Source organism: Schistocerca serialis, chromosome 8 (assembly GCF_023864345.2).
Source record: "Schistocerca serialis cubense isolate TAMUIC-IGC-003099 chromosome 8, iqSchSeri2.2, whole genome shotgun sequence".
NCBI classification, from domain to species: domain Eukaryota; kingdom Metazoa; phylum Arthropoda; class Insecta; order Orthoptera; family Acrididae; genus Schistocerca; species Schistocerca serialis.
Genome location: NC_064645.1, coordinates 77,757,483 through 77,901,661, shown reverse-complemented (window position 1 = coordinate 77,901,661; position 144,179 = coordinate 77,757,483). Strand labels below are relative to the sequence as shown.

General features: G+C 42.7%; 1 protein-coding gene across 1 annotated transcript; it reads left to right on the top strand.

The window, feature by feature from the left end:
- The first annotated feature begins 52,360 nt into the window (after positions 1 to 52,360).
- Positions 52,361 to 140,541, top strand: LOC126416579 (caseinolytic peptidase B protein homolog). Its single transcript, XM_050084329.1, has 10 exons — positions 52,361 to 52,863; positions 58,863 to 58,914; positions 59,001 to 59,191; positions 95,870 to 96,096; positions 101,292 to 101,406; positions 110,498 to 110,676; positions 131,976 to 132,137; positions 132,735 to 132,891; positions 133,053 to 133,246; positions 140,054 to 140,541. Exons 1-10 carry the CDS (start codon positions 52,533 to 52,535, stop codon positions 140,360 to 140,362), a joined length of 1,917 nt encoding a protein of 638 aa, XP_049940286.1. The 5' UTR covers positions 52,361 to 52,532; the 3' UTR covers positions 140,363 to 140,541.
- The last annotated feature ends 3,638 nt before the right edge of the window (positions 140,542 to 144,179 follow it).

The following is a 144,179-nucleotide window of genomic DNA, read 5'->3' as shown; positions in this document are numbered from 1 at the left end:
TTAGCGGCAAATTATGAGACTAGAAGCTATAAGGGTGACAGAGGAAACTAATTTCATGACAGCGGGACTAGAACAAAATGCAATAACTATACTGGGGACAACAGCAGAATACTAAATTACAGAGTAGCATTGTTGCTATGACAAATTGTAGTCTTTAGGAAATGAAAAGGTGAATATATGAAAACTATCGAAAACCGTTATGTTATTTCCTGTTCAAATCTGCTGGAAATAGGGGTCTCATTGAAGTTACAGCAGCTCAACACTTATCTTCACTACGTATTCTCGAATACTAACATAGCCCTAACTGTTGACGACATAGCCCTAACTGTTGACGATAGCCTCAGTTTTCCACAGGCGCCTTATTCACCAAGCCGAGATGTAATCCCAAATGCCAACAGAAAAGAATCCGCTTCTCTCCCATTACACAAAATACTTTGGACTGAAGCACTGTCCCCATGGCCAGTACACATAGTAATATTAAAGCCGTTTTGTGCAATTTGTGTTCAGACATCATTCCGTAAGTCGTCACCAGATGGACTGAAAGTCAAATTAACATCGCGTTCACAATCACATTCAACCCAAAATTGAGTATTACTTTTGGTAATCGAATGTCGAAGCAATTTAACTTCGATAATACCAATACGAATATTTTGATAGCCGAAAGGGCCCATTACTACGCATCTATTAAGAATTAATTAAGATTTAACTGTAAGAGCTTGAGAAAATAAATAGAGGCCTTGGCCTTCGCTCCGTTTTCTTAACATTTTGTTGTTATTTTGGACCTCGGTGTTAGGAGTATTCCAAGTAGATATTCTCATTCATACGACACTTTTCGCCTTTCTTGTCAAAGCATCAGTACCAATTAAATTGTAATCGTTGTGAGCAGATGATAGTAACAAGTGTATGTTCAGAATGGTATGGGTGCTCAGTGAATGTGGTGGTGTTAGGCTGTCCACGTGGTCTGAATGACATCAGTGATGATGCATTAACTCTATCGCTAATTACCTTAGTAATGATAAGGTGGGGGCGACTGAGCTTCTTGTGGGAAACAACTCTGATTAAGCTCTCCATATATCATCTTGCTCTGCAAGCAAGCTTACATTATACACTGCCTTGCGATTAGGAACTTCTGCCCTGCTTCACCACCTCACCTTTTCCTCAAGCACAAGCAGAGTATGGGACAACAAACTGCTAACTTTTTAAAGAAAACCTCCGTCACTCTGCTCATTCTAATACACGAAGCAAATTCGCAGCATATTGGTGGTAGAACAGTGACTATGCAATACTGGAAAAAAAAATCTACAATCGGAATTTAAATAATTTGCGACTTTAGACACAGACATACACTTTTTCAGTAATACACGAAGCACCTGTCTCATGAGCACCAAGCAGACACAGCGTTCATTCTTGTGGTAATTACAATAAGTCTGCTGACACTTACTTATCAGATACGAGGGTTGGAACTTTAATAGTGGCAACTATTTATATACAGCTCGTAGAAAATAGATACGTGTTTCAAGTTTTACTGACCTTCAAAGAAGTCAACAGCACTGTGTATAGCCCGTTGCCAGCGATGTGGAAGTCGTAGGATACTCTTAGCAATGCCAGTTGTGTTGACAGTTCGAGTGGCGCGGTCTATTGCCCAACGAATTTGTAGCAGTTCTGATGCGAATGCCATGAAGTGTTTCCTTCAGTTTAGAAATCGAGTTGAACTTACGAGGGCTTTAGTCGTAGGTTGTGTTACAAAAATGAACATCATAGAAACAGAAGTGATGACACTTTCTGCAGGACCTGCAGGACAATGCTTAAGCACGGACAGTGCAAGCTGTTACTGATTTGTTTGACTGATTGGGCTGCTAAGTGCTATACCACCTACTGCACTCCCCTGACTTAAGCCCTCGTTAGTTCAACTTGATTTCTAAACTGAAGGAAACGCTTTATGGCATTCGCTTCAGAACTGCTACAAATTCGTCAGGCGACAGACCGAGCCACTCGAACTGTGAACACAACTGGCACTGCTAAGAGTATACTACGACTTCCACATCGCTGGCAACAGGTTATACATAATGCTGGTGACTACTCCGAAGGTCAGTAAAACTTTGAAACACGTATCTATTTGTACAAGCTATAAATAAATAGTTGCCACTGTTAAAGTTCCAATCCTCGTTTTACCATCTGCTATGCAACTGAAATGACAGTCACTACAATTGTTTTATATGTTACAGTGAGTTAAGAAATAAGTTCGTTGCAATCCTGTTTCCCCTGTTATAAAAGATACTGAGTATTAATTATTTGACTATATAGGCGCCACACTGTACTTCACATGTATCTGACATGAATTAAGGGCATCACATACCGATGACTAAGGAAATGATGCTGTTGAAGCGTTATTGCACAGATAGCAAGACAAAAGTTCGCAAATCACCAGTATTGTATCAAAAAGCAATTATGTGTAAAATTTCAGTTTGTCTACTGGCAAGGGGACCTTCCAAGATCTGAGATTCAATTCGGGATGAGACTTTGTGGGTTACTAGTCTACCTCAAGGATGTCCACTCATAAAAGTGTTACAGCGCACAACGCAGAAAACTCCGAAAGAAAGGGCTCTAAAGTTTTAAACGTAGCTCATTCACACCTCATATATGGATCATAAGCAGCAAAGCAGCACAAAAATGAAGTAGTTCGATCAGTAGTGTAGTAGACACTCATGCGGCTGATCTAGGTTCGATCTTATTTACTGGTGGGTAGGTAGGATTCTGTTAAAAATTATAAAAACTGTTAAATAAAGTAACCTGAATATTATCAATTAAATTGTAAAAAATTTTATTTTGTTTATAAAATGGCTGGCACAGCTATTTAAAATGTGAATTATACTCATCAATATTTTCTTTCTAAAAAGTTGAATAATTTCAAATGCATTTTTGATGGAAGTAAATTAACCAACATGTCACAAAATTCTGAGTCAAGTTTCAGTTACAAGGTGTACAACTTTGCTTCTGCTGTTTGGCGATAGGTGGCGACAACAGTAAGTAGTGGTCGAAACAAACAGATCGCAGATGTCAGGCAGTTAGCTTGGACTTCAGTCAACAAAACCTCATTCAAAATAAATGATTATGTTGAGCAATTCAAATGGAGTTAATTTAGGAACATCATTAGCAACAGTCTTTTCATTAATAAGAATAGTATGCAACTACGTCCAAGCACACAACCGATACTATCTATTATATCCATGTAAATGTAATGTTGGTTTCACTACTAAATTTGTTTAAAATTTCATCTGCCTCAATGGGAAAATTTGTTTTTTTTGGATGAATAAATTTTTCTAAGTTTTTCAAATTATATTGACCAATATGAATTACTACTGTCTCTCTATCACAATACATTTTTATATAATATTATTAATGGAAAATATTGTATAAAAACCACCTAGTGCAACATTACCACAGCTAGCTCATACAGATACATACAATCTTTTTTCTGAGAACGAATGACTTACCACTCAACTGAGACAGATAACTCATTTACTACCCATAAAAATATTATTAATGAAATGAAAACAGATTGGTAATCAAAAATGAAATACCAAATAAGAAATCGAAAAATAATCTTACCTAATTCTGTTCAATCTGCTTTAATAATTTCAAGGTGATGTGAAGAAGCAGCATTAATGATTGATACTTATATTCTCGCTTTGTGGTGGCTGAAATAGAATAAAATCAGTCATTTTTAGGTTTACGCCAACCAAATGTTTAGATGAGCCAAAATATCAAGAATTTATAAAAATGTGTAAAATGAAAGATAGAAATAGTGACAACATTACTACTTCTATTGAGAATAATGAAGAAATTATACTATTAGATGAATGACAAGATTATATGCTCATAGTATTTGATGATTTCATTCTCAAAAATCAGGATGTTTTTAGAGAATATTTTACTAAAGCCTGACATTTAGGAATAAACTGTTTTTATTTAGCTCAGATAAACTAAAAAATACCAGAACAATTAGTGAGAGATAACCTAAATTTTTTAAATATATTTCGTAGAGATGATACAAATTTAAATCATATTTACCACGAGTTTGATGCTGGTGATTTTAAGTTTGATGATTTTAAAGAATATTGTAGTAAATGCTGGACTAATGGTCAGTTCGAATTTTTATGATAGAAATGACTAGAAAACCTAACAAAGGAAACTGCAGATATCAAATTGAAGATATTTTTACATCACCCATGATTTAGTAATGTTCTTTATTTACAGTAAATGTTTGCAAAATATGACTCATATGTTAGTAAAAATGCCAGATGAAACAGAAAGAAAAAGAAGGAATTAAAAGAAGAATTTACAAAATGGAAAAGACAACCAAGAAGAGAATAGGAAAACTATAAAAAAGAATATCAGCCTTGCAACACAAGGAAGTGAAGAAGGATTAGATGACAACGTTCTGAAAGCTATTCAAGAAAATTTAGAAGTTGAAAAACAAATGTTTCTTTATGACAATTATTTAGACGAATTTAATGACATACCACCAATAAAAATATGCTTATAAATTGAGTGAATCTGAAATACAAGATGCATTGAATAAATACTGAAGAAGAGAAAAAGAACAAAAAAAGATAAAGAACAAAACTTTACAGAAATAAATCAAAGTGGAAGGTTTTTCAAATGTATCAGTCACTCTGAAGATAAAATTTTTTGACTGAGACCTATTGGTTATCTTAAATATGTTGGTTCATAAATTAACTATTAGTGAAAATACATCCAATGCTACAGATGTACTGTCGAATCTTTTAACTAAAAAAACACAATATAGCTAAACCAATTAAATGTATCTGATGTGTGAATTAATCGACAGATAAGCAGTAAATCATGAAGATGAATTAGCTGGAAATAAAAATCATCATAACAAAAACATAGGAATAACGCTAATGTTAACAAAAGAATTTTGTGACTTCATTACCAATAATAAAAATGAAAATCATATATGACTTGAGTTTTAATAGCTTGTCACACTCTGTTTGGAAACCTGAGAAACAGGGAAAAGGTTGAGTAAATTGGATTTTAAATAATTTCCAATGCCAGAGATGCATCTGGCAGGATTTTTGTACCGCAAACTGTTCACTAAACTAGATGGATGACTAGAACGTGGTGATATGGTCATAAAATTCTTAGAAGTAGCATACAACAAACGTGACATTGCTTACAGAGATAATAAAGATTTAGAAACTAAATATCAAGCTGATGAATTACTTTAGCTAGCTACAGAAAAGAGAATGTGTGCTAAAGATGCATCACTTGGAGAAAAATTATTAGCAACAACAGATAGAGGCATAATGAATGGAAAGAGAAAATTCGGAATGGGTTTGGATGTTGGTGAAAGTGGGTGACAACTAAAAAAATAGACTCATAACAATTTTTAATTACATAAATGAATAATTTCAGTATTCATTACGAATTGCTACCTAGTGGCAAAATTAAACCAAAAGTAATATAATTTAAACATAATTATAAAGAGTTCCATACTACAGCTAATTTTTAACTCATGCTCAAAAAAGGAAGAGAGATAAAAAACTGGTGGAAATTCGCTCATAACATTAGGTATACCTGTTGTGAAAAAGATTGCTGAATACCTAACAAAAAGGAAAGAAGACTCTGGCCCAACAAAACATAACGGTGGATTTCTTCTTCTATTGCCCGCAGCTTTGCCATTACCATGACCCAGTCGGAAGTTCTGGAGCTGTGGGCAAATGTCAGCAGCACATCAGAAACTCCGCGCATTTCGTCCAGCAGCTCCAGAACTTCCGACTGGGGCAAGAAGATCTCATGGTCAGCTTTCATGTGGTATCCCTGTTTACTAGGGTACGTCTAAGAGACTCTCTGAGCCGCATAGGAGAAAAATTCGGACCAACAGTAACGAAAGTTTTCGAATTCCTACTTACGTCAACATACCTCCTGTTCGATGGGAACTACAACGAACAAACTGATGGAGTAGCGATGGGCTGTCCGCTATCACCAGTAGTGGCCAATATGTTTATGGAGGCTTTTGAAGAAAAAGCTCTCGACTCGGCAGCCTACAAGCCCTCTTGCTTTTTTCGATATGTAGACGATACATTCGTAATCTGGATGCACGGACAACAACGCCTCCAAGTCTTTCTGCAGCATCTGAACTCGCTGCACCAGAACATTAAGTTCATGATGGAGGTAGAAGAAAACAACCAGCTTCCATTTCTGGAAGTGCTCGTCAAAACAAGACTAGAGGCACACTAGGACACAACGTCTACCGTAACCCGACACATACAGATTTGTACCTGCATGCCTCCAGCTGTCATGCTCCTTCACAGCGAGAGGGTGTTCTGAGCACACTGGTGCACAGCGCACGCGATATCTCGGATTGTGACAGCCTAGCGGCTGAATTGCAGCTCTTGCAGGCCGTGTTCCGCACGAACGGTTACAACAACCGGCAGATAAAACGGGCCTCAAGACCGAAGAAGCCGAGACCGCAGCCTTCCGAGGACGAAGACAAACCGGTTGCGATGGCGATTATACCATTTGTCGGGAACACACCGGCAAAGATCGAGAGAATACTCAGAAAACATAACGTCAAGTGCGTGTTTCGCCTCTATCCAAAACGAGAACACTATTAGGATCAGTCAAGGACGACTCAGGACTCCGGAAACCGGGAGTTTACAGCATCCCTTGCCAGTGTGGGGAAATGTATATAGGCCAGATCATCTGGACAGTACAGGAGAGATGTAGTGAACATAAACGGCACGCAGACAACGCACAGCCGACCAAGTCCGCCGTGGCAGAGCACTGTATCTCACATGGACATGGCATGAACTATGATGGCACCAAGGTGTTTCAACACTTTCTGGGATTGTATCCTCAAAGATGCAGTGGAGATCCGGCTGCATGACGAACTAATAAATAAAGACAGCGTCTTCCAGCTAAGTAAAGCCTGGGATCCCGCTTTAAGCATGATTAGAACACAATGACAGTCTACATGGAAATCCGCTTCTGTCAGGAAACTTGTAGAAGAAGAAGCATTGTCACCAAGACGGCCGAGTTCCATAAGCGGTCGTGGCCGCGGATGGACTGCGGTCCATGATCTGCCGCGGGGCGCCGCACTTCCCCCACCACCGGCCACGGACCGCTCAGAAGCGTCCAGCCGGTGGCTGCGGGGGAGGGGTGGTGATTATATAAAGTCATCATCCATTAGAGATCAATCAAACACCAAGAATGCCTGAAGATGGCAAGAAGTTGTCTTGCCGAAATATCGCGCCTTTTGGAAGACGCTACCTGGTTGTGAACCCGACAAATTTTCAAGATTTCCACAGGTCCTAAAGATTATGAATTGGAATGTATTCTGAAGTATTGTGTTGAAAATACAATAAAAACAATACAGTTTACACAGGAACTAAACTGCTGTTATTAAGATAAAGCATTTAGAAATACAAATTATAATTAGAACCAATTTTGTACAAGAGCCATTTAGTAGCTTTCCAAAATTAATTGGTTTAAAAGAACTGAAGAAATGTTACTTCCCACATTAATTCGATACCCAAGAAAATGAAAATAAAAAAGGATTTATTGGAGATGTCAACTATTATTGTGTTGAATCTATGAAACCAGAGAAAGAGAAATATGTGTCAAATGGGATAGCCAAAAAGTTAAAGGAAATTATGTATGCAATAGAGGAAATAAATGAATAAATACTGCAATTCTTATGTAGATATATTGAGAAGAGATTGTTTAGAAATAGGAAAGCAATTCATTGAATTAACTAATATACATCCATTATGTTATTTAACAATTGCTAGAGTTTTCATGACTGTATACTGATGTAAATATTTCCCTAATAGAAAAATTGCTCCATTGAATAAAGAGCAGAAGCAAAACTATAGCAAATAGTCTATTGCTTGGCTAAACTGTTTAAACAATAATAGTATTCTACATGCTCTTAATGGTAGTGAAGTAAGTATATCTGGAGCAAAAGTATATGTCTTTGATAAAGAAAACAGTAGTTTTCATCAATATCATAGCTGTTTCCAGCATGGTTGCTAAAAATGTTTTAAAACTGAAATGGTTAACAATATAAATAAAGAATCGATGAATGACCTGTATCAAAAGACATTAATAAGAAGCACAAATATACAAAATGCTGGAGAATTTAGTGGAGATTTGGAAATGTGAGTGTATTAACACAGTAGATTCTTTAAATATTAATAAATTAAAAAAGTTGCCTAAAAATAATGAACCCTTGAATCCAAAAGGTGCATTTTATGGTTGTCAAACTAATACCATAAAATTAAGAGATAAAGCAAATGGCATTATCATGACAATAAAGTATGAGGGCCATTCAATAAGTAATTCCCCACATTTTTTAAAAAGCAGTTAATATACCTAGACAATCGTCTTTGTTGGTGCTTCACACTTCATGTTGGTTCTGTGCACCAGTGAAGTTTCGAAATGTTCTGCCAGGTTGGCAGAGCTGTAGTACAGAGTCAAAATGGCGTCTTCATACAACTCACATTACAACCAACATGATGTTGTTGAATTATTCTGTGGAGAAAAAGAAACCATGATGAACATTCATAAACGTTTTTATGCAGTGTACGGCAATGCTGTAGTTGATAGAAGTACAATTGGGTGATGGGTAAAGAAAGTTATAGCCTCAGGATATGCAGAAGCAGAGCTCCATGATCAGCCACGCTCAGGACGTCCTGTGACAGTCATTGCTCCAGACATGCTGAATTCTGCAGATGCAATTATTCGTGCAATTCACAAGTCGACAGTTGCCTCTAAAGTTGTTGGTCAGCATTGGAAGTGCATCTGCAATGATCAAGACTCTCGGATGTTGAAAGAGGTGCTCATGACAGGTTCAACGAATGGTCGCAGTGGACCACAGGATTCAAAGAAAGGCCATTTCATCTGAATTGTTGGAGAGTTTTGAGACCAATGGAGAGGCCTTTATATCACAGATCGTTAAGGGGGACGAAAAGTGGGTGCACTACTTTGAGCCCAAAATAAAAAGGCAGTCCATGGAGTGATATCACCCTCAATCACCAAAAAAGAAGAAATTCAAGACAACACCATCCGCCAGAAAAGTCATGGTGAAGTCTCCAGGAATTCTGATGGCATCATTATTCTAGATCTGATGCCAAGAGTGTCAATCATCAATTCAGAGGCACGAAAACTCTGAATAAACTCAAGAAGCGTTTCCAGTGTGTTCAATCGGACACGAATCCAGCAGAAATCTTGCTCCAACAGGATAATGCACTCCCACATACAAGTCTGAGAATCCAGGAACACATCGCCAAATTGGGTTGGACATCTTTGCCTCATCCACCCCACAATCCCGACCTGGCATCATCGGACTTCCATAGCCCTTGGGCCACTTAAAGATTCTCTACAGGGAACACACTTCGAAGATGACAAGACAGTCAGTCACGCAGTGAAAACATGACTGAGGCTACAGGACAAGAGCTTTTACCAGCAGCGAATATATGTTCTACAACAACGTTGGCATATGGCCATAGAAGGTGATGGAGACTATGTAGAAAATTAGGACATGAACAACACATTTTCTTGTATATTTTCAACAAATTCTGGCTATTAACAACAAATATGTTCTGAGAAAAAAAACGTGGGGAATTACTTATTGAGCGACCCTTGTATATTGATGTCTGTAGTCTTTTATCAACTGTATAATATCGTGAATATTATCCTGAGAGCCATCCAACAAAAATTTGTAGACAACGATAATATACTAAAAAGGTACGAATTTATTAAATGGAAAGTGTTGGCACCTAGAGGAGTGTAGAATCAAGTTTTGCCAAAAGAGATAAAGATCAATAAACATGGAAAACTGCTCTTTTACTTATGTATCAAATGTGCAGAAGAAAAAATAAATGAATGTAATCACATTGATGATGTAAGACGTTTTATTGGAACTTCGCCATCTGATGAAGTAAAGAAAGTTGTGGAAAGAATGGTATAAAATGTTAAGTATCAATAAAGCGTGTGATTTTAGAAATAAAAGCAACATGTTGTTTAAAAATTATGTAAAACACTTTATGAAAATATAATTAGCAACCACTCCCCATGAGTTTGAACCTAAGGAGTTATACCTCAAAACACAGAAGACAGTTGGATATTACATTAGATCCTGATAAGATAAAAGAAAATCCAGGATAAAATACTGTTGCTAAGATATGTCTAAATTCACTGTGGGGAAAATTTAGACAATGTCAAAATATGAGTAATACTGAGTATATTACAGATTAGCAACAGTTTTATGAGATATAACTGGACGATTGATTAGACAATATTAACATAAAATTTATTAATGATAATATGGCTCAGATGAAAAGCAATTTCAAAGGTTATTATATAGAAAATAACACTGATGTAAATATTTTTATGACAGCATTCACTATATCAAATAGAAGGCTCAGGTTGATGAAATTTTCTCAATTTGACAGCCGAGTCAATGCGTTGTTCTCCAGCAACATTTCACCAAGTTTCTTACTTTCCATCTCCAGGTGACAATGGCAAGTAAGGAACGTGCTGAAACATTGCTGGAGAACAATGCATTGACTCAGCTGTCAACCCAAGAAGATTTTATCATCGAGATTCGCTGAGAAAGCCTGCATTCTCATATAAGGCTTAGGTTATTTAATATTTTAGATAAACTTGGAGATCAGTTATGTATTTTGATACTGACAGTAAAATATGGAGTATATAGATGATGGAAAAGATACTGTGGAAACAGGTTGTATGCCAGGTGAATGGTCTGATAGGTTAGGAGACAAGTGGATTAAAATTTCAACATCGACTGGATCTAAAAGTTACTATTTTGAGAAAAATGATAAAAATTCTGTGATGAAGGGGTTTACATTAAAATATAAGGATATTCAAAAGTTGAATGGCAAATATATGATTGAAGAACTTGAGAATGAAGTGAAAGATAAGATACAATTAGAGAACAAGCAGATAACCAGCGATTTTACGCCAAAAACTTAATCAACAAGTAAGTTAAGAAAGAACACTCATTTTAGTATAGTACAGTACAAGAGTATTTCTAGATAATTATGAAACACTGCCATAAGTATATTTCAATTAAAATAAGTTTTCTACATTTTCTAATGTAAAAATAAAATTTGTATTTGGAATTTCTTTAAAACAATTTATAAATAAAGTAACTTTTTTCTTGTATTCTCTATTTTGTAAAACTACTTTCTTTCTATTTCTCTTTTTTAATTCATACTTTTGAGAATCATGAATCAGAATTAGAAAGTCAGAAATTTGAAAAATATCTTTAATACACCAGCCTTCATAAAATATAAGTAATTCTTCCTTTCTTCTGTAGCTAAATTTTTTTTGTACAAAGTTATAATTATTATATTAATATTCATATTTTGTATGTAGACTTTCGTTTTTTAAAATTCTGTTAAGCTTTTTCTGTTCTTCATGTGAATAATTTTTTTATTTCTATTTTTCTCACCAGAGTTTTGAAGCATAATTCTTTTTTTAAACTTTTGATGGTTGCCAATATATTGTCTTTTTCATTTAAATAATTTTGTTCCTTTTTTCAAATACATATATATCTTTAACAACTCCACCACTGGAATAATACTGTTTTTGCTATCAATGTTGTCTACTTATAACATGTAACACTTTATTGCAATAAAAATTTTGTCTATTTAAATGGAGCCCCTTCTGAAGAAGCTCAATAATGCAAGCAATTCTAATTTGTTTAAAAATAGAGATATAAAAGTAATTGGTTGAATAGCACTACTGGATACAAATATTTCAGTACCAGATGTGCAGATAAAATTAGACTGTGCTTAATAATGAATTTAAGATTCCTTTACTGAACGGATATTTGAAATCAATAGCAATTTAGGTTCCTAATTTTTTGAAGATGGATATGTTAAATCGAGATACAATGGATTAAAGGAAAGGAAAGCTAATTCTAATGAATTTCATAATTTGGAATTTTTAGTTTAACTGAAATTTTACGTTCAGTTTTTTTTTTATTATTGTGCCCACATTATTTTTTTCCTGAGAAACCTGCTCTGTTCTCTCTGCATTGTCAGCTACGTCACAACTAATATCTGGTTTGCTACAGCTGAGAGCTGTAGAGTTTTACAAGAGGCGTAGGTTTGAAACATCCTGGAATACCAATACCCATATCGTTTAGTGCCTTGTGAACTTTGCGTGGATAGACTGGACATGCATACTCTGCAGCACTTTGAAATGTTGCTAGTGTCGTCGTTCTGAGGGTTTGTGATTGGGAGCCCTCCCTACTACCAGTGATCCTCGAAAGGATAGTGTTTCTGACTTCCAACTTCATTCTCATATCCATACAGTGTTGCCTGTATGACAGACGAAGTGATTCGTCTCTTTCTTGTTATTCAAATGTTTCTGACAAGTTATTAGCAAAACGACGCTTAGACAATGTAATGATAGCTCAGCATAAAGAAGTTATATAAATTTGATTTTAAACACGGCCTGAATGTTAATTTAGCACAGTGAGTAAACGAAAGTGAGAGTTCTGGCGCCCAGACCAGAGGGTAATTCTTCCATCTTCTGTTAAAACAGACGATGAGAACACAGGTCAGTTCAGTAGGTGGCAAAAATCACACGTTCGTCGGAACTGCGTGGTATCATCTGTCGTTTCTTCCTAACACTACTTCATGAAGTCATCCTTCAGCTACTTTTTCTTGTTCACATGAAATGTGATACTGCATGGAAGGCTGGGGCTCTCACAGCCAGAAATCCCACGCTAGACAACAACTTGGACCGACCAATTCAACACATATCTGTTAGTCCATTGTGAAGGCTGAAAGCAATATGTGTCACTAACGTCAAGAGTGCTCTTCGCATACAGATAAGCGTTTCTACGTATAAGGAGCAAATTTACCTGTGTAATATGTTTACAAAAAAAAAACACTTTGTAGTGAAAAATGTTGTAACATTCGCCTATCTGTCTAATATTCAGTTTGCGATGTTCATAGCTATTCAACGTGAACCTTAAGAGTTTCTGTCAGGGTGTCTCTAGTTTCAGTGCACAGGGAGGATGATCTTTCCGTGGGACACTTTTCGGACAGCATCAGTTTGTTCTGGGAGTGAGAGACTCTGCTGTATCCAAGGTGAGGGTAACGATGGTACCTAATATACTTCATGTATGCACAGATGTGGCGGAGAGTCCTCCGGTGGTTGTGCTGCTGCGGCAGCACAGAGGAGGTGGAAGAGGACAACGTTGAGCTGGAGGAGGAGGAGAAGAACGTTCAGCAGGGGGCGGAGGGCGCCCCTCCAGACCCAGAGGCGGTCATGCAACAGGTGAGGCTCGTCGCTGTACGTCTCTCCTGAATGCTAGCAGTGTTTGGGGTCAGTCCCACTGTAGAGGGGATGCACAAAAATATGGGAACACATTGCCACACCTAACAGAGAAAGCCCATTGTCATTGAAAAATAGCCTCCAGTCGTCTGGGAAAGAATGACCATGCATTCTGTACACTTCTCAAGGGGTCTTAATAAAATTCTTTCTGCAAAGTAGTGGCAATTTCAGGTAACAACGATGCACGTGGATAGCAATCTCGCACCTCTCTCTCCAAACTAGATCACAAAGGCTCGATAATAGAGGCCTGGTGACCGTGATGGCCAGGAGAGATGCGACAGTTCATCCAGGTGGAAAAGAAAACCAGTCCTGGACGATGGGAACCGTTTGAACAGGGGCCCTGATGTCTTCTAACACAGCATCACCATTGGAGAACAGACGTTGCACCAGGGGATCCGCCAAAATGCTCATATACCCATGGACATTAATGCGACATTGTATAGTGATCGCAGGGGCCCATGAAATACCACGATACTGCTGCCCCAATCATCTCCAGACCCCTGTCGTTTTTGCTCTTGGGACGTAAACTCGGCCATAAGTTGGAAACATTGAACAACATCTCTGATTCGACTAGGTGACTTTCTTCTATTGCTCCACAGTCCAGGTATTATGTCTTTGGCACCACGTTTTCCTCTTACAGGGATTTTTGTCCTTGTTGAGTGGTTTTGGAATTCCAGTTAGCCCTGAAATTCTCTCTCATGGAGCTTCCTTAGTGCTGTTAAGTGCAGATAGGCTTCGCGAATGTTCGTTCTGCAGTGACTTTTGCTGCTGACTCTTCCTATTGCTCGTCACAATCCACTCCATGACCGTATGTCACGATCACTCAACACACGCTTTCGTCTGTATTCTGACTTAGCGGATGGTGTTTTTTTTCGTTTCCCTGTACACGCTACAAATCTTCGACATGGTGCCTCTTGAACCACCAAACACTTCGGCTACCTTGGTTACGGAAGCAGCCACCATACGAGCACCAACAGTTTGCCCACGTTCGGATTCACTTAACTACGATATAACATTGTCGTTACGACGACTGACGTCTGCAATGTACTGAGGATATATTACTGGTGCCGTTCGTGGTCAGAGACGACAGAGCAACCTGCAGGCCTGTCTAGAATAGCACAAACTTATCTCAGTGTCCCCATAGTCTCGTCCAGCAGCGTTATACAGAACAACTCAGGCATTATATCATACCTCAAGTTACTGCTTCTGCACCTGGCCAAGCTTCCCTAGTGACATACACAGCTAACTCTAAAACCCCAACACGATCAAACGACAATTGCTATGAAGTGTGCTACATGCATCGATATTAAAAAGATTGGCGTTTCAGTATAAGCGTGCAAAGCAAATAGTAGTCAAGCTATCTATTTTCTGTGTACAACATCAGATTACGGTGCGGGTTTCTCCTCATTCAGATATCGCATTTGGCTGCAGGCTGATGTAAAAAAGATATTTTTATACGTCTTACAAGAAAGGGAATTGTCTACCGATACATGTTAGAACTTGACAGCATGAGGATTTTAGTGTATCAGGACTGCTGTTCATCGCAGCGCAATGTTCCTGATAACATTGGTCGGGATCCCACAACTACCTTGCAGATTTCGAATCAATGGGTTTATGATGCTCATACTCAATGGCCCTATACGGGTAGCACTCGAGAGTACAGGCATTTTGTTCATCCGGCAGTGCAGGACCATACAGTACCGCCATCCACCTACAGATTTAATCACTCACGAATTGTAGCTCTCCTATCTAATATAACTACTCTCCTGGAAATGGAAAAAAGAACACATTGACACCGGTGTGTCAGACCCACCATACTTGCTCTGGACACTGCGAGAGGGCTGTACAAGCAATGATCACACGCACGGCACAGCGGACACACCAGGAACCGCGGTGTTGGCCGTCGAATGGCGCTAGCTGCGCAGCATTTGTGCACCGCCGCCGTCAGTGTCAGCCAGTTTGCCGTGGCATACGGAGCTCCATCGCAGTCTTTAACACTGGTAGCATGCCGCGACAGCGTGGACGTGAACTGTATGTGCAGTTGACGGACTTTGAGCAAGGGCGTATAGTGGGCATGCGGGAGGCCGGGTGGACGTACCGCCGAATTGCTCCACACGTGGGGCGTGAGGTCTCCACAGTACATCGATGTTGTCGCCAGTGGTCGGCGGAAGGTGCACGTGCCCGTCGACCTGGGACCAGACCGCAGCGACGCACGGATGCACGCCAAGACCGTAGGATCCTACGCAGTGCCGTAGGGGACCGCACCGCCACTTCCCAGCAAATTAGGGACACTGTTGCTCCTGGGGTACCGGCGAGGACCATTCGCAACCGTCTCCATGAAGCTGGGCTACGGTCCCGCACACCGTTAGGCCGTCTTCCGCTCACGCCCCAACATCGTGCAGCCCGCCTCCAGTGGTGTCGCGACAGGCGTGAATGGAGGGACGAATGGAGACGTGTCGTCTTCAGCGATGAGAGTCGCTTCTGCCTTGGTGCCAATGATGGTCGTATGCGTGTTTGGCGCCGTGCAGGTGAGCGCCACAATCAGGACTGCATACGACCGAGGCACAAAGGGCCAACACCCGGCATCATGGTGTGGGGAGCGATCTCCTACACTGGCCGTACACCACTGGTGATCGTCGAGGGGACACTGAATAGTGCACGGTACATCCAAACCGTCATCGAACCCATAGTTCTACCATTCCTAGACCGGCAAGGGAACTTGCTGTTCCAACAGGACAATGCACGTCCGCATGTATCCCGTGCCACCCAACGTGCTCTAGAAGGTGTAAGTCAACTACCCTGGCCAGCAAGATCTCCGGATCTGTCCCCCATCGAGCATGTTTGGGACTGGATGAAGCGTCGTCTCACGCGGTCTGCACGTCCAGCACGAACGCTGGTCCAACTGAGGCGCCAGGTGGAAATGGCATGGCAAGCCGTTCCACAGGACTACATCCAGCATCTCTACGATCGTCTCCATGGGAGAATAGCAGCCTGCATTGCTGCGAAAGGTGGATATACACTGTACTAGTGCCGACATTGTGCATGCCCTGTTGCCTGTGTCTATGTGCCTGTGGTTCTGTCAGTGTGATCATGTGATGTATCTGACCCCAGGAATGTGTCAATAAAGTTTCCCCTTCCTGGGACAATGAATTCACGGTGTTCTTATTTCAATTTCCAGGAGTGTATTTCGTTTGTGACGTTAGCAATGAAATGCCACTTGGTTTCCGAAACATACTCTGGAAATGAAATTTAGTTCTTAGAAAAGCAGCCATGTGTTCTAACAAAGCACTGTGCTAACGGTCTGAAGTAACTGGAAAACCGACTGGAGAAATAATCTTTCTCCTATCACGTAGAGGTCTTCAGTGACTGCACCCACGTAAGAATGAATATACACTCATAGGGATGCACCAAATTTTGATAACCCAAAATTTTAGCAACCGAAATTCACTTATCGCTGAAGTACATTAGGGCCGGGTTTATTCCCGCCTGGTTACATCTCTAAGTGCTTTTATTTATCGTGGTATAAAATCAAATACCTCCTTCTTTAATGCAACTAACGTATTAGTAACGGCGTATAACAGCCCATGGAAACAGAAGTACAGTTACACAGCAGTAAATGTTAAAGTTTATAGTGGAACATTGTGCAAACATATTTTGGAAGTTTGATCGAAGTTTACCAAGGGATGGCACTTTACGCCCACAAAGAATAAGTCAGTCTCTTACCAGTTTTCAAACAAACAGCTAGAAGAGAGATAGGTCCTTTACGTGAACCTCACTGTCCTCTCCCTGCCGATAGGAATGTAGAGACGACAGCTCTTTGAGGTTTTTAAGAACAGCTGAGGTTAGCAAGGCATCACTTTGTAACGACCATTACTAAATAGAGTGTAATTTCGTTATACAGTTTCTAAAGTATGTTCAAAATCGAATCAAAAGTAACTGGACACGCATTAGTGCACATTAACATGTGGCGTATCGGCATTTCTCCTTTATGATGTCTTGAGCTCTGCTAAGGGACACTTTTAATGAGATACATGAACGTCTGTAGAGAAACAGCAGACAATTCTTCCTCAGGACCTGGAACAATAGATGGTAGTGATACTGGACGCTCGGGTCTGGAGCAAAGTTCACTTTCCAACTCATCACAAAGGTGCTCCACTTGGTTCCGATTAAGACAGTCAGTCACGCGCTTTCGGTAATATTATTGTCCACATACATCTGGCTCACATATGGTTCTTTACAACAGGGTGCACTGTTATGTTCATGCAAACACCGTCTCTTCCAAACTGTTTCTCTACTGTAAGCATTGCACAATACTGTAACATTTGTTCATGTCCTTCCGCATTTAACGTTTCCTTAAGCGCAATAAGGCGATCAAACCCTAACCACGAAAACACCGCTACAGCGTATCGACTATTCCTCCATACTTCATTGCTGGCGCTACAGACGATTGCAGGTAGCGTTCTCCAGGCATTCGCCAAATCCAAACCCTTCCATTAGATCCCCGCTGGGTACAGCGTGAGCCATCAGTCCAAACCACTTGTTTCCAGTCGTCCACTGCCCTGTGGCTTAGATCTGTACGCCACCTCAAGCGTCGCCCAGCACCGACTGCAGGACACGCGTGGCTTACGAGCAGCTGTCCGACCATTGTACCCCATTCCTTTTACACTCTCTACGCACAGCCATTCTGCTAACAGCGCCACTGACAGCAGTCTGGAAGACACGAATGGTTCCTTCCGCCAACATCAGGAGATATTTTACAATCACCTTCCGAAATGGTCGGCGGTCCGTGTCCGTCAGTACCCTACGTCTGTATGGTCCTAGTTTAGCTGTGACTGTTCCTTCACGTCCTCACTTGATGGTTACATCTCCAGCAGTCCACCTGGGAAGCTTCAGAATGGATGAAAAGTCCCAACTGAGGTGATATGCAGTGACTAATCAAGGTTCAAAGAGACTGAGGTCTCCTGCTGTTACCACTTGTCTACTGACTACTTGACACTCTCCACCTCCTTCTGTACTGGTGGGTCCCCTTCACGTGACCTCTACTGGTCAGTTCCTTATTACGTGCGGATAGCCGGATAATCTGATCAGACAGTACACTAGTGTCCAAAATTAAAGCCACAAACCGAAATTTTGCGAGGTTGCGATTATTTTGCCACAAAACAGTACAATCAAGTCATAGAACAGTAGAAACGACATAAAGACCACAGATCGTAAACAACTGCAACATGCATAATGGCAGACAAAAGCGGATTTGCACACACATTCCGATGACTGGTTAATGTGCTCAGTGTGGGACGTGACCATCTCTGGAGCCAACACAGACCAGACAAACGACTGGGCATGCTGTAAATGATGCTCTCAGTCTCATATTGAGGCAAGAACGCCCATTCTTCCAGCAGCTGCTTGCAGGTCTTGGTGAGTGGTTGGGGAATGCTGAGATAATGCAACCCGTATCCACAGTGCACCCCAGACATATTCTATGGGATTCAAATTGGGAGAGCGAGCAGGCCACGCCATAGTGCAATATCTTCCGTTTCCAGGGAAACATCAACCACCTGTGCTCTATGAAGTCGATCGTTATCGGCCAGCAATAAAAACTCTGGGCCCATAGCACCTCGCAACAACTCCACGTGAGGTCCCAAGATCTCCTCACGATACTTGACAGCAGTTAAACCTTGCCGATTTAGCCGTACAATTTCATGAAGAAGAGGTGTTCGAGTGGTCAACGTAATCCCCACCCACACCATTAGGGATCATCCTCGATATCAGTGTCTTCCAGAATGGTTGAGTCACGAAATCGTGTTCCACTTTCCCTGCAGATGCAGATCGGTCGAGAATCACTCTCCACACCAAATCGGGACTCATCTGCGAAAAGAATATTGGACCACTGTTCGACCGTCCAGGTGGCGTGTTCACGGCTCTGCTCTAGACGTTGCCTTCTGTGAAGACGTGTCAGAGGTTCACATACAGCAGGTCTCCGACAATAAAGGCCACTCTTCTGAAACCTACATCGTTTGCCTCGAAACAACACGTGCAGTGGATTCTGCGAGGTCAGATGCCAGTTACCGTGCAGCCAAACAACGGTTCTCTCTTTCTCAAGTTGCACGTGGTCGGCTCTGCCCTGGTCTTCGGGATACAGTTTCGATCTCTATAAACTGTCACCCACCTAATTCAAATTAAGCCATCGGGTCACATCAGTTTGCGACTGTCCTGCTACCATTCTTCCCAAGGCCCTCCACTGCAGAGACACTGGTAGGCGTCATCTCAGAAACTTGCCTGTGATATATATATATATATATATATATATATATATATATATATATATATATATTATTCATTTTGAGGTCGAAGCCAATTCTTGTGTCTCTGTAAGCAATCCAAAAATATGTGAACTATACTCTTCAATACATAAGCACCTAAGAAAATTATTACATGTCGATCGACAGTGGGCGCAAGTGAAACGGAACATTGCTGCTTCATGCTATTGGCAAGCATCACGAACCATTGACATGGTACCGATTTGAAAAGTCTCAAGGAAAATTGAGATTAAGATGCAAACACATGTTCTTAATATCGACATAGTCCAGTTTTAAGAAAATTTTCCCATGTTAAATCTACATTCAGAGTCAGGTGTCAGCTACTATGCAGCTAATAAACCTTTTTCTTTACAGGAGTGGCAGAAATTTCTGCAGGAGTTCTACGCAGCCTACAGCGGACTGGCGGATGAGCTGTCTATAGAGTCATCAGACGTGAGTATCACTACCTCTCTGGACTTGTGTCGTTACTGATGGTCGCAGATTCTACTGAGCTTGTGCTAGTTACAGTTCGTTCACAGGTGTTAATGATGCCATAAAACCTGATAACATTAAATCTAGAAGCACAATTAGATGCTGGTTAGTATGTAGCTGATACAGTCCTTCGTCTACAGGAACGTGAGCTGTTTCTGCAAGAGTGTTTCAAGATGTACTGCAGAATTATGGAGGAGGAGCTAATGCAGTCAGTAGGGGTGAGTCTTACTAACTATGCATAGTTTAGTCTTAAGTGTTAGCCATATATTCTAGGTAGCTTTTGTCCACAGCAGATTACAGTGGTAAGGCCATATATTTCTTCGGTCGCTCCAACCCCCCACGTAACCAAAAACATTACCTACATCCACTAACTACATTTCTCTGCATCTATTCATGTCTATTGAGCACTCAGACGGACTTGGGAAAATCCAGCAGGACAATGCGTCACCCCATACGTCCATAATTGCTACTGAGTGACTCCAGGAACACTCTTCTGAGTTTAACACTTCCGCTGCCCACAAAAGATCACTATGCCACGGAGACTGTCTGAGACCGCGATGTTTAACAACATTTCCCTGTTGTCATACAATTTCCCTGTTATTTGAAACATGTCAAAAAGGTAGTCTACATTTTCCTCACATTTAAACGGATTTATTCAGAGTTATCGTTACTGAAGCATTGCGTGAAACCTGCTACGAAATCCCGTCGGTGAATATGAGAATGAGACATACTCGGTTTTCTTTTTCTTTTTGAACTGTTTCGTCATGTTGGTAGTCTATGTCCAGTATTAAGAAGCTAGCGTCACTGACCTCTTAAAGAGCCTAATACACTCCTGGAAATTGAAATAAGAACACCGTGAATTCATTGTCCCAGGATAGGGAAACTTTATTGACACATTCCTGGGGTCAGATACATCACATGATCACACTGACAGAACCACAAGCACATAGACACAGGCAACAGAGCATGCACAATGTCGGCACTAGTACAGTGTATATCCACCTTTTGCAGCAATGCAGGCTGCTATTCTCCCATGGAGACGATCGTAGAGATGCTGGATGTAGTCCTGTGGAACGGCTTGCCATGCCATTTCCACCTGGCGCCTCAGTTGGACCAGCATTCGCGCTGGACGTGCAGACCGCGTGAGACGACGCTTCATCCAGTCCCAAACATGCTCAATGGGGAACAGATCCGGAGATCTTGCTGGCCAGGGTAGTTGACTTACACCTTCTAGAGCACGTTGGGTGGCACGGGATACATGCGGACGTGCATTGTCCTGTTCGAACAGCAAGTTCCCTTGCCGGTCTAGGAATGGTAGAACGATGGGTTCGATGACGGTTTGGATGTACCGTGCACTATTCAGTGTCCCCTCGACGATCACCAGTGGTGTACGACCAGTGTAGGAGATCGCTCCCCACACCATGATGCCGGGTGTTGGCCCTGTGTGCCTCGGTCGTATGCAGTCCTGATTGTGGCGCTCACCTGCACGGCGCCAAACACGCATACGACCATCATTGGCACCAAGGCAGAAGCGACTCTCATCGCTGAAGACGACACGTCTCCATTCGTCCCTCCATTCACGCCTGTCGTCACACCACTGGAGGCGGGCTGCACGATGTTGTGGCGTGAGCGGAAGACGGCCTAACGGTGTGCGGGACCGTAGCCCACCTTTCATGGAGACGGTTGCGAATGGTCCTCGCCGATACCCCAGGAGCAACAGTCTCCCTAATTTGCTGGGAAGTGGCGGTGCAGTCCCCTACGGCACTGCGTAGGATCCTACGGTCTTGGCGTGCATCCGTGCGTCGCTGCGGTCCGGTCCCAGGTCGACGGGCACGTGCACCTTCCGCCGACCACTGGCGACAACATCGATGTGCTGTGGAGACCTCACGCCCCACGTGTTGAGCAATTTGGCGGTACGTCCACCTGGCCTCCCGCATGCCCACTATACGCCCTCGCTCAAAGTCCGTCAACTGCACATACGGTTCACGTCCACGCTGTCGCGGCATGCTACCAGTGTTAAAGACTGCGATGGAGCTCTGTATGCCACGGCAAACTGGCTGACACTGACGGCGGCGGTGCACAAATGCTGCGCAGCTAGCGCCATTCGACGGCCAACACCGCGGTTCCTGGTGTGTCCGCTGTGCCGTGCGTGTGATCATTGCTTGTACAGCCCTCTCGCAGTGTCCGGAGCAAGTATGGTGGGTCTGACACACTGGTGTCAATATGTTCTTTTTTCCATTTCCAGGAGTGTAATTGCGTATTAAAACAGCAAATTCGAAAAAAAAACCTGCACTAATACCACTTCACCATCAGTGAAGCAGTTTAACAACAACATTCCCACCTAGATTAGAAATTTACCATGCTTTTTCATTTGCCTCAATGCCTCATCAGCTGTCGTGACGTCACAAAACGTTGTCCTCGTCTTGCAGGAGACGGCGGCCCCTCCGCTCGCCCCCGCACCCCCAGCCCGCAGCGCTTCAGAGGCGCCGCACCGGAAGGGGAAGCGACGTCAGCGTCGTCGTGGCCGGCCCGCCGCCGCCCCCCGCAGCTCATCCTGCAGCAGCGGCGAGGCTCCGCGCACCAGGTGGAGGCCGCGGCGGCGCTACCGCAGGCGGAAGCTACGCGCGGGTCTCCGACGCCGGTTCGCCGCCCCCGCCGCCGCCGCCGCCCCCAGCAGCTCCTCGTCCGCCTCCGGCAGCAGTTGGGAGCTGCGGCGCTAGAGGCGGAGGCCCAGCCGCCGGTGTCGCGCCTGCGTGGGCGCGCGAAGGCCGGAAGTCAACAGGCAGATTCTGCGCGACGACTACAGATTGTGTTCGCGCACACAACTATAAATAAATGGGACTCTCGGGTCCTTCTGGGCACTCTGTTGTTGTTCTTGTAGTTTCAGTCAGTGGCATACGTCACAACGATGATCGACATTACGAATTTGTTAATCGAATCGTTTCGTGGGAATCCACTGTGTCAGCGTCAGATCTCGCTAGAGTATTCTGCGCGGAAATGTTTGCAGCAGCAGGTAACAGGTGTTTCACAGAGTCTCCCTGGGCAGCAGGGCACATCGTGTTTTATAGTGCAGTTCATGCACGTCAAACAGTTCCACGTGATTATTGACGATCATTTCCCAAAGGAGAATTCCGTGCAGAAAACTTAATGGGAGCAGCAAGGTTGCCATGGAGACATTCAGTGGCAGTTTGCATCAGGCGTCGCGTCGCTGTCTGGCGGCGTCAAACTTTTCCGCTGCTGCCTGCCGCTCTGAATATTCGAGCAACCACTAACAAGCACAGAGTGTGACACGAGATGTCCTCCAGCAGCACATATACATCTACATACGAATTGTCTGTAAAGTGCTAGTACGGACGTGCTGGTCACTCTGAAATACTTCATCTGATTTTGAGTAATCTATTTCGTACAGATATCGATTTTTTCACATCTCATAAACTGACATCTTCACTCGACGATAAATTGGAATTATTTTCGCTGTTCATCGTAGTTATTATTATGCATCAAAATTAACAAACAATACACGAAATCTTAAGAGTCTACAATGGTAAAAACGCAATCTGTAGACATAGGTCCATTTCACGCCATACATTGCTACATATCAAATTTAGATAACATATCGAAATAGTGTTAATAATAAAGACAAAATAATTATTTCTATTCTAGACATATTGGTTTGTATCTCTATGGGATGTCACATGGTACACTTCTACACGCGACGTGGATGATCTGGTCATAACATATGTCGTATTTCTTGACCTTTTCAAGATACTGAAATGACATTTTTTACAAATGTTGGTGTGGAGGAGACACACACTGTGTCATGCAATTAATAGCCTAAACATTTTATCTATCAAGGAATGGAAACAACTACAGTTTTTTCGATGCAACCAAATACTTTTTTGGAACAGCAGTTAATATCTTGTCAAGAATACAGTGACAGATCCCAAGTTTATATTTACTAACACCTATGTGGGCTACTGAGCTCTAATCAAAACCTGCTATGTGTTATGTCACAAGATGTAATCCCTAACTACATCTTGTGACCCTTTCAGTTTGCATCAAGGCCTTTTCTTTACTTACAACCTTTTAATGCCTTACAGGTGCGTGTAACGACATCGGCTTCCAAATTAATTTTCTAGCATCGTTATTGAAACGGTCTTCATAGGCAGGCGTCTGATAATATACTTCAGTTTCTTTTACTAAAAGATGATACATCCATGGTCCCATCAGCCTGTGATGCAAAGTACCAGGTAAAATTTCCTGTCCTCATCTTCAAATTACAAAAGCCCTAGAGAACATACAGAACACAAGATGAGCGTTTCCACTGACTTATTAGTGCTTGTGTATGGCCAAAGCTGCCACAGTAATTAGCTCTGACGTTCTCACTTTAACTCTTGATTCGCCACTCAATTAGCAAAATATCGAGTGCACTTAAGATTAACCTACATCCCCAACACCGATAATAATTAAAATAGTGTTATATGAAATTAGTTCGCTCTGTGATCGGCCTGCGAATGGTTGCATAATATTTAGTGTCAGGAGATTTGTTTAACATTTATGTTTAAGTGTTGAACGAAACTGGAAGAAAAATTCTAGGGTTAAGTTTTGCAAAGATCGACAAAGATCTATTGATAGGGCTTAAAAATAAATTAAAGGAAGAAGTCTGAATTGTAGCAGCGAACTGATAATGCAACACTGAAGAGTGCAGAAGAATGCAGCAATTCTGCCAGCTTTCAGCTAAAATTTCACGCAACAGCCGAACACGGATAAGTAGAAGCAGCAGGGAAAAATCTTCACTGGTCTTAAGCAGTCGAGCAGTGTTAACGGAGTCATATTAAATTACACTGAGGTGACAAAACTCAAGGGACTGTGATATGCACATACACAGATGGCGGTAGTACGGCTTACACAAGGTATAAAATTGAAGGGCACTGGCGGACTTGTCATTTGTACTCAGGTGATTCGTGTGAAAAGGTTTCCTATGTGATTAACGAGGTACGACGTGAATTAACAGATTCTGAACAGGGACTGGTAGTTGGAGTTAGACGCATTGGCCGTGCTATTTCGGAAATCGCTACAGAATTCAACATTGCGAGATCCACAGTGTGAAGAGCGTGCCGAGAGTAATAAATTTCAGGCATTACCTCTCACCACGGACAACACACGGCCTCCAAAAAATGACTGAGGGCAGCGGCGTTTGCAATGCTGTCGGTGCTAACAGACAAACAACACTGAAATAACTGCCGAAATCAATGTGGGACATATCCGTTGGCACAGGGCAGCGAAACTGATTGGCTATGACAGCAGACAGCCGACACGAGTGCCTTCGCTAACAGAGTCACGTCCCCTGCCGCGCCTCTCCAAAGCTCGTGGCCATTTTGGTTGCACCCTAGACGACTGGAAAACCGGGGCCTGATCATGTGAGTTCCGATTGCAGTTGGTAAGAGCTGATGACAGCATTCGAGTGTGGTGCAGAACCCACGAAACCATGGATCCAGGTAGTCAACAAGGCGCTGTGCACACTGGTGGTGGCTCCATAACCACGACGACGGCTGTGTTTACACGGAATGGACTGGTTTCGCTGGTCCAGCTGAACCGATAATTGACTGAAAATTGTTGTGATGTGGTACTAGAAGACCATTTTCAGCCGTTCAACGATGGAATTTTTATCGATAACATTGCACCATGTCAATGGCCACAGTTGTTTGCAATTGGCTCGAGGAACATTCTGGGTATCTCAAGAGAAAGATTTTGCCACCCAGATCACCCGTCATGAGTCCCATCGAACATTTATGAGACATAATCAAGAGTTCAGGTCGAGCACAAAATTCTACACCGACAAGACTGTCAAGCTATGGACGGCTGTGGAGGTGGAATGGCTCAGTATTTCTGCTGGGGACTTTCACTCACTGCATTATGCTGGGCAAAAGGAGGTCTGACATATCCCACGACTTTTTTCTTCTCAGTATAGCATACATAGAGCGACTTTATCCAGAGATGAGCGATCACACTCTAAGAAAAAAGACATTTTTCCCACACAGTAAATCTGCTACCCCAGGAGCAATCAAAATTATGCCTATGATACTTCATGTTGGCTCTACCGACTATAAAGTAACACGGTACGTGGTATGGTTATAACATCAGCCCTCTTCGGTGGAGACACAAGATTTTCTCCGAGTGTCTGGACGCATCGCCTTCGTCAAGTGCGTTACGTGACAAGGCAGCAACGAATGCAGCAGTTGTGACACTTGTGAGCTAAGTCCCTTCTTCACAGATCCTGTTGAGAGCTAACTGGCAACCCAGGCAGTGTATCCACTACATATTGTGGGACATCGCAGCACTGTATCTTACCACTTAGGGAGTGACCAATATGATTGTGTTTATATTATGAGAACCAGACACAAACTCACCAGGTCTCGAGACTGGACGCTTGACTTTCTGAACAGGACTCCCTGCAAAACGAGTTCACTGTATCTATTCAAATAAGACGCTCTCAATATGCAGCACTGACCCCACTCGAGATCTGTTAACAAGGACACGTTCTAGGCGCCTGAATCAACTAGGCCGCACCAAAACGCCAAATCAGTGAAGAAACCCCGCTGATCATTTTGTCCTGTGTCGACACCGCTTCACATAAGAGGTGATATAGATAGTTCTGTTGCAAATTGGAGACACTTGTATAAGGTCCATATTTATGTCACAAAACAGCTGCTTCTTTATGGGCAAGTTCAAGTAAACGCGATTAAAAGCAACCAATGATAAGAGATCCTAATACAAAATGCTCAAAAAGAAAAACTTTTTACCCTACTCTCATTGTTTGTATAGTTTGTGTTTTGCTGATCACCAACCTCTTTCTTGATACTCTTTTGCCCACAGAAAAATGCTACATACAGCCACCAATGTTCTGTAGGACAAAGTTAATATTTATTCCCAGTGCAGTTGACTTTAGTGCACTGTGTGTCAAATCAAGAAGCTGAGTCCGGGCACACAATGTCACTTTACAGGCAACATGAGTTATCAGTGTGGGAAGCTGATCATCGAAATGGCGTACACATAGCGACATTATTCGAACATTAGACAACTAACATGAGATGCAAAACACTGAACATCTGTCTCATAATGATCCCTGCACTCATAAAGGTCCTAGCTGCTGCCTCCTAGCTATAAACTGTGGCTTCTAGGTACACCGAGGAAAATGCAGAAGTGCTTAGTGCTGGCTTTCTGGAGGCATCCATGAGGGCTCTGTCAACACAAGACAGTATGCAGTCGTCTCCAGGTGATCGGCTTGGCCTCTAGCTGCCAATTACTAACCAGATCATGAAATATCATCGCCCTCCCCTGGCCTGTGGTGAGGGAAGAATGTGGTTGAAGGAACACCAAGAATGGAAACTGTATCAGTTTGTGTTCTCCAGCCCTGATGACCATGGTAGTTGGGAGTGGATGCCGCCAGGTTCCAGCACACATATGAGGCATGCAGTCCCATAAGATAATTGGGGGGGGGGGGGGGGTCAGTCATGTGTTGGACTAGTACTGTCTACAAAGGTTGGATGCTGCTCCTCACCAATTGGAGGACTGTTCACTACTGCGATAGTATCCTCCAGCCTATTGTCCAGATTTTCCAAGGAGATAATGCACGAGTACACTGCACCCGCCTCGTGAACATCTTCCTCCGGATGGTGGGAATTCAGTGAATGGAATGAACTGCAGTATCTGCTCACAAGAATCTCACTCAGTATGCTAAGAGCAAGCCATAGCTTTCACTGTGTAATCGCAGAAACCCTTCTCATACAACGAATGTTGTATGTGTGCATATACTTTGGTTATTCAGAAGACTTATTTTTTCATTCGTACTCACCTTGTATTTCAGCACACACATGCTCATAGACACGCAAGCTATACCATTTTTGAGCAGTTTATAAAGAGAAGGGTAGCAAGAAAGTTTACTTCTGTTGTGTTCACCAAAGTACACTTGACTTCCAACAACAAGGTTACAGGAAGACAATCCACCGCCCCAAATGTAGTCACTCTTATTGAGTTTTCTTACTAAGCACACAGCACTTGTCACAAGGCAAATTAGTTATGATCAGAAATTTAAGGCGACCAGATTAAGATACACCTAACAATAATTTATTAATAATACTAGCCTGTTTTTGTAGCTTTGCTGGTGTATGCATTTGACACCCACAGAGAGGTCAAGAAAAATGTGACGCTCTTTGATAGACGATATCAACGGAACAAAATGACAACAGTGATGACTCTAGGAACATACTACAACGCTTGCATATCGCTCCCATAGGTACCCTGAAGACAAGATTAGATTAATTGAAGCACACGCAGATGCATTTACAAACTCATTCTCCCGCGCTCCGTATGTAAATGGAACGGTAAAAAGCCTTAATAAGTGGTACAACGGGATGTATCATCTGCCATGCAACTCACAATGGTACGCAGAGTATAGATGTAGATGTAGACACCTTCACATTGACTTGCTAGGAAGCCGTTTCACAATGCCGGCAAACATAATGTGCTAAAACAGAGAGCCAACGATATGATGAAGGGCAGTACAGAACCAATTACAGAGGAAAAAAAACTCACGAATTAACTAAGCAAGTACTCATTAAGAGTAAACTGATATTAAAACGTAGAAGGGCACTTACTTCACAATCTAAAGCGAAATACCTTTATGCATACTAAGTATTTAAAACGATGCGTTGCCTGCCAGCATTTACGTCGCCACTCAGTATCTCTGTCATAGGGGTACTTATGTAAGTGGAACTACGTGTTTCTCTCAACAACACATTAAATATTGTATCGTCAAGAAAAGTATATGCAGTTTTCTTAGAACAAAAATTCATGTTGTAAGGTTAGGAGATAATGGATTTTTTGAATAGTATTGCAAATACTTGCCAATTTTGTACACAAAGTACATTCTACAGATAAAAAATGTTTCTCGAAAACTAAATTGCCTGCTACCATTTGCTGGAACTAAATCACAAGTGAGACTGTTAAATCTCTAGCATGTGTTAAGGGATGAATTATTCAGAGTTGTGGGGTATCGTCGAATGAAGATTTTGAATCTTGTGCTGCTTTTGTAATTCCTTGGTCCATACACTTTTACAGTGGGACAATGTCTACAACTAAAAATAAGTGAATAATCCTTGATCTCACACAGACCGAACGAAAGTTTTTACCTAAATATAACGTGTTGGATGGTGCAAATTGTAGACGTGCAACACTATTATGGTTAGGGGCCAGAGTTCTCGACACACAGAGTATATAGATCACTGATACAGAAGAACAGTTAACCTCATCTACCTGTTGAAAAAACGGAACTAGGGTAGTTCTGTAGAGGTTATCTTACCGCATCCATTTCAGTGTTGCTCTTTCCGACATTTCAACATACCTGTATCTCACCTCGTCCCAGATATTCTTGACTTAATATACGCTGTACCAAACGTTTCGGACCAAAGCTATGCAGAAGGTAGAGGATACTATACCGAGTATTCTGGGATAATTGACCGAATACCCTCTGTTAGAAATGAATGTTTTAGCCAGTACGGGGCTGTAATGAGCAAAGAGTGTGAGGTGAAGCACGTACCTGCACATACGGCGTGATAGAGGATGGGGAACGGTGGTAGTGAGGATCCCATCTGAGGTGGTGTGTCCCGCTACTAGTCGTGATACCATCTTCCACTGGTTATGTGCTCTCTTCGTAAATACCGTACAGTCTCAATAATCGAAAGCCTCTCTGCCTTAAATTAGTTACAGAGACATGCTGGTATATTCAGGATATGATAAGCATTGTACTCTTCTTTCAGAGATGCCGACATTTAATTACAATTTCTCGAAGATTCTTTCTGATAATTTAAATTACCGTGTTTAGCGACTGGACTGCTTTATCTGCTTAGATGAGCTTTCTAATAAACTGTTTTCGTTGGGTAACAATAGCCTTTCACTGCGAGTAAAAACAGTATCACATCAACTTGATAAAATTCGATCGGCCACAGATATTCTTTAGCAGTTCGGCTACGTAATGTTAAAAGTTCGCTTGAAGACATCGATTACATGAATGACCATCAAGATCCAATTTGAAGTCAAGCAATTCAACGAAACTATTACACTCATTGTTCAGAGTGTGTCACTTTAAAGAAAGTTTATGCTTTCAACAGTGTAACACTACCCAAACTCTGATTGAGGCACTTTTCACAAACTTAAAACCCTCTTGCTATTTTTCCATCGTGCGTTAATTTACAAAATTATCTTGTTCATTAATTGGTTTCCATAATCACCACCAGATTAAAGTAGATGTATCCTTCCGACACAGTATCAGTTAGATTCTCTTCAAAATTATCTTGTAAGAAGACCAACTTCAATAAGGTCATTATGGTTGGCGGCGAAATTAGTACGCTAATCAGTGGACATGCATGACACACTTGTAGTTAACATTCAGTTAATTTTACAATACAAATGTCATACAAGTTGAAGACCTTACGTAGAACTGATACATGTTTATATAGGATGTTCAGAAATGTCTGTTACAATTTCTAGGACTTGTAGAGGGGAGTGAAGAGGAACCCACGTCTGAAAACGTACCATAACCGTTCTACGACGATTTCGGTTCAAATGTTTAACTCATCAATTCTGTTTGAGATATTGAATTAGGAGTGCCGCAGTACATTTATTAGGTAACAATTCGAAAGAAAACAAAACGAAACATCAATTTATCATTTGTTTATATTTGTTTACATTAACCTTTAAACATTTCGTTTTTACTTTATTACTGTACCGGAGATGCACAGGCACCGACGTTATGTGACATCAGGTGACACTCTGACGTACTGCACATCATCTTGTCTACCCTGTCGCATATCAAGACTATGAACTCAGGTTTTTCTCTTTACCTCAGCATTACAAATGTGAACTGAAACTGCCGTAGGACGGAAACGGGACGTTTGCGGATATAGTTTCCTATTCAAAATATTATCTACTCACTCCCTTCTACAAGTCCGAAAAGCTTGTAACAGGAATTTCCTAACACCCAGTATATTCACTTAAAACATTAATTTTTAAGAAAGTGCAGATATGATTTTCCGTTGAGAAACTGCATCTCTTGTCTGTTAATAGCATCTTGCATGCCGAGAATGACCGTTCCACGTCAACAGATGTCACCAGAACATATTTAAATGACGGTATTAGGCACAATGGGATTGCACACTCATGTTCTGTTGATTTACGTGATAAGATGTCAGCCACTAAGCAGAGGGTGGTTAGTCCTGCTTTTTCTCCCACTGTCTTTAGTTTTTCACTAACTTTCATGCCAATAGAAACTATGACCAAGTTGGTTTTTTCTGTTACCTCTTCCATCAATCGCAGTTGCCTGTAGAATGAACACTCTAGAGTCTAGAGCTTTAATAACAGAGACCAAAAATACATAATGAAATTTTATGTACGCAATGTCGTTGGAAATTGTTGGGTCCTTTAGAAGATGTTTAGCTGAAGTAATGCTCACTGTCTCCACCCGCAATTTAAGAAACGTTCTTAATGTCTTCCAAATGCTCGCGGTAATATTCCATGGCCTCTAGCCACATTCCTCATCAAGTAAGTATGGGTTATGGTGGAAGTGGTACGTTGGGAAGTTCCTCTCGAAATAACTGGATTCTTGTAGGTGCTTTAATAAAAACTTTTTTGATCGTTGAAACTAGCTTATTTACGTGTGGAAATTCGAGACGTATCGTCTCAGCTAAACGATTCATGGCATGGGTGAGACATGTGATCTGGAGCAGGGCTGGGTAAAATACCTTCAACAATTTAATAGCAGCAATCATGTATGCGGCTGTATCATTGTAGGTTACAAGTACTTTATTTTCGTCTACACTGTTGGGGAAAAGTAATTTGAGCGCTTGATTAACAGAGTGAACAATTGTTTCCTGGTTAGACTATTTTAGCTCTTTGTTGCAGATCAGATGAGGAACAGAGCGAGTGTCAGGATCTAACTTTCCAATAATCAAATTAGCCACATATCGATCTTGTCTGTCAGTTGTCTCATCGACAGAGATCCACATGTATGATTCACCTATATCCTCTGATGTGTTGGCAGAAGATCCAACACCGTGTTGCTAGAGGAGGCCGAAATGCACGCGTTTAAGCTCACGCAAACTGGCGTGAGGTCTGGAACAGGACAATGTAATTAATATAGCCAATAAGGTACGTTGCTACTGGAATACTTAACTTTAATCCATAATTGGTGTACATCGCTCTTGAGGGTACATGTTTTACAATCTCAATATTAACTGGTAATGGCGCCTTGCTAGGTCGTAGCAAATGACGTAGCTGAAGGCTATGCTAACTATCGTCTCGGCAAATGAGAGCGTATTTGTCAGTATAGCATCGCTAGAAAAGTCGGCTGTACAACTGGGGCGAGTGCTAGGACGTCTCTCTAGACCTGCCGTGTGGCGGCGCTCGGTCTGCAATCACTGACAGTGGCGACACGTGGGTCCGACGTATACTAATGGACCGCGGCCGATTTAAAGGCTACCACCTAGCAAGTTGGTGTCTGGCGGTGACACCACATCCTCCCTTATCCTGCCCAATGTATTTTCATATAAAGTAACTAAATAGTTCTTTTTCAGTGTGGACTCTGATGGAATGCTGCGCTGACAGTATTTCTCTAGAAAACTTTTCAGCTGGCTATTTTCAACTGCATTGAATGGTATGTTTGCTGCAACAATGACTCCATACAGATCAAGATGAAATTTGTTTTTTTTTTGTTGTTGCCTTTGGTTTAGTTGCAAACGTTTGTTTCAAGTTTGATTTATTTTTTAAGTTTTCCTGGTGTTTAATCCCTGTAACATGTTGACTTAAATGCACCTCTGTTCAGAACGTACCTATAAACAAAAATAAATGAGAAATACTTTGTGGAAAATCTATTTAGCAAAATTAACCTATGTTAAGGGTTTAGAAACAATTCTTTTGCATTCACTTGTGTCTGGTCCAAGTTAACTCGGGAAAAAAAGTGGCATCACTGTTGTCTGAGTGGACATAGCAGATAAAAGATTAACATTTTACTTATGCCTTTGTTGCACACATTGCAATGAATAACTCTTCTGTGCGTAGAGAAATCAAGGAATTCTTGTAACCTCTGATGAATCAGAGATGATTTGGAGCTGGCTACTTTCGGCATGCTTGACTTTCCACAAATAAACTGTCGCTGTGAAATATTTCACCACATCCAAGCAGCACGCTGACGACTGAATGGAGACAGTGCAAGTGTCCTGCTAGCCGTGCGGTCTGGGGCGCCTTGTCACGGTCTGTGCGGCTCTCCACGTCGGAGGTTCGAGTCCTCCCTCGGGCATGGGTGTGTGTGTTGTCCATAGCGTAAGTTAGTTTAAGGTAGATTAAGTAGTGTGTAGGCTTAGGGACCGATGACCTCAGCAGTTTGGTCCCATAAGACCTTACCAGAGGAGGAGGAGGAGGAGGAGGAGATTACTGTTTAACGTCCCGTCGACAATGAGGTCGTTAGAGATGGAGCGTAAGCTCGGGTGAGGGAAGGATGGGGAAGGAAATTGGCCGTGCCCTTTCAAAGGAACCATCCCGGCATTTGCCTGAAGCGATTCAGGGAAATTACGGAAAACCTAAATCAGGATGGCCGGAGACGGGATTGAACCGTCGTCCTCCCGAATGCGAGTCCAGTGTGCTAACCACTGCGCCACCTCGCTCGGTCAAGACCTTACCAGAAATTTCTAAAAATTTCCAGTGCAGGTGTTTTAAACATGCTGTTGCAACAGGGCAGAAGGAAGGCGCCAGAGGCAGATCACAAGGCTCCTCCGTGCCCTGCCGGCCCATTTGATTGTTCACAGCGAGCGACAACACTCTGCTAAGAAGGGGAGCCTGGAACAGCCTCGTTTATGCTGTCGTCGTGTGACACGATTGGGTGTGTTCACGCATGGAAAAAAACCAGATGTCATTCAATTACTGTTTTGTAAGTATCCGCGAATACCAGAAGAGTTGTTTTGGACATACAAATTTTATTTGACTGGATTTTTAAAAATGACATACAATCAGGTTCTAACATGAAATTAGGTATTTTAGGTACTATAAAATTACAATTCTTGATAAAATATTTGAGTAATTTTTAGCTGGGAAGACCACGAGACAATGTTAGTCATAAAAAATTTTATTTAATTGGATTTTTAAAATTTAGTTACAATCAAGAACTAATCTGAAATTAGGTATTTTCAGATGCTATAAAACTAGCGTTTTCGACTGTAAATTGGCGTAATTCGTGTATGTACAACTTTTATTGCCTTTATTTAATGAGGAACAAAATAGGTTTTTACCTAAAATCTGAGGTCTATTCATTAGTCACTAATTCATAATTTCACAAAACATAAGGTAGTTCAGAATTACCAGCCAGTGAAGACTCAATAAAAAAAAAAGCACTCCGTCTTCAGGCCACAAGGGGCCTACCGGGACCATTCGATTGCCATGTCATCCTCATTGAGGATGCGGATAGGAGGGGCATGTGGTCAGCACACCGCTCTCCTGGTCGTTACGATGGTATTCTTGACCGAGCCGCTACTAATTGGTAGAGTAGGACCTCAATTGGCATCATGAGGCTGAGTGCACCCCGAAAAATGGCAACAGTGCACGGTGACCTGGATGGTCACCCGACAGCACTTAACTTCGATGATCTTACGGGAACCGGTGTATCCACTGCAGCAAGGCCGTTGCCCAGTGAAGATTCAATAAGATTACATTATTTCACATCAGACTGTACATTCAATAAAACATCGCCCATTCGATTTTCGATTTTTTGTACATGAACCTTTTTGCTACAACTGCTCTTTTAGAATGTCACTCCTATGTTTTCTTTTTTTGGAACCCGACGAACCATTCTACACTCTAGCATAAAACATATCACAGGCTCCAATAGCACAAGACCAAGATCACAGACTGACTTCGTACTTCATACCTGACTGAGTTGCTGAACCAAGATACCGCAAACATTAGCGCTCCCTACTCGAACGCACCCGCCCGTAGATTAGCAATGGAAATCCCAAAGCGCTTCTCTTCTACACAGCGCACTTTGTCTAGCAGGCAAGGCGTAGCGCACCTGTCGGCGTCGTCAAACGTTTCTGGCATTTCCGGAAAGGCCGACGACTGACTGGGACAAAAATGGAAATCCCTATTTTCGTTGGTTCACTGGCAGAATGACTGCCTCAGTATTCATAGAAGCTCTCAGTTTCGGCAAAACATAGACTCAATAATGGACGTGTTCTCGACAGTGGAACTAGCGTGAATGGAGCCTGTTAATATTCTATATTTGAAGAGTTTTGTTTTCTTTTGAAAGGAAACCAGATTTTCTCAAGTAAGAGCAAGTATTTACAGGGCTCATGGTGGGCTCGGTGTGTCCAGCGACTGCAGTTATTACTGGATATAGCTTGAGTTCTACTAAACGAGCTAGTATCTGGGTGCAGTTCACAGTGTAATTCGTTTGCGGTCTTTGCTCTCTGCTGTGTGAATTTGTTACACTTGTGTTTTAAAAAGTACTTCAGTACTTTTGCTAGTACAACGGTCCATCTCATTAAATCTTTGAACTAGATCATCTCTGCTACTTTTTTTGCAGCGCCATACCTTACCTTTTGGATCTGCATTAACACATTCGTAATGATATATTGTTTTACAGATCGTTTACATTACAACTTTAACTGTATGTTTCTTGCAATCGCAGTAATCCCAGCATAATATTATACTCCATTCGTCACATAATGGTGCGGATGCTCAGCATGTGTAGTTCTCATCATGTCTTCTTTTTGATTCTTTGCTTATTTCTCTTACCTTTTTGAAACTGTAGCACAAAGAGCACAAATTGCCACAATATACATCGTTTACATTCCAACACTTTCCATCGCTCTTTTTACCTTTTTTCCAGACGCATCACACTCACGATCCACACTCAGCGCCATCTTTTCATGTTTTGTGCAAATAAATTGTAATAGAAGGTTTGTCCCCCATGCAGCTTTTATCAGTGAGCCACTGCACAAGTTGTTTCATAACAGCACCAAATGGGAATAGTATTATGACTGCCACCATACATTTCATAAGTTAAAATAATGTTTGTGTGATACCAAATGTCTCATGACATGATTTGAACAAAACGTTCTAGCTGCTGCGGAAGGTCCAGACTATGAAATAGGCGCCATTCAGCCATAAAGACAATATGGTTTTGAACTACGAACTGCGTTCACTTCTAAGGGTTTCACAGTGCCACAAAGAAATTACAGTCAGCTGATGATCATAACTGTGGTTGTGGTGACCGGTACAGATCTTGTATGCAACGCACGTGATCAGCTGATCACCAGTGTCAGTAAGAGAGGTTCACGCATTTGACGCACAGAGCGCTGTCCGAGCGCTTATTCCATGTTGCCAAGAGCGTTGCGGTGAAACTCTGTGATTTATATTGCAGTCAATTACTCCTTTTTGTTATCGGGCTTGATGATAAGTCGTTAAAGTATCAGTTCTCCACAGTAAATCAATAAATGTTTCTGTTCCCTGTATGCCATTATTTCTTGAGTAGCTGGGAATAAGATTTGCCACAACGAAATAAGTTGCCAGCGCTCTCTTCTGTTATCTCACACACGCGTGACATGCATTTAATTTGTGGCCGACATGCAGCACTGAAGACTTGCCTCGGTGGTGACCCTGTTGTAATAGTGTTCAAAGGATTACGGTAACAACGAAGAATATTTCCTGCACATGTGAGAATGACGGATGACGATGCCCTTAATATTTCGAGACTCATGTGCGACATCCGTCCTTCTAGCCGGACGAACCCCACATTATGGTTCGCGCAAATGGAGGCAAACTTCCAATGCTCTGGGGCAAACGGGGGTTCCACGAAATCTGGACTCATAGTAAGCCAATTGGAGCACCGATTTGTAGCGAAAGTCCAAGACATTATTACATCCCCACTGGTGGTCAAATTGAAAAAGAGCTCAAGTTGAAACAGAGCTCATACGCCGTGTGTCTGCTTCACAAGAGGAAAGAGTATCCCAAGTTCAAAAATGGCTCTGAGCACTATTGGACTTTACTGCCGAGGTCATCAGTCCCCTAGAACGTAGAACTACTTAAACCTAACTAACTTAAGAACATCACACACATCCATGCCCGAGACAGGATTCGAACCTGCGACCACAGCGGTCGCGCGATTCCAGAGTGTAGCGCCTAGAACCGCTCGGCCACTCCGGCCAGCAGTACCCCAAGTACTCTCGCGTGAAGGCATCGGTTACAGAAAGCCTTCGCAGTACCTACGCAACCTGCGAAGTAAAGTGAATGCAGTACAGCTCCTGACACGTTGTTGCGTACATTGTGGAGCAGCAGACTGCCGGCGCAAGTCAAAACCATAATAGCAACGCAGACGGATATGTACTTGGATGACATAGCTGCCTTAGCCGACCGTATCCAAGATGCTATCGTGCCTGCCTCTGACTCCGATTCGGCGGTAATCCGATTCGGCCGTGCCTCTGTAGATGTGCGACCTGACTACGACAGACTATCCCAGAAGGTAACGGCACTGGAGCAACAACTGAATGATGGCTTATGTAACAGATATGGAGCCTTGACCAATCAACTGAGTGAGCTGCTCGCCGATCACGGTGCTGAGGACAATTACTGGCGGTGATCGCAGAGTCGCTGTGCGTGCAATACTCCAAGTCAGGATGACATGCCAATGGATAACATAAGTAGGTACCATCAGCGTTTCAGACACCAAGCCCATAAATGTAATTTACCCTGTGAGTACAGAAATATCAAACAGCAAGCAGAAGCCGGTGCTCCTACCTCCGCCTCTACCTGCCTTTCCTTAACGGATCACACAAGTCGGTCTGTAAATTTTTGATAGACACTGGTTGATGCTATGCTCTCAGTAGGCCTTGTACGTCCATCTAGCGGTCCCTGGTCATCCCCGTGCATCTCATGCCTAAGAATAACGGTGCATAGAAGCCATGTGGCGTCAGTCACCCCCTGAGTGCTGAATCATTTCCGACTGATAACCGGTTTCACACCTCAAAGATTATAATCATGCTCTAAGCGAAAAGCGAGTCGATCACGGTGCTGAGGACAATTACTGGCGGTGATCGCAGAGTCGCTGTGCGTGTAATACTCCAAGTCAGGATGACGTGCCAATGGATAACATAAGTAGGTACCATCAGCGTTTCAGACACCAAGCCCATAAATGTAATTTACCCTGTGAGTACAGAAATATCAAACAGCAAGCAGAAGCCGGTGCTCCTACCTCCGCCTCTACCTGCCTTTCCTTAACGGATCACACAAGTCGGTCTGTAAATTTTTGATAGACACTGGTTGATGCTATGCTCTCAGTAGGCCTTGTACGTCCATCTAGCGGTCCCTGGTCATCCCCGTGCATCTCATGCCTAAGAATAACGGTGCATAGAAGCCATGTGGCGACAGCCACCCCCTGAGTGCTGAATCATTTCCGACTGATAACCGGTTTCACACCTCAAAGATTATAATCATGCTCTAAGCGAAAAGCGAGTCTTTAGCGTCCTTGACTGCAACAGAGCATACCCACAGATTCCGGTAGTGGAAGGAAAACGTGCCAAAGTCAGTGGTAATCAGGCCCTTCGGTCTGTTTGGAAGCCTATTTATGATCTTTGGCCTCCGTAATGCAGTCCAAACCTCGCAAAGATTTATTGACTCCATCCTATGGGGCGTGCCTCACTGATTTGCATACTTGATGACATTTCCATCTACTCTAACACTCCAGATTTGCACCAGCAACACCTGGCTGTGGTCCCTGAGCGCCTCAGTGTGTATGATATCGTCCTGAACGTGTCAAAATGTGTGTTCAGAAGACCGGAAGTGACATTTTTGGGCCATCGCATTTCAGCAGAAGGGTCACCTCTGTTACCTGATAGAGGCTGTGTTAAATATTCCTCGTCTGGCGACAGCAAAAGAGCTGCGCAGATTCCGTGGCATGTTGAATTTCTGCAGATGTCACCTGTCACACACCGCCGCATTGCAGGAACCACTCACAGCTCTTCTGGCCAGTCGTAACGCGAGAGGTGAAGCTCTATGACATTGGGCCCCAACAATGACAGACGCATTTGAAACGGCCAAAAAGAGCCTCTCTGATGCTGCGCTACTCGGGCACCCGAAATCAGATGCCCCCTGGCACTTGTAGTCGACGCCAGTCAGAAAGCGAGCGGAGCGGCACTGCAGCAATATGTCAACGGGAATTGGCAACTTCTCACTTTATTTTCCCGTAAGTTAACGCCGGCGCCGGCCGGTAAGGCCGAGCGGTTCTAGGCGCTTCAGTCTGGAACTGCGCGACCGCTACGGTCACAGGTTCGAGTCCTGCCACGGGCGTGAATGTGTGTGATGTCCTTAGGTTAGTTCGGTTTAAGTAGTTCTAAGTTCTAGGAGACTGACGACCTCAGATGTTAAGTCCCATAGTGCTCAGAGCCATTTGAACCATTTGAACTCTGGCGCAACAGCGATGGAGTTCATATGATCGCGAACTGTTGATCATCTACGCAGCAGTCAAATACTTCCGCGCCCAGCTAGAAGCAAGAACGTTCGCTATATTCACCCACCATAAGCCACTAACATTCGCTTATCGGCAAAACAACGATAACTCTTCTCCCAGACAATTGGTCAGCTGAATTACATTGCACAATTTACTACCGATTTACAAGACTTCTCCAGCCTCAACAGTGTAGTAGCAGACTGCTTCTTTCGCATTAGCACAGTCACTGAGACAGTTGATTTCGCTGACTTGTGCGATGCATAGCAAACATATGACGAACTGCGCAACATGCTGCACAGTACCCAGACTGGACTGCAACATGAGCTTGTTAATGTACCAAGCGCCAATTTTCAGCTATGCTGCGACACGTCAGTACGCAAAAGCAGCCCATACAAAACAATCCTGCACGCTCTTCACACCGTCTGCCACCCCGGCATTCAGAGCGTCTGTGAAACTTGTCGCCTCGCACTACGTTTTGCGAAGACTTCAAAAGAATTATCGACAGTGGGCGCGTATGTACATATCTTGCCAACGTAATAAAGTCAGTCGAAATGTTCACGCACCAATTGGCGATTTTCCAGACACTACCGAAAGGTTCGCCCACGTCCATGTTGGCGACGTGGAACTTTGCCACCATTAGATGGACTATGTTGCTTGCTGACAACTGTGGAGCGATTCAGACGCTGGACCAGGACCAATTCCGATAGAAGATACTTCCACCGAGACTCTGATGATAGCATTCTTGTCTCAGTGGGTTGCACGATTTTGGTGCCCACTTCACATCATAACAGACAAGGGACGACAATTTAAGTACGAACTCTTTGCACAGATTCGCAAAATTCTGTAGCGCCTACCACCATCCAACCACAAGCCATCACTCCGCAGGCAAAGGTACAAGTCAAACATCATAGATGTAACGAACACTGGCATTCATAACCAGTTCCAGGCGCCATGTGCTCTCCTGAGAAAAGCCATGAAGGATAATATTACTGTAATCAATAATTGGAAGTATAAATGTTTATACAAGATTTTTTCAGCTCAGGTGCGAAGAGTATTTATATTTTATAGGTGTTACAAGTAACATGCTTTAAATACAATTTTTCTGTTGTCATTTAATATATGGTCATGCCTGAGTATCATTTTTCAAGCTTGACTTATTCTGTTCCGCTTCTACCTGAAAGTAAAACAAATTTCAGGCATGTGGTGCAGTTTGTATGCCCAATGTGGAGGGTCTCTGAGATTCATGAGATGTTTTAGTTCTTCAGTTAGCCAAAGCGCAAATTTCTTTCTTATGTTATCGGTTCTTGGGGGAACATATTTGTCATACAGCTGAGTAAGTCTGTTAGTAGTCAATAAACTTTTTTGTTCATGTCCAAGATGTGAATAGAAGACGTCACCCAAACTACGTCTTGCACCTCAGTTATAAGTTCAGATAAAGTAATGTGTTTGACGTCTTGGTATGCAGGCAGTTGTGGTTTCTTTCTGGAACAATGTAGCGAGTATGTCACGAGAATTATGCTTTTGAAGGCAATATGAACCTGGAAAACTCAAACAAATTGACAGACAGGATCAAGGACATTGACATACCGGATATATCAGGCCTCATGTCATGTTGTGTCACATAAATGTACACTTGCATTCCGAGAAATGAAACAATCAACGCCACTGCGTAAGGACTAAAACAACAAGGCAACACACACACACACACACACACACACACACACACACACACACACACACAGACAGATGAAACAGCAACCACACTCAGGATCATAATGGCACAAAATTATTTAATATTCAACAACGAGTTTTATTCCCAGGCTGAAGGACTGCCAGTGGGATCACCGATCAGAGACCTCTCAGTCAACATATTCATGAACAACGTAGAGAAGAGCTTCAGACGCACAATAAACCAAAAAATACGAAGTTATAAAACGGTGTCATTATGTCAATGACGTAATTTGCCTGATCGACAAATCATGTACACACACAAAACAGCTACACAATGAAATAAACAATTTACACCCAAAAATTCACTTCAGAATAGAAGCAGGAAAGACATTAAATTTTGTGGATCTCACCACACGAAGAATAAAACCACTCCTGACTTCACAACATTCAGGAAACCGATAACCACTAGCACAACCATTCACACAAACATTGACACACAAACAAGCAAGATTCATATTCAGGCTTCACAGATTAAACAGAACACCTATAAGCAAACTGAGCTATATACAATAAGACAATTTGCAGTGGAAAATGAATATGATACCCATATGACAGAGAAACTAACCCAACAAATATACAAAAAGAAAAGAAATGAACAGGCCACATGCACACAAGACTTGTACAACAACACAGAACACAACATATAGAGAATGACCACATGCAAGACACAACAGAGCAGAAACCTACAAACGAAAAAATATGGTACATACTCGCATGCAATAATAAAATTGTTCACAGAATAGGCAACGTTTTAAAGAAACAGGGATTTTATATGTGTTACAGGACAGACAATACAACACAGAAAGAGCTGAGCATGCAGGAAACACCCAAAGATAAATTTCAACAGATCAGGCACGTATGCACTTACATTCCACACTTGACAGCCAGTATGCATAAGGCAGGACATGTAGGAACATTAAAACAAGAATTCACAACACCCTAGAGCACTAAAAAAAGTAATAGGTACGATAGCACATTTTCCAACCAACTAATAGCCCACAACCATCACCCAACTTAAATAGAAACAGATCCAAAAATGCTAATAACCCAGCCACAGCCTATACCAAACGCTTAAAGTAGAACAAAACTTCCACATACAGAATGCATTAGCACAACGGAAATAGATTATAAACGATCACTCTACACTATGTAATGGCACACCATTTAACACATTAAAGGAACTAAAAAATGACGAAACAAGCAGCTAAACCTCCTCTTCCCCCCCCCCCCCCACCCACCCACACACACACACACACACACACACACAGAAAGAAGAAAGTAAACGAAATTCAAATTTGGCACGAAACTCACTTGAGAACAAGTGAACGCCAACGTGGACCGGACACACAACAGTAAAATGTACACTGTATTCCATCATTTTTCGAGAGTGTATCCGGGATATTATTAAGTCTTGTACCTATGTCTTGGCTGAAAAGCTTTCAGTTACTCTCATGGAGCCTCCCTTGCAAGGTTCGTAAAGCACTTTGCACTGTGGAGTAAATGGGCATGCGTCAGAGATACTTTAACAATATTGCAAGCGATATGCCACAGGCATGTCTGTAAGGTTGTCAGCGAAATATCGATACAACAGTTACAACATCGAGTGAACAGATGTTCATTTCCTAGTGCTGTGAGCATGGAGGTAGAACAAGGGGAGATGGCGCTGCAGACTTACGCTGTACGTTGTTTTGAAGCCAGTGGGCGGGGCCTGCCGCCATCTTGGATCCCCTAAAACATTAGCATACGAGTGTTTACAATTGCTTCTTGTTCGTTATTTCTGTCGTATGCACGCGATATTTATTTTATATGGTAAATGTTACACTATTTTAGTGAACAATACAGCATAAGGAACGCAAGTTCAAATGTTTTTCTGGTCTTAAATGCGTATTCGATACAGTAATACGACACGAAAATATGACGCTTCTGGCCTCAGTACCGTAATTCCTTTTTGTTTATACACTTTGAATAACCGAGAAGAGAAGCATGTGCTATGAAAAGCGTGCTTTCGTAATCCATTTCTATGCACTTTCATTGACTTATGTTTGTGTCGATAATTGATAAAGCCAGAACTCCAAAAGCAATAATTGGTAGTTTAGAGGCACCGATTTGTATTCGTCCCAGCTAGCGCTCAAGCTTATTTCAAGATTGATATTGAGTTTAGGTTCAGTTGAAAATTCAAGATTGAAAATCAACCTGTTACACAGCTTATTTCAAGGTGGATATTGAGTTTAGGTTCAGTTGAGAATTCAAGATTGAAAAATCAACCTGTTACACAGTTTACATCAAGCTGTAAAAATTTAGCTTGAATTAAAATAATTTTCCCAAGCTTGAAATAAACTGTAATTTCTCTGGAAGGCTGTACAGCAGATGCGCGCGCAGCATAGCTTCCATAGACGTCCACGGGAAGCGCCACAAGCGTTTGTAAGCCTTGCACTGACTGTGCTATGTTTACGGCCATTTTATCTTTGTGATGCGCGTTAATGATTGTTGACTGTTGTGAAGTTTGTTTTATACTGGAAAATTGTTCGGTAAGTGTGTGGTGTCTCCTGCCTCACTGCTAAACTGGGTCTGAAGAAGAAATATAGTGTATTACAGGTACGTTGGTGCATTTTTCTCTAGTGGTACGTTAATATTACAAATGTTAAATATTATTATGTAACGTAAACAAATATCATATTCTTTTACATAGAAAAATTGAGCCTGGATGAAAGTGAAATGGATTACCAGCTAAGAATGCATATTACAAGTTGTTCAGCAAAAAGAGGTCATTTTAAACTAGTACTCTAGTAGCTGAGCACGAGATCAGTTTCAACTTTTAACATTTTTTATGTGTAGGTATGGCTAACATTTTCTTTTACCTGTTCCAGTATCATTATACCGGCAGAAGTCAGCGATATTTGATCCTGCTCTGGTCTGTGTGCTGGGGCCGGAGGGGCTTCAGAATAATTAAATTTTAAAATAAAACAATTTTAAACACTTTGAAAATAAAAAATTTTAAACCTACATGTCTTGATAATTTTTTCACACCATTTCCATTCTGATATTTATTTAATTAATTCGCTTCAATAAATTCAGATTAATAATTATATAGCATAAAACAAGCTGTAAATACCAGGCTGTATTCCACGTGTGTAGATACGGCTGGAGCCAAACTTGATAAGTCAAGCTTGAAATATAGCTTGAACTCTGCCAACTTTGATGTTTTTGTTTCAAGCTTGAATCCAACTAACAGGTCTGAATATTCCAGCTTTGATTAAGCTAATATACTTGAACTTTACATCTGGAAACAAGTTTGAAACCGGCTTACTGTGCTATCTGGGGTTGTATTTTCAAGTCAAATTTTAAATGTTCAAGTTTGCAAGAAACTTGTTGTGTCCCATAGATGTATGCAGGGATGATATAAACAAGCCAGCTGTCATGTCAACAAAGTGAAAGATTCGTTAAATTACGAAGGAAAAAAAAGGAATTTAAGATTGTCAGGCCCATTGTAGTTTACACATCTGCTTTGTTTTTAAATTGTACCTATCAAGTGGTATTTAGTGTGGCAAACAACAGCAATTTACAGGGTACGACGACAACATAGTGGTTAAAGTAATGATCTAAATAGCCTGGACTTAGATAGGGAACTTTGCTTTAACAAAATATATGTAACCCTTTAAGTACTTATAATTTAACCACTGTAACAGGTGTTCCAGTAATTTTACTGAAGATTTAACTAACTACATGTAGTTACATTACTTTTATATTAAATTATCGCATTTTAAAACATTAGTCCCCGTTTCCAGGATATTTCTTACCAGGACTTTTCAGTTACTTGGGAATAACCAAACAATGAAAACCAAGTGTATTGCTAACCTCCAGAGAGCTCTTCACGTTGGATTGATTGGAAATCTAAAGTCAAACCACAGAAATAAAACCATACTTTAAAACTTTACAGCACATCAGAATTTCAAGTATATATAGGAAAATAGCGCTTAAATAAGTCCACTTACGAATGAAATATGATTTGTTTAAACTTTAGACTACAATCAGAACGATTAGTACACCCGTAAGTGACACAAACTGGCATTTTTTTATCAAAACAATTCACAACTACAGAGAATCAAACCACCAGAAGCGAATGTTTTGGGGTAGCTAACATGGTGGATCTTCACTTGGGTCAGCTTCAAGTTTGTGACGTCATGACAACTCCTCTTATTTTTACCTCCATGGCTGTGAGAATGAAATTGCATATGGCAGAGAGGAGAAGAAAATCAGCTGTAAAACTGGAAGAAGAACAAATGTAGATCTATATCAAAGAAAATTGCCATGGAAGATGTCTTCAAACAATAAAGACGAAATGCATTTGGAAACAAAAATTTGTTTCATTCAGTTGCAATATACTAGAGATGGGTAGATCGCGACCGAATGGGTGCAAAGGAACAGTTCACCAAGATGAACAAAAGGGCCAAGGGACGAATTCCAAGGAACAATCGGTTCATAGTTCACTTCGGTCGCTGTGGCCTACTTATAGTTCCCGGGAACGAGGAACGATCGGTTCATTGTTCACTTCGGTCGCGACGGTCTACTTACAGTTCCCGGGAACGAAGAAGATCGGTTCATAGTTCACTTCGGTCACAGTGGTCTACTTATAGTTCCTGGGAATGAGGAAAGATCAGTTCATAGTTCACTTGTTCACTTCGGTCCCGGCGGTCACTTCGGCAGTTCTCGTTCCAGCCTCGGTTGCGTGCTCGTCTCAGTCTCAGTCTCCCTCGGCCACACTCATCGTTCTTCTCAGTTCCACTGCCGACTGCTCCTAGTCAATTCAGTATCCAGTTGTTCATTTCGTTCACTGCGCTCGCCTATTTTACATGCGTTGCAAACTGTTCTTGCACTTGGTTCTGGCTATTCACTGTCCACGACCGGTAATCAAAAAGTATTTTATGGTTACATAAATGACATAAAAATTACGTTGTATGTAATAGATACGTCTTTGCAGGTAACAAAAGGGCATATCAACTCACTTCATTATATCGATGAATGGCAGAAGACATACTTATAACAAGGCACGTTTTTTTGTTATTCATATATTTTTTTGATTTCATCGACTTGATTTAGCAGCTAACTTTCAATAATATGCTCAATTTTTAGTGTAAGAAAATTCATATAAAATGATTTTCGTGTATCTTTCATATACAAAACATCACACTTAGGAAGGCTCTAATTATTTTTAAGTTTGGTTGTTTCCAATTTGCATTACCTGCTAGTTTGGTTTCTTTGAAAAAAAAAAAGTGGGTTGTGGGTCATTTTGGCTCAGTAGGAAAAGCGGTGCCTCTCCATTTGAAAAGACATAGATTGCCATAAAATCGTATTTACTTATTATCTCAAAAACATTTGTTCAGAAGGAGCTTTCAAACCAAAAACTTTATTACTGCAAACTTAATTATTATTATTATTGCTGCTTTAACGTTAATAATGCAACATAAAAACCTAATTTTTACTAAGCGTGTGACGCAAGTATGATAAAACCACATTTTATTTTATGCTTCCATAAAGTCTCTACTTCGCATACAAACTCAAGAGACAATGTGAAGTATATATAGTGTATAAACGATTATTGTTTACAACATAGTATAGCTATGTAGTGGAAGTCGAAACGAAGAATTTTACACAAGACACTTGTGGTCTATTAATTTGGGATACAGCCATCAACAGGTTTACACGACTACATGAGCTGTAGCCCATGCGTGTCGCGTGAGATTTTCATGTTCTCTTCTCCAGGTCTCTACACATTGTCATCGATTGTTTCGAAATTGTTGCTTGCATAGCTTGTTATTTCTTCACTGCCTAATTATTACATGTTTGTCTGTTTGTTGTATCTGCTCATAGCAGTTAACACATCGCCCGTAATTGGCGAGCAGTCTGTACTCAGGGCCGGTTTTCCGAGCGCCACCCTATATTACTTCCATGCGATCAGCCACACAAGGATACGGTTGGCTAAACGAGAGGTTCTGCAGAATCACGAAAATTACTTCTACAAGTGTGTGAGAATTCTGTAATGAATAAAAACTCTGTACTCCAGGGGGGAGGCAAGAGCCCCATCTTGGTGCCCTCCAGTCACCTACACTACTAGTTTTCAGTTTTTCATAAGAACCATATACCAAACACAAATGAACGGTGAACGAGTAAAAATGAACGGTTCCCAAAAAAGAACGATCAGCAGTGAACTAGTTCCCAAGGATGAACGAGTTTGCCCATCTCTGTGATATACAGATCTAAAGTAGTTATTATGAACATAATATTACAGACAACTGAGCGCAAGAGGACAACAAATATCGATGTTGTAGTATGTAAGTCATTACAATGGCACATGGATCTGTTTACATTAAATCAAACCTTTTTAATTTCTAACATGTTCTTTTAGTGTGTTCAGCGATGAAGAGCTGAACTACGTTTTATTTTACGAGTTAGCTGAAACAAATCAATGAACATTATACACTGAGCGCCAAAGAAACTGGTACAGGCATGCTTATTCAAATAATGAGATATGTAAATAGGCAGAAACGGCGCTGCGGTCGGCAAGGCCTACATAAGACAAGTGTCTGGCGCAGTTGTTAGATCGGTTACTGCTGCTACAATAGCAGGTTATCAAGATTTAAGTGAGTTTGAATGTGGTGTAATAGTCGGCACACTAGCTATGGGACCCATCATCTCTGAGGTAGCGGTGAAGTGGGAATTTTCCTGTACGATAATTTCACGAGTGTACTGTGAAAATCAGAAATCCGGTAAAACATCAAACCTCTTACATCGCTGCGGCCGGAAAAACATCCTGCAAGAACCAACAATGACGGAAGAGAATCGTTCAATATGACAGAAGAGCAACCCGTTCGCAAATTTCTGCAGATTTCAATGCTAGGCAATCAACAAGTGTCAGTGTGTGAACCATTGAACAAAACATCATCAATATGAGCTTTTGGAGCTGAAGCCCCACTTGGGTACCCATGATGACTGAATGACACAAAGATTTACACCTCGCCTGTGCCTGTCAACACAGACGTTGAACTGTTGATGACTGGAAACATGTTGGGTGGTCAGACAAGTCCTGTTTCAAATTGAACGATGGACCTTGCATGTCAGCAGGGGATGGCTCAAGCTGGTGAAGGCTCTGTAATAGTGTGGGGCATGTGCAGTTGGAGTGATAAGGGACACTTGATACTCTAGATACGACGCTGACAGGTGACACATATGTAAGCATCCTGTCTGATCACCTGCATCCATTATGTCCCTTATGCATTCCGATGGACTTGGGCAATTCCAGCAGGACAAAGCGACACCCCACACGTCCTGAATTGCTACAGAGTGGCTCCAGGAGCACTCTCCTGAGTTTAAACATTTCCGCTGGCTACCAGACTCCTCAGACATGAACATTATTGAGCCTATTTTGGGTGCCTTGCGATGTGCTGTCCAGAAGAGATCTGCACCCCTCCCCCCCCCCCCCCTATGCTCTTATGGATTTATGATTTATGGACAGCTGTGCAGGATTCGTGGTGCCAATTCCCTCCAGCACTACTTCATACATTAATCAAGTCCATGCCACGTCCTGTTGCGACACTTCTGCATGCTAGCAGGGGTCCTGTATGATATTAGGCACGTGTACCAGTTTCTTTGGTTCTTTAGTGTACGATAGGGACCAACCAAATGGGGCAGTGCAGCTGTTCCGACACTGGCCTCATACTCGGGAGAATGGAGTTGCTCTGTCCACCCATCCTGATTTCGATTTTCTGTGATTTTCACTAAGGCAAATGCCAGGATGATTCCTTGATCAAGGCTATGGTCAACCACCTGTCCTAACCTGCAAGATCAGTTGTCCTATCTTCATAAAGCATCTTATATAGTCTGTGTGTTGTATATTTCGAGCTATCTATTTGTGCTGTGGGGCATGGATGTGTGTGATTGATATCCTTAGGTTAGTTTGACAGTTAAAATCAAATCAAATGCATAGTTCAAGTAACATAAAACAACTACTGAAAAAGAAAATATAGTACATTGTCCAACTTAAACAGTTGAGATGAGTTATAACAAAACACATTAAAACAAAGTTTTAAGAATGTAAATACCAATCATTTCTTTATCTGCAGGTACTCATCAAGAGTGTAGAAGGAATTGTCCATTATGTATTCTCTTAATTTACGTTTAAAAGTAGATAAGATATTAATGTGAACATTAATAATGAACACCTTTTTGCAAAACACTCAAATGTTTTAGATCCCTGTGTAAATCATTTTTTGATCTAGCATCATGATCATGACATTCACTATTAGATTTACAAAGAGACTGGTTATTAGAAACAAAAATCGTCAAATAAAATATGTATTGAGAGGTGACTGTTAATATTTGTAACTTACGGAACAGATTTCTACAAGACCATCTTGGATGAACACCACTTATGATTCTCATAGCTCTCTTCTATGCAGTAAATATTGTTTTGGCTAAAGGCTGGTTACCCCAAAATATTATGCCATATGACATGATAGAATGAAAATAATCAAAGTAGGCAGCTTTGATAGCGTCCATGTCGCAGCGGGGCTGATTACACTCAGAGTAGAGTGCTGCAACGCTCAGTGTTTGACCGGTCACGGCTCGCCTGTTGACGGGGGGACCGATCCGCTCGTGTCCGGCCCCACACGACTCGGCTCGGTCACGTACTCGCCCCATGTCTGTTGTCTGGATTCCGGATACGCGGATAACCGAGCATGACCGGTCACCGCTGATGTCTCACCTCGCCTCGCCCCGGCTCGCTGCACTGCACTGTACTGTACTGTACAAATCCAATGTCTCTCTCTCTCTCTTTCTCTCTCTCTCTCTCTCTCACACACACAGTGTATTTATCTCTCTCTCTCTCTCTCTGTCTCTCTCTCTCTCTCTCTCTCTCTCTCTTTTAATACAAAAGTAACGTTTCCAAGAACGGGTACGTGACACAACTAAATTCATAAAGCATCTGGAAAGTAAAATGATATTTCTATACAATCGCGGATAGAAGATGAGTCTCATTTCCAAACAAATGATATATTTTTCCTTTCATTTATAGGAAACATTAAATAAGTACTTTCCCTGTAATCTAGAAGACAACCATCTTCATAAAGAAAGCATACAAAGAACATTTATCATTTACAGACGTAGCTTGTAGTACTTTTCAATTGTTTGCAACATAAACAGAATTATAGTTATTGTTGATCAGCAGTAAATCACTAACGCGTTCCGGATTTAATTGGCTGCGGCAATTTGTTAGTAACATTCCGGCTTTACTAAAGCAGCTTTCACTAGATGCGCTTGTTGCTGGGATGCATAAAATACGTCTTGCAACTGCAGCCAAATCTGGCAGATCTGTTTCATGTCTGCTCCACCACTTTAAGATGCCATCATCATCTCCGGGGTGTATTAAAATGTACAGATCTACTTCATCTGCTGTGGATGATCTGTTGTTCCCCCATTCCTTGAAACGATCTCTCTTTGTGGGTGGTGATGACACAGTACTTGAAGGATCTATGATAATAAACAAAAGAGACAAGTAATACAGAACTGATATCGAGATCATCGAAACGTTCCCGTAAGAGACCAATGACCTCGCTGTTTGGTTTCTCCCCCCAAACAACCCGACCCCCGTTCCCAAAAACACGAGGTGTTTTACGTTAATGAAATATTATACGAGTCACAACATTCCTGTTTCTCTATAATACACTTTCCACTAACTATGCAAAAACGATTATGTTAGTGATTGCATGTTGTAGCTAGGTACGTAGCACACATTTGTCGCACATTGCTAAGAATTTCCTGCTTTTCACTTATTTCAAGCATATTAAGATCACGGAAGGACGGCCAATGAAACGATCTTTGTGAGGTTTCTTGCAACTGTGTTTCTTTAAATGAGTGGTTCCCGACTGGGAAAACAATAAAGTGGAGTAGTTTATGCGCGATACGTACCCAGTAGACGCACTGTTTTCATCTACAACCAACAGAAATGTACTCCATACTTGGCGTTTTAGACCTTCCCGTTTCTTTAATGTGTAAACATTGGTTTCAATCTTATGTCTTACTACACTGGCTTCCTCGCGCTGCATGATTACAGAGAGAGACACACCACAAATGAGAAGCCCGTACTGGCTGCAGTGTCACACGGATAATAACACGTGTAAATGTGTTTGAAGTTATGTGCTACGTATTCGGTCACGGCTTCTATGCTCGGTCACAAGAACTAGTGCGGGTAGCCTATCCAGTTAGGGTGTGCTCGCCCCACCTCGTATATTGTGCTCGCTTACTCGGTCATGCAGGACTCTAACTCAGAGCATAAGTTGGCACGGTGTGCCCTATATGTAGGTCTAGAATATGCACAGACCAGTTTCCACAGCACAGCATATATCTTCACTGACTTATTTACGAGTAACTAAAATGAGTACGTTACAACTTGCATTCGACTGAAACTGGCAGTTTAAATATGGCGCGAACATAAATATTAGACTACGCTACACATCAATTTGTTACTACAACTTTTATTTAGCATTCACATTCGTTGGCTTCACGACCATTTTATTGCCTTCCCCCAAAACTGCACCGCGGGCTACGCTAAGATCAGCTTGTCATCACAACCAAATCGACTGATTTCAGCTGCATGCTTAGTTTTGGCTATAGACGTCATACACAATGGTATTTCGCCTCTGAAACTTTTCTTTGTTTCTTCGGTCGTGCAATCAAGACGTAGAGATAAAAAGTTCAAGAACTTCTGTTAAGTTTAGATACCAAACGATGAGTATTCACGGGAACTATGCGCAATTAACAAAGAAGAGAAATTTGTCTCGCCTGATGTAATATTTCTGTATCTCTCGTAACCATCGTGGTTCTTGAAATATCTTTGGCATATGATGTATCTTGCAATGAAGACGTTTGGTTAATGAACAGGCGGGAGACCAGCAAGGTGCAGACGATATTTGAAAATTGTGGAAATGACATTTGGGGTGACGTGTGTGATGTCATAAAATTTAGTCGTTATGTAAATCGTCATTTCCAATTGTTATGTGTAAATAGTGCTGTTCATGGCACTGTCGCGTGTCATAAAAGTCGATATGCTGTATTTACAGCATGTCGCGAAAAATTTGCAAGATATATTTTCTAGACACGGATTGCGTAAAGATTTTATGACCAAGAGGTGTCAATTTCAAGTCTGTAATCAACAGAGATGTGTGTGTTGTTGGTCTTTGTGTGTTCCGCAAACCCGTACGGGAATGTCAGATGTGGTGAAGAATACATCGAAGCTGAAGTTCAGTGACTTTTCAGAAAAAACTTTTCGTGGGCCATTGATTTTTCTATCTGGTAGCCTAAGCGCGATTGTTGCGCTCTGTGCTGAGCGGCATGATAACTTGCAAGGTAAACCAATTGTGTTTTAACTTACTATACGGTCTTGACAAGTCTCTCCTGTATGCTATGTTAATACTTAAACCTTTATACAATAGGATAGTTATATTCTGGGTAACAAGATTTGAAGCACGTTGTAGCTGCGAGCGCAGTAATTAAGCTTCTTGTTAAGCGTCATAAGATCCCAGGATTCCGTAAGATTATGTTGCTGTACACTGGGCTTTAATACTGTTTACGACACATAAACAAAGCAAATTTCAAACGATCCCTCAACTACACGAGCACAAAAGTAAATATAAAAATAATTTCTACGTCAACTATGCATCCTTCTTTTATAATGAGAAGTTTGTAGCTTATAGTCAACAGTTTGAAGTCTTTGTTTGTAGTCAGTTGTGGTTTCTTTCTGATACATTGCAGCGAGTACGTAACGAAAATTATGCTTTTGAAGGCAATATGAACCTGGAAAACTCAAAGGAATTGGACAGGATCAAGAACATGACATACCGGACATAGCAAGCCTTATATCATGTTGTGTCGCATAAATGTACACTTGCGTTCTGAGAAATGAAACAATCAAGGTCACTATGTAAGGACTAAAACAACAAGGCAATATATATATATACACACACACACACACACACACACACACACACACACACACACACACACACACTCTCTCTGATCAGGATCATAACAGCACAAAATTATTTTATATTCAACAATGAGTTTTATTCCCAGCCTGAAGGAATAAATGTTCACACACAGACATTAATCAGGATATTGATATTTTCATGTATATTAAGCAAAATATTGTATTAGTGACCTGCGTGAAATATTTACCGGAGTGACTACTTGATTTTTGGTTCTAAGTTCCTCAATAGCAAGGTATGAAACTATGTTCATTATAAATGTGCCAACAACTAGACAGTATATGTTAAATATTATGGTATCAATCACTGGCAGTAGTATGCTTCAGTAAGGGATAATTTATTTGTAATGAAAAAAAACAGCAGTTGTATAGAATGACCACATGAGCTGGATTTCGAAGGCAGTTGGCAAAGAAGTTGACACAGTGCGTACTCTACTGAAAAGTGAAGAGGTAATGTTACACACATTGAAGGTAATAATGTTTGTAGTAGACATCCTCAACATTCAGAAACAGAAGTAAGCCTAAAGTAGCCAATTGTAAAACAGAGAACATACTTTGACACCTTTATTCTGTGGCATTTTTTGTGCCATATTTTCATTGTAAACTTTTTATTCTATCACATTTATGATTAGGCCACTCTTTCATTCATATGTAGCTATATACAACTACACAGACAAAATGTTTTTAAAATACTTGCTTTAACCTAGATAGTAAGTATATTTGCACAAAGAGCCTGCCTATAATTAATTGTACTTATTAAAATATTTTCTGGAAGTAATACAAATGTTGAAATTTTGGCAATAGGAAGTTACATTCATTCTTGATTATCTTTTTAGATGACAATGATTGTAGTGTAGTTTGAATCATAGTAGATTTCACTAGAATAGAATATTCTGCTGCAGTCATTATATTGCTGTCCTAAATCTGACCAACAGATGAAAACACTGGCTCCTTTGTTGTTTTTAAAATTTTTATAATGACATACAAGTTTGTATAAAGAACTGATAAGGTTGTATTTTTTCTACTACAGTAAAATAAGGATCTGAGTCGTTGCTTCAGTCAACAGGTGAGCCTGCCATCCTCCAACTCTAGATCCTTAATTGTGCCATTTTGTTCCATCTGTGCAAGTACTATGTCCAGAGATTCCTTAGTTCCTCATGAATAATGGTAGAAGTGCTGTCTCTCTGTTATCAAGTGATGCTGCTGTGTATAGGATCAGTCGACATCATATGAAACGGAGATTTGGTCATCAGTGTCTGAGATTGATGTGGGCCTGGCAAATGCACAGTGGGCATGACATTTATACGAGAGTTGGAACTTAAATAGTGGCAACTATTTATTCACAACCAATACAAAAGAGTTACATGTTTGAACCTGTTACTGTCCTTCAAAGTAGTCACCAGCATTGTATAGAACCTGTTGCCTGGTTATAGTTTGCTATTCTGCTCCTTTCTGTATCTATTTTCATGTGATTGGACTGCTCTGAAGATAAAATTAGTACACTAACATAAAAAAGAATAATAACAAAGAATTGATGCCAAAGATGCTGGAATCGCTAGATTCCAATACTAGTTGATTCCTGGAGAACTGGAGATTCTGGGAATCATGCGGTTGGAATCAGTACATGACACATCCCTAATTAAAATCAACATGGATATTTTTTTTACTATAATTCCAGTTATTCTAAGTAAATATTAGTGCTATTGCTACTATTGCAAATAGTAAGCCTGGATGGAATTTTGAACGAGCGGGTGGTGATTTCAGATAATTCAAGCAATTCTGTTGGTTATTTAGTTAACTGGAATTGGCAACACTAGTCTGACAGCCCTTCAAGTCTGCCTGGTTGAATGAGAAGCAACTTAATCTCATCTTTGTGTTCGGGGGGGGGGGGGGGGGGGTGAAGACAACAGTTCATAGTTTGTGGAGATATCAGTGTAGATTTCTAAAAAGATACAGACAGGAAAGATGAACAAGAATTATAATTTGGGTTTCCATCAATAGCTGCAGTTTCCCAAGAATAATTTATCCACCAATTTGGTTTCACCATGATTTGAGAGTTTTTTGTTCCTGGGAAGCGTCTTTCACTTCAATTCTCTGCACTGTTACCTGAGTTGGCCCAGAGCATAATGAAGGCACTGCAGACATTTCTTAGCTCCAGAAATGAATCTGTAGTTGGGCTACAAACCTTGCCCATTTTTTGTTTCAGTCAGTTTTCCAACTTGGGTGCAGCAAGATAGTAAGACACTGATCAATAATACTATTATAGAAAATGCTCAGACTGAAACAATTAACATGTACCCAGTTGCTAATGGACTATCTGATGGTGATGCACAGTTAATGGCAGCTTACATTCCAGAGGCTGGTTCATACAAAGCAGTTAGACTTACTGACATCAAAGCAACTAAGATTTGTTACTGGTAGGTTTGAACATCACAGGGGTGCTTTGGGATTCAATCAAACGGGAAACCCTGGAGGGAAGGTGACATTTTTTTCGAGAAGCACTACTGAGAAAATTTAGAGAAGCTGACTTCCAAACAGTTCTACTGCCACCAACATATATTGTGCGTAAGGACCATGAAGATAAGGCACAGGAAATAAGGGCTCATATGGAGGCAACAGAAAGTCTTTTTTTCCATCACTCTACTTGTGAGTGGAACAGGAAAGGAAATGTCAAGTAGTGGTACAGGGTGCCCACCGCCATGCACTATACGGTGGCTTGCGGAGTATCTATGTAGATGTATATTAATGAGAACAGGATACAGTGCTTTATGAGTAAGTTAAAAGCATTGTCATGGATCTAAATGGATTAAATTTCATGTAGGAGGAACAAGAAAATTTCTTTAAAGGGCAGAATAATTAAAGATCTGATGTTGCTGTAATATTTTAAGGAAAGTCATTAAATGTCCAGAAATATGCATATGCTGACAGAAATTAATAATGCAGATCATAAGATTAAAATTGTTTTGGATAATGTCAAATGGGAGCCAGGACAACTGGTCAGAGTACAAGGTGCTGTAACAATGAAATTAAATGACAAGGTTGTGGCTCATAATTCACAAGTCGTGAGTACTTTTAACAATCACTTTCTATATGTAGCAGCAAAAATAGGTTTAAATGGTTCAGTTTTAAAAAAAGAGAGAGAGAATATATTAAATACGTCATTCCACAAAACTTTAAGCAACTGGAAGTAGCACCAACAGCCTTCACTGAAATTGACAGAATTATAAAAATTCTAAAAAACAAAAGCTCATATGCTGCTGACAGAATTTCAGACAAAACTCAAAAAAGAATTGTAACTTAATAAGTAATGTCCTTAGTAATACATGTAAACCTTCACTGGCACAGGGAATTTTTCCAGAAAAATTAAAAAATCCCATTGTTAACCACTTTACAAGAAATGTGACCAAGAAGACTAAATAATTATCATCCAGTGTCCTTAAGACATCTTTTTCGAAAGTATTCAAAAAAGTAATGTACCCAAGAGTAGTCTCACGCATAAGTGGAAACAATATACTTAGAATGTCATAGCCTGGATTTCAGAAGGGTTGCTCATTTGCCCAATAACATAAAATGTCTGACAGGTAGCAAAGCAAGTTTCAGATATAAGCTAAAATCATTTGTCCTGGACACCTTCTTGTAATCCACTGATGAGTTTCTCTTTGAAAACTGATAGCCTGAGCGTAACGGAAAAATAGTGTTTTCATTACTGTTAACACTAAACGTTTGTACATATCCTGTAAACTAACTCATTTGACTTCATTTTGATAAAAGAAGTGTTCAAATCATAGTACAGTCATTAACATACAACATGAACTACTATGGTCCCAACACACTTTGTTGGGGCACATCGGAACTTACTTCTACGTTTGCCAATGACCCCCTCAGCCAAGGTAACAAACTGCATCCACCCTGCCGTAATCCATTAACAGATTTCACGTGATATTCCACATGGTCATGGTTTTTGTAATAAGCATTGGTGTGTTACTGAGTCAAGAAACACTACATCTACTTGACTGCCTCGATCCCTGGCATTCAGGATGTTATGCGAGAGAAAAGTGCAAGTTGGGTTTCATGAGATTAATATTTTTGGAATCCGTGCTAGTTAGCATGGGGAAGATCATTACATTTGAGCTCATAATATGTTCTAAGATTTTACAACAGAGATATATCATACATATTTAATGATAGTTTTGTGGTTCACTTCTGATACCCTTCTTGCGGGTGGATGTGACATGAATACTTTCCTGAGATTAATGACTTCAATTTTTTATTTGAGGGACCGACAGTAGTATATTATGGTGAGAAGAGGAGTCTGACTTGGCCACATTATCTGTATAGAATGTAATAGGGATTCCATACGGCCCTGGAGCTTTGTTCAATTTTAGAAATTTCAGCTATTTCTCAACACCAATGACACTAATATCCATTTCACTCGCCTTTTCAGTCGTGCTTGAGTTTGAGTCTTTACTTCTGTACTTTCCTTTGTAAAGGAACATTTACTCTCAATTTCAGTTCCAGTGTCATCAGTGAGTGTCTGGACATTAACTTCAGTGCCACTGACAGAATTTACATACGAAAAAAGTATACTTGGATATTGTGAGAGATCTTTTGATAAGATTCTGCTGTGGTAGTCATTGAGGGCCTTACGTGTGCCCTCATTACAACCAATTGGGCTTCATTTAGCTTCTCCTTGTCTATAACTTTATGCTTTGTTTTACACTTTTTATGCAGTAATCACCGCTTCTTTAGAAGTTTCTTTGCAGTTATTGTGTTCTGTGAAGGATACCTCACATAATGAACTGTTCTGCTTGGTTCTATCTGTTCCATTCTCAGCTATTCTTTTACATTAGAGAAACAGTTCATCTGTATACTTTCACTGTGTTCCTCCTTGAGATATGGCCTGACTGCTTCTTTATGGAGCATACTCAACATGGAAATCTTCCTAATTTTTATACCTGCCCTTAGTACTTTTAATAATTGTTGTTGCTACAGCTGCCTCTTGGGCACTGATACCAATTTCAATATGTCTATCCTCAGAGAGGTCAGGGCTATTTGTTACAACTAAATCTAATATATTTTCGTTACAATTGTGCTTCAAATTATCTGTCCTTGGTAGTTTTCATAGAAGATATTTAGTAATGTTTGACAAGGTTTTTTTGTCATACTCATGACCTGCAAAACTGTAATTCTATAAAAGGTCAGCTGTCATGTAATTCAGACATTAGTTGTGGTGCCTTTTTGAGTGTATGCATAAATCAAAGTGTGTGTGCGGAAGGGGGGGGGGGGTTATATGTAGGGGTACTTGTTTTTATTATTTTGTTTTGTTTTATTTTCTCTTATACAAACTGATTATTTGTTTCAGAGAAGTATGCATTCAGAGCTGTTAAGTATGGTAACTTGCAGGAAGTTAAAAGGTATCACATCATGAAATATTTGTAGAATACCTATTAATTCTTTATAATTTCCAAATCTTTTATCACAGTTGAGTGTGTGTGTGCAGGCTGATATCTGAAGGCCTGGATGTGAATCGCCGACATACACTTGGATGGACATTGTTGCATACTGCTGCCATCAATGGTTGGGTAGATGTGGCACGGCTTCTCTTGCAGTCTGGTGCAGATCCCAATGCCGGAGATGAATTTTTTAGTGCCTATCGCACTGCTCTTGAGAAAGGACTTCACACAGTGGACGGTAATCAGTCTTTTTTCTTCTGTAACAGCATACTTTTATTTAACTAAACAATCGAAAATCCAGGCTGGAATGTAACAATATTGTGAAAAGGAAATTTGCGACTTACCATATAATGGAGATGCTGAGTCACAGATAGGCACAACTAAAGGACTGTCACAAATAAATAAAGCTTTCAACGATTAAGGCCTTCATCAACAACACACACACTGTCCGCCGCTCGTGGTCTCGCGGTAGCGTTCTCGCTTCCCGAGCACGGGGTCCCGGGTTCGATTCCCGGCGGGGTCAGGGATTTTCACCTGCCTCGAGATGACTGGGTGTTTGTGTTGTCCTCATCATTTCATCATCATCCTGGAAAGTGGCGAAATTGGACTGAGCAAAGATTGGGTAATTGTACGGGCGCTGATAACCACGCAGTTGAGCGCCCCACAAACCAAACATCATCATCATCATCAACAACACACACGCGCACACACACACACACACACACACACACACACACACACACACACACACACACACACACACATTGTTGACAAGGCCTTAATTGCCGAAAGCTTTATTTATTTCTGACAGTCTTTTTGTTGTGCCTATCTGTGACTCAGCATCTCTGCTGTATGGCGAGTAGAAACTTTACTTTTCATAATATTGTTAATTTTATTTAAATTATTTTTCAGGCATTTAGTAACTTGTGAACCTTGTGTAACCTGTATTTGAGTAGTTTTCACAGTTTTGTAGCATATATTTGTAATTAGAACTAATTGCTATTAGTACATTGTGGCCGCATGTGCCTTGTGATATCCAGTATGGAATGTAATATGTATATGAAGGTAGATCACTTCTGGCCAAATAGGTAGATAGCACAAAAACTGTTGATATGGGGCATGTGAGTGTGTAGCACTGAAATAGGTGCCATAGCAGTTGAAATGCCAGATTTGCATTTGAGGAGAGGGCTGCAGATTCTCTTCTGCTCTCCGGATTTAGATTTTCTGTAGTTTCCAAAACTAGGAGCCCTGGGATGTGCATATTATTTGTCATATACAGAAAGAACTTGAGGACAACTAGGTCGGCACAGGAGCTCTCATACTAGTGTCTGAAGAGAACATGCTTCATGAGTAGATAAAAGTTATGGTATACAGATGCATCATCTGACCATACATTTCACCACCTGTGGGATGCATTTGTCATTACCAATGTGCCAGGACTGGTGTACATTCGAAACTATCTACCGATACAGTATTTGATAGTGATGCGCCAATTAACAGTGCCAACAATCGCTCCAGTGCTTAAATTGCCCAGATCGACATCCTCTGCATCCAACTTTTTGTAAAGAAAAGAAAATTCAGGAATTCAAAACACTTGAACACTTATCATACTCTAAAGCCCATTTGAAATAAAAATGACTTTATCTATTACCAATGTCATAGGTTTTCACAACCATTACAATAGGTATGCCCCATGCCTTGAACCAAGAACTGATTCTCAAACCCAAGTTTGTCCAAGGAAAAGGCGGTTACCTTCCTCAGACACTAATTACAGGATACCACTGGGCATTCATCTGCTGGTGCAGCTGGAGACTTAGGCTCATTAGAGGCCTAGTCATTTTCTGTCTTAGAAACATGACCTGAAAACCCCTAACGAGACTTCAAACTTTATAAATAGAAGGGGAGCAGATAGAGATAAAAAGATGTCTATATTAAAAAGTAATTATATGGTACCAATTGATGTGGTTCCCCCCCCTCTCCTCCTCCTTTTTCCTCGCAGTGGCAGACACATCCATTAATATGCCATGCCGTGTTATAGTAACATAACTTCAAGTATATGGGAACACCACAGAAGCAACACACATTGAACTATTGTCACTGGAATGTAATCAGTTGACTTTGATAACAACAACACACTGACAATAATGAAGATTCTAGAAGTCAGCAGATGTGCCAAAGGTTGCCTCGACTTAGAGAGAAGTGTTACAGAAATTCAGTGTAGTTCTTTGGCTTTTCTTACGTGACTTCACAACCACTCATTTCTGAAACAGAATCTCAGGTTAATTTTTAACTAACACCTCTGAACATTTCTTTCCGTCAGTGAATAGTTGAGCTCCTCCCCCCATCCCCCGACTTATTGTTATTAAGAATTCCCTGAATGTTTCAGTAATTCCTTGACCCCCTGAAGGCCCGGGGGTTAGAAAGGGCCCAAGGTATACCTGCCTGTCGTAAGAGGCAACTAAAAGGAGTCTCACATGTTTCAGCCTTAATGTGATGGTCCCCTGTAGGGTTTAACCTCAATTTTTCAAAATTTTCCTGAACAGCGAGCCAATTGGGGAAGTGTGCCATACATGGTGCATCGTGTCCATCATGCATTGAGATCTTCAGCCCACTGTCTCATCGTGACATTGCAGTCCCACTCATCCTCCACCTTTTAAGCGAGGACACCTTCCTGGGTGCATTTTCCTCCTCCCACTATGCAGTGTCGCTTTCTGCACCAACGTTGACCGTGGAATTCTTTGCACCTGATATCCAGCATGGTAGCCAGTCCATTGTGGTGGGGCTGCCATGTACTTTGTTGGTTGTAGCCCCCAGACTACACAGGGATTGATCTGCTAATGACTGCACTGTTAACTCCCCATGTATGCCAAGGGGTAGATGCCCATCACCCTGGACCATCAGGACTCCCGGCAATGGCCATCCTGTGGCTGGGTTGCGCCTGTGGGGAGGCCCCATGGTCGGAATGGGTGGCATCATGCCGGATGACACACCATGAAGCGTACTACATCTCTTGCTGGTGGTCCGCCACCAGCAGTCTCTAAGCGGGCAAAGTCTAACTTTAATGCTAAGAAATATGACCCCAAGTTGTTCCCCTCCCTGGCCACACCATGGGAGGAATGCCAGGCTAAGGATGGCAGCGAACATTATTCACCCCGGCACCTCGTATGTACGAGAACTGATGGGGACTACTTTGTTTCAATGAAGCTACAGTTTTTAGTAGATCACTTAGAAGACCAGTTCGGGGAAGTGGAGGGCTTTTCCAAAATGCGGTCAGGGTTAGACTTGATGAAAACGGCATCCTCTGCCCAGTCACAGGAGTTACTCGCTTGTGACAGGCTGGGGGATGTTTCCATTACCACCACGCCTCATAAGAGCTTAAATATGGTCCAGGGTATTATATTCCACAGGGACCTTCTTTTGCAGTCTGACGACAAGCTGCACGCCAACTTAGAGCGACGAGGGGTTCATTTTATGCAAAGCGTCCATCTGGTTCTGAGGGATAACCAGGTATAATCTTGGCCGTCGAGGGTGAAACATTACCCAAGAAGGTCAATGTGATGTTCTACCGCTGTGATGTCAAGCCATGTATCCCTCCCCCATTGCAGTGCTTTAAGTGCTGGAAGCTCAGCCATATGTCTTCCCGCTGTACTTCCAGCATCACATGTCATGATTGTGGATGTCCATCCCAATACTCCATGTGCCCCACCTCCCATCTGTGTCAACTGCAGAGACCATCATTCCCCTTGCTCACCAGACTGCAGGATTTTATAACGAGAAAGAAAAATCATTGAATACAAGACCCTGGACCGACTGACCTACACTGAAGCCAAGAGGAAGTTTGAGCACCTACATCCTGTGACTATGACCACCTCTTATGCTGCTGCTACAAGAACAATTGTAGCCCCATCAGTTCCGCGAGTTCCAGTCAGCTCTCAGAGCTGGAAGAATAAACCTGCCCTCTTGATGGTAGGGGGAACTTCCCTCCCTGTTGCTCCTGTGCCACCTACCTTGGGAGCACTGTCCCCCCAACTATTGGGGACACCAGCCCCACTTCTCAGCCGGGGAAGCGTAAGTCTTCTTCAGCTCCTCTCACTAGAAAGTGGTTCCTTAGGTCACTGCCTTCCCAGGTTTCTGCTAGTAGGTAAGATGACACCTGCCAGTAGCTGAACCACCCAAAAGCAGCTGGTCGTAGGGCTTCACGATCATCCTCAGTCCTGGAGACTGAATCAGTGAAGCCCTCCCAGCCAGAGAAACCCAAGGCTCAGTGAGAAAAATCCAGATAGAAGACCCCCAAGACCAAAGGAATTGTGGTGGCACCCACACCACTGCTGCTTACAAGCTCTGCATCTGAGGATGAGGTGAAAAATCTGGCGCCCGCTGAGAACATAGATCCCGCCAGACCCTCAGACACAATGGATACAGCCTGTTCAGGAAATAAGTCAGTGGCAGCAGGTGACCGTGAGGCGTAGACTGCCTCATTGTTTCATGCCTTCCCAGGCTCACAATCATGTCATCCTCCAGTGGAATTGCAGCGGTTTTTTCCACCACCTGGATGAGCTATGGCAATTGTTAAGCTTTACACTTGTTTTCTGCATTGGCCTCCAGGAAACTTGGTTCATGGCAATGCGGACCTTTGCCCTTCGAGGCTACAAAGGATACTACAAGAACTGTAACGAATATAATCGAGTGTCAGGTGGAGTTTGCATTTATGTCCTGAACTCGATATGTAGTGAACCTGTGCTCCTTCAAACTCCTCTTGAAGCTGAGGCTGTCAGGATACAGACAACGCAGGAAATAACTGTCTCCCTCCAGACAGTGCAGGACCCCTGAATGCATTGGCTGCTTGATTGATCAACTCCCTAAACCTTTCTTAATTTGGGGAGATTTTAACACCCATAACCCCTTGTGGGATAGCACCACGGTTACTGGCTGTGGCAGAGGTGTCGAAAATTTACTGTCCCATCTTGACCTCTGTCTCTTGGATACTGGGGCCACCACACATTTCAGTGTGGGCCTAGGTAGTTACTCGGCCATTGATTTATCAATTTGCAGCCCAGGACTTCTCCCATCTATCCACTGGAGAGCACATGACAACCTGTGTGGTAGTGACCACTTCCCCATCTTCCTGTCACTGCCCCGGTGTCATGCCCATGGATGCCTACCCAGATGGGCTTTAAACAAGGCAGACTGGGTAGCCTTCACCTCTTCTGTTACCATTTAATCTGCCCCACGTGGTGCCATCGATGTTGTGATTGAGCAGGTCACTACAACAATAATTTCTGCGGCAGAAAACACGATCCCTCGTTCTCTATGGTGCCCCTGGTGGAAGACAGTCCATTAGTGGTCGCCAGAAGTCACTGAGGAAATTAAAGAGTGTTGACCAGCTTTACAGCAAAATAAGCGGCACCCTTCCCTAGAGCACCTAATACCCTTTAAGCGACTCCGTGCCCGCGTTCACCTCCTTATAAAACGACAGAAACAGGAGTGTTGGGAGAGGTACTTGTCAACCATTGGGTGCCATACATCACCTTCCCAAGTCTGAATGAAGATCAGAGGTCTTTTTGGGTACCAGACCCGAAAAGGTGTGCCTGGTGTTAACATAAATGGCATGCTCTCTACTGACACAAACACAGTTGCCAAGCACTTTGCTGAACATTATGCTTGAGCCTCTGCATCAGAGAACTACCCCCAAGCCTTTCACACCCCCCAGGGGGTCCACAACTCTTTTGGGGACACGTGCGTAGCGAGCACGGGACCCCGAGCTAATGTGCCCCTCCTTCCTTTCCGGGCTGCATACCTTCCTTTTCCGCATCCTTCCCTATCCCCCATCTTGCCCCACCCCCCCTCCCCTCACCTCTGGCTCTTTCCTTCCCTTTCTCTCCCTCTGGGAGTATGGTTTGTGTCTACGTCCGGAGATGGACGCTTGTAAATTTAACGCATTCTTCGCCTTCTCTGCTTGTATGTCTTCGTCCTTCCTTTGTCCTTCTCTTTTCCTTACCTCTTCTCTTTACTCTTTTCTCCGCTGCGGCATTTGAGACCTCTCTTCTTTCCTTTCCCTTTCTTTGTTTTTCCCTTTCTCTTTCTTCCTCCCTGTGTGTGTCTGAAGGCCGACCCACGCATTTTCGTGCATAGCCGGTGACAGGGTAACGCGCAATTTCCCGCCCCGGGTAGACAGGTAGGACACGTACGTACCCCCTGGTAACGGCCAGGTGCAGGGAGGGGTGATTACCCGAGCTGATACCTTCCGAAAGTGCCGATTGGTCCCTCCGTCCGTTTGTCGGGAGGTGTGACCTGAGGTGTGAACAATCACCTAAGGCGGGAGTGCCCTCAGAGAGGGCCCCCACAAGGGAGGAGCGAGCCATCGGAGACGCTGGTAATCGTGGGGGATTCTTCCGCAATGGTTTCCTCACCTTCCACTATGTCTGCTCACAAGCGTAAGTTCACTGAGTCTCAGCCACAGACAGTTCTTCCATCATTGCCACAGTTCCTTGTTGTTTCTCGGTCTGATGAAGGTCACGACTTCTCCATGGTCAACCCTTTCATTATTCAGAAAGGTGTTGACACAATTGCAGGTCCTGTAAAGTCTTGTTCCAGATTACGGAATGGCACCTTGTTGTTAGAAACAGTCAGTGCCCTCCAGGCACAAAAATTGCTGCGTACTTCACTTCTCCACACCTTCCCTGTCCGGGTGGAACCGCACCGTACTTTAAATTCCTCACATGGAGTCGTTTATACGTGCTCCCTCAATGCATTGTCTGATGACGAAATTCAGCACTACCTGTCTGACCAGGGCGTAACGGCTGTTAATAGAGTTATGAAAAGGGTTGACGCGAACATCATTCCAACTTGCACTGTCTTCTTGACATTTGACAAAGTTCAACTCCCATCCAAAATCAAAGCAGGCTATGAGATAATTTCCGTTCGCCCTTATGTCCCAAACCCTACGCGTTGCTATCGGTGTCAGCAGTTCAATCACACCAGCCAGTCCTGTTCCAATCCGACCAAATGTGTTACGTGTGGCAAGGATGCCCATGAGGGTGCTTGTCCACCTCCATCCCCTCGCTGCATCAACTGTATGGGTGACCACGCTGCTTCCTCTCGAGATTGTCCCATTTTTAAAGACGAAAAGCTCATCCAGGAAATCAGAGTGAAGGAAAAGGTGTCGACCTTTGCTGCTCGAAAATTATTCGCCAGTCGACAGCCCACCATGCCTCAGACAGAAAAATACAGCACTGTCCTTGCTTCTCCTCAGCCAACAAAGAAGGCGGCCACGCAGACTTGCGACCTCACCTTTAGTGCCATGGTCGTCAGTTCGGCCAGCGCAAAGATCGCCCGTTCAACCTCACCACTTTCGCCTGCCCACTCTACGGCTCACCCTTCATCGAGTTCTGCTAAATCTCGAGCTCAAAAGTCAGACACCAAGACTTCGAAAAAAGAGCATACTCGTGAAGATTTTTAACGTACCCCAACTTCACAACCATTGGTTCCTCCTTCATCTAAACATCATATTTCCAAGAAGGCTAATAAGAAACCCAGTTCATCTCCTTTTCCACCAAGGCGTGTCTCATCTACAGCACCACCTGGCGGAAATCGCCCTCGGCCGTCTTCTGTGTCGCCGAGGCGCACTGCTGGCGGCTGATCAACCGGCCGATCGCTGGTGGCAGGAGCTGCTCCTGAACAACCTATGGATCAGGATCTTCTGCCTTCGGCTGAATGCCATTCCATGCTGTCGGTCGCAAGCTCTGAGCAGTCGTTGAGTTGACGGCAACCTTGGTCACATTCCTCCATTTTCTGTTCACCCTATGTCCATTATCCACTGGAATATCCGCGGCATTCGAGCCAATCGGGATGAATTGTCGATCCTCTCACGATCCTACTCGCCGGTCATCTTCTGTCTTCAGGAAACAAAGCTGCGTCCCCATGACCGCTTTGTTCTCCCCCATTTTCAGTCCGTCCGATTTGATCTCCCCTCTGTTGAAGGCACTCCAGCCCATGGAGGACTCACGATTCTTTTCCATGATACTCTCCATTATCACCCAATCCACTTAAACACTTCCTTCCAAGCTGTCGCTGTCCGTCTTTCCCTTTCTGGATATACCTTTGCTCTTTGTACTGTATACATTCCATCGTCCACACCAATGGCATGAGCTGATCTCCTTCATCTTCTTGGTCAGCTTCCACCCCCCTATTTGCTGGTTGGGGACTTCAATGCCCACCACCCGCTTTGGGGATCTCCACATCCTTGTCCACGTGGCTCACTATTGCTAGACGTCTTCCACCAAGCGAATCTAGTTTGCCTCAACACTGGAGTCCCTACATTTTTGTCTGCCTCCATGACAAATTTCTCTCGTTTCGACCTTTCGGTCGGTACTGTGCCGCTAGCTTGGCGCTTCGAATGGTTCGCCCTTGATGATACACACTCGAGTGATCACTTTCCATGTGTCCTTAGACTGCAGCCTCAACTGCCCTATATGCGCCTGCAACGCTGAAAGTTTGCCCAAGCCGATTGGACACTTTTTTCGTCTCTAGCGACATTCGATGACCGTCACTTTCCTAGCATCGACGATGAGGTCACACATATTACCGACGTTATTTTTACAGCTGCGGAACGTTCAATACCAGGCACCTCCGAATTGCCCCAGAGCCCCCCAGTTCCTTGGTGGAACGAGGCATGCCGTGACGCAATATGTGAGCGGCGATGTGGTCTTCGCGTTTTCCGCCACCATCCTACTTTGACCAACTGTATCCGCTATAAGCAGTTTCGTGCGCGGTGCCGTCGCATCATCCGCGATAGCAAGAAGGCAAGCTGGAAATTCTTTATTAGCTCATTTAACACCTTCACTCCCTCCTCGGAAGTTTGGAGTTGGATTCGGCGGTTATCAGGCGCGCCTAGTTTCTCCCCGGTCTCTGGGCTCACTGTCGCGCATGATACGTTAGTGGATCCCATCGCAATTTCTAACTCCTTGGGTGAACACTTTGCTGAGATTTCGAGCTCTTTTAATTACCCGCCAGCGTTTCTCCCGAAGAAACGTGCAGCGGAAGTGCAACCTCTTGCTTTCTTCTCTCAAAATCGCGAAAGCTATAATACTGTTTTCTCCATGCGGGAACTCCAACATGCACTCTATTCTTCTCACTCCTCCGCCCCAGAACCGGATGGTATCCACATCCAAATGTTGCTGCATTTATCAACCCATAGTCTGCGTTACCTCCTTCGCATTTATAATCGAATTTGGACCGATAGTACTTTTCCCAGACGATGGCAGGAAGCTATCGTCGTTCCTGTTCCGAAACCTGGAAAGGACAAACATCTCCCCTCTAGCTAGCGCCCCATTTCTCTCATGAGTAGTGTCTGTAAGGTTTTGGAGCGTATGGTGAATTGCTGTTTAGCTTGGTGGCTGGAGTCCCGCAGTCTTTTAACACCTGCCCATTGCGGTTTCCGAAAGCATCGTTCTGCAGTTGACCATCTTGTTTCTCTCTCCACTTATATCATGAATAATTTTGTCCGGAAACGCCAAACAGTAGCAATATTTTTTGATCTGGAGAGAGCATACGATACCTGTTGGAGGACAGGCATCCTCCGCACGCTGTTCTCTTGGGGCTTTCGAGGTCGGCTGCGGCTTTTTCTTCGCGAATTTATGGCAGAGCGCACATTTAGAGTGCGAGTGAACACTACTTTCTCCCGTACTTTCTCCCAAGAAAACGGGGTACCCCAGGGCTCCGTGCTAAGTGTTGTACTGTTTGCTATTGCCATAAATCCAATTATGGATTGTCTCCTTCCTGATGTCTTGGGCTCCCTCTTTGTGGACGATTTTGCGATCTACTACAGCTCTCAACGGACCAGCCTTCTTGAACGACGTCTTCAAGGATGTCTCAATCGCCTCTACTCTTGGAGCACCGAAACCGGCTTCCGTTTTTCTCCCAGTAAGACCGTTTGTGTTAATTTTTGGCAACGTAAGGAGTTTCTTCCACCCTCCTTACATCTAGGACCTGTCAACCTTCTGTTTTCGGACGTCGCTAAATTTTTGGGTCTTATGTTTGACAGAAAACTGTGCTGGTCCTCCCATGTTTCCTATCTTTCGGCTCACTGTCTGCTATCGCTCAACACCCTCCGTGTCCTGAATGGTACCTCCTGGGGAGCGGACAGAGTGGTCCTTCTCCGCCTCTATCGCCCCTTAGTGCGCTCGAAATTGGACTATGGAAACATAGTTTACTCTTCTCTATCGCGCCTTAGTGCGCTCGAAATTGGACTATGGAAGCATAGTTTACTCCTCTGCTCGGCCGTCTATCCTTCGTCGCCTCGACTCTATCCACCACTGTGGATTACGTTTAGTGTCTGGAGCTTTTTACACCAGCCCTGTGGAAAGCCTTTATGCTGAGACTGCTGAACCTCTGCTGTCCAATCGGCGTGCAGTCCTTCTGAGTCATTATGCTAGCCATCTGTCTTCCATGCCTGCTAATCCAGCCCATGACATTTTTTTCGACGCCTCCTTTGATGTAGGGTATGCAGGCCGCCCCTCCTCCCTACTACCACCGGGACTCCATTTCCATCAACTGCTCCATTCTCTTTCCTTCCACTTTCCTAAAACCTTCTTGACAACTTGGGGTACAGCACCGCCTTGGCTCCGTCCCCGGATCTGCCTGCTCCGTGACCTTTGTCAGTTTCCCAAGGATGGTACCCCTTCACTTGTTTATCGTCGGGCATTTGCTGCTCTATGTGCACAAGTGAAGGAAGCCACATTTATTTACACTGATGGCTCTAAAACATCGTTAGGTGTAGGGAGTGCCTATATTGTTGGCGACACCCCAAATCAATTTCGGCTTCCCGACCAGTGTTCGGTTTATACTGCGGAGCTTTACGCTGTTCTCCAGGCTGTCCACTACATCCGCCGCCATCAGCGGATACAGTATGTTATCTGCTCAGATTCTCTCAGCTCTCTCCTCAGTCTCCAAGCTCTTTACCCTGTGCACCCTCTGGTCCACCGGATTCAGGACTGTCTGTGCTTGCTCCACCTCGGGGGCGTCTCGGTGGCGTTCCTCTGGCTCCCGGGACACGGTATCTGTGGAAATGAGGCGGCCGATATTGCGGCCAAGGCTGCAGTCTCTCTTCTTCACTTGGACCTCTTCCTCCCGAACGCGTCGTCGGGAGGAGGTAATTTTAACTCGACTCCGGATAGGGCACTGTCTTTTTAGCCATCGACATCTTTTAAGCGGCGATCCTCCCCCACTCAGTCCCCACTGCTCTCAGCTGTGGACGGTAAGACACCTTTTAATTGAGTGCCCCTATTTTACTGCGTTACGCGCCCGTCTACAGCTGTCGCCTGATATATCATCAATTTTAGCAGATGACACGCGCTCGGCCGATCGCGTTCTCGAGTTTATTAGTGCCAGCGAAATGACGTCAGTCATTTTAAGCCTTTTTTTTGGGGAGAACCAACCCCTTTCTGTAGTGGATTTTTAAGCCTTCCTTCTGCTTTTAGTTTCTCCAATTTTTTGAGTTTCGATCCCATTGCTGCTGGTTTCCATTTTCGGTTTTTACTGTTTCCTAACAAATTATTATTAATTTCAGTTTTCTGATTTTATTTTCTTTCCAAGTTAGTAGCAGGCAAGCATTGATCATCTTGCAGAAGAATGAAGTTATTTTTGCAAGTTTGCTAAAGAAATTCCGCTGAGGCAATCATTTTATTTGAAACGAAGTGTGTTTCATTCTACAGTATTGGCTAGTTCCAACTGTTCGATAAATTTCAAGTGCACTTTATCATCTTCTGCCATGTATGGCATTATGCCATGATAAAGAACCAAACATGAGATCGTAGAGTACTGGTACTCCAAGAAAATTTACATCCCAAAAACCACACTGGAAAACTTAATATCAGATGGAACCTACTTCAGTGTGAATCTGGAAAAAGCCAATTAGCACTTCAAGCCGAATTATGCATTTAGTATGGTTTACGAAATTTCGATGCTCTTAGGAGTATCCTCTGATGCCCTGTTTCTTTTATGGTGTAATTTAAGCTCTCTTAGTGCTTTATACACACGAACATGCGTGCTTCCTACACCTCTGCAGTTGCACACACACAATAATGCATTTTCTGGCGCTCTCTGGCAACTGGTAAATCGAACCTATTTCTAACAGTATTGCGAACGGTGGTTAGAAAAGTGTTACTTTCAAAGTAAATTTCTTTTTACGCAAGATGAATTATGTTTCGTGTGAGAAAGTGGGATGGATACCTAAATCACAGAGCGTTCGAAACTGAACAGTTTGAGGACCAGCCACTTACAAGAATTTCGAGCCGAGGCATTTATGTCATAATTTTAAATTTACTGGCACATTTGTGTGATGTATCTTAAAGTATAACACACGCAAAAGAGATCAATATTACATGTGAAAGCTTAGCTTCTATTGTAGCGTGTTAATCTTAGAGACCAGTATTATATGTGAAAGCTTAGCTTTTCTTGTAGATATACGGTACTGTGTACATTAATGTAAACTGTTAACTTTTCCTCTTGTGTGTTCGCGCTATGTAACCAGTAATCTTGCTATTGGCTGACTATAACACGTGTCCTATGCTCTGAATAGCTGCTGTCATCGGCTGGCGACATCTCGTGTCTTGAGATATGACTCGCTTACAAAAGGACATCGCAACCTCGGTTGCAACACTCCGGAAACTAACGCGCTGTGTTTGGTGCAATTTGAATTTATACTTTCGTAATACGAAATTATGCAGCGTATATGTTGCTGCAAATCAAAGGTCTTTCCAAAACTTCTCTCCTTTTTTTTATTAGAAGTCTCTCCAAAACTTCTCTGCTCCTTCAAAGGATTGATAAGTTTACAGTTCCGGGGGACAACCTACTGTCACTTAGCACAGAAGAAGTGTATTTTCGCCCGGGAAAAACCATATTTTTTAAACGGGATATCCGGGAATAATCTGGGAATTTTTTTTTCTTGTCCCCGTATACACCCTGATCTTTTTGTTCTCCAGAGGTATGTCCCTGGGTGTGGCCAACCACACTATTGGCTGCCTTAAATTGTTCTTCTGGCCAATCAGATTATTGTTCACCATCTATGTTAAATATTTTTGTAATGCCCACAGTTTCCATGGCTATACAAGCACACACAACAACATTTTCAACTGTATAAGGTCTTTGTAAAAGTGAAAAATTTTTAAATTCCTTTATTGCACACACAGCATGTCATCAGTTAAGAATAGATATCCTGTTCGCTGTCCATTTGTCACAGTGTCGTCCTCCTCCTCCCCCTCCTGCTCCAGTGTCTCCCTGCACTTCAGCATCATTCCCACATTTCTCTTGGCAAGAGACCACATGCATGCACTAAAAAGGCTTTTATAACAGTATCCCTTGCCTGGCACAGTGCTAGCAGCTTTATCTCCAATTACACACAGTGTCTGAAACCCTACCCACTCCATTCTTTGCAACAGCACAGGAAAACATTCTGTCATATTCTCCGTCACAAGGACTTGGGCTTTACACTACTTGTAAACATTCTTTGCTCCCCTTTTTTATGCAGCAGTCTTTGACTTATGGATCTCATTCATCTGCCACTCTCATGCAGTAAACACACAACAGTCATATTAACTTATATGATACCATTAACTACAAATGTTGTGTGTTCATACACGAAATTAACCTCCCTTTCATAAATATGCTCTCATGCCACAAAATACTCCCTCATGTTTCGTACATTGAAGATGCCAGCATTTCTCATTCCCTCTCCTAACATGTAGGTGTTTGGCACAACAACATTTTCTATTGTATAAGGCCGAATCTACGAGTGATGATTGTGAAAGTGTTCTACTAACTGCTTGTTCCACTCTTCTGTCAACCTTCTGCAGTGTAGCTTATGTTATGGGTGGACTGGGGGCGAGGTTGCTGCCTCTTCTGTCTACAACTGCCTCTACCTCCCACATGGACAGTTGTAGCCAGGTCCATATTCTCAGGTCCATTTTGGAATGCATTACAACCTATAGTGAACAGATATCACTGAATACTGATCGTGAAGCAGTAGCTGTTGGAGTCCACTGAACTACCGTGTTAAGAGTGTCGTATGTATCTTCCACCTAGTAGAAATACACAGTTCCAAAATATTAAACAGTTGATGCAACAATTACTCATGCATTTCATTATCTCAGGCTATTTTAAAGCCCACATCTTTTGTGGGCTAGTGCAAATACACACATCAGAGACAGATTATTGAAACTTCTCAAATGAACTATACATTCCGCTATTGAAAAATGGGGTGCTAACGCACTTTAGTGTTGCAGACGGTACTTTCTGTGCTTTTTATCATGCATTATGTAGCTCAAACCTAGCACAAATGATGTAACAGCATGCTTATTATGATGTGTGTGATAGTACCCATCATCTTGTTGTCCCATGTTTGTAACTTGATTGGTAGCTGCCACATAGTGCTTTGAAATGAGCCAAATGCCAAACATATGCTTCCACTGCTAAAATCATGCTGAACCAAATCAAACTGCGCAAGATGCTATGAATATCAGTCTACAAGCAGTTAAAAACTACTACACCTTAAAATGTAGAGAAGTCGAGCATGTCCACTAGCTCTGATACCACTTGTAACATAAACAATATTTTTGCTAGCAAACTTTTAGTATTTTTATATAGATGAACTTTTCTTTATTAAGCAACTATTTTCAGTCAGTTTAGGACCATCTTGAGACCACATTTTTCTTTCTTTCTTTTCTTTTTTTTTTCTTTTTTGTCCAATAGTGGTTGGAAATGACAAATTTCTTTTACAAAATTGAATTTCCCTGACCCTTATTGTTTAAAGTAAAATTTAAATTTGTTTAATGACCACAGGATAAATATTCTGTATAGGAACATTTTACTTAAAGAAATATTTGACACTTAAGACTGTAAGAATATGTACACTCAAAATTCTGACCCTGCCAATAAGTATCTTAATAAGACTTTATATTTCTCATTTTAAAGACATAGTTTTTTTCCATTTGATAATGTATCCTTCACAAATGTGTCTGTAAGTTACATGTGAGTGCAAAATTTTTGTAATGTAAGCCATGCAAAAACTAAAGTATTATCATTTTGTAGTGATATTTTTTTTTCTGTCTTTAAAAGTGTATATGATTACTTGGAAAGTATGTTAGTTAATACAATATTTCAGAAATAAAATTTATTTTCTAAAATATTTTGAATGGCTGTGTTACAAAATGTGGGAAAATTTATGCATCTAATAATCTCCCAATAAACATAGAACCCAGTATTAAAGCCATTTGAAAAACCCATACCTTTAATAAACAAATTTCTAAGTGTGTATAAGTTTTCGTATAGTTGCTGTCTTTTGTATCATTGTTAGAAGTTCTGTTACTCAATATCTTAAAATTTTGCAAATAATTTGTTGAAAATTTGTCAAATGAGTCTAGGCCCCATGAAAAATACAAGTCATTCGTTAGCAGCTGGTCTGTCAGTCTTCGCTACTCAGTCACTATCACACCATTTGTGTTCAGACAGCCAAAGTCAGACTCTCCCCAGTTGTAGTCATGCACTCTAAGTTGTCGCCAGGTCACCAGCAGTCATGTATTCAAAATCAAAGAGTGTCACTGGTAGTTTCCATTCATAACATGGTTAAACATTATTGATATGTATTTTTGAAGATTAATTAACTATGTGAACTGCAATCTGAGTAGATTGTGATACAAATTTATATTGACTGTAATTTAAATATTGGAAATATTGGAACAGTAACTTACAACCTCCCTCTTCTAGAACCTCTAAGTCCCAGTTTATTCCCAGGTGGTCCAAAGAAATAGCTTAGGTAATTAAATAGAGAAAATGGCCCCTTGAACACTGTAGAAGACTCCCCTTGACTATCAGCTTATGATTCAAATGGAAAAATAGTGAAAGCATAGTATCTTAAACAATAGAAAAAGTTACAAGTCTTCAATGACTGCATGTACCACAAACTACTCAATTGTGCACAGATTAAGGCACATAAATAGATAAATACTCCTCGCCAGCTAAGATCAATTAAATGACAATGATAGTCAATGAAGTCCTCTTGAGTGATCGCCATGAAGTCACTGAACTCCTAAAAATTCATTATGCAGAAATTTGTCAGATTTCATATGTCACTGAACTTTAGTAGGATGTAATAACTCTTTCTTCTGCACCTTGAATTTAGAAACATACAACACTCTTTATATTAATTCAGGATTTAACAGCACAATAGCAAAACACAGAGGGACGTTACTAGGGGCAGAATGATACAATACAAGATGCTCCCACACCTCTCTAACAATAGGAAATCAGGAATACTATCAATATTGAACAAGATATGGCAAGAATGAATTTTTCCTACTTAATGGAAGGAAAGTAAAATTATACCAGTTTTAAATCCTAGCAGAAACACTCACAGTATCGACAGCTACAATTATTGAGTGATTAAGTTAGTGGCAGCACTGTGCAAATTATTGGACTGGGTGGTTAATAAAACCATTCCAACAACTCTAATATAGACATTTACCATCACTTCTTCGTGGCTAATTCCAGCGGGCCTGATCCACTGTTGATCACCTTCTGTAATGGGGATTTGCAGTCGAAGAGCTTTTTGTGCATCATTTACACAATACTGCATTATTTATGGGCTTACAAAAGGCTTGTGACCCTACATGGAGGCAACACATCCTTATCACTGCTCAAATCTGTCTTCCATTGGCATTGGATCAGTCCTTAACAATCTATGTGAACAAGAAAATAGAATAACCCAGTAGTCTGTTTCAAGTACTGCCCTTTTCACCATTGCAATTAACAAAATTGTGAATGGTACAGATCCTAATGTTTTATTGGTGCTGCATGTCAATGATCTGTGCATCTATTACAGCTCCACATCACTCTGTTCCTTTGAATGTCATATCCAAATGGCTTAATGTAGAACACTGCAATGGGTTAAAAATCTGAGGCACTGTATGTCATTGGTAAAGTCCCTGTTTTTGGATTTTTGTTAATCCAGGTATTTTCACCCAGAGTCAGGCTATGCTCTAACATCTGGATTTGTTTCCTGTTCTTACTGCTAGATAGAAAGCTAACTGCAGTGCCACAAATCAAGCAGCTAAAGACTACTTGTACACAGAAACTTAACTCATTATGCTCCCTATAAATACCTCCTGGGGAGCAGATAGAACTGTTCTCATTAAATTCTATAAATCACTCACCTTAACCCAACTAGATAATGGGAGCATCACACGATTTATTTGCACAATATATTTATTTGTGATTAGATTCTGCATATCACGTCAGAGCTTTCTGTGTGAGCCCGACGGACAACCCTCCTAATGTAGGTGGGTGTTCATATCTTGAAGATGTGGTGTAAACAATTCATAATTAATTATATGATTAAAATAAATAGAATGTCAGAACGACCTAGTTATTCAGTGTTCTTCTATAACCTCAACATCTGTTAATATTATAATCATCTGATATGGTATGTTTCAGTGAGGTTTGCCAACAGCTCTCTTTTACCCTGGTCTAGTGATGAACAAAAATGAGAGCTTGAAGGAATCAAAAATTTTTGAGAACTAAAAGAAACCTAGTACACATTAGAATACTTCATAAAGTACAGCAGACTGACTCTTTCTCCTTTTTCTTCTTCTTTTTTATTCCATTGTCAGCTTGGACATTTGCACCTCTTTATATACGAGGGTCACTCCAAAAGAAATGCACACTATTTTTTTTTTAAACCCATCTTTTATTCTACATGTTTGATAGTTTTACAGTGTGTAGATACATCCTTTAGGAACAATATTTTCATTTCTCCACGTAATTTCCATCCCTCTCAACTGCCTTACACCATCTTGGAACGAGCGCCTGTATACCCGCACAGTAAAATTCTGGACCAACCTGTTGGAGCCAGTGTTTGGCAGCGTTCACAAGGGAGTCGTCATCTTCAAACCTTGTTCCACGAAGAGAGTCTTTCAGTTTCCCAAAGAGATGATAGTCACATGGAGTCAGGTCAGGACTGTAAAGCGGGTGTTTCAGTGTTGTCCATCCGAATTTTGTGATCGCTTCCATGGTTTTTTGACTGACATGTGGCCGTACATTGTCGTGCAATAGTAAAACATACTGCTTTTGCTGATGTGGTTGAACACTACTCAGTCGAGCTTGAAGTTTCTTCAGTGTTGTCACATATGCATCAGAATTTATGGTGGTTCCACTTGGCATGATGTCCACAAGCAAGAGTCCTTTGGAATCGAAAAACACCATAGCCATAACTTTTCCAGCAGAAGGTGTGCTTTTGAATTTTTTTTTCTTGGGTGAATTTGCATGATGCCACCCCATTGATTGCCTCTTCGTCTCTGGTGAAAAATGATGGAGCCATGTTTCATCACCTGTCACACTTCTTCTAAGAAATTCATCTCCACCATTCTCGTACTGTTCCAAAAGTTTGCTGCATACCATTTTTCTTGTTTCTTTGTGAGCCACTGTCAACATCCTGGGAATCCACCTGGCGCAAACCTTTTTTAACGCCAACACTTTCAGTATTCTGCAAACACTTCCTTCCCCAATCCCAACATAGCGTGACAATTCGTTCACTGTGATGCATCTGTCAGCAGACACCAATTCGTTAACTCTCTGCACATTGTCTGGAGTGTGTACAGTACGAGGCCTGCCACTGCGAGGACAATCCTCAATATTGGCGTGCCCGCTTTCATCACATAACCTGCTTGCCCACCGACTAAATGTACTGCAATCGACAGCAGCATCTCAATACACCTTTTCCAACCTCTTGTGGATGTTTCCCATTGTCTCGTTTTCACAGCACAGGAATTCTATGACAGCATGTTGCTTCTGAAGAACGTCAAGTGTAGCAGCCATCTTGAAGACATGCTGTGATGGCAACACTCACGGTAACAGGTTGAACTAAGTTTGAAAACAAGTGGGAAGGATGTATCTACACACTAAAACTTTCACACATGCAGAATGAAAACTGTATTTTTGGAAAAATAGTGTGCATTTCTTTTGGAGTGACCTTCATAGTTAAAAGGAGGGTCCAGATGTTACAGTGCTATAAATAAGGTTGAAATTATACTAAATTAGTATTAGTGTTCAGTGAAAGAAAAATCTTAATTCTTTTGTGTGAGTGCTGTTATAATTGGTCTCCATTCTTTTCAATATGTGGTGCAATGTTATAATTTAACTCCATTGTTTTCAAGATGTTCTACAAAGCTATAATTAATAAACACATCTTCCACATTCAAAATTATGTTTTTACATTGTGATTATGTCAGCTTCACCTTGAAAATTGTGAAGTGCATTTCAGTAAATTGCAGATACTTTTCTGTAATTGATCTTACTAAACAAGTTGTATGTAATAGCTGAGGTATTTGTAGACAAGTTTAAGATACTGTGCCAAGAGCTTGTATGGACTTGGTTCTAATTAATAGATTTATCTCTCTGTGTGTAAGAAGATTAATGATTTCTCAGAACATAATGAGGTGAAAAAAATGTCTTGCATTTCAGTTCCTTATAACAGATTCTAAATATTTATAGAATGTTCTATTCCACTAAAATTTGAGATAAATTTCATCAGCCATATTATCACTAGCAACCCTGAAAATTGTGTATTTGACACTAATATCAGCCATTTTCAATACATGCAAGCCTTTTCATGTTGCTACCCCTTCCCCACCACTCCCACATAAGTGTTTGAGTGCAGTCTTGTCCTCTTAGTGTTCTTGTTCAAATTGGTAAATAGTGTGCCAACTATTATTCTAAACCTAAGCAGAGTATACAGGCTGATATTTTCCACTGTGTACAAATCCTACGGACTGATCAATGAGAGGATATGGAACAAAAAAGGTCAGATTAACTTATGTCCAGAAATGCATGGTTTTCATGCTAGAGACCATTTATTCAATCATAAATTGTTACAGAGATTGCGTTGTACCGTGCGGCCACAGTTACAGTATGTATTGAAAATGGTTTCCCTGTTCCTCAGTGCATGCGTGTACTCACCGTAACATGTTCTGTCTCACATGATCACATTGGTCAGGCTGCATCTGAACAGCTTGAAAGGCAGCATGAATATGCTGCTCCAGTGTCTCCACATCTGGAATGGGCTCTGCAGACACGATACTTTCAAGATAGCCCATAACCAGAAATTGCATGGATTGATATCCGGTGAATAAGCAGGCCATGCAACTGGACACCCTCATCCAATCCATCGACCAGGGAAGACATGATTGAGATGCGTCTAGATGTTAACGGCGAAGTGGGCTGGAGCACCATCGTGTAGCAACCACATAACCCTTGGAATCATGAATGGCACTTCTTCCAGAATGTGATGCAAAGTCATCTGCTAAAAACACCAATAGTTCCGGCATGTTAGGTGACATGGAAGGAAGACTGGTCCTAAAATATGGTTGTCAATTATCCCTACTCACACATTCTGGCTGCACCATGCTGACGATTCACTGTCGCCATACCATGGTGGCCCTGCATGATATCCCACAGGTGATCATTATAAAAGTTGAAGATACCGCTTCGCGTGAAGGTGACCTCAAAATCCCAGAATCATGATTGCCTGATGGAGAAATGAGTGATAAAAGTGCTCTGATGTGGAAAATGTGTCACTAGTAAGTCCTGCACACACTGTAAATGATAAGGGTGGTAACAGTTTTCATGGAAAATGTTCCACATGGTCATCTGGCCTACCCTGTACTGGTGGGTCAACTGCCTGGTACCGACAGGGCGGTCTCCATCAACAGTGTTAATCACATTTTCCTCCAAGGGTGGTGTCTGAACATTTTGGGTACATCCTTCATGATTTGCTGCTTCCCAAAAGAGTCCTGTCTCAGACAAACAGTGAAACAGTGTTGCAAACATTGAATGCTGTAGTAGTTTTTGGTGGGGATAATTCTCCTTATATAACCTTGCTGCCCGCCATGTGCTGCCGTTTGCTTTTCTATGAGTAAACACCATGTCAGCAATCTCTGAATTCCAATGTGGAACCATTGTGTACAATGCTTATCACATCCACTGCAAGGTGAGGCAGCAAGAGAAGTGAATTGGACATACTGCCAATTGCTATGGCAGGAGAGGCCACTAGGACGACATCTGAGGAACAGTACCACTCTCTAAGAGGAAACCATGGATATGTAACTGTGGCTGCATGGTACCGTGCATACTACCCTGCAGTCTCTGTCACAATGTCTGATTGAACAAATGGTCTGTAAGCATAGAAACCGTGCATCTGGACATAAGTTCATTAGACCTTCTTTGTTCCATATCATCTCATCGGTCAGTCCCTGCAGTTTGCACACAGTGGAAAAAATCACTCTGTATATGCATACATTCATTTGAATCTGCACTTTATTCCGAAATCCCCCATCAAATGTTATGTGTTATTTTGAGCAGAATTTATCTTGAATTGTAAATAGTGCATCAAATTGAAATCTGAGTTGATTGATACTATCATTCCAATATGTGTAAAGGAGATGTTGAGTTGCATATAGGCACAACAAAAAGACTGCTATATATGTAATCTTTTGACCAGAAGGTCTTCTTCCAAAATAGACAATGTATACACATGCATTCACATAAATGCAACTCTCACACTCATGACCACTGTCACTAGCTGCCAGGGACAGTCTGGCCTTGGCCACATCATGTTTCATAGCCATGTGTGCTACACCACTGCTTGTAGTTATGTTGAACAGTCCACCATGAAACTCCCCCTGCGGGTTCGGGGGTAAGAATAGGCCCGCGGTATTCCTGCCTGTCGTAAGAGGCGACTAAAAGGAGTCTCAAACGTTTCGGCCTGCTGTGCTGGTGCCCTCTTGGGTTTGACCTCCTTTTTTTTCCCCAAATTTCCGTTGTTAGTGCGTGCCATTTGGGGAAGGACGCCTTACATGGTGTTTTTCTATTGGTCCATCATGCACCACCATCTTGCATGTTCCTTATTGTCGTGTGGCGGATTTACACCCAACGTCTTCTGGGTTACCTCCTTCTCGTCTTGTGCGCAATCCCCTTCTTAGCACCCACGACAACTGTGGACCCTTTCAACACCTAAAATCCAGCACGGTAGCCAGTCCGTTGTGGTGGCGTCATGTACCCTCTTGGTGGTAGCCCCCTGACCACACAGGGATCGCACTGCAGATGCCAGAGCTGTTTCCTCCCCATGCATGCCAAGGAGTATGTGCCCATCTTGTCTGGAGCACGGGGACTCTGGGCAATGGGATATCGGCCAGGTACCCGTTGTTTTGGCTGGGTGGCGCCCTTGGGGAGAGCCCTCGTTCGGAGTAAGTGGCATCTGGGCGGATGTGGCGCAATGAAGCGCAATAAATCACACCAAGCTGGTGGTCGCACGGCCACCAGCGTCTCTAAGCGAGGCAGAGTAGACTTTGATGCTGCGCAATATGACCCTCAGTCGTTCCCCTCGTTGGCTGCGCCATGGGAGGGACGTAGATCTAGTGCCAAGCGGGAGCCTTATGTACCGCAATACCTTGTCTGCAGCAGGACTGATGGTGACTCCTTTCTTAAGACGAAGCCTCTGTTTTTTGTGGAACACCTGGAGGATAAGTTTGGGGAAGTGGCGGGGTTGTCTAAAATGAGGAATGGGTCCATCCTCCTCAAGACGTCTTCCCCAGCCCAGTCACGAGCGTTGCTCTTTTGTGATAAGCTGGGTGACGTCCCTGTTACCGTCACTCCCCACAGTAGCTTAAATATGGTCCAGGGGATTATTTACCATCGTGACCTCTTGTTACAATCCGATGACGAGCTGAGAGCCGACTTAGAACGACGTGGAGTGCATTTTGTCCGTCGTGTACATCGAGGACCCAAGAATAACAGGATGGCCACCGGTGCCTTTATCTTGGCCTTCGAGGGTGATGTCTTGCCCGAGAAGGTCAAGGTAATGGTTTACCGTTGTGACGTCAAGCCCTACGTCCCTCCCCCGATGCAGTGCTTCCAGTGCTGGAAGTTTGGGCACATGTCCTCCCGTTGCCCATCCAGCGCCACATGTCGAGATTGCGGATGCCCCTCTCATCCCGATTCTCCATGTGCGCCTCCGCCTGTCTGTGTCAACTGTGGGGAACACCACTCTCCATGCTCGCCAGATTGCCCCGTTCTTCATAAGGAGCGGAAGATAATGGAATTTAAGACCCTGGACCGGCTTACTTATCGAGAGGCAAAACTGAAATTTGAAAGGTTGTATCCTGCTTCCCTTCGAACATCTTATAATGCAGCCACGTCATCGTCGCCCTCGCGAGTGGCGGTTGTCGCCTCCTCTGTGCCGCCTTCAGTGGGCCCTCGGGGCCATGCCTCTCTGTCTGCCCCCCTCATGTCTGGGGGCACGCCTTCCTCTGTTGCCCCTTAGCCATTGGGGGCAAACCCTCTTCTGTTGCTCCCCCCACGCTTACTTCGGGAGTGACGTCTGCTCAAAAACTGAGGGGCTCGATCCCTCCCCCTCCTTCTCCACCGGCGTTGCCTCTGCCGGTTCCTCTCTCGCAGAAGGGGTCCCTCGGGGCTCTCCCTTCCTCCGTTTCTTCTCCTACCCAGCCGGATGTTAGCCAGTGGCTGAAGGTTCCGCCACCTGCTGGTCGTAGGGCTTCTGCGTTGTCGTCAGCCTCCGACGCTCCTTCAGAGAAGCTCTCCCAGCCCTCTCACCCTAAGGGCAGACGCGAGAAGAAGGAACGAAATGTGTCCAAAAAGAAGGACGTTCCGGTGGTTTCAGCGCCGCCTGCTGTACATAGTCCTGGCTCCGGGGATGAGGTGGAGATCCTCGCCTCTGCCGCGGATCTCGCCCTCACAGAACCCTCGGGGGCCTTTCCTATGGCCTCAGCTGACTCTCCCCCGGTGGCAGCAGTTGGCTCTGAGGCGCCGCCTGCCCCTTAGTCGCCTTCACGCCCTCCCAGTCCCTTACTGCTTCCATTCTCCAGTGGAATTGCGGCGGTTATTTCCGCCACCTGCCTGAGCTCTGGATGCTTCTGAGTGTTTCCCCTGTCCTCTGCATTGCTCTGCAGGAAACTTGGTTTCCAGCAATGCGGACCCCCGCCCTTCGTGGTTATCAGGGATACTATAAGAACCGTGCTGCCTGTCAACAAGCATCAGGTGGGGTTTGCCTCGTTGTTCACCACGCTGTCTGTAGCTCGCCAGTATCCCTTCTGACGCCTTTAGAGGCCGTCGCTGTCAGGGTTGAGCTCTCACCAGCCATTACTGTTTGCTCTGTTTACATTCCTCCGGATGGGGAGCTCCCCCGACATGTCTTGGCTGCGCTGCTGGCTCAGCTCCCGCCACCATTGCTGCTTCTGGGCGATTTCAATGCCCACAACGCTCTATGGGGTGGGACTGTCTCCAATGACTGCGGTCGTGCCGTGGAGCATGTGTTGGCTCAGCTTGACCTTAGCCTCTTGAACACCGGTGATCCCACGCATTTCAGTGTGGCCCATGGCTAGTTCTCGGCCATCGATCTCTCTCTTTGCAGCCCCGGGCTTGTCCCATCCCTCCACTGGAGGGTGCATCCTGACCTGTGTGGTAGTGACCATTTTCCCATCTATTTGTCACTGCCCCAGTGTCATTCTTCTGGGCGCCTGCCCCGCTGGGCTCTCCACAGGGCTGACTGGCCGGCTTTTACTTCCGCTGCAACCATTGAGTCTCCCCCACAGGGTGACATTGACGAGGTGGTCCGTGTCTTAACCACGTCAATCATTTCGGCAGCCGAGGCTGCCATCCCCCGCTCTTCTGGACTCCCTCGGAGGAAGACTGTCCCCTGGTGGTCGCCGGAGATTGCTGAGGCTATTCGCGACCATAGGCGGGCTCTCCAGCGTCATAGGCGGCAACCGTCTCTAGAGACCCTCATCGCCTTTAAGAGGCTCCGTGCCTTGGCCCGTCGCCTTATCGCACGGCATAAGCAGGAGTGCTGGGAGAGGTATGTCTCATCCTTGGTCTCCCGTGTCTCCCCCTCGCTCGTGTGGTCCCGGATCTGGCGGATTTATGGATACCAGACCCCTATGGGTGTCCCTGGGATCTCCTTGGACGGCGCTGTCTGCAAGGACGCTGCCGCCATTGCTGAACACCTTGCTGCGCACTTTGCTCAGAGCTCTGTGATGGCCACTTATCCCCCCGCCTTTCGCTCTCTAAAGGAGCGATCCGAGCAGACGCCGTTATCATTCCACACGCGTCATTCTGAAAAATACAATACTCCTTTCAACGAGAGGGAAGTCCTCGCTGCTCTCGCCGACTGCCCTGATACGGCACCAGGACCAGACTGCATCCAAGCGCAGATGCTGAAGCATCTCTCCCGGGACTGCCACACACACATCCTCACCATCTTCAACCGCATTTGGAGCGAGGGCGTGTTCCCGTCGCAATGGCGAGAGGGTCTTATTGTCCCCATCTTGAAGCCCGGTGCGGACCCACTGGTGGTGGACAGCTATCGTCCCATTACCCTCACCAACATTTTGTCCAAATTGCTCGAACATATGGTGGGGCGGCGTTTGTGTTGGGTCCTTGAGTCGCGCGGTCCCCTCGCTCCATCCCAGGGTGGCTTCCGTCGGGGCCGGTCTGCTGCGGACAATTTGGTGCGGCTGAAATCTGCTATCCGTATGGCCTTGGCCCGACGTCAGCATCTTGTTGCTGTATTTTTTGATCTGCGGAAGGCGTATGACACCACATGGAGGCATCACATCCTTGCTACGTTGCATGAGTGGGGTCTTCGTGGTCAGCTCCCGGCTTTTCTTCAAACCTTTTTATTGCGCCGCTCTGTCTGGGTGCAAGTGGGTGCCGCCTCTAATTCGTCTTATATACAGGAAAATGGGGTCCTGCAGGGCTCGGTGTTGAGCGTCTCCTTATTTCTAGTGGCCATTAATGGTCTGGCTGCAGCCGTGGGGTCGTCGGTGTCTCCTTCTTTGTATGCCGATGACTTCTGCATCTCCTTTAGCTCCACGACTACAGGAGTTGCCAAAAGCAGGCTGCAAGTCGCCGTTCGCGAGGCAGCATCATGGGCTCTGACTCATGGTTTTCAGTTCTCTGCAGCCAAGACTCGAGTTATGCACTTCTGCAGGCGTCGGACGGTCCACCCTCATCCTGAACTTTACCTCGACGGCCACCTGCTTGGAATGGTGGACACTTGCCGCTTCTTGGGACTCGTGATTGATGCCCGGCTCACATGGGTTCCTCATATTACTCAGCTGAAGCAAAAATGCTGGCGGCACCTCAACGCCCTCCGCTGCCTTAGCCACACGTCTTGGGGTGCAGATCGCTGCACGCTGCTGTGATTGTACAGAGCCCTTGTGCAGTCCCGGCTTGATTATGGGAGCCTGGCCTATGGGTCTGCATCACCCTTATACACCACTGTGGGGTTCGGCTTGCCACTGGCGCTTTTCATACGAGCCCCGTGGATAGTCTACTGGTGGAGGCCGGGGTTCCCCCACTGCGTATTCGCTGCCATCGACTGCTCGCCGACTATGCTGTCCACGTGCATTGCTCGCCGGGCCATCCCAATCATCGCCTGCTATTCCCTGCCATGGTCCTCCATCTGCCCGAATGGCGACCTAGGTCTGGGCTTTCCATAGCTGTCCGCGTCCAGTCCCTGCTGTCGGAACTGGGGTCATTCCCTCTTCTGCCTCCCTTCCGGGTCTGTGCACCTACGCCTCCCTGGTGTTTGCCCCAGCTGTCCGTCCGTCTGGACTTGGCACAGGGACCCAAGGACTCGATTCCGCCTGTGGCCCTCCATTGCCGTTTTCTTGCGCTCCTCGGGCTGTGAGACTGTCTTCACTGATGGTTCCCTGGTTGATGGTCGCACTGCCTACACTTTTGCTCATGCTGCCCATGTTGAACAGCGCTCCTTGCCGGCTGGCTGCAGTATTTTTACTGCAGAGCTGGTGGCCATATTGCCCACGCTCTTGAGCATATGCGTTCCTGCTCAGATACGTCCATCGTCATCTGCAGTGACTCCCTGAGCAGCCTCCAGGCCATCGACCGCTGCTATACCTCTTCTCCTCTGGTGTCGTCTATTCAGGAGTCTGTTTCCGCCATTACCCGCTCTGGTCGTTCGGTGGTCTTTATTTGGACGCCAGGTCACGTTGGCATCCCGGGGAGCGAACTTGTCGACAGGCTGGCCAAAGGGGCGATCGACGCCCCAGCTTTGGAAATCGGCCTCACGGCTCTCGATCAGCAGCTGGTGTTGCGCCATAAGGTGCTTGGGATGTGGACTGCTGAGTGGCGTGGCATGACATCCCTGAAGAAACTGCGGGCTGTCAAGGAGACGACCGATGTGTGGCGCTCCTCCCTGCGGGCTTCTCGCAGGGACTCTGTAATCCTGTGTCGGCTCCGCATCGGCCATACCTACCTGACGCACGGCCATCTTTTGCGTCAGGAGGATACGCCCCTGTGTCGGTGTGGGTTCCGGCTGACGGTCGCCCACATTTTGCTGGAGTGTCCCCGACTGCGCACCCTCCGGCAGTCTTTTAATCTCCCAGGCACTTTGCCTTTGGTTTTATGTGACGATGCCTCCATGGCTGACAACGTTTTAAATTTTATCCATGGCAGTACTTTTTATGGTTCAATTTAGGGCGGTCCTGCACCTTTCCCTTTCTGTGTCTTTTGTCCTCGCGTCTCTCCATATTTGTTGCGTTTTTGGTGTGTCGTCGGATGGTTGACTCTTTCCCTTTTTTTTGTTCTTGTGGTCAGTCAACCAGTCTCCGGCCGTCTTATTTTCTTCTGTTCCTTTCTGTCTGGTGTTCCTCTGTACTCTTCTTGTCTGTAGTGTTTGTTGCTGCATTTGTGTTCTTTTAGCGCCTGGGGGGCATCTCCTCCCCCCTTTGGTTTTTACCTGCTTCGCCGATTTTCTGCTCGCCTGTTTTTGGAATGGGGGACTGATGACCTTTGCTGTTTAGTCCCCCTTAAACATCCCAACAACCACCACCACCACCGCCACCACCACCACCACCACCACCACCACCACCACCACCTTGAAACACCAACAAATCCAGTAACGTCACACACTGTAAGGCCATAGGCATGGCCAAACACGGTTGCCCCTTGTTACTGCTCTGTCACATCCTTGCTTTTACGCATGTTTACACACAGAGTTCACTTGATACACAGATGTCTTGCTGATCACCACTGCCTTATGATCATGTAGTGCAGTGAGTGCACGGTTGAGCACCTGACTTGATTTTTGCATCATCTGCAAAGGCTCAATAACGATTCATCTGTGTGTGGACAAAGGGTGACTAATACTTTGTGTGGTGAGCTTAGCTCTGTTAGAACCTTCATATAAATCAAAATTAGCTCCATTCAAGAAGCTCTTGTATGCAGTGATTCTCTCAACAGCCACCAGATAATTAAGGATATAACTGTGATTCTGCCTTCTGCATAGGTGGAGGGGAAATATAAAATATATCTCTCTTTTGTGTCTCCCAAGAATAGATACTTCACTTTCTGTTTCCTGATGATCGTAATTTGGGTGTCTCTCTCATCGCTTCAGATATCTCCACCTGTAAGAAAGTGTTAAGCTCTCTGTAAGATTAGGATTGAAACATATCGGTTAACGAATTCTAATAAATGATGTATCTGAAACTAAAATGAGCTTAATAACTTATTTATTTGTTCTACAAAGATGACATAAGATTGGCTCTACAAAATCTGAGACAATACTAGCTATGTCAGGGCTACTGCCCTGGTCCGTGTGTATAGTTTAACAGTCAGAATATAAAAGCATTAATTGTTTCAGATAGTAATTTTACAGTTTACAATTACAAGTTGAAATGTGTTTCAGAAGTAACAGAATTTGAACTTATAATTTGTTCTGATGTTTTCAGTATAATTAACATACCAACATATCATAGTTATCTTTATCAAAATACATGAAATATATTTTCATAATAATGTTTGATTTTGAAATGTTTATAACTTTTTAAATGTGGGTTTAATTTTGATACTAACATAAATCCTGGATCTTTACACATAGTTGAACAATAATTAAAAGCAGATTTCTGTGTACGACTTTTGTAAATACAAGTTTTAACATTTGTAACATATATTTTCAGATGAAAACAATATTTCATCATAATTTTTACTGTATTTGATTAATATTTAGTTCCAGGTATCTCAGGTTTCATTAATTCCATTGACTAATATTGTTACAATGTGTGCCTATTCAGTTGTGAAAGTTTGTGTTTACATCAGGACTTAGTATCGGTTGCTACAGTATGGCCTGTATCACACTCTTCATTTTGTGTTATTCCATTTTATTACTCTACAAGTGGCAAATTAACTACCCCCTCCCCCCAATAACAAACTCAAGAAAATAACATAAATTCCACCACACTTCCTGAAGTTAGTTGTAGGTTGCTGTAGTTTTCCAGAGGTGAAGTGGCTTGCACAGGATAGCCTAGCCCCCCTATGGGCCCGGGGTAAGAATAGGCCCGAGGTATTCCTGCCTGTCGTAAGAGGCGACTAAAAGGAGTCCCTCCCCCTCAAGGGGTAGTTTGCGCCTGCATCCGGAGATGGGTGGTTCAACAACTTACATTTGTGGTCATTTTGGTTTTTCACTTATTCTTGTTTCTTCCTTCCTTTGTTTGTTTCCTTTCTTTGTCCTTCTCCCTCTCTCACTGTCTTCCTTACTTTTTGCCTTGCCTTCTTCCCCTTGCCTTCTTCCCCTTGCCTTCTTCCCCTTGCCTTCTTCCCCTTGCCTTCTTCCCCTTGCCTTCTTCCCCTTGCCTTCTTGTCCACCCTATGGTCTCTGCCTTGGCGTTTGAGACAGTCTATCCTTTCTCTCCCTCTCTCCCTGTCTCCCTTTTTTTTTCCCCTATTCTTCTTTCATCCCTGTGCGTGCCTGAAGGCCGACCCATATGTTCGCACGTGTAGCCAGTGATGGGGTAAGCGTAATTCCCCGCTCTGGGTAGACAAGTAGGGCCCATGTGTACCCCCTGGTAAAGGCCAGGCCCGGGGAGAGGTGATTGCCCGAGCTGGCTGACATCTTCTGACCATGCCGATTGGTCCCTCTGTCCATTTCTCGGGAGGTGTGACCTGCGGTGTAAACATTCACCTAAGGTGGGAGCGCCTTCTGAGAGGCTCCCCACAAGAAAGGAGCGCGCCATCAGAGACGCTGCCAATCATGGGGAATTCCTCTGCAATGGATTTCTCTTCTTCTTTTTCTTCTTCTTCTTCTTCATCTCTCTCGACTTCTGCCCAAAAACGGAAACTTGACCAGCCAGTAGTGACAAAAGTACTACTGCCTGCCCCAAAGTTCCTTGTAGTTTCTAGATCTGAGGATGGAAAAGATTTTTCATCTGTCAACCCTTTTGTTATTCAGTTATTCAGAAGGGCGTAGATGCCATAGCCGGACCTGTCAAGTCTTGTACCAGGATGCGTAACAGTACCTTGTTGTTGGAAACTGAAAGCGCCTTTCAGGCACAAAAACTCCTTCGGGCCACACTCCTGTTCACGTTCCCTGTCTGGGTGGAGGCTCACCGCACTTTGAATTCGTCGCGTGGTGTGGTATCTACTAGATCACTCGACGGATTGACTGACGAGGAGATTCAGCCTTTTCTCGCTAAGCAGGGCATGATGGCTGTCCTTAGGGTCATGGAAAATGTTGACAATGACCTTGTACCGACCCGGACACTTTTCTTGACCTTTAATAGTGTTCAGCTGCTGTCGCGCATCAAAGCGGGCTATGAGGTTATTTCTGTTTGCCGCTATGTCCCGACACCTACGTGCTGCTACCAGTGTCAGCATTTTAACCACACCCACCAGTCTTGTTCTAATGCGTCTAAATGCGTCACTTGTGACAGGGACGCCCATGAGGGTGCCTTTCCACCTCCGTCTCCTCGTTGCGTGAACTGTCAGGGTGACCATGCAGCGTCCTCTCGCAACTGTCCCATCTACAAGGATGAACGCTGTATACAGGAAATTCGGCTCAAAGAGAGAGTGTCCACCTCAGCTGCTCGCAAGCTTTTTGCTAGTAGGAAGCCCACGCTGCTCCCAGCGGGGAAATACAGTACCGTCCTCGCCTCTCCTCGGCCTACCAGGGAGGTATCGATGCAGACATGCGATCTGACCTTTAGTGCTACGTTCGTCCATTCGGCCAGTGCTAAGATCGCCCGGTCAACGTCTCCTCTTCCTCCCATCACCCCTAAGACACAAGCACCTTCATCAGCTTCTGCCAAGACTAAGACCCAGAAGTCAGATGCACTGGCCTTCAAGGAGGAACCGTCTCGTGAAGACTTCGTACATACCCCAAGCTCCTAGCCATTGACCAGTACTTTAACTAAATGACCTTCCAAGAAGGCTCATAGGAAGAAAAGTTCTCCTTCTCCACCACGGCGTGTTTCTTCACCTGCGCCACCCAGCAGTTGCCGCCCCAGGCCGTCATCCATTTCGCCTGGCCACACCACTGGTCGCCAAACATCTGGCTGTTCACCGGCGGAGGAAGCTCCCCCTCCCGACCATCTTAACATGGTGGCCGACGAACCTATTGAGAAAATGGACGATGACTCTCCGCCTATTGATAGCAGCAGCAGTGCTCGTTCGAAGCCAGGCCCCCAGCGGCCTTCGAGGTGACCCCTTCTTGCTTCTCCTGTTTCTTTTTCTTCGCATGATGGCACTTCTTCATTGGAATATTCACGACATTCGCTCCAACTGAGAGGACTTAAAGTTGCTGCCATGCTTGCACTGGCCGCTCCTAGTAGCTCTCCAGGAAACGAAGCTACACCCATGCGATCATATTGACTTGGCACTCTATACCTCTGTGTGTTTTGACCTACCCCTTGTGGCAGGTATTCCGGCTCATGGAGGGGTTATGTTGCTGGTCCGGGATGATATCTACTATGATCCCATCACATTGCACACCGATATCCAGGCAGTTACCGTTCGAATTACTCTCCCCACTTTCACATTTTCCATTTGTACTGTTTACACTCCATCGTCGTCTGCCATTACTAGGGCAGACATGATGCATATTATTGCTCAGCTACCTGCACCATTTTTGTTGACTGGAGACTTCAATGCCCACCATCCCCTTTGGGGCTCTCCAGCATCCTGCCCGAGAGGCTCCCTGTTAGCAGACCTTTTCAACCACCTCAATCTTGTCTGCCTCAATACTGGCGCCTCTACTTTTCTTTCAGACACAACTCACACCTATTCCCATTTAGACCTCTCTATATGTACTACCCAACTTGCACGTCGGTTTGAGTGGTACACTCTTTCTGATACGTATTCGAGCGACCACTTCCCTTGTGTTATCCATCTCCTGCATCATACTCCATCTCCATGCTCAACTAGTTGCAACATCTCCAAAGCAGACTGGGGACTCTTCTATTCCAGGGCGACATTTCAGGATCAAAACTTCACAAGCTGCAATAGTCAGGTCGCACACCTCACGGAAGTCATTCTCACTGCTGCTGAATATTCCATCCCTCATACTACTTCTTCTCCACGTCGCGTACCAGTCCCCTGGTGGACCGCAGCATGTAGAGATGCTATACGTGCTCAATGACGTGCTTTACGCACCTTTAAATGCCACCATACGATGGCAAATTGTATTAATTATAAACGATCACGTGCGCAGTGTCATCGTGTTATTAAAGAAAGCAAGAAAGCCAGCTGGGCTTCTTTCAAAAGCTCCTTCAACACTTTTACTCCTTCTGTTGTCTGGGGTACCCTGCGCCGGCTATCTGGTACTAAGGTCCACTCACCAGTTTCTGGCTTGATGGTCGCGAATGACGTCCTTGTGGCCCCTGAGAATGTCTCCCATGCCTTCGGCTGATTTTTCGCAGAGGTTTCAAGCTCTGCTCATTACCACCTTGCCTTCCTTCCCCGAAAACAGGTAGAGGAGGCAAGGCCACCTAACTTCCGCTCCTCGAATCGTGAAAGTTATAATGTCCCTTTCACCATGCGGGAACTCGAAAATGCACTTGCCCGGTCACGGTCCTCCGCTCCAGGGCCTGATTCTGTTCATATTCAGATGCTGAAGAACCATTCTCCTGCGGATAAAGGTTTCCTTCTTCGTACTTACAATCGCATCTGGATTGAAGGTCATGTTCCCATATGCTGGCGCAAATCTATTGACCCGTCTGTAAAGTGCTGGAACGAATAGTTAACTCTCATTTGGTTTGGCTGCTCGAATCTTGACGCCTCCTTACCAATGTACAATGTGGATTTAGCATGCGCCGCTCTGCTGTTGACCATCTGGTTACCTTGTCGACCTTCATTATGAATAACTTCTTGCGGAAGTGCCAGACAGTGGCTGTGTTCTTTGATTTGGAGAAGGCTTACGACACCTGTTGGAGTGCTGGCATTCTCCGCACCATGCATACATGGGGCCGTCATGGTCACCTCCCTCTTTTCATTTGTGCATTTTTAATGGATCGAAAGTTCAGGGTACATGTAGGTTCTGTCCTGTCCGACACCTTTCGCCAGGAGAATGGGGTGCCACAGGGCTCAGTTTTGAGCGTCACTCTCTTCACCATAGCGATCAATCCAATAGTGGATTGCCTCCCAGCTGATGTATCAGGCTCCCTTTCCATGGACTATTTTACCATCTACTGCAGCGTGCAGCGTACATGTTTCCTGGAGCGCTGTCTTCAGCGTTGTCTTAACAGTCTTTACTCCTGGAGTGTCACAAATTTCTTCCGTTTTTGTGCCGAGAAGACGGTCTGTATTAACTTCTGGCGCTACAAAGAGTTTCTCCCACCGTCCTTACATCTCGGTCCCGTTGCTCTCGTATTCGTGGAGACAACAAAATTTTTAGGTCTTACATTTGACAGGAAACTTAGCTGGTCTCCACATGTGTCATATTTGGCTGCCCGTTGTACCCATTCCCTAAATGTCCTCCGTGTTCTCAGCGGTATGTCGTGGGGAGCGGATTGAACCGTCCTACTTCGCCTGTATCGGTCGATCGTCCGCTCAAAGCTGGCTTATGGGAGCTTTGTATACTCCTCTGCACGGCCATCCATCTTACGCCGCCTCAACTCTATACAACATCGGGTGTTACGTCTTGCAATCAGAGCGCTCTATACTAGTCCCGTCAAGAGTCTTCATCCTGAAGCCGGTGAATTGCCACTAACCTACCAGTGCGATATACTGCTTTGTCGGTATGCCTGTCGGCTATTATCAATGACCGACCACCCATCTTATCGTTCCTTTTTTGACAACTCTCTCAACTGTCAATACGGGTTGTATGTATCTGCCCTGATACCCCCTGGAGTTCACTTTCGTCACCTCCTTCAGCAACTTGATTTTCCCCTCCCTGCAACCTTTAGAGTGGGCGAGAGCCAAACGCCACCTTGGCTCATGGCTCAGGTTCACGTTCACCTTGACCTCAGCTCGCTCCCAAAGGAGGTTACCCCAGCTTCGGTATACCGCTCATGGTTTATCGAACTTCGTTCGAAGTTCATTAATATGATCTTCATTTATACGGATGGCGTTAAGACCGATGACGGTGTCGGGTGTTCTTTTATTGTCAAGGCACACAGTTTCAAATACCGACTCCATGGCCATTGTTCGGTCTTCACAGCTGAGCTATTTGCCCTCTATCAGGTTGTTCTTTACATCCGCCGCCACCGATGTTCTTCTTATGTCATCTGCTCGGATTCAGTGAGCGCCATCCAGTTCCTCAGTGATCCGTATCCGGTTCACCCTTTCGTGCCCAAGGCTGCGGTTCTCCAGCCTCGGCCAGCTTCTTGTTGTGTGCCTTCATCTGATTTTAGCAGGGTCATTTGTCAGTGCATTTTATCGCTGTGGCATGCCAATTGGTGTACATTTACTGAAAACAAGCTTCGGGCCTTGAAACTCTCCCCACGGCTTGGACGACCTCTTCACGCCCTTCTCGGCGGGAGGAGATCATTTTGGCCCGGTTACGGATTGGACACTGCCGGTTCAGCCACCGCGATCTGCTTACGGCTGCGCCGGCGCCGTTCTGTCCATGTGGGCAATTGCTGACGGTACGCCACATTTTAACGTGGTGTCCGAATTTTAATACACTGCGCATTGATCTTGGCCTGCCATGTACTCTGGATGAAATTTTAGCAGGTGACCCAGGAGCAGCTCCTCGCGTTCTTCGTTTTATCCACTTGATGAACCTGTCTAAGGAAATTTTATTATGCTGTTTCCCTTTAATCCCTTGCTTGTTAATGTGCCTTTTATAGTGTTGTCCTTTTTAGTTGCTGTTTTAACATTGTGCCTCGCAGTGCATTCATAATTTAGTCTGGGTGCTAATGACCACTGCAGTTGTGCGCCCTGAAAAAAAAAAAAAGAAAAAAAGAAAAAATATAGCCTAGCATGGACCGCTGCATCAAACCAATCTTCTTACAGAGGCCCACTCAAAAACAGCAATAAGTACAACAACAACATTAAAATATGCAGCAATAAAACAACTTGACAAGAAATGGGCAAGGAAGATATTGGTAATTATCACCGTATCTTTCTTCCTGTCTTGTCAAAAGTATGTGAGAAGATAGATGCTACCCAGATATCAGATTTTTGTGTAGAAAATTATTTTGGAATACCAGTTTGGTTTCCAGTAAGGAAAAAACATGAGTAATAAAATCATTGAGAAAAATAGTGCATCACTATACAAGGATAACAAAGTAGCAGAAATCCAGAAATCTTCTCCATCCTCACACAAGATTTTGCCCCAGTAATCCACACTCTGCTGATCCATAAAACTGATAAGTATGGGTTAGGGACAGTGTGGTATAGTATACCAGTATACTAGACAGGTGAGTAAATTATCCTTCAAAATTAAGTACAGTAACACAAGGTGTTCCTCAGTGCGCTAGTCTTGGTCCTACCCTCTTTGTCTTATTTTAATACGTCAACTCTTAATGTGTTCTGTTAGCAAATGATACATCTACAGTAACTGAAAATTGTCAAGCAGAAAAAAAACTGACTGCATCATTAATACACTTAGAAACAGGATTCCAGATAAACAGGTTGACTTGAAACACTTCAGAAATGCAAATGGAACAGTTCAAGACTTGAAAGTGGAACTGTAAGAAGATTAACTTAAGCTGTAAAGATAATGATATAGCAGAAGTGGGATTTACCAGATTTCCAGGACTATTAGATAAGAAGCCAACTGATACTGATTACCTACCTCATGAATATGTAGGTTTACTTTTGCAGTGCAAGTATTATCCAATGCCACTGGAATGGACTCATGGGAAATTGCACATGATTGTTACTTTTCATCATTGGCATTGTTTTTTGAGGACACTTACCTATACTCTAGAAAACAATCAGAAAAGTTGTGTGTGCTATACATCCAAAAGAATCCCGATTTTCATTATCTAAAAACCTGGAACTTTCAATAATACTCTACCATACATCTGTGAAATAATCCTTTTATACAGCATATCAAAACTATTCACAAAAATCATGTTGATTGTTCAATTAAGGTAATTGCGTGCTCCCTCTTGATAATCGTCTACTGAAAAAGAAACTGCCTAAGACTCCACCATAGAAATGATACACTTTTCAATGCAGTGTTCCAATTTGTTTAGCAAATGATCAAAATGATGCTTGAATTTGTGTAATAAGAGGCAGCAGGCACTTATTATGGAATGTTCATGAAGGTCAAATTCTTCATTTAAGAAGAATGTCATTGATCATTACTCATAGTATATAAATATACATGTTCGTTCTCATCAATAAAACTATTAATTTTAAACCACTACTCAATCTCTTTAGCCTAAAGTTTTATATGAGTGAGTGATGTTACTAATTTTTGTTGTATCTCATTTACCATAATCAGATTATTAGTAAGTGTATGTTATGAAACAAATAATTACTATTTTTTGTCTTTTCACTTAAAATATAAATCTGTACCTTGCAATTGATAAAATTCTTTCAGTTCTTCATTTTATGAATAATGTTGAACAACAGTTGCTTACTATTAATTGAATTCCATATCTGTGCCTAGTGCTTGCAAAGCGAGAGGATGAATTCAATGACATGCTGAGTAACCGAGCCTCATTCCGTGGCTTCACTGCATTGCATTATGCCGTCTTGGCTGATAGTCAGGAGCTTGTGGAGCTACTGCTGCAGCATGGTGCCGACCCCACGCAGGAGAATGACCGAGGACACCCACCAGCTGCCTATGCTCGTACACAGCAGATGCGCAATGTCCTCGAGACACATGCTGCCAAGGTTAGTGAATACAAGTTAATAGCTTTCATGCCGTGTGCCTGGTGTCCCAGCCTGATGCATTTGAAGGCCCAATGGATGACGTGGAAATTGCTGACGACAGTCGCCAGGCGGCAAGACTGTATCTGCAAGTGTTGATTCACTGCTACAAGCGACACCTTCTAGACGTGGCCCATGTGCCCGCCCATCTGCACGCATGGCTTCCCTTGAAAGCCAGCAATGCAGCAGCCCCACAATCAATGTGATTTCCCAGCACTTGTATTGGTCTCACTATGCATCGTTGTGATGGTTCTGAATTGACAGCATCATAGTTTTTGATCTTGGTTTGTCCACTGGACTTTTTATTTTGTCATGCCGTCTCCATTGTCTCACATTGTCCACCTGTTACCCTTTGGTGGCTTGTGGTGTCCAGTCTCCACTGGTTCTTGAATTGTTTGTGGTTTTGTTTGATTCCGGTCACTATACGGTGTCACAGAGAATCATCCTGCAGAAATTGCTTTCCGGCTGTCAGTAATTTAGTTTGTGTTGATCTGTTCTACACTCAAGACAAGTACTTGGGTGCCTTTCAGATGAATTTAAGGTTGTAATGAAGGCGAAGCAATGTTGAGTTAAAACAACTTGGCAGAAGAGAACAAAGTAAAAGAAATTGAAGGTGTGTGTTTTACCACAAATATGATTATTCATGAAATAATTGCATAGCATTAAAATGGCACGAATGAAATGTATGTATCCTATAAAAGACAATACTTGAATTCTCTCTCTCTCTCTCTCTCTCTCTCTCTCTCTCTGTCTTCACTTCCTGTTCAACCGATCCGACGTTCTAAGGATTCCAGGTCATGAAATAACACTCCAGAATTGCTCAAATAAAACTTATAATCTATAATCTACCTCAGTCAGGTGTGAACTACACTTAGGATTCTTCCGATATATCTGAGTGGGGTATCTGCTGGCATAACAGCTGGATTTATCTGGATTTTCCTACTTGAATCACAATGGCAAGATAGTCTTCTATAGTTGATGGCTGTGATTGATTTCCGATCATGTTGTGAGACATTACCAGGTCTTTGTACATCTTTACACACATTTTATTACTTTTATTTATGTTCAGACTAATTTACATATTTGCACCATGTGCTAGTCACCTTAAAGTCTCCTTGCAGTTCATAACAATTCTCTATTGATGTTACATCCCTGTAAGTAATGAAATCTGTGGTTTGCCTCTGTGAGCTATCCATCTTACCTGGTGGTTGATTTATATGTATTATGCACAATAGCAGTCCTGTCACACTAACCTTAGGTATTTGACACTACTTTCATTTGAAACTGTCTCTCAGTTAAGAACAATTTACGTGTTTCTGTTTGCTCAGTAAGAAGTCTTCAATCGAAATCTTTCTGGAAGCCAAGAAATATAGCATCAATCTGAGTTGAATTACCTTCTGTGTTCTGAATGTTGTGAACAAGCAGAACATGTTTAGTGCTTGCAAAAATTTATTAATTTCTACAGTTGAGTTGTTCAGTCTGCAGTAATATCATGCACACAAAATAACTTGTGTAATTCCACAACTTAATGATATCAGTGAAATAGATCTGTAGTTCTGTGCTGCTTTTCCGCCACACTTCTGGATTGGAAAGATGTGTACTTTTTTCCAGTTACATGGCACATTTTGTCACTGTAGTGATACACAGTTGAAGTGAAAAAATTTCTTGTACATGCAGTATTCGATACACAATCTTTCATGCACCCCACAAGATCCAGCACCCTTTCCTCTGTTGAGTTAGTTATGCTCATATTCAGTACTATGTTCATTTTTTTTCTCTAACTGATGGTTTCATATCTGTGTAACTGACCAAAGTAGGAGCTGCAATGTGATCTTCTTTGTTGGAGCAGCTTTTGAGAGGCTGAATTTAGTATTTCAGCCTTGATTTTATCATCTTCTGTTTGGGTGCCGCCACAACCAACAAGTATCTAGACAGATGACTGTTGCACTAGCCAGTTATACACAGGATTAATGTTTTTTATGACTTTGCCTTGACAACTCATCAAGTAAGATATTACTTTCGCATTCATTGAATGCATCTTGCATAGTTGGTATTATGCTGGTTTTGATTTTGTTCTGCATTTGTCTGTCATTATGGATGGTGTGCCATTTAAATCTGCCATTCAGCTCTCTGTTTTCGTAGCTGATATCAGGCCTCCATGCCTGGTTGCCTTGGGATCAGGACTGATACAACGCGACACCGAACATCATTCATGACCCAACTAATTTTTAATTGCATTTAATAAACTTTTATCCTGGCAGGTTAATGCAGAACAGTGATTTTTCCTTTGAAAAAATTATAAAAGACAATAACTCTGTTTGGGATCAAATGTTAGTGTATCACCCAAAAGCCTGCTTTACAGTAAATTATAAAAATATTTTATATGAAGATAGTAACTGTTCTCGAAAGAACAGGTACCATTGATGACCATGCAGCTTCTCTAGAATAAATAATTAATTGAAACCCTCAGCTGCTCAGATGGATAGAGCATCTGCCATGTAAGCAGGAGATCCCTGGTTCGAGTCCCGGTCAGGGCACACATTATCAGCTCTCCCCATCGAGGTATATCAACAACACCTGTTGGCAGCTGAGGGTTTCAATTAATTGTCATTTATAAAAATATTAATCCTTGTTTGGAACTAAATATTAAAGTGTTTCCCAAATGCCTACTTTACAGTAAACAACAATAATATTAATCCTTGTTGTTTGAACAAATAAACAAATTTCAGTGCTAGCTTTAAGAAAAGTTACTAGAAATCATTAACTCTGGTTTCAGAACAGGTTATTCAGACACATCAGTACTTATCTAAACGAATTATTGTTGTAGTTGTTGTTGTTATGGTCTTCAGTCCTGAGAATGGTTTGATGCACTAAACGAATTAGGAAACATAAATGTTTGGGTTAGAGGAAATTACTAATAAAGGGGCATCTTAACAGGCAGGAAAGCATACAACAAACACTGCTTCTAAACGAACCACCCAGTGGCTGACAACGCGCCCCTATCTCTCAAGAAAATTCAAGGCTCCTCACAAATGGTCACCCCAAGTACAAAGGCTGTGCCCCTCCAGAACATAGACACAAACAGATTTTCACACACATGAATGTTTACTGAAATTGGAGGTCCTGTCACAAGATCCAGTTTCCTTTAAGTGATGAAAGACCGCACAATGTCAAAACACTGGCAACTTTGTTCAGATTTCAGATCAGAATAAACAGTTAAGCTGGTGTGCATCCAAATGTATCACAGAGCCATGCAATAAGCCTTCTGTTGGAAAGGCCCCTGATATTGCAGGGAAAGCAGCAATTATTTCACTGACAAATTAAGCGCATTACAGGAGAGCTACTGTGATAAATCGCTATGGAAACCCGCAGTTACAGGGTTAATATCATGCTGTTTCACACAACAAGACAACACAGTGTAATAATTATCTTAAGACACCAGAAGGGTACATTAACCTTTCGTAAACTAAACAAGGCAAAACATACTAAGTAAAGGCAGGTATTAAACAAAGATGAATGCCCCTCCCGTAAAAAATGGGCACCATTTTGTAGCCAGGTAACAATACCATAAAAATGATTATAATTTATAGAAAGGACTAGCCCAGTACTCTTGGCGAACTTAAGCATACCTGGAAATAATCTAGAGAAAAGAGGTGATAATTAATTTGTAATGAAACTTACAAACATGAATGCTGGCAAAACAGCTGGTTAATCGACAAGGCAATAAAGTGTAATGGTTCACTCAAAGACCTTAAAAGAACTCAATAAATACTATGTACAGAACTGTCTAAAGGCAGTAAACATAACAAACAGTGGTGACAATAATTTGCGGCTCCAGTATGATTAAATACAGCTTGTGCAGCCACATGATACACACAGTCACTATCCAAGTGTGTTTATGAAGCTCGTTACCTAAGGAATAAACTTACACAAAATTCCTTAAATATCTAAAGCGTTAAGGAGAAACACATTGAAATTAGCAGTCAGAAGATACACAGTCTTCTCAGCAACAGTCTAAAACACACTTCAGAAACATACATGTTTTGACGCTTCAAGCTAGGGAGGCTGAGCAGTGATCACGATCTGCTTGTTAATACTTCTACTACCAAATCCTAAGTGAGATGAAATCAATAGTTCCAAGCACATACTGAAATGAAGTGGAGTGATCGCGGGAAAGGAGATAGGTAGAGGAGGGGAAGAAGACTAACTGATGCATTGGTGGGATAGAAGGCTGTGTGTTGCTGGAGTGGGAGGAGCGTAGGTAGAGGAAGGACAGGGAATAGTGAAGGTTGAGGCCAGGGAGGTTATGGGAACATAGGATGTATTGCAGGGATAGTTCCCTACCTGTGCAGCTGAGAAAAGTTGGTGTCGATAGGAAGGAACCAGATGGTGCAGGCTGTGAAGTAGTCATTGCACACTGGGTTAGGCACCATATTCAGTGACTGGGTAGTCCAGCTGTCTCTTGGCCATAGTTTATTGGTGTCCATACATGCGTTCTGACAGCTTCTTAGTTGTCACACCCACATAGAAAGCAGAAAAGTGGGTTGCAGTTTACTTTGTGATATTGTCATTATTCCATCCTGGATTTTCCATTCTTTAATGTAAATTCTTGAAGTTTTAAAAGCAGTGTTGCATGCTTTTGAGCATATCCATAGTGTTGTCTCTTGAGTCATTCTAATATTGTGTTAATCTTAGCAGACATGCCATTCATCATGGAAATATTGGTTAAGGAACAAGAGTTCCTCATCAAGATTAATAGGATTTTCATTTCAGTTTGATATTTGTTGGTTTTATGAGAGTACCCTTGTCATGGCATGAAAAGCATTCCTAGAGCTTTGTGGGACTTCTATCGTGTTTAGTTGCTACACAATCATAATGGTAACTGCTGTTGTAGCCATCAGCTATTCATGTCCTTAAATAATATTGATACAAACAAGAAAGACATATAAAAAGATGAATAGGTCAATAAAATTATTTTTTAACCTGGTCCACTTCTTCTTTTGTCTTTAGCTTGAAAAATAGATATCTTCCTGACTTAAACATGCAGTTGAGTTCTCACTTTAAAATACATTTGATTATTTTTAGCTGTAACTGTACCTTGATTCCTTGCTTTGCAAGACTAACACAGTACATGTATTCAAACCGATTTTTCTTTTTAGTGGGAGGAGATACAGAGGAAGAAAGAGGCTGAGGAACGCCGTAAGTTCCCTTTAGAGCAGCGTCTAAAGGAACATATAGTTGGCCAAGAAGGTGCTATTACCACAACTGCATCAGGTATGGTATTTTCCCCCCAGGGTCTCACCACTTTTTGGTGGGTTCATGCTTGGCTACCACGGGGTCTTTGTAGCATCTTTTCTCTTCCGTGCTGCATGTCTATCCTCTTGCTATTCTTTTTCTCCTCCCTTGGGGAACATGTCTGGGATGTTGTTGGTGATGTGTTCTGCATATTCAGTCACCAATATCAGAACAGTCTCTCCACTGTCTTTCATTCCTTCTTTCTTTTCTTCATTCCCTTTCTCCTATCCTTCCTCCACTTCGGTGTTTGAGGTTCCTCTTTTTCTTCTTCTTCTTCCCTGTGCGCTCCTGGAGGCAAGCCCACACATCTGACACGTGACAGGTGACTGAGTAACTTGTAATTCCCGGCCCTGGGTTGACAGTTAGGGTTTACACTTACCCACTGGTAGACCAGACCCAGGGAGGGGTGACTGCCTCAGCTGCTACCTTCCTACATTGCCGATTGGTCCCTCTGTCAAATGTTCGGGAGGTGTGACCTGAGGTGTGAATAATCACGTAAGGTGGGTGCACCCCTTTCTGAGGGGGACCTCCAGTTGGACAGTTGGAAGGAGCATGCCATCGGAGATGCTGGCAATTGAGGGGGATTTACTCGCAATGAGCCAATCATGTTCAGTCAACGTATACCAAACATAAACAGAATGAGTCTAACAATTTAAAGACCTTCCCTGCTGCACCACGGTTCCTTGTGGTTTCACATACTGGAGACGGTCAGTCCTGTGCTACGGTAAATCTGTTTATTACTCAGAAAGGTGTTGATGCAATTGCTGGTCCTATGAAATCCTGCTCTCAGTTACGAAATAGTGCTTTGCTTTTGGAGACAACTTCTGATTCTCAAGCACAACAATTGCTTGCAGCTTCACTCCTCCACAGCTGTCCCGCTTGTGTCGAGGCCCATCGAACCCTTAATTCTTACCAAGGTGTTATTTACATTAGGCTGCTCAATGAGCTGACTGAGGCAGAAATCGAAACATACCTCTGTGATCGGGGTCATTGCATGCTTGGGTGATGAAAAAAGTCGACGCATGCTTAGTGCCCACATGCACTCTTATTTTGATAGATTGGTGCTTCTGTCAAAGCAGGCCATGATGATATCACAGGACAACCGTACATTCTGAGCCCGATGTTCTGCTACCAGTATCATCGTTACAACCACACTATAGAGTGCTGTCAACACCTGCCAAAACTGTAACCTGTGGCAGGGATGCTCCCGAGGGTGTTTGTCTGCCTCCTTCTCCCCGCTGTATCAAATGCAACAGTGACCATGCCATCTCCTCCCAAGACTGTCCTGTGTATCTCAATGACAGGGCTGTCTGTGAGATCTGGGTGAAGGAAAAAATGCCTTACCCGGTCACTTTTAATTGTTGGCTAGTAGGAAAACCTCCATGATACCATTTGACACCTACAGTACTGTTCTAGCTACATTTTGCTCCATGAAGGACATGGCCATGCAGACATGTGACCTTAAATTTAGCACCATGGTTGTGAAATCATCCAGCAGTGCAACAAGCCACCAAACTTTCACCTCATGGGGTGAAGTCACCTGCTACCAAACAGGCTGGCAGAATGTACAAAAGGAAAACTCCCATGAAGACTTCCTACATCCCTCCAGCCAACAAACATCTGAGTCTTCCTTAGCAAACCAGAAAGGCTCCACGAAGTTAAACAAAGGTAAACAGTCTTCTCCTTCGCCAACCCAGAGATCCTCCTCGACTGTGTCGATACAATACCCTCGCCCAGCTGACCTCCGTGTCGCTGGAGCGCACCACCAACCGTTTTTCTGCCCTGGACTCCGCAAACTGACAGAAGTAGTCTGCCGATGCTTCTGCAGACCTCATGCAGCAGGATCCTCCTGCCTCTGTGCCCTGTAGCAGTGAGTCTGCGAAGGCTGGCACTTGACAGCTGCCAGGGTGACAACCTTTCATTTTTTCTTTGTCATGACTCTCCTCCAATGGAATGCTCGCCGCCTTCAAGCCAACAAAGAAGACTTAAGTCTGCTCTTAGAATCACAGCATCCACCTGTACTCTGCCTCTAGGAAACAAAATTGCGTCCTCACGACTGCTTTGAGCTCTCACATTTCTTCCCAGTCCGCTTTGTCCTTCCTCCAGAGGAAGGCATTCCATCTCATGCGGGTGTCATGCTGCTCATCCGGGATGACGTCCATTGTCACCCCATCTCCCTGACTACCCAGCTCCACGCTGCTGCAGTCTGCATTTTTCCTCCTCACTTGACCTTTTGCCTTTGTACCGTTTACATCCCTCCGTCATTCAGTGTCACCAGGGCAGACTTACTCCATCTTACTGGGCAGCTCCCTCACCCCTCTACTGCTTGGTGACCTTAATGCACACTATACCCTTTGGCACTCGCCCAGAACTGGTCAGTGAGGTGCCCTCTTGGTGGCTGACCTTCTCAATCAACTTAATGTCATTTGCCTCAACACGGGAGCACACATGTTCCTTTCAGACTCCATTCACAGCTATTCCCATGTGGACCTATCCTTCTGCAATGCCCAGCTTGCCCATCATCTCAAGTGGTCCATTCTCTCTGACACATATGGTACTCGAGCGACCATTTCCCTCTTGCCATCCAATTGCTGACTCCTACCCCACCTACATGCTCACCCAAATGGCAGCTTTCTAAAGCCAACTGGAGGCTTTGCTCTTTCCTATAGCGAATAAGCTAACTGGATTTCACTCACTAGTTCTTTTAGCAGTTCCACTTCCTCTTCCATCATGTGGGCCAACCTGCGATGGCTCTCTGGGATCAATGTCCATTTCCCAATTTCCATCCTGACAGTAGCAGATGATGTCGTAGTGGATCCTATTGCTATCTCCAATGCCTTGGGCTGCCATTTCATAGAGGTTTCGAGCTCCTCTCATTATCACCCTGCCGACCTCCATCAGAAATGAGCGGAGGTGGCTCAGGTGATACCCTTCTCTTCCCAGAATAGTAAGTGCTACAATGCCGCCTTTACTATGAGGGAGCTAGATCATGCTCTCACTTCATCTCGATGCTCCGCACCAGGGTGAGATGATTTTCACATTCAGATGTTGCAGCACCTTTCTCTTGTGGGCAAGCACGTTCCCCCTCATATGTACAGCAGCATCTGGGTGGAGGGCATGTTTCCCAGACACTGGCCTGAGGCCACTGTCATACCCATAACAAAGCCCAGTAAGGACAAATGCCTTCCTTCTAGCTACCACCCCATCTCTTTCAGCAGCTGTGTTTGCAAGGTGATGGAACGTATGATTCATACCTGGCTGGTATGGTGGCTCGCGTGTCGCAATTTACTAACTGTTACACAGTGTGGATTTAGAGCGCGCTTTTCTGCGGAAAACTGAGACTTTGGCCATGTTTATCAATTTGGAGAAAGCTTACAACACCTGCTGGAGGACTGGTATCCTCCGAACTGTCTACACGTGGGGCTTCCCTGGCTGGATGCCCTGTTTCCTTCACCAATTTTTAAAAGGCTTTTTTTCAGGGTATATGTAGATACTGCCTTGTTAGACACCTTTATCCAGGAGAACAGTGTGCCTCAGGGCTCCATCATGAGTGTCGTCCTCTTTGCTATTGCCATTAATCCTATAATGGCCTGTCTCCAGCCGGGCATCTCTGGCTCTCTTTCTGTTGACAATTTGCCATCTATTGCAGTTCTCCAGGGACCTGTCTCATTGAGCAGCGTCTTTAGCGGTCTCAATCCTCTTTATTCATGGAGCATCAACAATGGCTTTCGTTTTTCCACTAACAAAACCGTTTGTATGAATTTCTGGCGGCACAATTGGTTTCTCCCACCATCTGTATGTCTTTGACCTGTTGTGCTTCCATTTGTTGAAACTACAAAATTCCTGGGGCTCATGCTCAATAGGAAACTTTCTGGATACTCCCATGTGTCTTACCTAGCAGATCCGTTCAAAACATGAGTATAGGTAATTCATTTATGCATCAGCACGTCGTCCGTCCATGTTACACCATCTCAATACTATCCACCATTTAAGAACCTTCAACATCGCAGCACGTCAGCAATTGTTGGTTAATATATTAAAAAACTAAAAACCCGCCTCGATTGCGAAAAAAGCACCTAGTGTTAACCCAGGTTTCGGCGTAGATAACTACACCTTCTTCAGAACAACAATAAAACCCACAAGTGCCTAAGAAGACCTTTGTCAATGATTAAAAGAACACCATAGCTATATACTTATAAACGAAAATGAAAAGGAAAACACAAATAGTACATATGTACAAAGTCAAAACCACTACTTAACTTAATAGTGTACGCTCCACCTCACACCGGCCTATGTTCGATGGACCATGACCCGCCATAAACTGCAGCTACAAATGGTCACTCACTTACAAGCCCAACCCGCTACCTATGCACATGCGCAAGACAAGGGAAGTTACTCAAATGCGCATGTGCATATGAATACGAGAAAGTTTATACATGGGTCGGGGCTAAATAGCCCATATACTCCCAACCGTGGATCAATGTATATCAAAAATTGGAATGGACAGAATAAATGATGAGCTAAATAGGAGATGAAACCTAAAAATAACCGCACACAGTTGCTTATGCTAGGAAAGAAACATATATGGAGCTACCTATGACAACAGGAGGAACTCTTAAAAACTATACCTAAAGCCAGTAGTTAGCCTGCGGGGGGGGTGGGGGGGTGGGGGGGGGGGGGGTGGGAGGTGCGCTGAGGGGACGTAATCTAAAGACATCATGGTAATAAAGATATAGGGATAAAACGTAATGTGTTCAAGGGGTTAAAATCACCTTTGTCGTAATAGGAAAATGAGGATAAAAAGAAAGAAGATGATCAGCTTGACCAACCGTGCTTGCCAGTCAGCGCACGCATGTAAAAATTCCCAGATCATCAGATTTACAAGTATGAAGAACAAATTAAAGGTGCGAAACATTCAAAAAAAATTTCTGTTTCTTAGTAGGATTTGGTCATTAAGGATATTATCTTTAACATGTTGCAGATGCTTAAAGATCTGCATTTCTTCCAAAACATCCAGTTTTAAGCCCTTAACCTATTAAGTCTTCACCCTAGGGAATACATTAGATGACAAACAAGTGGCAACGATATCTATCCCTTACATAGGCAATATAAGCTACAAATTGGGGCGTTTACTCAGAGCCCATAATTTCAGTTGCCTATTCTACTAACAATAGTTTACATAGGAATTTAATCCACTCCTTGCAGAATAAGAGCAATAAACTTTGCCAATCAGGAGTATATAAAATTACATGTGGGGATTGTCCAAAATTTTACATCGGGCAAACAGGATGAGCTCTGGGTCTCAGGTATAAAGAGCATATTCCTACTAGAAGCGGTGACGGTACTAAGGGCTCTACTTAGGCGGAACACCTTGTGCAAATGGCTCATGCGCCGAGCCCTCCAGTTAATAACGAGTTACTTCATGCCGAGGTTAAGGGCTTAAAACTGGATGTTTTGGAAGAAATGCAGATCTTTAAACATCTGCAACGTGCTAAAGACAATATCCTTAACGACCAACTCCTACTAAGAAACAGAAAATTTTTTGAAGGTTTCGCACCTTTAATTTGTTCTTCATACTTGTAAATCTGATGATCTGTGGATTTTCACTTGCGTGCGCTGACTGGCAAGCACGGTTGGTCAAGCTGTTCATCTTCTTTCTTTTTATCCTAATTTTCCTTTTACGATGAAGGTGATTTTAACCCCTTGAAGAACGCCTTACGTTTTATCTGTATATCTTTATTACCACGATGTCTTTTAGATTATGTCCCCTCAGCCACCCCCCCCTCCCCCCCACCCCCACCCCGGCTAACTACTGGCTTTAGGTATAGTTTGTAAGAGTTCCTCCTGTTGTCATAGGTAGCTCCATATATGTTTCTTTCCTAGCATAAGCAACTGTGTGCGGTTATTTTTAGGTTTCATCTCCTATTTAGCTTGTCACTTATTCTATCCATTCCAATTTTTGATATACATTGATCCACAGTTGGGAATATATGGGCTATTTAGGTCCGATCCATGTATAAACTTTCTCGGATTCGTATGCACATGCGCATTCGAGTAACTTCCCTTGTCTTGCACATGTGCATAGGTAGCGGGTTGGGCTTGTAAGTGAGTGACCATTTGTAGCTGAAGTTTATGGCAGGTCTTGGTCCATCGAACATAGGCCGGTGTGAGGTGGAGCGTACACTACTAAGTTAAGTAGTGGTTTTGACTTTGTACATATGTACTATTTGTGTTTTCCTTTTCATTTTCGTTTATAAATGTATACCTATGGTGTTCTTTTAATCATTGACAAAGGTCTTCTTAGGCACTTGTGGGTTTTATTGTTGTTCTGAAGAAGGTGTAGTTATCTACGCCGAAACCTGGGTTAACGCTAGGTGCTTTTTTCGCAATCGAGGCGGATTTTTAGTTTTTTAATCTATCCACCATTGTGGCATCCATTTGACCACTGCTGCCTTTCACACTAGCCCAGTTGAGAGTCTGTATGCAGAAGCTGGTGAACTACTGCTGTCCTACTGCTGTGACTCTCTCCTCAGCAGATATGCATGCCATTTGTCTGCCATGCATGGCCACTCATCCTATGCCTCCCTCCTCGATGACTTATTCGATTGCCAGTATTGGGCACATCTCTCTTCTCTGTTACCTTCTGGACTTCGCTTTTAGCTCTTGCTCCGGCAGCTTAACTTTTTGCCACCTTTGGTGTTAACCCTTCACCACCTTAGCTTCATGCGGCGAGCCATGTTCACCTTGGCCTTCATTCACTTTTTGGGAACACTATTTCAGTCTCACTCTATCACCTTCAGTTTCACAGACTTCACACGGAACTTCGCGATAATACCTTCTTGTACACTGATTGCTCTCGGATTGACTGTGGTGTTGGGTGTGCCTTCATCATTGGTACTGACACTTTTCGGTATCGGCTGCTGGAACACTGCTCAGTATTTACAGCTGAGCTCTTCGCCCTGTATTAGGCCATGCAGTACATAACGCAACATAGGCTTTTCCATTGTGTCAACTGCTCCGACTCTCTCTGTGCCCATCAAAGCTTCTGTGTACTGTACGCTGTACATCTCTTACAGTAACATGCCCAGGAAAGCTGTCACTTGCTCACTCTTGGGGAGCCACTGTGATGTTTATGTGGGTTCCTGGTTATGTAGGTCTGACAGGAAACGAGGCCGCTGATGCTGCTGCCAAAGCTGCAGCCCTTGTACCTCAGCCCACTAGTTCCCACATTCCCTCTGATCATCTCTGTGCTGCTGTCTGTCAGCAGACAGTGTCACTTTGGCATCACCATTGGTCCTCCCTTCATGGGAACAAGGTCCAGGTTATTAAGCCTCTCCCAGCAGCTTGGAAACCACCTCTCGTTCCTCTTGCCACAAGGAGATCATTTTAGCTAGGGTGCTTATCAGGCAGTGTCTTTTTAGTCATCACCATCTGTTAAGTGGTCCTCCCCCAACACTTTGTGCTCATTGCCCTCAGCCTTTGACGGTCCACATTTCCTGATGGAATGCCCTTTTTCTTTTAACTGCTTATGTTCCCATTTGTATTTGCTGTCTGAGTTATCAGCCGTTTTAGCAAACAATGCGACAGCTGTTTCCCTTTTTATCCATCGTAGCAATATGGCAAAGGACATTTAATCTCTAGTTCTTGACCTCCATTTCTCTATGGCATGTTTTATAGACCTTTCTCCACATCCATATTTTTAGCTGTCTTCTCTTCTGTTGATGTAGATTAACGTGTAGACATTTTTAACTCCTTTCTTTGTCTTCTACAGTTCTGACACATGCGCATATGACCCTAGTTTTTGCACCCTAAAACAAAACAAAACAAACAAGGTAAGTTTTTTGTAACTTACATCATGTATTTGTACGTGATTGTTCAAATGGCTGTTTTTATTGGCGTATCTCCCTAAGAAAAGCACATGTCTTACATTCATAGTGAAAGAAACTAAGAGCTCTGTTTGTGTGTGCGGCTCTGTCACAGCTTCATTGAAATAGCTTTCAAATATCATAATAGCTACTGCTTATCTTACAGTAAATGAAATTTCTGTGTTTCATTGCAGGAAATGGGGGTATTAACTTTCAGAAAACTTTAAAATGTATATTTTGAACTTTTTGTGCCTAAGTAAGGTAAAGCTGCAATCAGGCCAAAGTGCTATACTAGGCATGGTTCTGTTGAAGATGGTATGCCATTGCCTTCCAAACATTTGAAGTCATCTACAAGAAGAAGGAAGGAAGGAAGATTGGGTTTAACATCCCATCGACATCGATGTCATTGGAGATGGAGCACAAGCCCAGATTGTGTCAAGGATCAGAAAGGAAATCGACGATGCCCTTGTAAGGGAACCATCCCAGCATTTGCCTGGAGCAATGTCGGGAAATCACAGAAAACCTAAATGTGGATGTCCGGACACAGGTTTTAACTGTCATCCTCTTGAACATGGGTCCAGTGAGTAGGAGATTCTACAGTTTAATAGCATATACCCCCAAACCAAAACACAATTAAGTTTGGTACCTGTGTTGGAATGACACTTAGCCAGCAATCCACACATTAGAACTAGGAAGAAGAAAATAAACAGTTAATGTTTAGCAACATGCAATGACTTAAATCAGCAAAGCAGATTTATAGTGAAAGCAGGAGAATTTATAGGGTTGTAAACATTTATTGTATCTTTATTGATCTGCATTACCAAGTTCTCAATATAATGGACAAAAATGGATAAGATGTCTACAGGCTGTCACAATGAGAAATATATGATGATCTGATGGACTAACATGTTAATTGATGACATACATGTAAAACACTCAAGAATATTTTTGTTGATTTCAGCTCACTGTCTTCATTGTAACTTTCTGTAGAATAATTTATCCATTAATCCTTTGTGTGCACTTTTTCTGTGCAGTAGGAAAACAATAGTCATACCATTGTCAAGTACAACTGGGTGTACTCCATGTGCAGTGGTGCAGACTTAAATATTTCCAGATCAGATTCATTCACATATGACAAAAGTGTGTACATGTGTGTGGGGGTTCCAGGCGCAGACTTCTTAAATTTTGTACTATTGTCATTGCAGCTATTCGCCGGAAAGAGAATGGTTGGGCTGATGAAGAACATCCACTAGTGTTTCTCTTTCTTGGCTCCTCTGGAATTGGCAAAACTGAATTAGCCAAGCAGCTTGCAACATACCTGCATCGTGGGAAACCAGGAGGGTTTATTCGTCTAGATATGTCAGAGTATCAAGAAAAACATGAGGTTTGTACTTGCCCGAACATTTTGAAATCAAGCTTGTGCTTTTAGAAACTCATTTTATCATACTGTTGATTTTTACTTTTGGTTCTATAAAGTATACGTATGCAGAACTAAAATAGTTTTTAACTGATTGTTATCCATAGGGAAGAAGTATCAGAGAAAGATTAACCTACAAAATAAATAGCACATTACACCTGTTTTTTAACTGTATTATAAACTATAAATCTGATTTGAACAATGGGAAATCCAGTATGGAGTGGAACAATATTGTGAAAAGAAAAGTGGCTACTCACGATATAGGAGAGTTGCTGAGTCTCAGATAGGCACAACAAAAAGACTGTCATAAATAATAGCTTTCGGCCAGTAAGGCCTTCATCAGAATTAGACGCCAGACACACACCTACACACTCATGCAAACGCAACTCACAAGCTCATGACTGCAGTCTCAGGCAACCGAGGCTACACTGTGAGCAGCAGCACCGGTGCATGATGGGATTGGCTACTTGGCATGGGTAAGGAGGAGGCTGGGGTTGGGAGGGGGTGGCATAGTAGGGTAGACATGGCAGACAGACGTGCTGTTGGGGAGCGCGGAGGGACGAGTTGGAAAAAAGAGGGTAGGGCAGCTATGTGCAGTCAGGAGGTTAGATGGAGGGAATGGAGAGGTGTGGAGGGGAAGGGGAGGATAGCGGAAAAGGAGAGAAGTAAAAAGACTCTGTGTGATGGAGGAATGAGGGCTGCATAGTGCTGGAATGGGAACAGAGAAGAGGCTGGATGGGAGAGGACAACGACTAACGAAGGTTGAGGCCAGGAGGGTTATGGGAACATAGGATATATTGCAGGGAAAGTTCCCACCTGCGTAGTTCAGAAAAGCTCATGTTGGTGGGAAGGATCCATATGGCACAGGCTGCGAAGCTGTCATTGAAATGAAGGATGTCATGTTTGGCAGTGTGCTCAGCAACAGGATGGTCCTCTTGTTTTGTGGCCACTATTTGTCGATGGTTGTTCATGCAAACAGACAGGTTGTTGGTTGTCATGCCCACATAGAATGCAGCACAGTGGTTGCATCTTAGCTTGTAGATCACATGACTGGTTTCACAGGTAGCCCTGCCTTTGATGGGATAGGTGATGTTTGTGACCAGGCCAGAGTAGGTGATGGTGGTGGTGGTGGTGGTGGTGGTGGTGGTGGGACAACAGGTCTTGGATCTAGATCTATTACAGGGGTATGAGCCATGAGGTAAGGGGTTGGGAGCAGGGGTTGTGTAGGGATGGACGAGTATATTGTGTAGGTTTGGTGGACAGTGGATTACCACTGTGGGAGGGGTATGGCAAGTCTCCCCTGACCTGCCATTCTGGGTGACTTTCCCAAAATCTACCCATTTTCCTAGACCTCTCCAGCCCTTTTCCTTCACCCTTCTTCCTTCCCATTCAACTTTTATGCCTGAAGAAGGAGCCGCTGGCTCCAAAAGCGTGCCAGTCACAACAGTCTTTTATTTGTGTTCTGCTGCCGCTGGTTGGTAGATTTTGTATCTACCCAATTAAATAATTTCATCAGTAATTGATTGTTTTAGGTATCATTTTCTGATCATCTTGATCCTCACTTGATGTCAATCGCCTCAGCATCCACCCAGATGGGCTCTCAGCAGAGCTGATTAGGATGCCTTTACGTCTGCCATTGCCCTTAGCACCCCACCACATGAAGGTATAAGTGGGGCTGTTCAGAGAGCAACTACAGCCATTCTATCAGCAGCTGACTTAGCAATCTGCTATTTGTCAGGACTTTCCCATCAGGAGATGGTATCTTGGTGGTCCCCCGAAATCACTGTGGCCATTACAGATCGCAGACAGGTGCTAAAATGCCATAAGTGACATATGTCGATGGAGCAACTCATTGTCTTTTAAATGGCTCTGTGCCTTGGTCTGCCACCTCATAAAATGTCAAGAACTAAAATACTGAGAACAGTATGTTGCTACTGTTGGATGGTGTAGCCTTCTGTCCCGGGTTTGAGCAAATGTTCATTGCCTCTGTGGACACCAGTCCCTCGCAGGTGTACCTGGTATCTGTCTGAATGGTGTTGTCTACACTGACCCAGGCCCGGTCACCGAACATTTTGCTCTGCATTATGTTCGAGCCACTGAGCCTCCGTGTTTTATTGGTGAGAAACTGTAGTTGTCCTGGTACTGAAACTGGGTAAACCCCCCACCCCCCACCACCACCACCTCTCTCCTTGAGATGGACAGCTATCACCCAATTAGTCTCATTGGTGTTCTCTGCAAGCTGCTCAATGGTGTGGTGAGCTGGCAGCCTTTTCGATACACTGATTCCATGAACACGTTGCTGATTTACCAGCACATCCTGTAATTGTTTGATAAACTAATCCCAGGAACTGATCACTCTGCCCCATTAGAACTCATGACTATGCTCCCTTCACCTTCACTTTGGGCTAATGTCTCTTTTTCACTTCCCCTCTAGGACAGTTCATCACTAACTGAGTTAGCATTGAAATGTACTGGCTTGATAGGGTTACCCTGAAGCTACCTTCAGTAAACAATCAATGACAGTCTTAAAAATACTGCATGTTCACCAATTAATAAAACTGGAAATATGCTAACCCTCCTGTATTGCGTACCTATTTCACTCCTTACTATCTTTTCAAAAAAATTTGTGAAAGTGACCTGTGATGGAATAGAGACTCATTAATCTGAGCAGGACTTGACTGCCTCTCAGTTTGGCTTTCATAAAGACTTATCCACAGAGAAAGCAATGAAAGACCTCACAAACAAGTCCTGGCAGAACTAAGCAAGAAAAATTACCCTGTTGATTTATACTATGACCTTGCCAAGTCTTTGACCATTTGGATCACAAAATTGTACTTGAGAGACTAAAGTGTTACGACATTAATGGCGTCCGTTTTACAAGGATGGAATCTTACCTCTATAGCAGAAACCAAAGGTCACACTCACAAACTGTGTTACACACATGGACTCATCTCAAAATAGAGGAATGTAACATGTAGAGACCCACAAGGTTTAGTAATGGGTCCGCTGTTGGTCTTATCTGATGTAAAGTTCACTTATCCCCCTCCCTGCATGTCCGAGAATTAGAATAGGCCTGAGGTATTCCTGCCTGTCGTACGAGGCGACTACAAGAAGTTTCACGTGTTTCAGCCTTTATGTGATGGTCCTCTGTAGGGTTTGACCTCCATTCTTCAAAATTTTCCTGGAGACTGAGCCAATACCTTACAAGGTGCATCATATCCATCGTGCATTGAGATCTTTAGCCCATGTTCTCATTGTCGCATTGCAGTCCTGCCCATTCTCCATCTCTTAAGCGAGAACTCCTTCCTGCGTGCGTTTTCCATCATGCACTATGCATGTGTCGACGATGGTCATGGACTTCTTTGCACCTGATATCCAGCACAGTAGCCAGTCCGTTGTGGTGGGGCCGCCATGTACCCTGTTCATTGTAGCCCCCTGACCACACAGGGGTCGCTCTGCTGATGCCTGTGCTGTTAACTCCCCACGTATGCCAAGGGGTAGATGCCCATCCCCCTGGAGCATCGGGACTCCCGGCAATGGCCTTCCTGCCAGTGACCTTTGCTGCGGCTGGGTGGCGCCCGTGGGGAGGGCCCCTGGTCGGAGTGGGTGACATCAGGGCGGATGACACATGACGAAGCGTAGTCCATCTCTTGCTGGTGGTGAAACACCAGCAGTCTCTAAGCGATCACGAGCTCAATTCAACGCACAGAAGTGTGACCCCAAATCGTTCCCCTCCATGGCCACACCATGGGAGGAACATCAGGCCAAGGATGGCAGCGGATCTTATGCGCGCTGTTATCTTGTATGTTCAAGAGCTGATGGGGAATTATTCATGACAATGAAGCCTCACTTTTTTGTTGAGCATTTAGAGGACAAGTTCGGGGAGGTGGAGACCTTGCTCAAAATGAGATCTGGGTCAGTCTTGATCAAAACAGCATCCTCTGCCCAGTCACGGGAGTTACTCGCTTGTGACCATCTGGGGGATGTGTCTGTAATCATCACGCCTGATAAGAGCTTAAAAATGGTCCAGGGTATCATATTTCACAGAGACCGTCTTTAGCAGTCCGACGATGAGCTGCACGCCAATTTAGAGCAGCAAGGTGTACATTTCATCTGGTGTGTCCACCGGGGTCCGAAGGATAATCAGATTGCCACCGATGCCTTCATCTTGGCCTTTGAGTGTGATACATTGCTCGAGAAGGTCAAGGTGATGGTCTACCATTGTGATGTAAAGCCCTACATCCCTCCCCCCGGTGCGGTGCTGGAAGTTCGGCCATACATCTTCCCACTGTACTTCCAGCATCACATGCCGAGATTGTGGACACTAATCACATCCCAATACTCCATGTGCCCCACCTCCCATCTTAGTCAACTGCGGAGACCTCCATTTTGCTGGCTGCAGGATTCTCCAGAAAGAAAGGAAAATCATGGAGTACAAGACCCTGGACAGACTGACCTACACTGATGCTAAGAGAAAATTTGAACGCCTGCATCCTGTGCGTAAGACATCTTATGCCGCTGCTACAACAGTTCTGGCACCATCATCTCTGCCAACCCATGTCACTTCTCAGAGCCACAAGACTACACCTGCCCCCCTGATGGTGGGGGGGGGGGGGGGGGCATTTCCCTCCCTGTTGCTGCTGCATCACCTACTTCGGGAGCAAACACCCCCCTCCCCCCTCCCCCAACCATCGGGGGCTTCTCTTGCTAGGAAGGGGTCCCTTGGGTTGCTCCCTTCCCAGGTTTCTTCTAGTGGTACAGACGACACCTGCCAGTGGCTGAAGAGCCCAAAAGCAGCTGGTCGTAGGGCTTCAGCTCATCCTCAGTCCCGGAGACTGAGCCAGTGAAGTCCTCCCAGCCCGGGAAACCCAAGGAGCAGCAAGATAAATCCAAAAAGAAAACCCCCATTACAAAGGAAATTGTGGTGGCACCCACACCACCGCTACCTACTAGCTCTGCGGCTGAGGATGGGGTAGCGTTTTTGACGTCCGCAGAGGACCTAGATCTCGCCAGACCCTCAGACACAATGTATATAGACTGCTCAGGCAATAAATCAGTGGCAGCAGGTGACTCTGAGGCATAAACTGCCTCATTGAATGTTCCATGCCTTCCCAGTCTCACGATGTCATCCTCCAGTGGAATTATGGCAGTTTTTTCCATCGCCTGTCTGAGCTACGGCAACTGTTTAGCTTTACACCTGCTATCTGCATTGCCCTCCAGGAAACCTGGTTCCCAGCAACGCAGACCCCTGCCCTCCGCAGCTATAAGGGATATTACAGGAACCGTAGTGACTATAATCGAGTGTCAGGTGGAGTTTGCTTTTATGTCCTAAACTCGGTCTGTAGTGAACATGTGCCCCTTCAAACCCCTCTTGAAGATGTGGCTGTCAGAATATGGACGACTCAGGAAATAACTGTGTGAAATGTATATGTTCCTCCAGATGGTGTAGTACCCCTGAATGTCTTAGCCGCACTGATTGATCAACTCCCTAAACCTTTCCTACTTCTGGGAAATATTAATGCCCATAACCCCTTGTGGGGTGGTACCATGCTTACTGGCTGAAGCAGAGATGCCGAAGCTTTACTGTCGCAATTTGACCTCTGCCTCTTAAATACTGGGGCTGCCACACATTTCAGTGTGGCACATGGTAGTTACTCGTCCATTGATTTATCAATTTGCAGCCCAGGAGAGCACATGGCGACCTGTGTTTTAGTGACCATTTCCCCATCTTCCTGTCACTGCCTTGGCATCTGGCCCATGGACGCCTGCCCAAATGGGCTTTAAACAATGCGGACTGGGGAACTTTTACCTTTCACCTCTGCTGTGACTGCTGAATTCCCCCCCCCCCCCCCCCCCCCCCCGCCCCCTCCCCCCAGTGTAAAATCGATGTTATGGTTGAGCGGGTGACTGGCACAATTGCTTCTGTGGCAGAAAATGCGATCCCTCGCTCTTCAGGGTGCCCAAGGCATAAGGCAGTCCCTTGGTGGTCGTCAGAAGTTGCTGAAGCAATTAAGGAGCGTCGGTGAGCTCTACAGCGGCATAAGCAGCACCCTTCCCTGGAGCAACTCATAGCCTTTAAACGGCTCTGTGCCCATGTTCACTCCCTTATCAAACAATGGAAGAAGAAGTGTTGCGAGAGATGAGTCTCCACCATTGGGTGCCACACGGCACCTTCTCAAGTCTGGGCAAAGATCAGACGTCTTTTCAGGTACCATGCCCCAACAGCTGTCCCCGGTGTTACCATAAATGGCGAGTTATGTACAGACGTAAACGCAATTGCCGAGCAATTTGCTGAGCACTTTGCTCGAGCCTCTGTGTTGGAGAATTACCTCCCAGCCTTTTGCACACTCAAATGGAGGCTGGAAGGGAACGTCCTCTCATTCACTACACGCTGCAGTGAATCCTATAATGCCCCATTTACAGAGTGGGAGCTCCTCAGTGCTCTTGCACATTGCCCCGACACAGCTCCTGGGCCTCATCGCATCCACAGCAGATGACTAAACATCTCTCATCTGACTACAAGCAACATCTTCTCGTCATCTTCAACTGGCTCTGGTGTGATGGCATCTTTCCATCGCAATGGCGGGAGAGCAGCATCATTCCGGTGCTCAAACCCAGTAAAAACCCGCTTGATGTGGATAGCTATCGGCCCATCAGCCTCACCAACATTCTTTGTAAGCTGCTGGAACGTATGGTATGTCGGCAGTTGGGTTGGGTCCTGGAGTCACGTGGCTTGCTGGCTCCATGTCAGGGCGGCTTCCACCACGGTCGCTCTACCACTGATAATCTTGTGTCGATCAAGTTTGCCTTCCAAACAGCCTTTTCCAGGTGGCAACACCTGATTGCAGTCTTTTTTGACTTACATAAAGCATACAACACGACTTGGCGACATCATATCCTTGCCACATTGTATGAGTGGGGTCTCCAGGGATCACTCCCGATTTTTATCCAAACCTTCCTGTCACTACGTACTTTCTGTGTCCAAGTTGGTGACTCCCAAAGTTCCATCTATATCCAGGAGAATGGAGTCCTGCAGGGCTATGTAATGAGTGTCTGTATTTTTAGTGGCCATTAACAGTCTAGCAGCAGCTGTCAGGCTCTCTCACCTTCCCTGTATGCATACAACTTCTGCATTTCATACTGCTGCTCCAGTACTGTTGTTGCTGAGCGGCGCCTCCAGGGAGCCATCCACAAGGTGCAGTCATGGGCTCTAGCCCACGGCTTCCAGTTTTCAACCGCAAAGTCGTGTGTCATGCACTTCTGTCGGCACCGTACCATTCATCCAGAACCCACACTTTATCTTAATGATGATCCACTCACTGTAGTGGAGACATATCAGTTCCTAGGACTGGTTTTCAATGCTAAATTGACTTGGGTCCCTCATCTTCGTCAGCTTAAGCAGAAGTGCTGGCAGCACCTCAATGCCCTCCATTGCGTAAGCAACACCAATTGGGGTGCAGGTCACTGTACGGTGCTGCAGCTCTACAGAGCCCTTGTCCAATCCTGAATTGACTATAGGAGTGTGGTTTATGGCTCGGTAGCACCTTCAGCATTGCATTTACTCGACCCTGTGCACAACTGTGGAGTTCGATTAGCAACAGGGGGTTTTAGGACGAGTCTGGTGATCAGCATACTGTTGGAGACTGGTGTCACTCCACTGCAATAAGACATGCACAACTGCTCGCCAGTTATGCAGCACACATTCAAAGTTCCCCTGAGCATCCGAATTACCGTCTCCTTTTCCCGCCCGCAGCAGTCCATCTCCCGCATCGGTGACCCAGATCGGGGCCAACAATTGCAGTTCGCATGCGGTCCCTTCTCTCCAAACGGGAATCCTTCCCTTTACCACCTCTACTTGTGGTCCATTCACGTACGCCTCCATGGTGTACGCCTTGGCTCCAGCTTTTTCTGGACCTTTTGCATGGCACTAAGGACTCCATTAACCCCGCTGCTCTCCGCTGTCACTTCCTCTCAATTCTTGGCATGTTCTGGGGCCCTGAAGTGGTTAAGTCGATGGCTCAATGGCTGATGGTCATGTAGGCTTCGCATATGTTCATGGAGGACATGTTGAGCATCACTCCTTGCCAGGTGGCTGCAGTGTTTTCACTGCAGAGCTGGCGGCCATATCTCGTGCTCTTGAGCACTTCCGCTTATGCCCTGGCGAGTTGTTTCTCCTGTGTACTGACTCATTGTGCAGCCTACAAGCTATCGACCGGTGCTACCCTGGTAGCATCCATTCAGGAGTCCATCTATGCCCTGGAACAATCCAGCTGTTCCATGGTGTTTGTGTGGACCCCAGGACATGTCGGAATCCCCGGCAACGAACTTGCCGACAGGCTGGCCAAACAGGCAATGTGGAAACCGCTTCTGGAAATAGGCCTTTCTGAAGCTGACCTGCATTCTGTCTTACACTGCAAGGTTTTCCGACTTTGGGAGACGGAATGGCATAACAGCACGCACAACAAACTGTCTGTCATTAAGGAAACTATGAATGTGTGGAAGTCTTCCACCCATGCCTCTTGTGGGGAATCAGTTGTCCTCTGCCGGCTCCACAGTTTCCATACGTGGCTAACGCTCGGTTACCTACTCCGTCGTGAGGACCCACCTCAGTGTTGCTGTGGCTCCCAAATGACAGTCACTCACCTCTTGCTGGACTGCCCACTTTCAACCACTCTGTGGCTGACTTTTAACTTTCCCAGTACCCTGCCTTCGGTGGAGGGCCACAATGCCTCCACAGCAGCTTTATTTTTACGTTTTATCCATGAGAGTGGGTTGTATACTTCTATGTTGGTCCCTTCTCATGCCTTTAAACCAAACAGTTGTGTAATTCGATAGAATTTTATAGTTTTCTAAAGCATGTTTGCCTTTCAGTTGGTTGTTGTGTAAAGTAGTAGGTTGGTGTGTAAGTTCATAGAGTTTTTCCTTGGCATGTTGGTATTCCAGTTTCTGTGGATTTATTTATCTATTGTCATTTACACAATCCCAGTACAAGGCACAAAAATAACGCCCACATAGACTTTGCCTCCTTCTTCAACATACCCATTGGATTTATCTGCTCTACATAAAGCAAGAGACAGGAAATCCAAATATTTCAGAAGTTACCTTATTAGCCATTCTTTTTACAAATTGAATATCCAGATTAAAGAATTGAAAAGTTTTGTTACTGCATCGCAAGCAGCAGTATTAAGTGTAAAGCTGTGTGCCAAGTGCCAATGTATTGTTAACAGAGCTCTGTACTTACAAATGAAGATAACTAATTTATATATCTAAAAACAAAGATGATGTAACTTACCAAATGAAAGCGTTGGCATGTTGATAGACACACAAACACACACACAGAATTCAAGCTTTTGCAACCAACGGTTGCTTCATCAGGAAAGAGGGAAGGAGAGGGAAAGACAAAAGGATGTGGGTTTTAAGGGAGATGGTAAGGAGTCATTCCAATCCCGGGAGCGGAAAGACTTATACCTTAGGGGGAGAAAAGGACAGGTATACACTCTCTCACGCGCGCTCGCGCACACACACACACACACACACACACACACACACACACACACACACACACACACACACATCCGTCCGCACATATACAGACACAAGCAGACATTTGTAAAGGCAAAGAGTTTGGGCACAGATGTCAGTTGAGGCAGAAGTACAGAGGCAAAGATGTTGTTGAAAGACAGGTGAGGTATGAGCGGCAGCAACTTGAGATTAGCGGAGGTTGAGGCCTGGTGGGTAACGAGAAGAGAGGGCAAACTGAAGGGCAAGTTCCCATCTCCGGAGTTCTGACAGGTTGGTGTTAGTGGGAAGTTTCCAGATAACCTGGACGGTGTAACACTGTGCCAAGATGTGCTGGCCGTGCACCAAGGCATGTTTAGCCACAAGGTGATCCTCATTACCAACAAACACTGTCTGCCTCTGTCCATTCATGCGAATGGACAGTTTGTTGCTGGTCATTCCCACATAGAAAGCTTCACAGTGTAGGCAGGTCAGTTGGTAAATCATGTGGATGCTTTCACATGTGGCTCTGCCTTTGATCGTGTACACCTTCCGGGTTACAGGACTGGAGTAGGTGGTGGTGGTGGTGGTGGTGGTGGTGGTGGTGGGAGGGTGCATGGGACAGGTTTTACACCGGGGGCAGTTACAAGGGTGTAGGAGCCAGAGGGTAGGGAAGGTGGTTTGGGGATTTCATAGGGATGAACCAAGAGGTTACGAAGGTTAGGTGGAAGGCGGAAAGACAGTCTTGGTGGAGTGGGGGGGATTTCATGAAGGATGGATGTCATTTCAGGGCACGATTTGAGGAAGTCGTATCCCTGCTGGAGAGCCACATTCAGAGTCTGATCCGGTCCCGGAAAGTATCCTGTCACAAGTGGGGCACTTTTGGGGTTCTTCTGTGGGAGGTTCTGGGTTTAAGGGGATTAGGAAGTAGCTCTGGTAATTTGCTTCTGTACCTGGTCGGGAGAGTAGTTGCGGGATGCGATAGCTGTTTTCAGGTTGTTAATGTAATAGTTCAGGGATTCCGGACTGGAGCAGATTCGTTTGTCACGAAGACCTAGGCTGTACGGAAGGGACCGTTTGATGTGGGATGGGTGGCAGTTGTCATAGTGGAGGTACTATTGTTTGTTGGTGGTCCACATCAAACCCACCAGCAGCACCAGTGCATGATGGGAGCGGCGACTGGGTAGGGTTAAGGAGGAGGCTGGGGGAGGGAGGGGGAGGGATAGTATGGTGGGAGTGGTGGACAGTGAAGTGTTGCAGTTTAAACGGAGGGCAGGAGAGAAGGTGCAGAGGGGGTAGGAGGTAAGTAGTGGAAAGGAGAGAAATAAAACAAAATTAAAAGAAATTAAAAGACTGGGTGTGGCGGTGAAATGATGGCTGTGTAGTGCTGGAATGGGAACAGTGTGGGGACTGGATGGGTCAGGACAGTGACTAACGAAAGTTGAGGCCAGGAGGGTTACGGGAATGTAGGATGTACTGCAGGGAAAGTTCCCACCCACACAATTCAGAAAAGCTCATGTTGGGGGAAAGGATCCATATCGCACAGGCTGTGAAGCAGTTATTGAGGTGAGGGATTTCATGTTTGGCAGCGTGTTCAGCAACAGGGTGGTCCACTTGTTTTTTGGCCACATTTTGTCGGTGGCCGTTCATGTGAACAGACAGCTAAGCCTTTGTGAAACAAGGTTTTTTCCCTCAAGAATATGAATTTGGCGTCCCCTTTTCCCAGTAGCATCTAGCTGCTTGCTGCAACTGCTTGCACAGCCAACAGCCACATTCCTGTAGCTAGAATCTACTACTCAAATGTGACTCAACTGCACATTTACTCGCTCGTGACTGCTAAAATGAACGTAATGTAAATTGTTTGGTGTAGTTCTGAGTGCATAATCTCGGAGCTAACTGAAGCCGAACTTGGGCAAATTGTTGGTGCTTGTATGGTGGGGGCTTCCATAACTAAGGTAGGTGGGATGTACATGTTTCTAGATGCAACATATCAGAGATTTATACCGGGAAGGTGGAAAAACATCATCCACTAAGTCATAAAGTGGATGAAAGTGTGTTTTTACTACTCATGACATGCAGTCATTTAAGAACATTGTGATCAAAAATAGCACGATGACAGCTGTAAAAGTCACCGCAGAAATGAATGTTGTACTTGCGAAAATGGTCAGTCCCACAACAACACAAAGGGAGCTCTATAAGCTGAGGATTGCATGGCGATCTGGAATTCTGAAACCATGAATCAGTGATGCAAGTGCCCGTGATAGGGCAATTCGTGCCAAGACCTTAAAACCTGGAATAAGGAGCAGTGGAAGAAAGTCATTTGGGTGGATGAGTCTTGTTTCACACTGTTTCCAACTGTGGCTGAGTTTACATCTGATTTACACTGTTCCAAGCTTATGAAGCAAACTGCTTACTGCGAACAGTGAAACAAGCTGGGGGGCTGGTTGATGATTGGGCAGCCGTATTAAGGTATTCCATGGGACCGTGGTTACTCCGCAAGATCAGATAACTTGGGGCTGGGGCTGGCTGTCAAACCAGCTGACTGGGAGCAGGAGAGGCACCACAGGACATTTCAATTACCACTGTCCTGAATATAGTTTGAAGGCATCCATTACAAAATATATACGTTTCAATGCCACAGAGCGAAATACAGTGACATGTGATAGAAGAATGCTGTATGACGAGGCGTGGCAATGCACTTTGGCACACTTAAGACCAAACAAAATGTCTTACATTTCCTCGGACACACATGTTTTATGTTTCAGTCTTTTTAGAAATATGTGTGCCAGAAGATGAACATATTTTTGGAAATTCGATTTTTTTTTAGTATTGACCCAGTTAGCAAATATCGTAGACCCGGAGCTGATGCACACAGCAGTCTGAGCTATGGTGGGTAGTCTCTACATGACCCGTGTTTACATTCAGTGATTTTGCTGTTTCTCCTTCGTTTACTCTCACGTCAAATGAAAATGTGGCCAGGATCTATCAAGTGAATTAAAATACACTCAAATAATTACGGAAGGCTAAAATATGTTATTACTTTCAGATTTTATTTTATTGCTACCTTTCTGACAGTTAAGCATTAATCACCTTGCAGAACAATGAAGTTATTTTTGTCTGTTTGTTAAATAAATTTGACTTTTACTAACCTTTTCCGCAGAGGCAGTCAACATATTTGAAACAAAATGTTTAATTCCACATTACTGGCTAGTTCCAACTGTTCGCTGCATTTCAGGTGCATGTTTTCATCTTCTAGCACATATGGCATTATGCCATAATAAAGGACCAAACATGATATAATACAGTACTGGTGCTCCAAGAAAATTTACATCCTGAAAACCACACTGAAAAGCTTAATATCAGGTCAAGGTCTACTTCATTGGGAATCTGGACATAGGAATGTGCACTTTTTAAGTATGCATTTTAAATGTGCACATTTTAGTATGGTTCACAAAATTCCGATGCTCTTGAAATATCCTCTGATGTCTTGTTTCTTTTATGACATAATGTGTGATCTTTCAATGTTTCACACGTATGTACATACGGGCTTCCTACATCATGGTAGCTGTGCAAGTGCAGTGTCACCTGTTATCTGCGCTCTCTGGCAACTGCTGAAACAAACCTATTTCTAACAGGTCGTGGGAAAATATTGCAAATGGTGGTTTGAAAAGCGTTAATTTCAAAGTAAGTATCCTTTTACGTAAGTTGAACTATGTGCGAGAATGTACCATGACTTTCTTAAATCACAAAGCGTTTGACTCTCATTTAAAAATCAACTCTTTGATGATGAACCATTTAGAGAAATTTTGAACCCTGAAGATCTGACATGTATGTCATTATTAAAAAATTTACTGGTACATATGTGTGATATATCTTAAAGTGTAACATGCACAAAAAAGATCAACGTTATATGCGAAAGCTTAGCTTCTCTTACAGCTTACGAACCTTAGAGACCAATATTATATGTGATATCTTTGCTTTTCTTGTAGCAACATTATGTATATTAATTTAAATTATTAACTTTCCCTGTTTGTGTGTTCGTGCTACTCAACAGTGATGTTGCTGTTGGCTGACTACATCACGTGTCCTGTGCTCTGAATATCCGCTGTCATCGGCTGGCGAGATCACGTGGCATGAACTATGACTGGCTTACAAAAGCGCGTCGCGATCTCGATTTCAATGATTTGGAAAGTAACATGCGGTGTTTGGTGGAATTACAATGTATAATTTCGTAATACAAAAATACGCAGCGTACATGTTGCTGCACATCAAAGATATTTCCAAAACGTGTCTTTTTGCCTGAGTTTCATTTTCTAAAGTGCCAGGAAATTCAACACCTGTGTATAAAACCACAACCATTCAAAGAATTGATAAGTTTTGCAGTTCCAAGGAAAAATATTCTGTCATTTAACATGGAAAAAGTGTGTTTTCACCTGGGAGAAAGTGTATTTTTAACCGGGGAAAAATCCGGGAATTTTTTTTCCTTGTGCACGTATACACCCTGCAACTGTCGCAATGATGATACGCGATGGTGTCATGCTTTATTACGCAACCGCTTTACAAGCATTACATCAGTACTGCATGTACCTGGTTGTTGCATAATGTACTCCAGGAAGACCTCGGCAGCTTCGGCACCAGCAGTGTGAGAAATCTTCATGCTCTCCTCCTCCTGTGTCCTGTTCTTCACCACTTTCATCGTTACTTTCTTGCATGCTTTTAATTATTTCTTCATCTGTTGTAGTTTGGTCCGTATCACAGTTTTCCTCATTCAGCCACTTAGTATCATCATCATCATCATCATCATCATCATCATCATCATCATCATCATCATCAATTTCTTTTCCTCCTTGAAGGTTGTGTAATGTGTCAGTGTACAAAGTAATTGATAATTTTGAATTGACTGGCTCATCGCTGTCACTCAGTACTGGATCCAACTTGGCATCAATGGATGGTCACAATTTTCTCCAGCTCTTCATTATAGTAGCACTCTCCAGTTTATCCCATGCTTCGGCTGCTTGGAATATGATACATATGTAAATTGCTTTCCATGCCTTCAGCATACTCTCAATAGTCATTTTCACTTTCGTTCACCAAGGAGACGAGAAGTGGATGTCGTTTATGACGTCTAATTGATTCCAAAATTCCCTGGTCCATGGGCTGAATTAGGGCTGTCACATTGGGTGGAAGAAAAAATGCTTGTATACCATTGGACTTCAGAGAAACATCTGAAGTTTGACTGGGAGCATTTTCAATTATAAGGATAGCTTTCAGTGGAAGCTGTTTCTTCTTTAGCTCTTTTCTCACTGCAGGTACAAATGTTTCATGGAACCACTGAGAGAATATTTGTCTGTCCATCCACACTTTCTTCTGAGTGTAATACTGCACTGGTTGAGTACTTATGTCATTGTGTTGAAAACAACATGGATGTTGGGATTTTCCAATCACCATAAGCAGTAGTTTATGACTCCCATTTGCATTACAACACGTCATTAATGTTACGCACTGTTTCTGTTGCTTGTAGCCACTAGCTTCCTTCTCGTTCTTGGCAGCTAATGTTGTCGAAGGAACCATCTTGTAAAAGAGTGCTGTTTCATCAACATTATACGAGGCATTAGCAGTTAAATCTTCTTCCTATATTATCTTCCATATCTTGCTTACAAACTCATCAGCATCCTTATCGTTAGCTTAGCGGCTTGCCCTGGTAACCTGTCAGCTGTCAAATGCCATGTTGTTTTTTTTCCAGTTTGATAGCCAGCCTTCGCTCGCTGCAAACAAATTACTATTGACAAGTTGTTTGTTAAATGCAGCTGCTTTTTCCTTTATAATCATGCCACTGACTGGAATTCCTTTACTGCGTTGTTGATTGCACAATCTGTAAACAGCTACATCCAGTTCTTCATTCTCACTCTTTCACATAACCTTTCATTTTCCCAACTGACTATCCATTTGTCTGGAGTGCTGTCGAATAACATCTTCTTTCTTTTTGATGTCATAAATAGTTGCATGTCCAACATTGAACTCAGCAGCAATGGCTACCTGCGAAGAACCTCAATTTAACTTATATAAAATTTTGAGTTTCTGCTTGAGGTCTAGTGTAATGTGTTTCCTTTCAGAAGACATGATTCAAAACTGTAAAGAAAGCTAAAATACAGTATATAAAGCATTGCTTAACTAAGCATTGTTCCACACGATAATTGATTGTGCATGTGTGTTTGGATGTGCGCCGGGTTACTGAGAGGCCAGACTACTGAGGGCCGGATTAGCGAGAGTCTAGTGTAACTGAATTTAGTCGTTTGAAGAGCTCAGTAGTAGTCTTCTTCCAGTTCATTTTCATCACCATGTACACCCAGAAATGTGGAGCATTCTGCTCTGCTTACTGACTTCTGTTCATATGGTACATAAGTTGTCAGTATGATTCTATTTGTTGTACAAAACTGAGTATAGTTTTTTCTCAAAATTTAGGATCAGTCCATTTTCAGAGAACACGTAATAATTCTTTGAAAAACACCATGTACAAATCTGATGATTACTGAATATTTATTTTCCTCTTTGTAGAAGTGCATTTATAGAAACTTTTTAAAAATGTGTTGAATGTTAATCCATTCTGAATTATAGAATGAAACAGACTTACCAGTGCTTCTCAAACTTCTTTGTTGGTGGCCACATTTGTACCGGAGTATTTCTTTGTGCCCCATCCCCCACTAAATGTTACATATTTAATGAGTGCCAACAGCACATGAAAACCACCAATGTACTACTTGCCACTCGTATTTTTGTGCTGAAATCCCAGTTGAGTGAATTCTGATGTGCATAAAATATTTGAGAAAAAGTGTTTGATCTAGGTAAAGATGTCATTAATTTTAATTTTGGGGCCGCAAACATATGTTGGCAAATGGCAGAGGTAGGGTCCTGTTTAAATATGACAGTACCATAAATTCTGTCTAAACAGCAAGCCAAAAACTTCAAAAGTTTTTTACTCAGTAACTCAATTTAGTTATCTGATTCACAAGACGGTTTTATATATTCTTCCTGAGATTTTAGAAAGAAATGTTTCACATGTTTCAAATCGAAATCAAACTTACTATCAACAGTGTCTGTATGTGAAAAAATTTCAGACGAGATAGTTTTCACCTCTCCTTCTAAATGTTTAATTTCTTTATGAAAGCCTGTATTTTATGTTTCGCTGTAAAGATATTCGTGTTCTTCCCTGGGGAAACATATTTAGCTTGTATTTTCAAATATATCTAACAGCATAAGTTGAGTGTCCAATTTGCTTTGCAGAAGATAGAGCTGTTTCACGGTTTGTACACATATCAGCCATGACACTTCTCTATGCAGGAAAAGTGTGCTGAAACTCAATTCCATTTTACTGCATAAATTTGTAAAGAGATAACTCAATTGTGTGACTTTTAATCAGACTGGTGGCTTATATTTTATAATACAAATTCAGATCTGCAGAAATTTCCTTAGCCACTATACTTTCATGATGATGAATCATACAATGGTTAAGATTAGTGGGACCATTGTTTGCAGATTTAACCTCAACATGAAATCCAGCTATTCTTCGTATTATTGATGCTGCTCAATTGGTACATACTCCAATGATTTTATTCCATTCCAGGCACGTTTCACGTGAGAACTCATTCACTTTTCGAAAAACCTAATCAGCTTTAACATATCCTATTAATACACGACAAAAAGAAAATCAAAGTTGCTCACACTGGTCATTGTTAGTTTCCAAAATATTTCTGTCATTTGACAGCCACTTTTTTGTTTGCGTGCAAATTTTTGGTCCAGAATAATTCATTAATTCATTTTTTGTAACTAACGGTGACACACGATCTTTGCCTACAGTATACGATTGCTTTGCCTCTTGTGGTTCTTATAGCCTAAAGTGTGTGATTCAGCAGACTTTTTAAATTTTCCATTATTTCAATAGTCATTCAAAAAACTTAACAGATTTATTGGAAGAGCAACCATGTTGTGAAAGTTAATGTCATTTCTGTTGTGCAGATTTCAAGATTCCGCTCACTAGGCATTCATCACAAATGCGGATTTGTCTTCAGTATCTGCAGAAATAAAAGTAAATCCAAGTTACACCAATATTTCACAATATTTTCACATTTTTGTGTGCAAAAGAACAATGTCCATGGTTTTAAACATTCCCTTTCCATTGACATAGTCAAAAATTACACTCATGTTCAGAAGAAAACAGAACACCTTGAATGACTAGCGATAGAACAGTCATATTCACAGGACATGTACATTAGTATGTTCCACAGAAATGATTAGCATTTGTCACCTTGGTTCAGCATGTGTCCTATTGCCTAGTAGGCACAGTATCCATTATGGGCTCTTGACACCTTGTTCTGTGCATGATGTCATCGATGTGTGAAGGTATGAATGGCATCCTGTGGTATAGCAATCCATGCTGCATTCACGTGGTTCCAAAGTTCATCTGTGGTGGTTGGCTTTGGGTCACAGTGCTGCACCCATCATTTCACCATACCCCACACATTTTCAATTGGTGACAAGTCTGATGATCAGGCAGGCCAGGGCAAAAGACTGGCATCCTGTGACACCAAGAAGGCACATGTTTGTGCATCAGCATGTGATTGTACATTGCCCTGCTGAAAAATGGCATCTGGAGTGTTGTGCAGAAAGGGTATGGCTACGATACCCAGGACATCATTCATGTAGGTTGCACTGGTCGCAGTGCACCAGATGCATACCAACTGTGATTTGTGGTTGTACCTAATAACATCCCACACCATAAGGCCTTGAGTTGGTGCTGCAAGTCTTGTACCAATGCTGTCAGTGTGATGCCACTCACCCTGTCTGTGACAAACCAAACTGTGGCCATCATTTCCAAACAAGCAGAACCTGGATTCAGCCGAAAACACTATCTAATGCTATTCCTAGTCCCAGTGACACTGTTTCATCCACTATTGTTGTCTAGCACATTTCTGCAGATTTGTCAAAGGTAGGCAGAGAAGTGGACAATGTGCACATAACCCATGCCATAATTAATGGCGATGGTCGGTCCCTTGTAATAGTGTATGATGTGTTAAACTGTTCCATCGTTGCACCAGAGCTGAAGAGAAGGCAGATCTGTCCTGCAGTGCCATTCAGATGAGGTGTCGATGTCACTCGGGGTGGTCTGGGTGTTGTGCCCTAACCCATGTTATCGTGTTCTCTGGCCTTCCAAGAATGGTACTGCACATACCCATTGCACATCCCACATGGGCAGAAATTTCCCGGATGGATGCATCACATTCTTTCATGCCAACAATGCGCCCTCTTTCAAACTCACTGATTTGATGTTATGGTTCGCTCATATAGCTGCGAGGTATCCTGCACATCTGCTCAAGTCACACTGTTTGGTTTATAGTGACAACAAGAGCCACAGGCACATATTACCAGTAGGTGCTGTTGCACCATGACATCGATGAACTTGAACCCGCTGGCCAACATGTTCCAGATGTTAATAATTTCTGCAGAATATACTAATGTACGAGGGCTATCCACAAAGTACATTACGTTTTGGAATTAAAAATAAATAAAGTATTGGAAATTTTTTTAATTATATACAGATGAAAGCCACACTTAAATACTACTTTTCTACATAGTTGCCATTTAAATTAAGGCACTTATCGTAGCGATGGACGAGCTTGAAAATTCCTTCATCGTAAAATTCGGCTGCCTGCGCCTTCAACCACGTGGTTACCTCTTCTTGAAGCTGTGCGTTGTCATCAAAACACTGCATAGCCAACCACTTCTTCATTGCTGGGAATAAGTGGAAGTCGCTCGGTGCCAGGTCGAGACTGTACGGCGGATGAGGAAACAACTCCCACGTAAAAGATTCGAGAACTTCACGAGTGGCATTTGCCATGTGGGCCCGAGCGTTGTCGTGAATCAGCAAGATCTTTGAGCCCAACTTTCCCCTGCGCTTGTTTTGTATTGCTCTTCTGAGGTTGTGCAGAGTCTGGCAATACCTTTGAGAGTTTATTGTAGTGCCTCTTTCCAGGAAATCCACAAAAATCGTATTTCTACCGGGTTACTGATTAACCACGTGGTTGAAGGTGCAGGCGGCCGAATTTTACGACGAAGGAATTTCCAAGCTCGTCCATCGCTACGATAAGTGCCTTAATTTAAATGGCAACTATGTAGAAAAGTAGTATTTAACTGTGGCTTTCATCTCTATATAATATAAAAAAAATTTCCAATACTTTATTTATTTTCAATTCCAAAACGTAATGTACTTTGTGGGTAGCCCTTCTACATGTCCTGTTAGTATGGACATCCTGTCTCTAGTTGGTCTAGGTGTTCTAATTTTCCTGAGTGTGAATATATTAATATTCTAATGTCAAACTAAACCTAAACTGCAGTTGCATTATATGTGATTAAAACTGATAGAAGAACACCATGCACTGTTGATAAGAAACGGATATTAAACACTTGTAGTTCTAAGTCAAAAGAAATACTTATCCTTTTTTTACATTATCAACAGGTCCAAAGTCTCGGGTCAAGTTATCAAGGCATTAATTTTATCTATCCCTCAAGACCTGGAAGGCTAGAAGGCATTAGATACATTTCAATAGTGCAGCCTAATGAACAAAATAAGAGCATATGGAAAAATGAGACAGCTGTGTGATTTGGGTTGAATAGTTACTAACAAACAGAACACAGCATCTCATTCTCAATGGAGAGATGTCTTCAGACATAAACATAACTTTGGGGTACCCCAAAGAAATCTTTTAAGATCATTACTTACAAATAAATCTTATATTATTGTATACTCAAAGATTAAAAATGTTGTACAAGTGAAGGCTGAATGTGATGAACAGCCTGCAAAATGGAGAGGGCAGAGGGGAAAATGGAGTCTATCAAATGTGGGTATGGAACTGGAGTAACAAGCATATTATCTAATGAGGATAAAAATATTAACTGGCTGTTGCTACTTTAGTAAGAGTGGATAATGAAAATGTGTTGGGTCATAAATGATGAGGTCACAATTCTTTGAAGAGTATTTATTAATAGCCAGATTTTGAGTAGTGTTAGTTTTTTGTCTTTAGTTTCAACTAAGGTGAAGTCTTTATCGTTCAGTCTCGAATTCCTTTCATGCTTAGCCAGTGTAATAGTTATATCCCTTTCTAATTGATATACATGTAATTTGTTACACAGATTGCAGGAAATCCTATAAATTCCACTCTGTTCTAAAGTTGGAATCCTGTATTTACTGCTGAACAGAATGTAGGCAGCAGTATTCTTACTATAAAAAGCTGGAGTATATTTCCAGATGATATACTTTGTGCCATTACTTACTTTTAGAACACTTTTACCTTATACATTCCTATACCTTTTTTCTTTGAGTATAAAGTAATATAACATTTATTTGTTCAGAGTGTCTTTGGGAATCATGTTATTCTTGTGTTTTCCATCAATATATAGTTGTAAAATGTCACAAATCTTTGAAAAACAAACTCTGTACAGCTGTGAACACTTACTGATGTTGTGTGGATTTTCTAACAATGATTATCTTACAGTGGGAAGCCAAAGCCTGTTCATAATGAACCGTTAAATAAATATTATTGTGGAAGATAAATACGGCATATTCAAGTTTTTTAATGCTTCTCATGTCCCTCCAAGTACTGACAAAATATTCCATAAATGTTAGCAATCTTGAATGTTTTATAAAGTCTGTGCTACTATATCTGCCGAACAAAGAGCTGACATGATGTTTAGTGATACTATACTTTCATTTCTAGGTTGCAAAGCTAATTGGTGCTCCACCAGGTTATATTGGTCATGATGATGGAGGTCAGCTTACAAAAAGACTTAAACAGTGTCCAAATGCTGTTGTCCTTTTTGATGAAGTAGATAAAGCTCATCCCGATGTCCTCACTGTTCTTCTGCAGTTGTTTGATGAGGTATGTAAAGAACATGTGATAATCTTGTTAGTGTGTTATGTTTTGGAAATAACCAAACAAATTTTAAAAAAGGAAAAAAACCAGTACCATCACAAGTGCAAATAAGGTAAGTAAAGGGAGGGTGCAAAGAAGTAGTTGTATGTCATGAATTAAGCAAACAATTAATCAATTAATTACTCTTATATATATTTATATGACAACATTGTGAAACTCACCACATGGAGGAGGCAGTGAGCAGCAGGAAGTCACATTGAAAAAAGGCTGCTGAATATTGCGGTGGAATCTCGATTTTACATTCTCACTGTAAAGGTGACTCGTTGAGTTGCAGATAGATACAAGGAAAAGACTGGTTGGAGCTGCCAGTGGTGGCGACTGAGTGTGCGTGAGGTGTGCTTGCTTGTGTGTATGTTATCTTTGCTAAGGAAGGCTTTGGCCAATAGCTGCATGTGTAACAGTCTTTTCATTGTGCCTGTCTGCAACTCACTGAGTCATCTTTATGGTGAGGAGCAGTCTATCCTTTTCCTTGTTATATAAATTTTGCTTATAATTTACTTTACATAAAATGCTAACTTTAATACAGTGGAACTGTTTCTGCAGGGTAGATTGACAGATGGGAAAGGAAAAACAATTGAATGTAAAAATGCAGTATTTGTGATGACATCAAATCTTGCCAGTGATGAAATAGCACAACATGCACTGCAGCTGCGCAGGGAAGCAGAGGATGTTATGCATCAGAGACTGGAGGGAAAACTTGGTAAGTTCCTAACAGCTCTGTAAGGTAAAGAAAGCCATAGGTGTATGACATGACAAACTTATCTCATTTGTAAGGTTTTATGTTATAGAATCTCACTGATTGGATCGATTTCTTCTGTGCATTGCTGAAAATGGGAAAATGATTGCTTTCTTCTGTTATAGATGAGAAGGAAGTTCAGGAAACAATAACGATTTCCCGTGGTTTTAAGGAAAATGTTGTGCAACCAATTTTAAAAAGACATTTTCGGAGAGATGAATTCCTTGGTCGTATCAATGAAATAGTTTATTTTCTACCATTTTCTCGGACAGAACTGCTGAAATTAGTTTCTAAGGAGCTCTCCATCTGGGCAAAACGGGTAAGCACAAACTACACAATATGTAGCATTTATAACATTGCTGTGGAAGAATGTCACATATGTGGAGCAGATAATGATGATCTTCTCAGTTTTTTACAGAAACCTTGATAAAATTTAAATTATGTTTGAATGACGTAACTATGCCGACTTTTTGAACAGATCTTTGTTAGTGTTAATTGACTATCCATTTTAAGAAAGTAAAGGGTCAAATGATCAGCATGTCAAGGTACTTGACCGGTCTTGCCTGGTTTGTTCAGCGAAACAGGTTCTGATTTGGAGGGTTGGTCATTACCACCAGTTTCCACAGTAACAGTAAATATGACAGTTATCGCTGTCACATTGAGAAGTGAATAATCATGTGTTGCATGGAATGGGAATCTTGGCTAAACTGATTGGATTCCAAGGATAATAAAAAGATCTGTAACTTTCATTATAAGTATCAAAAATATTTCTAGTTGAGACCGTTCCATCTTGAAAGATCTCAGATTTGTCCATCCACATTTTCTGTGGTCTTCCTCTACTATGTTTTCCTGTTGTTTTGTAACTACACATTACCTGTGGGTATATGTTTCCACCAATTCTTCCCAGTAGGATTATACATGTGCTTCAGTTTCTTCCAGTATACTCTTTGACAACTAGTCTGAGACTTATATCTTCATTTCAAATGCTATTAGCACTTTTATTTCATCAAATCAATACCTTATCTATGCTGACTAGATTCTTCTCTTTTGTTTCCACTCCATAAAGGTTTGTTGGGGCAATAATTGTTCCATAAAATTTTATCACTTATTCAGTAGTGGCTTTGCCCTATAAGCTACTGTGGTTTGTGTCATATAATTTATAAAATTATTTAATTTAGGAGTCAATATCACTGGAAATGTCTGAACTTAAAAACTCGCAGTGGTCTGCATTATTATTCACAATTATCAAGACACACCCACATTTTGATTTAGTTTGATTAAATGTATTTGTTTTCACGTAATACAAGATAAAAAAACTTGTGGGTCATCTCAGTAATATTTGTTAATGCCCAATATTTGAATAATATTGAATACCAACAGTGAGTTAATGTGAAAACATCAAGAAAACTGTAAATGTTTTTCATTGGAAAAAGATGAAAATGAATATTCCAAGTGGTCATGTTGCAGCAGCTCACCAGTCACTCAGTGTCACCTGTCAGTGTTTTTATAAAAGCCTAGTGGTTGTCTCATGAATAATTTGTAAATTATAAACTGCTAACAATGCTTTTTCAACAAAATGAACAAAAACTAAATTATTGGTTATTGCTGCTGTACATTACAAACATATCAAGCAGTCAGTAATACTTCATTATTCAGTTTTTAGGACGTGAAGGCACTACGGAGCACAAAATACTTGCCATATACAAGAGTTATACATTAAAAACAGGCAGGTATTTGAAAAACTTTAATACAAAACAATGGCAAATGTGTTTTAACTTTTCAGTATTGATTTTCACCTTCCTTGACGAAAAGATGCAGCTGTTGTTACTTTGATCTTCCAGTTACAGAATATTATCTTTCATTAGGTGGTGAATGTTTATTACTCTGGGACTGTGATGAGTGTACACCATGCAACAGCAACAAAAAAGTTATCAAATAACTGTTTGCCAATTTCTCAATGCTGCCATGGCTCTTTGGCAGTGAGAGTTGTCACCATCATGTGCCCTTCATCTGGATACTCTTTTTCGTAGTTGTAAGTGTTCACCCCCCTTTTGCCTTAATGGGAGTCAGCAGTACTGTAATGCTACAACCACATGCTTCCTCTTTTGAAAACTGGTTTTCCCTAAAGGTATCTCGAATCAGGCAGAAGTCTAAAAGTAAACCATGGATTTCCAAGGAATGAAGATATCATGTGGGACAAAAAGGAGACTGTATCTACCACCTAGCTCTGATCTTAGCATAGTAAAGCAAGACAAAGTATACTTCAAATATTGAAGCAAGTAATTCAGAAATCTAAGCAGCTTTATTATGAAAAAAAAGATAATTACATCAGGCAACAAAATAAAAACTACATGAGATATAGTGAAGATAGAGACAGGTGGGGCAAAAAAAGAAGAGGAACAGATAGCTCTAAAAATAAATGAGACATTGGCAACAAGTGCATGAAGTGTTGCAAACCTGCTAAACAAATACTTTGTTTTTGTTACTTACGGTTTGGGGTTATCAGATTCGGTAAACAGTGCAATGAAGTATCTGAGACCAGTCTTTACAAATAACTTCAATAAATTGAAAATAACTTACATCTCTCAAAGAAGTAGCATCCATCATAAAATCCTTAAAATCAAAGTATTCTATGGGTTATGATAACATATCAACAAAATTAATCAAACAGTGCTCATGTGAGTTGAGTTCTATCTTAAGTTTTGCATAATCAATCTTGTACCAGTGGAACATTTCCAGTCTGGCTAAAATATGTTGAAGTTACACCTCTTTACAAAAAGGGGGGTAAAGAGATAGCATCAAACTATCAAGCAATTTCACTTTCGCTGGCTTTTTCAAAAATACTCAAAAAAGTTACGTTCAAGCAGTTTCCTTACGCATCTGACTGCAAATAATTTATTGTCCAACTCACGATTTGGGTTTCTTAAGGGTTCTGATATAGAGACATCACATTTACACGTATAGTGAGAATGTACTTAATTCATTAGATAACAAATTAAGGACTACTGGCATTATCTGTGACCTGTCAAAAGCCTTTGACTATGTGAATCACAGCATTCTCTATTAGAATATTCTGGTGTCGCCAGCAGTGCTGCGAAATTATTTGAGTCTTCTGTAACTAACAGGAAACAAAGGGTATTGTTGCAAAACAACTGTGCAGTAAGCAGTCAGTCTTCATCTGAGTGGGAATTAATTACACATGGTGTTCCTCAAGGTTCCACATGGGGCCATTGTTTTTTCTTGTGTACTTTTATGATCTCCCATCTGTTACATTACCAGATGGTAAGTTTGTTTTGTTTGCAGATGATATGAACATTGCAATAAGTAACAAGATGAGTGCAGATTTAAAAATGGCTGCTAAGCAAATTTTCACTGACATTGATAAATGTTTTAAAGCTAATTCAGTGTCATTAAACTTTGAAACGATCCACTGTATGCAGTTCAAAACCTGTAAGAGATTTCCTTCCAGCATGTGTATAACATATGAAGACATGCGGATCGAAGAGGTTGATAGTGTTAAATTTCAGGGATTACAACTCTACAATAAATTCAGTTGGGAAGGGCATACTACACAACTGCTAGAGTGCCTAAACAAGCCTGTATTTGCAGTGAGAATGATGTCAGACGTAGGAGATAGCAAAAAAAAAAAAAAAAAAAAAAAAAAAAAAACTTTCATACTTTGCTTACTTTCATTCTATTATATCATATGGTATCATGTTCTGGAGTAGCTCGTCAAACTAAGCAAAAGTTTTTAGCATGCAAAAGTATGTAATAAGACTCATTTGTGGTGTAAATTCCAGATCATCATGTAGAAACCTGTTCAAGGAACTTTGTATTCTAACCACTGCCTCTAAGTATATTTATTCCTTAATGAAATTTGTTCCAAGGAATATATCTCTTTGTCTGACCAACAGCTCAATACATGGTATAGATACCAGGAATAACAATCTACATAAATACTTAAAATCAATTACCTTGTTCCAAAAAGGGATTCAATATTCATGAACACACATTTTCAATAAATTGCCAGCAACCATTAAAAACTTGGTTTCAGATAAAGCACTGTTTAAAAAGATTTTCAAAGGCTTTATGATAGGCAGCTCCTTCTACTCTGTAGATGAACATCTTAACAGGGACTGTTAGACCAGCTTCAATAAAAATGTCTGTTACATTTCAGTTTTGACAGCACTTGGCCACAATAGTCAAGATTTGGTATTTTGTGTATGATAAATTTATTAAAAGTGTGTTATTATGTTTCATTCTGAAAGCTTTTTAATTCTGTAAATACTATTAGTGGTTTCAGTTTGCTGTAATGTATTCGTGTATTTTGAAAATCTCCTGAGAAACGATCAGGGTAGTGAGTATTATATTCAAATGTTTTACGTATTTTGTGTTATACTTCATGACTTGTTCCACATCCATGAGAATCGTCTCATTTTTGGGTCTGTGGAATGTAAACTGAATCTAATGTAATCTAACATACTCACAACATGTTCAAATGGTACTTTAATATGAACACTTTCCTCTGACGGAATCATGCAGATTTCTGTGTTCTGTTTGTTGTTGTTCTGGGGCATGATTACACGACTGCGATCTTGGTAAGTATGATGGTGTGGGCTCTTTCCCCTCCTTGTACAAGTAATTCAGAGCTCTCTTTTTCCACCTTAAAAGTCTTTGTGCCAACAACAGCATTCAGTCAAATTGTAGACTCAAGATAAACTCTACAAATATCTTAATTTGTTTCTGAAGCACTTTTCCTCAAGTGGATAATTTACTTGATTTTTTAATGTTTTTCTCACGCTTCTGGACTGTAAACTTTGTAATTTATTTATTTATTTTAATTTGACACTTTCTCAATCAAAGATGATACATGTTCAGAGGACTGCAATTTGTTTGGGGCAAAGTGTGGAGAGAGAATTTCATAAATGCAATTTTGTCAAATAAACACATGGTTGGAGACTGTGGCTATTATATGAAATAAATTGTTGATGGTGTACAGCAACTAGCCACAAATTGACTTTAGGGTACTTTATTTAGAAAGTATCATTATAGTTTTTGAACTGTTCACAGTTCATCATCAGACAGTTTTTCATGCTTTCAACAAAACAAATGATAGAATGGTTTCCTGTGAGTTGTCCTTGAATAAACAATTATATCATTTGTTTTGATGAAAGCATGAAAAAAGCTGCTGATGAATTGTGAAAAATTCGAAACTGGTAATGGTACTTTTTGAATAAAGTAATCTAAATCCCATTTGTGGCTGGTTGCTGTACAGCATCAACAAGTTGATTTCATAAATAGTTTTCCAGTGACAGAGATGCAGAATGTAGTTCAGTACATATGTGTGGGAATTAGACAACTGAAAAACGTTGCAAGAAATGCGGCAGTAGCAGATGTTAATAAAAAAATTCCATTATCACCTTTTTAATATGTTGTTTAAACATAAATAATAATTGTCACCCATTTGCATTTAGTGGGAATTCTACTGATAAGCCAAGGTATTAGCACCATCCCTCCTGTGTGAAGTGAGCTTTTGTGATGGTTGTCCTATTCATTTGTCACCATCATTAATACGTGCTGAATGTGAGTTGATTACAGTGAAATCAGTAATAGATAATGTGGCATAAGGATGCTAATATTTCGCATAACCTGACTGTTAGAAGCTGGCTTGTTATGTAAATTGGTAGTAGGTGGTAAGTATATGCTGAAGAAACTTCAAATATTTGAGAATGAACTGTTCCTCATTATTTTTCAATGGGGCCAATTTGAATCCAGTAACTTTCGTACCATAATGATTGGTTGCTGAAAAAAATGCAAACTTGTTCTTCAGTTAGATGAATTGTTCTTCCTGCTAAATTCACCAGCTGTGGTATCTAGGTACACCTCCATCCAGAAAAATGCAATCTTGTCATGTGGATTATGAAACATATGCAGGCCAGTTCTTGTATATTGTTTTGTATAAAATTTGAAATTTATTAAATGAATTTCATGTTAAATGTGAAGGCCATTTGATGTTGTTGTGACCATGGCTTTTGAAATTACAAGATATGAGAACAATTTGCGTTCTCCACAACCTTCTGAAATTCAGCTAATTCTGAAAATCTGAGTGCATAAGCAGGGCCTCTTAAATAATAATGAGGAAGCTTCATTTAATTTTCTTTACAGCATTGTTGATTGCCAACATGCATTCACGTATGCTACTTTTATGTGCTAAATACGTTAGAATCCTCAATAATATTAATCATATTATGCTTCCACAAAATGTTGGCTGAGCTTATTACAAGGAGTGTCAGCCTGGTACAAATAACCAGTCCTAATCTCTGATATGTCCATGCCTTCGCAGATAGGAAGACAGACCATTGCTCATTAGTATCAAAAAAAAAAAATTGCTCATCGATGCCTTGTTAATGATTGCAGAGTGCAGCATATTAAAATATATTATAATAAAATTACTTTTCCTGCATTGGAATTTATAAAATAAACGAGATTTGACACAGTGGTGGCAGTTTTTGTTAAGGAAGCCTTGCCTCAGCTCTCTGGGATCTTGATTGTTTTGGAAATAATGATGAAGGCTAACTACTAAATCTGTCTTGTTGATTAGGAACTAGACTGTTGTGTCCACTTTTGCCAGTTAATTGAAGATAATTCCTTGGATCACCACTAGAGTCAACACCAGGGTATCCAAACAATGTTTATTACTTTAGAGAAAGGCTTAAACAAAGTATCAGAATTACTATTGACCACTTCATAGCTTATAATGCTCCTCATTGAACATGACATTCTTATTCATAACACTTATCCCTGTCACTGATCTGGATTTTCATTACACTGGTTTAAGAAGTTTCCTAGACACAAAGTCAAAAAAAGGGTACTATGAAAAGTACCTGATATGAAGTGGTGTGTAGGCCACAGTTTGCAAACCTCATTGTAATGTAAACGAACTATGTAATGTGAATTTGTAGAGTCTGCATTTTAGTAAATTAGAGCTGTTTCAATGAAAAAGTGAACAAACGTGATGCTAATGAGTGGTGGTAATATTACGGCTGGCGAATGTTTGTTGTTAGACAGTAAATATACTTATTGTTTTTAACAGCAAATAAACACAATAGTCTTATAATTGTTTCAGGCTAAGGATAAGCATGCAATAAAGTTGACATGGGATCGTGAGGTGGAATCTCTGCTTGCTGATGGATATGATGTGCACTATGGTGCACGGTCTATAAAGTATGAAGTTGAACGTCGTGTGGTCAACCAGCTGGCAGCAGCCCATGAAAAAGGTTACATTGGACGTGGTTTTGAAGTCCATCTAGTTGCACTGTGGCCTGATACCGCTGAGAGTGGGGTTATACGATTACGTGTAAAGGCACCTGGAGCTCGTACCTATGCAGACGTAGTAAACAACCCTGGTTCTGGTCTAGGAGAGTTTTGGAAATGAAGATTTGGTTTTGTGATTATACTTTTGAAATAATTACTCTGGCGTATATTAATTTTTATGTAAAACACTGATTTAGTTATAAAACCTCTCGAACTATGTCCGGTACTTTAAATGAAAGTCATTGTTGTAAACAGTATTAGTTTGTTAAATTAAAAGATTTATGCTTGTGACAAAAGTAATTGCTGGCTATTTCATCTGTATATGTAACCTGTCCTGCAATATAACCCCACCACATATTTCCTATCTTAACAGCAGGTTTTACTTGTAGTAATCCCAAGACCACTGCAGAAGTGTGCATTGTGGATATGAAGATAACTTAATAATTGGAAAATTTTGAAAAAGTATGTCAACAAATATGGGAAATGTGAGAGGCAAAGTGATAACCTATAAAAATACATTGTTGAAAACATTGCACAATCTAGCTGTGGGGATAACCCTGTTGTTCTTATGAAATAAACACTGTAATAGGCCTGTAAGCCTATTAAGTGAAGAAAATATGTGGACATTCCCTGTCATCAATCAGAAATTCACAATGATTTTGTAATGCACACACCATATAGTAGCTTGTGGAAAATAATTTAGGCATTTTCATCATCATCATAGTTGTAATCTTGACTGGAATTTGTGAAATTATAATCATCCACACATTAACATCCAATGACATAATTGTATGAGGCAACATGAAATGCTGAAGTAATTAATTACTCTAACATGTGGATTTAGAATAATAATATGCAGCATTCACATCTTTTAGGTGCCTCTTCAAGGAGTTAGGCATTCTTTTTACACTTGCACAATACAGTGTGACAGTTAAGAGGCTTTGTATACTGTTTTACATATTAGCTGGATATTTTTCAAAGAGCTCTTGGCAGAGTGGGGGAGTGATTGTGTACATGGAAAACAGTATTCCATTTGAATATTAACATATCAAAATGCTTCACTGAACAGTTCACTGAATGTTGGGCAGGAGCAGTTGAATTTAGAGAAATTAAAATTTTAATTGTCTGTTGGCCCAATGTGGCCTGAGCTCCCAGTTTGTGCACATCGACAGTGCAGAAAGATACGTATATAGCTTCTTTTGTGTGTTTACTTCGTAGATTCTTACTTAAATTGCATGTCAGTTTCGTATAGGAGGTGTAATTTCAAGTTTTAGTTACTGTAATCGTAAATTCAGGCAGATTGTAGCGCAGTCGTTAGGCATTTGTACAGGTTAGTTCATACATTCTTTGCGTGTTTCCCTTGCGTTATCTATGCACGGACTCGTGTTTCAGTAACTGTTGTTCAACATCAATTAGAATGGACAGGGACTGTGATTGCTGTGTTCGGATGAGGGCTGAGTTGGCATCCCTTCACTCACAGCTGCAGGCGGCGCTGACTTCGGTCGCGCAGCTTGAGGCTGTTGCCAATGGGCACCACTGTGGGGAGCCGGACTTGGGTATCACGGGGATGTCGACCTCGTCCTGTCTGTCCCCAGATCGGTCTGCCTCTATGGTTACCCCGGTTGCTGCCCACAGTGGGTTGTGGTTGTGGTTGATTGGGAGGTCATTCGAAGGCATGGCACGCAGCGAAAGACGTCCCCGGACGCTGATCAGAAAGCCTCCCCGGTGCGTCTGACAAACAGGTTTCAGTCACTGTCTCTGGCTGAGCCAGATGCAGCTGCCTGCCCTGTTTCAGAGGATGATTCTCAGCCTTCAAGGTCCGGGCAATTGCAGAGGGTGGGCTTATTGGTAGTTGGGACCTCCAATGTCAGGCGCATAATGGGGCCCCTTAGGAATATGGAGGCTAAGGAGGGGAAGAAATCCAGTGTGCACTCTGTGTGCATTCTGTGTGGAGTCATTCCTGATGTGGAAAGGGTTCTTCCAGATGCCATGAAGAGCACAGGCTGCAGCCAGCTGCAGGTGGTGGCACATGTCGGCACTAATGACGTGTGTCACTTTGGATCTGAGGAAATTCTCTCTGGATTCCAGCGGCTATCTGATTTGGTGAAGGCTGCCGGTTTTGCTTACGAGATGAAGGCAGAGCTCACCATCTGCAGCATTGTTGACAGAACCAACTGCGGACCTTTGGTGCAGAGCCGGGTGGAGGGTCTGAATCAGAGGCTCAGATGGTTTTGCGACCGTGTTGGCTGCAGATTCCTTGACTTGCACCATAGGGTGGTGGGGTTTCGGGTTCCGCTGAATAGGTCAGGAGTTCACTACACTCAGCTGGCGGCTACATGGGTAGCGGAGGCTGTGTGGCATGGACTGGGCAGTTTTTTAGGTTAGAAGGCCTCAGAAAAGTACAGGGTGGGCTGCAATCTCAAAGGGTGCATGACAAATACAGGACGTGCTTGGATCAAGGAACAGTCGGAATTGTAGTTGTAAATTGTTGTAGTTGTGCTGGGAAAGTCCCTGAGCTTCAAGCACTAATAGAAAGCACAGAAGCTGAAATCGTTATATGTACAGAAAGCTGGCTAAAGCCTGAAATAAGTTCTGCAGAAACTTTTACAAAGTCTCAGACGGTGTTCAGGAAAGATAGATTAGGCAGAATTGGTGGTGGAGTGTTTGTGTCTGTCAGTAGTGGTTTGAAGTCGAAGTTGATACTCTGTGCGAATTGGTATGGGTGGAGGTTATACTTAACAGCCGAACTAAGTTAATAATTGGCTCCTTCTACCGACCCCCAGGCTCCGGTGATATAGTTGCTGAACAGTTCAGAGAAAATTTGAGTCTAATACCAAATAAATACCCCACTCATACGGTTATAGTTGGTGGGGACTTCAACCTTCCCTCGATATGTTGGCAAAAATACTTGTTCAAAACCAGTGGTAGGCAGAAAACATCTTCCGAGATTGTCCTAAATGCTTTCTCCGAAAATTATTTCGAGCAGTTAGTCCACGAACCCATGCGAATTGTAAATGGTTGCGAAAACATGCTTGACCTCTTAGCCACAAACAATCCAGAGCTAATAGAGAGCATCATGACTGATACAGGGATTAGTGATTACAAGGTCGTTGTAGCTAGGCTCAATACCGTTTCTTCCATATCCACTTGAAACAAACGCAAAATAATTTTATTTAAAAAAGCGGATAAAGTGTCACTAGAAGCCTTCCTAAGAGACAATCTCCATTCCTTCCGAACTGACTATTCAAATGTAGACGAGATGTGGCTCAAATTCAACGATATAGTAGCAACAGCAATTGAGAGATTCATACCTCATAAATTGGTAAGAGATGGAACTGATCCCCCATGGTACACAAAACAGGTCCGAACACTGTTGCAGAGGCAACGGAAAAAGCATGCGAAGTTCAGAAGAACGTGAAATCCCAAAGATTGGCTAAAATTTACAGACGCGCGAAATTTGGCACAGACTTCAATGTGAGATGCCTTTAATAGGTTCCACAACGAAACATTGTCTCAAAATTTGGTAGACAATCCAAAGAAATTCTGGTCGTATGTAAAGAACACAAGCGGCAAGACGCAGTCAATACCTTCGCTGCGCAGTGCCGATGGTACTGTTACCAATGACTGCCGCTAAAGCGGAGTTATTGAATGCAGTTTTCCGAAATTCCTTCACCAGGGAAGACGAATGGAATATTCCAGAATTTGAAACACGAACAGCTGCTAGCATGAGTTTCTTAGAAGTAGATACCTTAGGGGTTGTGAAGCAACTCAAATCGCTTGATACGGGCAAGTCTTCAGGTCCAGATTGTATACCAATTAGGTTCCTTTCAGATTGCGCTGATACAATAGCTCCCTACTTAGCAATCATATACAACCGCTCGCTCACCGATAGATCTGTACCTACAGATTGGAAAATTGCGCAGGTCGCACCAGTGTTT

Bases quoted from the DNA above. Each gene is read 5' to 3' on its own strand.
- LOC126416579 (XM_050084329.1), top strand. From the start codon at position 52,533: ATGGCACTGTCGCGTGTCATAAAAGTCGATATGCTGTATTTACAGCAT. The intron at 132,892-133,052 runs GTAAGTTCCTAA...CTTCTGTTATAG, and splicing joins GAGACTGGAGGGAAAACTTG to ATGAGAAGGAAGTTCAGGAA. The intron at 133,247-140,053 runs GTAAGCACAAAC...TAATTGTTTCAG, and splicing joins TCTCCATCTGGGCAAAACGG to GCTAAGGATAAGCATGCAAT.